Source organism: Zingiber officinale, chromosome 3B (genome assembly GCF_018446385.1).
Source record: "Zingiber officinale cultivar Zhangliang chromosome 3B, Zo_v1.1, whole genome shotgun sequence".
NCBI lineage: Eukaryota > Viridiplantae > Streptophyta > Magnoliopsida > Zingiberales > Zingiberaceae > Zingiber > Zingiber officinale.
The window spans coordinates 62315568-62459746 of NC_055991.1; the positions used below are offsets into that span (position 1 = coordinate 62315568).

The 144179-nt window shown below is 37.1% G+C and overlaps 1 protein-coding gene across 17 annotated transcripts; it reads left to right on the forward strand.

Annotated features, from left to right (window-relative positions):
• The first annotated feature begins 4824 nt into the window (after nt 1-4824).
• On the forward strand, nt 4825-55227 carry LOC122056526. Of its 17 annotated transcripts, none has more exons than XM_042618516.1 (17): nt 4825-5101; nt 5547-5611; nt 5687-5725; nt 6311-6358; nt 19776-19862; nt 37849-37952; nt 38112-38162; nt 39399-39570; nt 39669-39974; nt 42576-42779; nt 42865-43374; nt 43472-43681; nt 50377-50565; nt 52462-52628; nt 54018-54170; nt 54242-54326; nt 54418-55227. In XM_042618516.1, the coding sequence occupies exons 5-17, from the start codon at nt 19812-19814 to the stop codon at nt 54814-54816; spliced, it is 2601 nt and encodes an 866-aa protein (XP_042474450.1). In that variant the 5' UTR covers nt 4825-5101; nt 5547-5611; nt 5687-5725; nt 6311-6358; nt 19776-19811; the 3' UTR covers nt 54817-55227. The 17 variants fall into 17 exon arrangements, 13 of the variants coding, with proteins under 13 accessions (XP_042474450.1, XP_042474454.1, XP_042474448.1 ...); XM_042618520.1 differs by having other exon boundaries at nt 5690-5725; XM_042618514.1 differs by having other exon boundaries at nt 5693-5725.
• The last annotated feature ends 88952 nt before the right edge of the window (nt 55228-144179 follow it).

Genomic DNA, 144179 nt, shown 5'->3' on the forward strand with positions numbered 1-144179 from the left:
GAAAAATCAGGATTACAGGGGTCCGGTAAACAGGGGTTTTCACCCATTAAACTAGAATTTATCGTGATTCACCTTGAACTAAAGTTGTATCTCTTGAAATTATTGACAACCTAATATTTTTACCAAGACCTGGCTCTAACCAAGGTGAAAGTTATGGTGGTTCAAAGTTTGATTTGTAGTCTGGATGGAGGTCCAGATGAACCCACAGTTAGGAGGCACGGCCGTGTCATTTAGCACAGGTAGACAATGCTATCTCTCTGTTGGATCTGAAGCAAAGTTGTAGATCTTGAAGTTAGCTATATTTTAGTATAAAGAACATCCTAAAACGCCAACTAAGCTCATATTTATGCCCGCTTTATGATCGGTCTATAATCTACTCAGAATTCAGCACAGCTCTGTGTTGGTGTGGCATGACCCCGTGAGATCCACACGGCCTCATCGGACTTCCTCTCGAGTTGAGTCACACGGACGTGTGGGTCACACGGCCGTGGCCTTCTTCTTCTCTATCAAAGTCACACGACCGTGTGGATTCACACGGTCGTGGCCTTCTTTGCCTCTGGAAAGTTGGCACGGTCGTGTGATGCCTGGCCACAGGATATTGACACGGTTGTGTAGCTCACATGGTCGTGGCTTGATTTGCCTCTGGTGGGGGAGCACGGTCGTGTGGGTCACACAGCCTTGGCTTTATTTCTTCCAAAGTTGTTCTCGTGTGCGTTTTTGCTTCATTTTCGCTCCAATATGCATCTTGTCAATTAAAATATACAAAGAGAATATCTCCGAACATAATATAATAAAAGTATGATATTATAATGAAATAGGGTGCAATAAATATAGATTATGCTTATGAAATATAAATAAATGTGCATCAAAGTATGCATAAAAGTGTATATAATCTACGCATATCACACCCCTATACTTAAACCTTTGCTTGTCCTCAAGCAAAAACCTGCATCTAAACTCATGTGGTTAAATAGTGCATCATAATCTCTAGCAAGTCAATCTAATCCTATCAAATCATTTCATTGATGAGCAAGATACAAAATTTGTTTGAGTACGACCTAAGTATTAGTTCTCCGTGCTTAATGCAATAGTGGCATAAATTTATCAAGTATCAATCCCTAAACCTAGTCAAGTCGTCATAAAATTATGTTCCTTATGTTTCTGGTGATAGACACTTACCTACCACACACTTGGTTCATCCTCCACAATATACCCATGGTCTTAAAGGTGTACTCGATATCAAGAGAAACATAGCAGTTATTTCCCCAGTAACCTAACTTGGTCTCAAAGAGATAACTTGCTAGTTTCAACTCACGACAACTATTTTTTATATCCTTTATTCATTTTTTTTATCATCATTTTTTTCTAAGTGATTGCAAGATGCAATACTTGAACATAAATGCATTTAAGTACAAATGTTGAGATATTTTGATTTTTCCAAATGAGTTGACATGACTCGAGCCTCATTCAGTAACCAAAATGTAGTTTGAGAAGTTACCATAGAAACACTAGTACTAATCAAGTTCTATGAATCTTGACTATTTTCAGAGTTATCTACCATCAAAACTAGGTAAGGTGTAAGACATCCTAAAACAAGTCTAATACTTAAACTCTTATAGTAAAAACATTACTCACTTCATGCTATCATAGATAGAAAAAGATAGATTACTAAACATACTAGCACAATAAGTAACCCATAAACCACATAAAATCTAGAATAAACGTTCTAGTGTTTTGCATTAAGGAACAAGCAATCATGATATGATGAATGATGCAACTAGCAAAAATTTTATTATGCAACAAGAAATGTGGAAAAGCTAAGGAATATGACAAACACTACACTAAATCCAAACATCCCCCCAGACTTAAATTTTTCATTGTCCCAATAAAAACTAAAACTAATGTGGAGGAGATTTAAAGTAAGAGAACTTACCAAATGATGTGTGTCTAATACACATGTCATGAACTTCTCCATCATGTAGTTGTCCTCCTCCTAATCTTTAAGTTCTAGAAAAAAAGATAGACAACAAAACTTAAGTAGAGGATACGGGTTTATTATAAAGAAAGAAATGAAACTAGAAAGAACTAAAGACATAAATGAAAACAAAGAAAATGAACTTGGGTTACCTCCCAAGAAGCGCTTGTTTAAGGTCAGTAGCTCAGTCACCTCATTAGATTCATCTAAATCTCGTTTTTGGAGAGGTAAGATACTTTAGAACCCTCTTACCAAGGACTCTCAGTTTTTCAACAAATATGCCCTCCTTCAAAGGTTCAATACTATCTTGTCCCTATGACTCCTGTGCAACGTACGTCCTGCCACCACCATGCTCAAAAAAGAATTGATTAGTAATAGTAGATAAATCAATTGAAATTTGACTTTTACCAATCACTAATGTAAGTAAATCATCGAACATGGTTTGACATTTAGATAAGAAAGGTTGTGGCTCAAGTAGCGGTCTTACTAAAAAGAGGTGATTTTTGAGACTTTGTTTCTATTGCACAAGTTCCTACACTCTCAACATCGACTAGTTCATATCCTACATCATCCAAAGTGACTAATGGTTATACGACTAAGGAGAGTGATTCTTGGGTCATCCCTACACATCCCTCCACAATGTGACTATAAATAGGTTCAGATGTAGGAAGGGAAGGCTCTTCTGGATCTTTGGTATTAGGAGGTAATGGAATTAAAGTGGTGCACTCCTTTATCAAAGTCTCAAATTCATGATCCTCAAGCTCATCACAATATTTCCTCATTATAGACTCTTGCTAAGCTAAGAGATTAGCTGAAATTCTATTATTTGTTGAGTTCATCATATCAAGTGTATCATTCATTTTCTTTTTGTCCTTGCGTGATTTAGCTTGAAGCTCCTCTAAACCTTTCAAAATTCTATCCACTATAGATGATGATTGAGCTTCCATAGCATCTACATAGTTACCTTGTCTCTTATTGAAGCTAAAAGAAAATTGGGGGTCCTTCGAGCCAGATCCATATGTGTGTGAATTTGATTAGACCATTTCATCTATTTTTCTATTGAGTTCATCTATTGATGTTCCCAAATTGTGTAGCTTGTAGCAACTTTCAATTGAATGACCTATTTCTTTGCAAGCTTTATAAACATTTTGCTCTGACCTTTTATTAAAGTAAGAGAAACCACCCCTTCTTTCAACATGCATTCTATATAGACAGTTAAATAATGTTGGGCAATTATCATATATATGACCAGTTGCACAACAAATCTCACAGAAAAGAATATTAGAGTTCACAACAGAAATTTGGTCAAACTTTTGAAATAGAGCTTTCAATCTAGTGTTCAGTTTAAACATATACATCTAAATGATTATAGTCAAAATAAGATAGGCATGTAAAAGTAACAAATAAAAAATACAAAATTTAAAAAAAGGAAAAAAAAAATGTCTAGAGTAACACATATGCTAATCAACTAATGTTAATCGAAAACAGTCACCGGCAACGGCGCCAAAAACTTGTTATGTCACCGCAAGTGCACGATTTCATCGTCAGTAATAAAAAGATATTGAATCCATAGGAACTATTAATTAAGCACTAGTTAACTACGTACAGTGAATTATCTAGACAAACGTAAGATTGGTTGGAAAAGAGAGTAAGAGAAAGAGAAGAGAGAAGAGATGGTGGATCTTGAGAGGGGTTGAGCTAAGAGGATGTGAGAGATGGTTTGAGGTGTGATTCTAGGATTTTAATTTCCTTGTGATGCTAAGCGATATTACATAGATTGCTTAGTTCCTATCCTCTATGTTCATGTTCTTGTAGGAAGTTAGATGCATTATCGACTCTCCCTGCAGTGGATAAGCCGGCATGATCTCCTACTCCATGTCCTATACTACTAAATGGAAGTGATTCCTATGAAGTCCGTTAGCGAGGCAGCCTATCACTAACGCCCCTCTATCATACAACACAGAAACACACTAACACACAATAACATAGAAATAGAAATAGTGATTATGCCCAATCCCCTACTTCCTTGTGGAAATTTGCTTCTCCTTTTAAGGTGATAACCTAGACGTCTGTTAGTGGGGTAGCCTGTCACTGGCGCCCCTCGGTCATACGATCTAGGGTATCCCCTCCATGGGATGAATAATTTTACATAACCATTTGATAAAACATGCAAAAGATATATATAAACTTCACACACACATTTCATCAAATAAGAACAAGGAATTAACAAGTTATTGAATAGAAACATGGTAAATCCACATACTTTTACATCTCCATCACATCACAAATACTCCCTAATTCTAGAAAGGAGATATACTCCATTGCAAAGGAAGAGCAGCCCCAAAACATAAAGTAAAGCATACTTACAACCCTAGATATGAGAAGAAGGGGAAGAAGAGATGTTTGTCGATGTTTCTGATGTCTTGGGGATGCCTCCTTGCTCCGGAGATGGATGGATCGTTAAAGGATGGAGGTGGCCTCTAAGGGGAGAACCCTTCCCCAAGGAGAGGGATGAAGTCCCAAACCCAAGCTGAGTCAAAGAATAAGGTTATTGACCCTTTTATACCTCCTCCAAACTACCCAGAAAAATCAGGATTACAAGGGTCACTACAAGAAAAAATAACTTTACTAACACTTTCGTAGTGACATTTGTTTAAAAATGTCATTGATTTATACCTATCATGACATTAATTAAAAATAGATAATAATAATAACATAAAATCTAATAAAGTATATTATTATGGCATTTTTAATGAATGTCACTAAAAAATCAATAATTTTTCCAACCGCGTAAAATTGTTTCCTCACTCCCTCCAATAAAATCACTCACCCCGCCTCTAAATCCCTAATTTTTCTTTTCTCCTTCGACAATTCTTGTCGATCGCCCTTGCCTGACCCTCCCCCAACCCTCGGCATACTTTTGCACCGTCTCCCACCAGTGCCATCTGCGCCTCCATCTGCCCCGCCGTCTACCTCACCGTGTGCCCTGCCGCTTGCCCTGCTGTCTACCCTGCCATCTGCCACTCCGTCTACCCCGTCATCTGCCCCACCATCTGCCCCATAGTCTGCCCCACAGTCTGCCCCGTTGTTTGCCCCATCGTTTATCCCGTCGTTTACCACTCTGAGGTCCTTATTCTTTCCTCTTCCACCGTCTCGTGATTTGAAGCCCTAGGTTGCAAGTTTCTGCGTGTTCTATTTCTTTTGAAGATTTTCTTGTTGATTTCTATGATTTCAAGTGGTAAAAAGGTTGATTTCGATACGTTCTTGATTTTGTTCAGTTTGAAGAAAGTTTTTATTGGAATTGTGATGGATTTGTGATTTTATTTTAGTAAATCTTTTTACCAGAATTATGATGGATAAAGGTTGGATGTTTTTGCCAAGACAAACTGAGGAATGTAGAAAAGGACTTGAGAATTGTGACTGAATCTTTATCGATTTATTTTGAAAAGATATTCTTTTGATATTAAGTGATAAATCTTATACTTTATAGAGATGTTTGTAGTTCATAATCCCTAAGTTTTCATTTTCTTCAACTCTAATATTTACTAATCCCGCGTTGTTCTGCCTGGAGGTACATCAACCAAGACATTTCTAAAGGGAATAGAGACCTGGAAAAAGGAATTGGTGCTATTGAAGGTAATTCACTTGCGCTTTCTTTTCTTACTACTGAAATCTTATAGACATTGAGAGAGCTTCTACAAATTTTTCAAGAAGCAGATAAGCACATGGGTTCATCAAACAAGCTAAGAGGTGAGTCACACACTCTTTTGAAGCAATATATTTGTTTTCAGGAATAGATGTCTTGTTGTAAAAGTTTGTATGCTATCAATATCATTGAGATGCAATTGCAAGATGAGCTATGCATATACAATGAAGTTCTCAATAGAAATGAAATGATGAAATTAATTTTCACTATTAGATGAACCAGAATTAGAATATCAACCTCTGCCTGGGGTACCTCTTGAGAATGAAAAGCCATAAACTCCATCAAATGGAGGTGTTTCAAGTGATGTATGTTAACTAACAGTTCAAGTTCATCAGTAGCATCAAAATCAAATCTAACTTAGTTTGAGTGTCCAAGTTTCAAGGGGAAAAGATACGTACTTAAATGAGCTTTTATTGCTTTTGATAGTGTGGATTAGATTTCTCATCATCCACATAATTAAGGTAAGGAATTTGGATTAGTTCCACATCGACTTCAACTAGAAAAAGGCCAGAAAGTCCATTTGGCAAAAAATTTTATATGATTTTTAATTTTGCTTGCATATTACAAGCATGACTTCTCTTTGTTTTCCCTTCCCTCTCATGAATCATAAGGTTTGTGTCTCTATATAGGACAACACCAAAATATGCCTTGCTGAATATTGGATACTCATATTGCAGGTAAGATCTTTATCTACTACTTAATTTTTAATTTAGTCAGATAAACATGATTTTTATCTGGATTAGGTGAGATTTGATTCTTTGGTTGGCAAACAGACATTCGTGACATTGTTTGAGAAGATTCATGATAAAATTTGCAAAAGAATTTAAGGATTGCATATTCAGCCCTATCATAGTGCAAAAATAATTGATTTTTAGACATTCTTGTTGTTTCTTACCTCTGGAAAAAAAATCTCTACGTCAAGATGGAATAATAGAAGATAAATTCTCAAATATAAACAATTAGGGGAATGACAAACATTACTAGGATGTGGATTTTAAATGTGCATAATTGATCAAGGTTTGGAGAAATTTGTATTTTCAACCCATAAACGTAAACACATAGACTTCAGAGTTTTGAAAGATTTAGGCACTCAAAATTAAAGAGCTGATTTTAACATAAAATATCCTCTTTCTATTTTAATATGTCAAGGTTTTGAGGCTTAACTATTTTAATATGAAGGTGCCCATTGCTGCTTCATTGACACTTCATGAACCGTCCATGAGTTAGGATCTCCCATGGAACAACATTAAGCGGGTCAGCTAACCATCACCTTATAAAATATTATACCATGATTCCTCCTTTTCTTCCTCCTTTTCTAGTTCAAGAACTCCTAACAAGCTATATAGAGAGAGGTAGAGAAATATTATCTCTCTAGATGCTCTGCTCCCAAAAGTCATCTTCTGCATTTTCCTTCATATGGTGCCTGGTCACGTAAAGGATAAGCAGCTAACATCATCTTTTCCGCACTAGTACAAGTCATATATCTGAATGTACTCACATTTCATACACCTATATAACAGATGTATCACGTAAGTGTTAAACAGTTAGCTCTACACTTTTCCACATCAATGGGGATCATTTATCCGAATATACCTTTTAGGTTGTCCTACCGGGTACGTACAACCCATCGTCAAAGTCCCCATGGAATAGGATAAATCGATCCTCTACAGACTAGTCAAGCCAACAATGGTATACAGCTAATTCAGTCATTTTTACATCTGTACAAGTCATGTACTCAAACGTACTTTCCAGGTTATCTAACCAAACATAAATAACCCAAAGGATCAGAATCTCCATGAAATAGAGTAAGTCGGTCCCCTACTGACAAAGCTAATAAGAGTAAATCAGTCCTTTACTAATTAAACCAACAAGAATGAATTAATCATCTACTGACCAAACCAACAAGAATGAATCAGTCCTCCACTGACCAAACCAACAAAATAAATCAGTCCTTTACTGATCGAACCAACACGAGCAAATCGATATTCTACTAACCAAGCCAATATGATATTTAGCAGATACTATCCACTACCCAACTAGTAATAGCAGAAACTAATAGTACTGGTGGTATAATAGAAAAAAATCTCATGAGACTGTAATCTCTAATCTCGAGTAGGAACTGATATACACAAACAATGGTTGACCCAACACATGTCCTACATGCTACAAATAACTATACAAGTACTAACAGAAGTGTATGATAACTGTACAAGAACATACCTCCTATAGCTTGGAGATGTCCCGTCGCTGCCTAGTCCTAAAACTCGAAAAGTCACATCGAGGAGACAAATTACGAAAATCCAAAAATATGAAAAGTAGGCCTCGTAAACCCATGACTTTGATACCAATAAATTATCATGCCCTAAGGGTAAGGTTGTCTGACAAAAATCGGACAACACCTCCCCTATAGCAGTGACAAATGGCTACAAGGCTACTCACAAACAAGCTACAGCCAACACGGTTGGATATAAACATAACCACATAATTTATAAGCAGCCCACATGGCTAGAAGTAAACACAACCATATAGTTAATAAACAACCCACATGACTTAAACAAAAAGACAACGGAAGTCACAAAATAACGATCACAAAACTACAATACAACTAACTGCGAGCCAGCCCAACTTAACACAACAAGTACATAACCGAATAAAAGGACGCCATAAGTTCGAAAATCCATATAGAAGATACATAATACAAATACAAATACAAAACCAATAATGCGAGTGGAAGCAATAATGATAGAAGTTGCTCGATGTGACATGGGACTGGCGGACAAGATCTCTAGGCGACTCTATAAATCCTTTACCTGCTACCTGGTGAAATAAACTAGTTTATGGGGTGGTGAATGCTGGGACTCAGTGGGTAATAGATAGATAGTGCATGAACATAATAAAGAACTAGAGATACAAAGGTATACAGTCTCATAGGGAAAAATAGAAGATACTATCGTGTTATCATAATAAATGTTCATACCTGAAACCATATCCTAGGCTAGTAATAGAAGGTCAGGAGTAGCACAAATTTGCTACAATATTACTCATAACTATAAGGATAACATGTGAGGTATATATACATATTACCAATAAGTATACCAGTGTCTAAACATATACAGAGGTATATATCTCAATATTTGTAAGCATATCAGCATAAGTAAGCAACAACAACATAAACAAGTATAAGAACAAAAGCATATGCACGATGGTCATCCCGCCCACCTCTCTTCACCACGACCCCTGTATGATCGAAAGGCTGGATAAATGGCAATTGTACAACACCCCAGCCGCCACTACTCTTGAGTGACCGAGTGGACAGGCGCATAGTAGCTAACTAGCTACGTAGCAACGGGGGTCCCTGCTACTCGCATATCCAGCCGCCACTACCCATGAGTGACCTAGTGGGAGCACTACAAGACAAGTAGCACACTCCAGCTACCACTACCCACAAGTGACCAAGTGTGCGGCCCTGGTCAACAACCCTCTCAACCATAAGAGAGACATGATCGTCGATATGCATGCAATGACATGATGCGTAAGATGCAACTGTCATCATATATATATAAATAGAAATTAGGCATGCTACAGGAAGCCAGCATGCTCAATAAGGTATGTAAATAACCAACATTCAAAGCAAGTAAACATGATATCTAGTATCTACTAAATATCATAGATAGCAACGAGAGACTATATAAACATTAAATCGATTATCCAAAGATCGAGTGGATAAGTATCAAGCTCAGGAAAAATACGAGTGCAGCCAAGGTAAAACAGCAACTATCCAAAAATATAGCTCATGCACTAAGGTCAAACTACTAAAGAATTAAGGTAAGAAGTACCCGCCTTCGTATGTAGATCGTGCTAAACAATCCCACGTCAAGACGCTCGTCTCGAATCAACGTCTTGCAAAATTACATGATATACAGTTTAGCTAATCACCTATACAACAATTAGCTAAACCCAAAACCCGATCCTAATTCAATTAGGTAACCATGTTTAATTTCACCTAATGATCCAAATTTGATTATTTGATACATCCATCTTTAATTCATTGATAAATTCTTTAATTCTCACCAATCAATCATGGCAACCCCAATCAGTTAATGATTCCCTTTAACACCATCATTTAATCCATGCAGGAAGCTACATATTGGAGGCACCCTCATGGAGGCTTGAGGTGCCTCGGATAGCAGGCTAGAGGCGCCCTCATGGTGGCTTGAGGTGCCTCAGATAACATTAGAGGCGCCTTCAAGGTGTATGGAGGCGCCTTCAAGAGGATAGACGAAGACTTCTTCTCAGCTTATCCACGCGGGGCTGACTCGGCGAATGGAGGCGCCCTCAAGGGACTTTGAGGCGCCTCCAACAACCTTTATATGAAGGTTTCGACCAGCAGCTCAGAGAATTCAATACCAAGCGATTCTTCTTCCGTGTGCTGCTCAAGAAATGATCCAGAAGTGTTATAGCAACACCCTGATGACCAAGAGCTTCAAATCTAGTATTTCTGTTGTCGGTATAATTTAGTTATTGTTGTACTTATACTTCATACTTGTAACTTTGCGCTATTATAATTGTTGTCCAAAGTAAACGCTCAACGAGCATGGGCCTTGTAGTAGTAGTCGTCCTAGGCTCCGAACCAAGTAAATATTGGTGTGCTTCTGCGTGTGTGTGTTTTGTTTTAATTCCCACTGCTCAACTCGATACATTTTCGAATACGATAAGTGAAAGCTACAAGCATTATTCACCCCCTTCTAGCTCTTCTCGATCAAACACTCATCTCCAAGCAAGTTGCTGCTCCATCCAAGAAGTACCGACTGAGCTTCATCCTACATTTAGTGTCGGTATATTTTATTTAGCTTGCTTTATACTTTATTTCAAGTAAGATAGTAGGTTGTTACTATCTTACACATTTCATTGTTTGAATTACTTCTTTCCTAAGGTTTCGAAAAGAAAGATTTTAGTGAATTGTCCAACGGTGTGATCAAGGATCGCGGGTCTTGGAGTAGGAGTTAACCTAGGCTCCAAACCAAGTAACTGAATCATGTTCTTTATTTCCTATTGCACTACTTTGGTTTAAACACTTAAAAAGAAAAGAGTTTTATAAAAGGCGATATTCACCCCATCTATTGCACTTTCTCAATCCTTCAACCATCTCTGAAATAAAATTAAGAGATACTACTTTTCTCGAAACTAAGTTTCCAACATGAGGTGGAGTTGATAAGACAATTCCTCTATATGCGATAGAGGAGGAGGATAATATTCCTTTATCAACATATCAGGAGATGTCTAAATCTAATCAACCTAGTGGAAGTAATTTGCCACTGAATGAGTTAGTTTCTCAATGGTCTAACCTACGAATAAGTAGTTATTAGATTATTCCTTGGAGAAGGTTTGACATTGAGAATGAGCATTGATGATTTTATGTAATGCCCGAAAATTCTCAAAAGACTTTTAGAAATATTCTATTATTTTCTGGAATTTTAGGATATTTTTATGGAATTTTTAGAGTAGCGGAAGTAGCAAAAATAAATAGAAACGTAAAATAGCCTAAGCGGGAATTGAACCCGAGACCTATGAGACCCTATGTCTTATAGACAACTCTAGTAACCAGGAGGCCCGAGCAGGGGTGTGCTGAAAGAAGAGGGAAACAGTTATATTTAAGGTTTAGTTGGCCGAATAAACCACTTAATATAAATAGGAAAAAAAAAATTAAGTGAGGAGTTATTAGTTTCATCGGAAGCTTTTCCTCTCCTCACCCTAATTCCGTCGAACCTCTCTTCTTCCAAACCTCACGGCACCTCAACCTCCAAGGAAACCTAGGGTTTCATCCCAAGGGCTATAGGAGCACCTTCCGACGACAACTCCGGCACGAGAACGCTCCTCTCCGAGAGAAGAGCACGTAGACGCGAGGAGATCGACGAAGGGATCTTCTCCACTGGAAATCTAGCGATGAGATCGTAAGGAAATCTAGCGCAGGATGTAAGAAACTCCTCACCTGCAGTATGAGTAGCTATTCGTGTGTTTTATGCATTAGTTTAGTTGTGTGCATATTTTTAGTATGTAGGGTGTGTTCTTGTGCACACCAAGTGTTTGATAAATGTTTAGCCCAGTAAAATGCTACAGTAGGCATTTTAATAGTTCAGTAAATGCAGTAGAAGCATTTAAAATAGCATATTTAGTCTTGCTACAACTTATATGGGACTACGGTCCAATGGGTGGGCTCCCACAGTCGCCTCTAGGTTCAGATAACCTAACTCTAGGTTCAGATAACCTAGAAATAGCAAGATAAGATAATTCAGATATGAAACAGTATTTTACTTTTATCAGTGGCACTGTACTGGACTTCAGTTGTCCTTGGGTTGGGCTCCCACAGTTGTCCCTAGGTTTAGATAACCTAGTAAACCCTACTAGAATCGGGATTTGCAACCCCGAGTTTAGTTAGGGATGCGCGCATAACAAGTACAGTTGTCGGGCCCATCAGCAGCATGATTAGTATTTTCATCTATTTATGATAAATAGTTTTTCAAAGCTTCACAATTTAGTTATTTGATTACAGTTCAGAATTTGTATCAGCTTAGCATTAGTTTAGTTAGCTATTGTATCAGTTTAGTTCTATCTTGTTGATACTAGAAGATATTGCCATGATCAGCTTTTGATTTCTATGTTTTGTATGATAGTATGTCATGCCATGCTCTAACATGTTCAGCATATATTTCAAATAGCATGTTTTAAAAGCATAAATTACATCATATGCATGTTTTGTGAGGTAGATGGTTTCTTACTAAGCTCCCAAGCTTACAGATACTTCTTTTCCTTATACTACAGATAAAGGTAAAGGAAAGATGGATTAGCGGAGGCTGGAGGACAATGCAATGAAAATGTGTGTGGATAGGAACTTGGAATAAAGATCTTTGGAGAAACTAGCAACTTAAGAACTTAGTATTTCCTGTAGTGTTACTTTTCTGCACTTTTAGTTAATTAAGTGTCTTGAATTGCGATAGTTATGCTTAGATTACTGATTGTCATGATCTTAGTTAGCTAGCCATGAGTAATGATAGGTCTAGTAGCTTTGTTTTTGCTTATAGAGTTGATATATGTGATTTGAGCATGAAATAGTGCTGAAATCAGACTTCTGATACGAAATCAGAAACCCCAATCGATCAGCCGATCGATTGGAGGCTCCTCAATCGATCAGCTGATCGATTGGAGGCTCCTCAATCGATCAGCTGATCGATTGAGCAGTTTGTTCAGTGAACAGTAAGCTCCTGGATCGATCAGCTGATTGATCCAGTAGTGTTCTGTCGCGAATAGAGAGCTCTGGAATCGATCACTGGATCGATTGGCCAGACCGGATCGATCAGCCGATCGATCCAGACGGGACCTCCGTGCACAGTAGCAAGCTGAATCGATCAGTGGATCGATCCAATAGCTCCAATCGATTGAGTGATAAGCTCAATCGATCGGGAAGCTGGATTTTGACTAGAAACCTTTAGTTGTAGCTCCTTGACCATGGGGGATGAAAGATATGTCATGTATACCTTAGATTCCATCCCTTAGCACATGTAGAACAAAGAAATTGCATTAGCATAAAGAAATTTTAAATTAGATCAGTTTTCCGCACATTAAGAATAGTTTAGCAACAACATAATGTGACGGTCCGGCCTCACAGCCTAGCATCAGTAGGAGGCGGGTCGTTACATTTTCTCAGTTGATGATGAGGAACCTCGAATAGTTGAGGAAGCTTTGAGAAGCTCAGTAAGAGAAAAATGAAAAATTACAATAGATGAGAAGATGGAGTCAATGAGAAAGAATCAAGTTTGAGATTTAGTGGATCTTCCTCCGGGCCAAAAGGATATTGGGAATAAGTGGATTCTCAAAATAAAGAGGAAAGCAAATGGATCGATTAGTCGATACAAAACTCGATTAGTTATAAAAAGATATACCCAATCGAAGGGTATTAATTTTGAAGAGGCATTCTCCCTAGTTGTGAAATTTGTGTCAATATATGTCATCCTAGATATAGTAGCACAATTTGACATGAAATTACATTAGATAAATGTAAAAATAGCTTTCCTTAATAGTAATCTTGACAAGGAAATCCATATGGTACAACCAAAAGACTACATTGCTGAAGGTTAAGAAAATAGAGTATGTAGACTTGAAAAGTCTATATATGAGCTAAAGAAAGCGTTAAGATAATGGAATATAAGATTTAATGAAGTCATTTTGTCTTATGATTTCGAAATGATTAATGAGAATTATTGTGTTTATCTAAGAAAGGAAAAAAGGAAAGTTTATCATTTTATCATTATATATTAATGATATACTAATAGTTGGAAGTGATATAAAGTGTGTGATAGAAGTTAAATCATAACTTTCATCACAATTTGACATAATAGATATGGGAGAAGCTAAGTACATCTTAGGAGTGAAGATTATTAGAGAACGATTAAAAAGACTTTTGGGTTTGTCTCAAGAGGTTTATATCACCAAGATACTACAACACTTCAATATATTAGATTGCAATATTGAACAGACACCTATACCGAGAGATATTGTTCTAAGCAAAAGTATATATCCCAAAACTCCTAAAGAAATAGATGAAATAAAAAAAAATCATATGTAGAGTGCTATTGGTAGTTTAATGTATGTTGTTAGCTTAGTTAGTCATTTCTAGTCAAACTCAGGATCGAGACACTGAAAAGCGGTGAAGAGGATATTAAAATACCTCTAATGGACCACAAATTAATGTATCTATTTCCAAGAATCTAAGATGAGCCTGAAGGGTTATCTAGATGCAAATTGAGTAGGAGACCTTAATGATAGAAAATCCACATCTGACTATGTCTTCTTATTGAATGGTGACACTATCTCATGGAATAGCAAAAAATATGCTTATGTAGCCTTGTCGACAATAGAAGTTGTGTGGCTTGACTTGTGTAGCCCTGTCGACAATAGAAGATATATGACTTGACTTGTGTAACTTTGTTGACAATGAAAGCAGTGTGACTTATGCATCGACTGTGTAAGAGACTATTTGGTGAAGAAGGTTCCTGAAGCATCTAAAGATTGTTGAGGACAGTGGGAGTCTTGTTGCAGTGTATTGTGACAGTCAAGCTACTATAGCTTTTTTTAAAGATCTCAAATATCACAATAAAGGCAAACATATAAAAATTAAGTATAATTTTGTAAGAGATATTATTGACAAGAAAAAGATAGTTATTGAGTACATCCCTACACGTAATATGCTTGTCGATCCTTTTATTAAGTCATTGACTAAAGAGTCATTTTAAAGATATGAGAAGTCTTTGTGACTTCGTAAAATATAATACGTGGTAAAATGTCATGATCTATTCAGTGTATATGTCTTTGTTATATTTGAAAAAAATCTCGATATGCATGTTAGCATATTAAGATTGGTCATCTCGTATGGACAATCATCTCTATTTGTTAACTATAAATAGAGGTAAGACCATTGTTTATGGGACAACTTATGTAATTATGAAAAGAGACATACCCATAAGTTAAGGTCATCTTGATAATTGTGTCAAGATAAGATTATTTATGTAATGATTAGAGTAAATGAATCCACCATTTACTCAATCTTCTTAAGGATAAATTGGAATTCATATGTTGAATTTAGGATTAGACATTAGGTATGCCTAAATCAAAATTTGTACGATGTTAAATTTTAAGAAAAATATGTGTTTTTTTTAGTAAAGAGAATAACATCGTAACATGTGATTCATGTTACATGTGCTATGTCGATAATAAGGGTAGTAGGAGAATGAATCCCTGCTTCTCTACTATGTGAGACACTTAAGCTTATAAGTTAATCTCAATCTTACCCTAAGTAACTATTTAGCTGTCTACTTGAAGTTCTGATCAGTGTCTACTACTTTAGCATATTTTCTATTGGTTATAGATGATTCGATTTATGGAGCATAAATAGGGAAACGACTGATTATAATGAATAGATTCCAACTAAAGTGGAAGATTAAGATTGATTTATATCTGTGACATTTATTCACTAGTACCAGTTATATTTTTATTCAGTACATAAAATGTAATTATGAATAACTATGTTGATTGGAGATATTGAACATCTTCTTGACATAATGGTCATTATGAGGAATTAAAGATGTTCATATTAATGTAAATGATTTAATCTAGGGTAAATGCAAGTTATTGATGTCTTTGATTCATTCTATAGAGTAGGTATGTAAGGTGTAACAATCTTTTTAGCAATAATTGCTCAGTATGCTTGTTGTCGCACGAACCATTTTTCCTAATGTATGGAATGAATGTTCTCATTTGATCTTTGTGACTAATTAATTTTTGCTCTGGTCTTTGTGACTTGATCATCATAAAATTTATGTGACTTATTTGATATTTGTGACTAATTAATGTATTGCTTTGGTCTTTGTGACATGATTATTTATAGTCTATGTGACTGACATGGTGTATGTGACCATATAACCTGTATGAATTGACTTGGACGAGTGAGAGATGTTGAATATTGCATTTGTTGCAATGTTAGGAAGATGAAGGTGTGCCCATTCACCTTCATCTTCCTCTATTATGTGTCATTAATGCATCAGCTGCATATCAGTAGATTCTCCTCTTATATATAACGTCTAAGAGCTATTGCGAAAAATAGAGAGAGGATTTGGAGGTGATCACAGGCAAAGGAGAACATCTGTCGAGAGGGATTTGGCTTGTGATCTTGAGAAGAGCTTTTTGATCTGTGATTGCTTTTCTGATATCAAGCAGTGATCAAGTTCGTTTGGAAAGATCACTCTAAGTGTTTACATTTTTTTTTTTGATTTCATATTGTTAGATACAACACTTGACACCTGAGATCAAATGTTCAAGGGCGCTGAAAGTGTTTTTTCGATAAAGCTCCGCAAATTCTTAAAATCACTAATGATGTAGTGAACAATTAAAAGTATATATAAAAGCAAGAGATTGATTAGCTCCTAAATGACACATGAGAATTTAAAGGTACGAGGCTAAACGATACCTATGGATCTAGATTGTGACCACGATCATATGGAAGGACAACATAGAGATCATGGAGGGATTGCCCGAGGATCATGGTCCATGTTGATGTCTTGCCACGATGAGAGGTACAAAGCTTGGAAAATGAGCTTATAGTGGGGAGAAGTGATAATTGAGCTCAAAGTGGAGAGCTTGAGAGTTAAATTCGGGGATAGTACTAAATGGTTAGAATTTGACCAGTCATAATACATTTTGTAAGTCATCATCAAAGACATTTTAGTAATATCATATTTATATATTAATTACATGTATATATTACAATTCATTTTTAGTTGACCAGATTCTGACTATTAAGATTAGATTTATCATAAATTCGGAGTAGAGAGTCTAGAGAAATGAGCATAGAGTGGAGAGCTCATGGAGACCTACTTCGAAAGTTGGCCTAGAGATGCCGACATGCCGATCTAGTTTGGAAGATTGAAGGTCTAGATATGCTTCCAAGAGATTAAAAGTCAACTTATAGTCATAGATGTTGATGTGCCAACCTAGTTCAAGAGGTCAACTCCTTTAATTTGGGGTCGTCTTGGAATGTACAAGTGATACATTGACCTAGGATAGGATCACATAGGTATGGTGGGTAGATCGTTATGGTGGAGTATTAATAATTATACAATAATTATAGTTCTAATTTGCCTCATCTAATTTAATTCAGTGTTGAAGAGTTATTATTGTCTAAATTTCACATTATGATGATGTTAAATTATTATTAATGGAGCTATTAATTTTCTAATATATTATCCACTTAAATGGATTCTAATGTGCTATTAATTTTCTAATATATTATCCACATAAATGGATTCTAATGTATTATCCCATGATTGAATCGGTAATTTCTCCCTAGCTATAATAAATTTATAAAATATTTTTTTTTAAATGAGACGGCAGGCAATAAAAGATGATGTAATTTGACTTCTTGATTAATTTTAGTGGTCGATGAAAAAATTTTGTACGACCGAGCTAGTCATCCCGAGGACTAGCCAATGGAATTAATTAGATTTATCATTTTTTTTAATATATTATCCTAAGTAAAGTTAACTGAGTTTATGATTTTTAAAACTTGTAGGAATTTTTTTTTAAATGAGACTTATAATTAAGGGATATTGTATTTTTAGATGTCGTTACTGTTTTCTGATTTATTGGAGTGAACGATGAAAAATTTCAATAGGTCCGAACCCGTCACCCAGAATATTAATTATTTTTTTAAATACAAATAACCTACTACGTCGGTCGATCCGAATAAAGGAACACGTTAAATGGATCGCAGTCCATTGTCATTCTCGTGTCCTGGTCGGCGATTGGGATCGGAACTTGTCGTTGACACCTTCCACTCACTGCTGCGAGCTCGAAGGAAGAGGGCAGAGGAAACGGGGAGGAAGGAATGGCTCGTCTGGCGTTCTCCAGGAGGGGATTACATGTGGACATCTCGCGAGGGCACCAAATCGATAGTGTCGGTGGGCGTCCGTCGCCAGATCGGAGGCATCGACAAACTCCGCGCAAGGGAACGGGGTTCCGGTGGTCGCACCTCCTGATGCTTGGGCTATCTCTCGTTATTCTCGCGTTCTTTGTCCTCGGGGCTTGGCAACTTTCATTAACGACCGGTGACGAGGGGCCTAGCGAGTTCCCTTCCAGCATTACTGGCGGTAGGCGGCGACCGACTGGTAGTGTGATTAGATTTGTGCCGTCAGATCTGGCGAGGAGATTTGAGGAACATCGCCTAGCTCTCTATCGGCGGAGATCCGAAAGTAGGCTCGGCCTTCGGCCACCAAGATTGGCTCTTGTAAGCGTTTAATCTTCAGTTTAAATTTCAGGGGTAGTTGTGGTTCTTTTTGGTTATAATTTTGATGGAGGACAGCGGGGGCGGTGCTTCATGCCGGAACTGAATTTGCTTACTGGTTCTATCCTGTATTCTTTTTCATGCGGCTTCATCTTCTTTTTACCCCAAACATTTGCTTACTGGAATGATGGTTCAGTTAATCAAAAAACAATATAGTGTGCTACTAGGAAGAAAATTGTAAGGGCTGCTGATGGTAAAGGCTTGAAGTTACAAGGAGTGCATATGTTTCATGACCTTCTCTTTGTTCACTAACACTATTGATTAGATAAAATGTTACCAGGAATCCACAATTGCTATTTCATTGCTAATTTTTCATCACTCCAAGCTTTGAATTTCTTTTATTATTTGTTCTTGTTGGTAGTTCCCTTGCTCTTGTCATTCTGTATCCCCTTAGTTCTCTTGATGAATTACCTTTCATCTTTTCAATCCTTAAATAATCATTTTGTCAGCATGAATATTGGTCTTGTTTTCCTTGTAAAAGAGAAAATTTATCTACTCATAAGAACTGTGTTAACACCGCTTCATAATATTTCCAAATAAAACAGTATAATACTTGTTTCTGACACCTTATCTTTGCACACCAGTTGCATCTTATATTTGATAGATGTTAAAACATTTTCTTTTCTGTAGCAGAGGATCTATTCCTAGTGAATATACTAAATGGATGTTACTATGATTTTTTTGGGAAGCTTATTCAGTGTTCCTTAGGCATGATCTGGATACTTTTAAGTTGTACCCAACCTAGTAAATTGCCAAATTATTTTGGAGGCACCTAACTGGACTGTTCAGCTAAATTTATCCATTTCAATGACATTAGACTGATCTTCCATAGATGTACACAAAAACTCTGATTTACTTTACAATATCTTCCAATGTGAAATCCATATTTATAAAGATCTAAATGTGACTTCTTTATTCTTAACCAAGCAATTAATGGCTTTGTGTGCATGTGTGTGGTGAACATTTTTTTTTTTTTTGTGTTAACTGAACCATTGTTGTCTTCCGCTTGTTCCATAATGACCAACTTAATGGTTTCACCAGTTACAGATGCATGAGAAATGCATATATGGTGTGGTTTCACAAATCCATTCGTTGTTTTTTGCTTTTGCTTTGCTTCAGGAATGATTAGATTTTTTTTTCCTACATTACTTTAAAATTGGAACGAACCAGTTTATGACACTATACCACAATGTTAATTGCCTCAGGTTATAGAAGGTGCATACAAGGATTCAGATCTGGTGATGCTATTTACTTTGGTGAAAAGTCTTATGGATTTGAGATATACATTCATGGTTAGAATATTTGTCTTTCTATAAGATAGTATTCTTCATGTTTAATATTTGTTACCTGCTTCAGTTAATGTGTCTATCCACAGTTGTGCCTTTTATGCAGGTGCTAGCACACCTTTCCTCCAATTTGATAATTTTTGATATGTAGTATTCCACTTTCAATCAGAATGTAATGTAACATATATGGCAATATATAGTACTTTCACAGAAATAGGTAAATGTATTAAAGCGCCAGGAGGTTGTTGCCTCCGTCAGCGAGAGCAAAATACAATCATAGCATGGAGTTGTTTACCTCTACATGTGAGATAAAACTCCACCGAACATCACATGGGCACACACACATGCATGCACACCCAAGTCCATGCACATCACATGGACTCCACACACACCAATCACAAAAACATACATTATCCATGTCCATGCACATCACATAGATTCCATAACATACACATCCCCTACACCAATCACATATCCATGCATTTCCAAATCCATGCACAAAACGGAAACAAGCAAGCAAGCCACGCAATGCAATCCACGCTTTGGCCACCGGTAGTTAAAAACTGGAGTTGAGGTAAAAGCTTCGAACTTTGCACACTACAACCACCACTACGGTTTGCACATATCCACAAAACAGTACAAATTTGGATCTTGCGCAGCATCCTATCAACATCAGGCAACATCTTCTTATAGCGACACCTGTTACGGGCTTCCCACATAACATTGATCATACTGGAAAATCTAAGATGCCGAGCTTTCATTTTCCAACTTGCACTTTTGTAGTGTTGGCCAAGAATGTGAAATAGCTCCGCCACAAAGTTAACTTCATAATTTATCTCTAACCAACTCCTCACCTTGTTCCAAAGAGCACATATGATAGAGCACTTAAAGAACAAGTGATCATTTGACTCGTCTTGACATTGGCAAAGCACACAAGTCTTGTTCTCCTTGTATGACATTCTATTCGTTGTTTGTAGCTTCCCATGAGCAAGTAACCATATAATGAATTGATGCTTCGACATAATCTTGGGCCTCCAAACCAATGATACCCACGCCACCTCAGGACCTCTCGGAATGAAGAAACCATATGCATTTGCAGTCCCATTTTTCCCACCACAAACCACTCAAACAACAACATGTTCGCCTCCCCACTTCCACTTGTAGCCCCTTGAATTTTGTTCCGAATGGTCACAAGCCGTTTGATAAGAGGAGAGTCCGAGGCTTTGACCTCATATTGTCAAAAACCAGTCCCCTTGAGGTAATGTTGGTGCACCCATCTTACCCATAGCGAATCCGCATTGGTTTGAATTGCCCATAGTGTCTTACTAAGAAGAGCTTCATTCCATGCATGAAGGTCATGAAGTCCATAACCATCGTCGTGTCGAGAAAGACACATAGGGGCCCAAGAAATATGAGGATGCTTTAAAGACCACACAAACGTGCGACATATTGCTTTGATCTTTTCAATGACAACGCCGTGAATAGGGAGCATAGAAAGCCAATAATACTCCACTCCTTGAAGCACCGTCTTCACCAACTCCAAACGCCCCGCATATGATAAAGCATGCTTTGACCAAGAATTAATCTTCTTTGTAATAGTATCAAGTAATGACCCATAGTTTACAATCCATAACTTCTCCGCCGCTAGTGGAATCCCCAAGTAACGGAATGGAAATGTTCCTTTTTGGAACCCAATAAGTTGGAGCAATTGATCCTTCATTCTATCATCAATCCCCGCCATATACATATGAGATTTCAATAAATTAGCTCGAAGCTCCATTTCATTGCCAAAAACCTCCAAATAATTTGCCAATACTTTTATTGAGGACTCATCCGCCCATGCAAACAACATAAAATCATCGGCATATGCAAGATGGGTGATGCCAATCTCTTTACACATAGGATGGAAGTGAAAAGAGGGCATCAAGGAGGCGACCTGCAACCTACGTGATAATACTTCTATGCACAGACCAAAAAGTAGGGGAGATAGGGGGTCACTTTGCCTTAGACCGCGACGCCCACTAAAGAATCCATAGATGCCGCCATTTAGAGAAATAGAATAGGAGGCCGTAGTTACACACTCCCTAATCCATCCACAATATCGTTGGGGAAAACTAAAACCAACAAGGACCACTATGAGAAAATCCCAATCTATTGGATTGAATGCCTTTTACAAATCAACCTTGATCATAATCACGGGGATATTCTTTTACGTGCATACTTCCGTAGCAACTCTTGAGTGAGATTAATGTTGTCACCAATAGATCACCCTTTCACAAAAGCCACTTGCGCCGGATCCAACAAGTCCCCCAAAACCCCTGACTAGTATCTTTGCAATGACCTTGTGGAACTCATTGCAATAGGAGATAGGCCGATAATATGAAACTCTTAGGGCATGGTCCGCCTTTGGCACTAAAGATATCAATGAATGGTTCCATTGTGTGAGTAGCTCACCACTCTTAAAAAAAATCTTGAATGACTGCGATAAACTCCAGCCCAAGATGAGATGAAAAACTTCGTTCCATATCTATCTGACCCTATGCTTTGTCACTTCCAATGTCGTATAAGGCTGCTTTAATTTCCTTTACCTCCACCGGCCTGATTAAGTCCTTAGATTGACCATGAGCGAGCCTTCTTCCAGGAAGACCACCGCTCCATAGGGTCACACGCCACCTTTTGCCCAAGTAGATCATGAAAGAAGCCTACAAATTTATCTGCCACTTCACCCAAGCTTGATGCTTGCTCCCCATTTCATTTTGAGTGTGATGATGACATTTCTCTTGTTATTCCGCTTCACTACATTATGGAAGAATTTAGTACATTTATCGGAGCTTCTTAAATAAATATTCTTCACACGTTGTTGATAAAATTGTTTCTCTGCCTCTGCAAGTGGAGTGGTCGTCCTCCGTATATGATTATAGTTAATGGAAATAATTCCTCTTGCTAGGACCTCTTTCCGTATCTCCTCTAAATCTGCATTGTCTCTTTTTGTCTTCTTCGAAATGTGCCTAAAATGGTTTTTATTTAACTCCCTTAATCTTCTTTTCAAATGGGTCAACTTCACTTTAAGAATAAATAGAGCATTCCCAATAACCGGGGCCGACCATGAGTCCAACACAAACTCGGTGAAACTTTCATTGAGTGACCACATATTAAGGAACTTGATGTTGGTCCCCTAGCGGTCGGCTAGAGGGGGGGGGGGGTGAATAGCCTTGCAAATAAAAATGAACATTCCTCGAACTTTACAGCTTTATTAAAACTGACACTTGCATAAAAAGAAATAGTAAGTAAACTAAAGACAAAGGCACAAAAGGAATTACTTGGTTTGTAATTAAAGGATTGCTAATCCAAGGCAATTAGAGATCACTATCAAAGTCTCCTCCAGGCGAGAAGCCTCTTACAGCGTTGACAGCTCAAATAGTAGTAGAACAAACAAAGGAATTGTTTACAAGTATTGTTTTTCAACTACTGGATCAGGGCTGTATTTATAGCTCTGATCGGGGCCTGGAAGGGTTCCAGACATTTGGACGTGGATAGAATTTTATCCTCGTCGCAACGGAACGCGCTCCATCGCATTTTGATAAAGTTTCTGGTTCGGGTGCTCTGAAGGGTTCCGGGCGCCCGAACCTGGTCGACACAGCCCCCGCTGGGTGAGGCGCCCGGGGGGTGCCCGGTCTTGGACCAAGTTCGGGCGCTCGGACCGTCCGACTTGGACCTAAAAGTCAATCTCGCTTCAGTTCTGCTCGCTTGGGTTCGGGTCTTCTATTCAGGCTCCGCTCGCTTGGGTGATTTCGGTCATCCGGAATAGGGCTCACCCGAACTCATTTTCCGACCTTCTCGAGCAACCTTCTGCTCTGGCTTCTCGTCCCTCAGAAACGTCGCGTGCCTCCTCGTACGCCAACGTACTCTTCTGCAGCACCTCGTCCCTCGGACGTACAGAGCCTATGGACTCTCTCCCGTGCCGTCCTTTTCGCTAGGGCTGTAAATGAACCAAGCGTTCGTGAACAAGCTTGGTGTTCGGCTTGGTAAGAGCTTGTTTATGTTCGTTCAATATACATAAAATTAATTAAACAAACAAGCTTGAACAGTTCGTTAAACTAAACAAACAAACTTGAACACATATGTGTTCAGCTCGTTAACGTTCGTGAACAACGTTCGTGAACAATGTTCACGAACCATATTTATTAATAAAACTCTTTTCAATATGCTAAATAAATAATAAAATAAATAAATAAATAAATTTAAATTATCAATCTTAATAACCAATCAAACAATTAAAAGTTTCAAACAATCAAACAAGATTCAATTAAGAGCTTGACAACATCTAAACGAACCAAGCTTAAGCCAAGCTCGAACAAAGCTCAAGCCAAGCTTCAAACAAGCTCAAGCTCATAAAAAATAAACCAAGCCAAGCTTGAACACTCATTTCAAAAGCTTGGTTCATTTTAAGCTCGGCTCGGCTCGGCTCGGCTCGGTTATCTTATCAAACAAGTTTGAACACCCTAAAGCTCGGCTCGACTCGGCTTGTTTACAGCCCTACTTTTCGCTAGTTGCGTTTTTCGCTCGACTTCTTGTGCTTTTAAGTTCCTGCACACTTAGACAACATCAAAACATAACAGGACGTAACTTGACTTAGTTGATCACATCAAAACTACCTCAGGGTACTAACAATATCCCCTTTTTGATGTGAGCAATCCCAAATTAAGTTAGGGTAAATCAAGAAACAAACAATAGTAAGGTAATAAATTTTACAAGTACAAAAAGCAAAAATTAGATAAATTAGATAAATTACCAGATAAATTACTCTTCTTCTAGACTTAATATCCACTTCTCCCCCTTTGATCACATTAAAAATAGGTGTTTTTCATGAAAATAACTTGAAATAAAAATAAAGTCTAAGGGTTTTAAAAAAAACTGGCAATCATCCAGAAAAGATCAGGTAGGTAACTTTTAAAAATCTGGATTTTCAATTCATAAACTATTTTTGGGAAATTAAATTAAAAAAATTTTAGACTAGAAAAATTCTGAAAATTTTTATAATAGTTGAATGGTCATATATAAAATTTTCAAAAAAAATTTATATTATTTTAAGCAGAAATAAATTCTTTTCTATATAAAGATATATTTAAAAAAAAATGCTTAAAAATTGTTATTAACCTAAAAAAAATCTTAAAATATTTTTTGAGAATGCATTATAGCAAGTAACTTTGTAGAAAAAATAAAGTTTCAAAAATTAAAAGTTCTAAAATTTTTAATATAAAAAATATGATTTTAGAAAAAAATCATAGAAAATTAAAACAATGGTCAAAAAATATTTTTTTTTTGTTTTAACAGAGAGTATGATAATCTTTCTCATAAAAATAAAGTCTGAAGCAATAACTCTGCGAAATAATTTTAAATGGAAAAATATGATTTTTGTTAAATAATTCATAAAAAAATAATTTAATGGTTAGAAAAATTTGGAAATTTTCTTATAGATAAGTGATATAATTCTCTTTAAAAAAAATTAACTTCTAATTAATTTCTAACAAAAATTATGCAAAACAATTTATTTGAGAGAATTAGATAAAAAAAATAAGGCATAAACAAAATTTTAATCTAAACATGATTTTGGAATCCAAAATAGATCCCTTTCTACCGGAATAATCAAAAATTTTCTAGGAACATATTTCTGTGATATTATTCTAATTTGACCCTTATGGTATCTAAAATGACAATTTAGTCTATTATATTTTCTAACTTGTCGAACATGTGAGTATGCATAATTTTTAATTTCTTCTTTCAATTTTTAATTTTCATTTTTATTTTGTCGAAATCCTCTAGTCAACAAGATGTTGTTAAGGTTAATTTTAACTCTTTATTTTCTTTTAATAATTTTTTATTTTTTATTTGTAATTTGCAAGAACTCTTCGACAGCATTTTTATAAATTTAAATAATTGGTCAGGAGGTAGAGACTGTAGTTGACTTACCTTCTTGATTTCTGATGCTCCCCCTGTAGTGTTGCTTTCCTCTGATGATGCTCTCCCTTCATCGATGCTCTCGATGTTCATTAAGGATGAGCTTGCTTCATCTTCTTCTTCTTGGCGACTTGCTACTAGCGCAAGTCTGGCAAGGGCTTCGATCTTTGACTCGGACGACGTTTCGTTCCACGTCGTCTTTAGATTTCGATGCTTTGTCTGGACTGGTCTTTTGTACTTGTTCTTGTCCTTGCTCTTCAATTTAGGGCAGTTATCTTTCACGTGCCCTTCTTCATTGCTGTGGTAGCTCTTACTTTTCTTTTTCTTCTTTTATCTTGCATTTGATTGAATTTATTAGTTTTAAATAACTTTTTAAATTTCCTTACCATGAACGTCGTTTCGTCATCATTGAGAGAAGTTTCGGATTCCAGTTCATCCATTTTTGCCTTTAATGCAATGTTGTGCTCAAGCTCCTTCAGATCTGCACATCTTGTTTTATGGACTTCAAATGTCGAAAATAACTCTTCTAAAGTACTTACCTCTAGATCCTTAGAGATATAATAAGCATCTACTAAGGATACCCATTCATAAGTCCTAGGAAAGACGTTAAGCGCGTACTTTAGCAAATCTCGGTTGATTATCTTTTCTCCGAGATTCGTTAGTCTGGTGATGAGTTCGTTGATCCTTGAGTGAAGGCGTGCAACGATTTTGCCTTCTTCTAATCTGAGGTTACTGATATGGTTTTGGAGCAGATCCCGTCTCAATAGTTTTTGCCTCTAAGGTCCCTTTATGTAGTTCTTCCAGGAATTTCTCCCAGAGCTCATTGGCTTACTCGTAGGTTCCGATTCAGTTGACTTCTTCAGGTGGTAAAACGCTAAGCAGGTGAAACTCTGCTTTGCCATTTGTCACGAAGTCGGCTTGCTCCTTTTTTGTTCGTTGTTATTTTTCTTTGCCTTCTGGTGCTATAAAACTAAATTTCATAATTAGTAATAAATCAAAATCTATCTTAAAAATACCTCCATCTTTTTCTTCTAGTTCGTGAATTCCCTCTCGAACTTCGGTGGGTTGATGTTGGGTCCAACCATCTCTTGTGCTTCGATCAGCGGTTAGTCCTCCTGAAGCGACCTCGCTCAGATACCAATTGTTGGTCCCCTAGCGGCAGAGTAGAGAGGGTGAATACCCCTACAAATAAAAACGAACCTTCCTCGAACTTTACAGCTTTATTAAAACCAATACTTGTATAAAAAGAAATAGTAAGTAAACTAAAGACAGAGGCACAAAAGGAATTACTTGGTTTGCAATCGGATTGTTAATCCAAGGTAATTAGAGATCACTATCAAAGTCTCCGTTAGACGGAGAAGCCTTTTACAGCGTTGACAGCTCAAACAGTAGTAGAACAGACAAAAGAATTGTTTACAGGTGTTATTTTTCAACTACTGGATTAAGGCTATATTTATAGCCCTGATCGGGGCGCTTGGAAGGTTCCAGGTGCCTGGATGTAGATAGAATTTTATCCTTGTCACAACAGAACGTGCCACGTCGCGTTTTGATAAAGTTTCTAGTTCGAGTGCTCGGAAGGGTTTCGGGCGCCCAGACTGGGTCGACACAGCTCCCGCTGGGCGAGGCGCCTGGATTCGTCCAGGCGTCCGGACCCAAAAGTTAACCTCCTGTTGACTTTTCAGTCCGGGTCTTCCGCTCTGGTTCCGCTCGCTTGGGTCCAGGTCTTCCGCTTCGGCTCCCCTTACTTGGGTGATTTCGGCCATCCGGAATAGGGCTCACCCGAATTTATTTTCTGGCCTTCTCGAGCAATCTTCCGCTTCGGCTTCTCGTCCCTCAGAAACGCCATGCGCTTTTTTTTCGTCCGCTAGCGTACTCTTCCGCAGTACCTCGTCCCTTGGATGCACCGAGCCCGTCGACTCTCTTCCGTGCCGTCCTTCTCGCTAGCTGTTTTTTCACTTGACATCCTGTGCTCCTAAGTTCCTGCACACTTAAACATAGAGCATCAAAACATAACAGAACCTAACTTGACTTGGTTGATCATATCAAAACTACCTCAGGGTACTAACACTTAAAAGGCCGGTTTGAAGGTCGATCTTGTTGGTGCAGGTTGTACTAATAATCTGATTTTGATGTATGACAAATATGTTAATGTTAGATGTGTTATTTGTCTAACCTTTTCTACCAAGTGTGCAGGAGTTGACTGGTCTGTGGGACCTGACACCAGGCTGAAATCTAGCTAGGGTTGCTGTTTGCGGGCCTGATAGGTTCGTGAGGCCTGATATCTGGCGGGAAGTCCAGATAGGTTCGTGAGGCCTGATATTTGGCAAGAAGTCTGGTTGGGTCCACGGGACCTGACAACCGATCGAAGTCCAGTTGGGTCAACGAACCTGACAACTGGTGGAAAGACTTGGTGGGTCGGAGGCAAGTCAAGTAACTGTAAGTGGTAAGTGAAGGTAAGCAACTGAAGGAGAGTTCCTGTGAGGACGCGTTCCCCATTGAGGGAATTGTAGACGTTGATCCAACTTAGGTCCATTTGGAAAACCTAAGTTGAGATCTTGATTAGGCTCTGGTCTCGTGGAGACGCTCGGAAGGGTTCCAGGCCGGAGGGGTTCTAGGCGCCCGGAATGGACCTATTTAAAGGCTTTCGACTCGGAGCTTCAGAACGACAACTGCAATGACTTTCTCTTCTGCTCGGTGCTCTGAAAAAGCTCCTGTGATGCTGTAAAGCTCCTTCGACAACTGGCGATCAAGATTCTTTTCTTTTTGTTGTCGGTAACACTGTTTTATAGTTCTTGTACTTGCAATTTGTAACCATTTCGAACTATTCGTGGATTGCCCAACGAAAGCACTCGACGTGTGCGGACCTTGGAGTAGGAGTCGTTGAAGGCTCTGAACCAAGTAAAAACTTTGTCGTGTTAGCATTGCTTCTTATTCTTCCGCCTATATATGTTTTTAATTGAATTTTCGACGATCGCTATTCACCCCTCTAGCGTTCTTTCCGATCCTACAGATCTATCGTTAGAGTGTGCACTATGGTGCAAGAGTGGTTCGAGAGGCACCCGGACACCGTAAACTCCGTAAACTCCGTATAAGCATTGAAATCCTCCATTAACTAAAAAGAATTCACCAAAGCTCTATCTAATTTACAAGAAACTGTATAATTTTTCCAAATAAGTCGACATCTAATGGAGGGAAGATCTATCAAACCGCATACTTGAGTAAAAATTTAGAAATCCCGCATTTCATAATTGGTGTCCGAAGAACCCCTTGTTTATCTAGTGTCGATATAATAGAGTTAAAATCCCCAAGAATCAACCACAGTTCTGATATGGACCCCCCAAGATTTGTAAGAGCCTCCTATAACGGTCTCCGAGTAACAATGGAATGAAGTCCATAAGCAAGTGTCACTAAGAAGTCTCTCCCGGAAATCCGACGCCAAACCCGACAATGAATGAATTGTTTGGTCATCGAGAGCATATCCAAATCAACTTTGTATAAGTCCCAAAGAAGTAGAATACGTCCATGATTAGACATATCAAAATTTTGAATATGCTCCATACATGAAAACCGCCTATGCATAATAGGATCAAGAGAATTGCCGTCCAACTTCGTCTCCAATAATGCCATCACTTGAATATCTTTTTACTTGAGGAAGTGGTGCACTCCTCATGTTTTAGGGACTTGTGAAAGTCCCTAATATTGCATGCAGCTACCTTTATTTGACACCTTCCAATCGGGCTGTTCGGACTCGTAGTTGTCGTCCACTTTATAGGGGTGTTGTACTTCCAATCACTTCCTTGTTATTCACTCTATTACTCACGGAATTAGCATGAGAGGATGTTGAAGAGGTCGATCACAGGGTCACTGATGCAGCGGAAGATGAGGGATCGAGTTGCACCACTACTAGCTATTTGGGATTGATGATCCGCTGGAGAGGAAAAGACCTTCTTACTACTTGAAACTTTTGGAATAGTAGACAACTCTTCTGGATTCGACGTCTTTTTATGATGTACATCCTGCGCGACCACCTCTTCATGATCTAGGGGAGGTTCAACCACCACAATTTCCAATCCATTCTGTGCTACCGGACCTCCACATTATGCGGTTATTGATTGGCTTGACTTGCCTGACTTCTGTATCTCGGTCTCGATCTCCTTCTCCCCCAGTGATCCGTTGATTTGGACCTCGGTCTTCCTGCGTGAGGCGCATTCATATTTGATTGAGACGTACCACCACAGTCTTCCTTCCGATGATCAATTTTCTTACAAATCTCACAATATTTGGGCACCATTTCATAAACAATTCTGTGATCAATCTGCACTCTAGTAAGTAACGTGATTGGTACCTCATAAACTCTACCCCAATGATCGGAACCTCCACATTATGCGGTTATTGATTGGCTTGACTTGCCTGACTTCTGTATCTCGGTCTCGATCTCCTTCTCCCCCAGTGATCCGTTGATTTGGACCTTGGTCTTCCTGCGTGAGGCGCATTCATATTTGATTGAGACGTACCACCACAGTCTTCCTTCCGATGATCAATTTTCTTACAAATCTCACAATATTTGGGCACCATTTCATAAACAATTCTGTGATCAATCTGCACTCTAGTAAGTAACGTGATTGGTACCTCATAAACTCTACCCCAATGATCGGAACCTCCACATTATGCGGTTATTGATTGGCTTGACTTGCCTGACTTCTGTATCTCGGTCTCGATCTCCTTCTCCCCCAGTGATCCGTTGATTTGGACCTCGGTCTTCCTGCGTGAGGCGCATTCATATTTGATTGAGACGTACCACCACAGTCTTCCTTCCGATGATCAATTTTCTTACAAATCTCACAATATTTGGGCACCATTTCATAAACAATTCTGTGATCAATCTACACTCTAGTAAGTAACGTGATTGGTACCTCATAAACTCTACCCCAATGATCGGAACCTCCACCAAGAGACGAGCATACTCCAGCCGCTCCCTTAATTGTGTCAAGTTATCTGTATATAAAGGTTTCCCTACCTCTGAATCAATCATACTCAATACTTTCTGTAACTAATAATCTGGTGGTAAACCATGGATTTGGATCCAAGCTGGAACAAGTCGGCCATCCTCATGGAAGAGAAAACACCTTGGCATAATCGTAAAAAAAAATGGGAAATCCGAAAGCAAAATAAGGCCCTCCTTGTAAGACTCCACCTCAATCCTGTTTTGTATCAAAATGATAGACCATCCACTCACTTTTGTGCATGAAAAATTTGTAGGGAACTTTCCATTGATTGACTATCGTATAGACTTCGTTTCTTCCTGGATGTTGGTCCATGAAACAACCAACAAGACAAAATCCTAGGGTGTCTTCAATGTCATCAATATCATCAAAATCGAAAGATAGTCTCTCGCCTTTAGCTTCGTATTGTTCCAAAGACACGCTTGATGTTGGCTTCCGGTTGTTCCTGAATAAGCTTGCCCAAGTCTTCTTTTGTGTCAGTTGAGTAGGATGGTTATAAGCTCTTGCAGCATCATTGGCTTCCAATGGATTAGCTTTCTCCCCTTATTGCACAACCTCCGACATAGTATCTCCTCCTTCTAGCGGTAACGCTGCAGCTGCAGCTTGCTGCTCAAGAGGTTGTGTGGAAGGTCACTAGAAGCTGCATTTCTAGCCCAAACATTTGCTAAATCACTAGCCACCTCATCAGCAGAAACGCCAACGTGAGGAGCGCCTTCGTCAAAGTCAATTCTATTTACTAAATCTACACTCTTCAAATGAGTCCTTGGTTTGACTCAAAGGTGAATACTTGAACCCTGTTTTCTTTTTCCCCATTAGGTACAGTAGTTAACGTGAATGAATCAAGGAGAAAAGCCAACCACTCACCAAGTTTGAAAACAAAATGTGATTTGATGAAGCAATCACCGTGTTCAAGCAAAACACCGTGATCAAGCAAAACAAGACTTGTGGTCCCAGCTGAAACCAATCAGATGAGGCAATCGCCGTGCCTCACCGTGATCAAGCAAAATAGGACTTGTGGTCCCAGTCGAAACCAATTCAAAATTGCCCCACTAACTTTCCAAAATTGCAATACTCCAATTAAAGTTTGCAATTAATGAACATTAATGCTCAATAATTTCCAGGGAGTTTCTTTTCATGGAACGTGTTGGCCTAAGAAACTATTCGCCGGAAAACCTCCAAAGATGTGTGCTGCAATGAAAGTTGACTGAACAATACCCTTCCTTCGGGAGCCCGAAAAGAGGAGGGAGGGGAAGCCGAGGAAAACCAAAGGAAAATCGAAGTAAAAAGGGAGAGGAGTGGAAACAAGTTTACCGAATAGATGAATGGTAATACCGGTGAGAAGACAACCCCTATGCCGGAGAAGAAAACTTCGATATAGTCAGTAGGATATCCTCTCTACACCCTCCAAATCCACCCAAGACACCCCGGAGAGAGGCCACCCACCACGAGTGGATGATCGCCACCAAGAGGAAGAGTAAACTGGGGAAGAGCCTTCCAAAGTCGTCGGAGAAATAGCCTAGGAGTCACTTACCTCACCGTGTGGAAGATGACCGGAAATGCTAGAGAGAAGTTGGAGTTTCTCTCTCTAGGAAACGGACCATCCTGACTGATTGATTGAGAGCTCTTTCATAATTCTAACTAGAGCTCTTCACATGTATAATACTTTCATAGTAGCACACGAAATTGATGTGAGATAACCTTTTGGCATGTTGTGGAACAAAGTGATGGCACATGTATTGGTCACTTTAGGTTTGCTTCCTGTTTCAATTCACGTTGACCAAAACAAGACTTGTGGTCCCAGCTGAAACCAATCAGATGAGGCAATCATCGTGATCAAGCAAAATAGGACTTGTGGTCCCAGTCGAAACCAATTCAAAATTGCCACACTAACTTCCCAAAATTGCAATACTCCAATTAAAGTTTGCAATTAATGAACATTAATGCTCAATAATTTCTAGGGAGTTTCCTTTCATGGAACGTGTTGGTCTGAGAAGCTATTCGCCGGAAAACCTCCAAAGATGTGTGCTGCAATGAAAGTTGACCGAACAATACCCTTCCTTCGGGAGCCCGAAAAGAGGAGGGAGGGGAAGCCGAGGAAAACCAAAGGAAAATCGAAGTAAAAAGGGAGAGGAGAGGAAACAAGTTTACCGAATAGATGAATGGTAATACCGGTGAGAAGACAACCCCTATACCGGAGAAGAAAACTCCGATATAGTCAGTAGGATATCCTCTCTGTACCCTCCAAATCCACCCAAGACACCCCGGAGAGGGGCCACCCACCACGAGTGGATGACCGCCACCAAGAGGAAGAGTAAACTGGGAAGAGCCTTCCAAAGTCGTCGGAGAAATAGCCTAGGAGTCACTCACCTCACCGTGTGGAAGATGACCGGAAATGCTAGAGAGAAGTTGGAGTTTCTCTCTCTAGGAAACGGACCATCCTGACTGATTGACTGAGAACTCTTTCATAATTCTAACTAGAGCTCTTCACATGTATAATACTTTCATAGTAGCACACGAAATTGATGTGAGATAACCTTTTGGCATGTTGTGGAACAAAGTGATGGCACATGTATTGGTCACTTTAGGTTTGCTTCCTGTTTCAATTCACGTTGACCAAAACAAGACTTGTGGTCCCAGCTGAAACCAATCAGATGAGGCAATCACCGTGATCAAGCAAAATAGGACTTGTGGTCCTAGTCGAAACCAATTCAAAATTGCCACACTAACTTCCCAAAATTGAAATACTCCAATTAAAGTTTGCAATTAATGAATATTAATGCTCAATAATTTCCAGGGAGTTTCCTTTCATGGATCGTGTTGGCCTGAGAAGCTATTCGCCGGAAAACCTCCAAAGATATGTACTGCAATGAAAGTTGACCGAACAATACCCTTCCTTCGGGAGCCCGAAAAGAGGATGGAGGCGAAGCCGAGGAAAACCAAAGGAAAATCGAAGTAAAAAGGGAGAGGAGAGGAAACAAGTTTACCGAATAGATGAATGGTAATACCGGTGAGAAGACAACCCCTATGCCGGAGAAGAAAACTCCGATATAGTCAGTAGGATATCCTCTCTGCACCCTCCAAATCCATCCAAGACACCCCGGAGAGAGGCCACCCACCACGAGTGGATGATCGCCACCAAGAGGAAGAGTAAACTGGGGAAGAGCCTTCCAAAGTCGTCGGAGAAATAGCCTAGGAGTCACTCACCTCACCGTGTGGAAGATGACCGGAAATGCTAGAGAGAAGTTGGAGTTTCTCTCTCTAGGAAACGGACCATCCTGACTGATTGATTGAGAGCTCTTTCATAATTCTAACTAGAGCTCTTCACATGTATAATACTTTCATAGTAGCACACGAAATTGATGTGAGATAACCTTTTGGCATGTTGTGGAACAAAGTGATGGCACATGTATTGGTCACTTTAGGTTTGCTTCCTGTTTCAATTCACGTTGACCAAAACAAGACTTGTGGTCCCAGCTGAAACCAATCAGATGAGGCAATCACCGTGATCAAGCAAAATAGGACTTGTGGTCCCAGTCGAAACCAATTCAAAATTGCCACACTAACTTCCCAAAATTACAATACTCCAATTAAAGTTTGCAATTAATGAACATTAATGCTCAATAATTTCCAGGGAGTTTCCTTTCATGGAACGTGTTGGCCTGAGAAGCTATTCGTCGGAAAACCTCCAAAGATGTGTGCTGCAATGAAAGTTGACTGAACAATACCCTTCCTTCGGGAGCCCGAAAAGAGGAGGGAGGGGAAGCCGAGGAAAACCAAAGGAAAATCGAAGTAAAAAGGGAGAGGTGTGGAAACAAGTTTACCGAATAGATGAATGGTAATACCGGTGAGAAGACAACCCCTATGCCGGAGAAGAAAACTCCGATATAGTCAGTATGATATTCTCTCTGCACCCTCCAAATCCACCCAAGACACCCCGGAGAGAGGCCACCCACCACGAGTGGATGACTGCCACCAAGAGGAAGAGTAAACTGGGGAAGAGCCTTCCAAAGTTGTCGGAGAAATAGCCTAGGAGTCACTCACCTCACCGTGTGGAAGATGACCGGAAATGCTAGAGAGAAGTTGGAGTTTCTCTCTCTAGGAAACGGACCATCCTGACTGACTGACTGAGAGCTCTTTCACAATTCTAACTGAGAGCTCTTCACATGTATAATACTTTCACAGTAGCACACGAAATTGATGTGAGATAACCTTTTGGCATGTTGTGGAACAAAGTGATGGCACATGTATTGGTCACTTTAGGTTTGCTTCCTGTTTCAATTCACATTGACTAAAACATTTTGTGTTGTTAGTTTGTTATGAATTGAGGTATATTGCTATTTATGGAACACACAGGGAAATGTTGTGAAACTGAAAACCTTGTTCACATTCTTCTGAGTATAGTATTGGTTACTGATTGCACTGAATATTATAGATCAAAAAATATGATTATACACCTATAATGCCTATATGATCACTTTTTTTAGGGGTTACTTGTATGTATTCTCCCGTAGCACCAGTTTGAAGGCATATTTATTGTTCCACAATATCCACATATTTCAATGGTTGATCGTTCGTGTATAGAATCAAACTAACACTTAGCAAAATGTGCTCCCCTAATTCTTCTTTCAGACACTTTGGATTGTGGTCCTAAAATATGACAAACACTCAATGTTATTGGAGCAAAAAGAAATAAATTGCCTGCTTTGAATTGAAATTACAAACTAATCCATTTTACTTAGGGTGTAGAAAATCTACATTCATTCATACACCAATGTGGAATGTAATAGTGTATATCACTTTGGTTTGTGGCCCTAAAATGTGATGAACACTCAAGTCATTGCTGCTGTAATTGGGGCAAAAGACAACAGATTGTCCACTTTGAATTGAAATTACAAACTAATCCATTTTATTTGTATGTAGAAAATTTACAAGCTTTCATACACCAACGTGGAATGCATATCCTAGTATCATCTTTGGTTTTACCAAGGCATTGTATTCTTGTTTATAAATTTGAAGTGCATAAGCATTTCTTGGAGAATCTAATAGTTAATCGTATTCCTGTTGTTTAATTTGTCATGCCATTGTATCTTTTATATTCTTAAACTATTATCCTAAAAACTTAAGCCAGGAAAGTTCCTATTTTTTTTTTCTTTTATGTTTTATAACTCCTGGCAGAGAAACAAAACTAGTCCAAGACCAACACTTTCATTGGTTTGATCAGTCTTTAGTTGTGCTTAATTAATACTGAATAGGATTCAATAATAGAACCTCTTTGCTCTAGTACATGCTAAATATGATTTGGTGACTACATATCTTAAAACTTAAACTCTCTGTAAATGGACTAATCCATACATATTTTCTCAATTCATTAATTTGCAGAAACAATGAAAATTCACCTTGTTGATTTTCCTGTTAATTTTGCATCTGAATAGTTTCATGATTACTATGTATCTTGAAATCAAGGATCTGCCCAACCATTGGATTCTAATTATTTGTAGTCTATAAGCATTTGTTTGCTTCTTGAATTTTTTTTTTCTTTCTATTTTTCATTTCTATGAAACAGAGAATATGAAAAGAGGAAATAATTTTCAATTTTTAAGAATTAAAAAATGTGAAAACCTGTTTAGTTGTAGCGATATAAAAATTGCAAATTTATTTGGTTGATCATAAATAATATATTATATTATAATATTAAATTTATTATATTAAATTAAAAAATACATTTTATATTACATAACATATATAGTATTATATTATTATAGTATATAATATGATATGATTATATTATATAGTACTTGTCATTTAATATATTGTTATGTTATTATTATGCTATTCTATTAAAATAATAATAATAGAAAATTTAAATAATAATAATAGAAAATTAAAATAATAATGAATAATAGTTAATAATAATATAGAATTAAAAAGGAGAGCCTTGCTGCAACAATAAAATTACTGCCGTGTGAGCTAGAAGTCACGGATTCGAGTTTCACAAACAACCTCTTACAATAGACCCTTCACTGGACCCACATTGACAGGAGCTTCATGCACCTGACTACTTTTTTTAATAATATAAAACTTAAATAATATGATAATAATAATAAACAATTAAATAATATAAATAATTGTGAATAATAATAATATAATAGTAAATATTACTACTATTTTATTTGCATAAGTTTATTATTCTTGATTTGACATTTTAAAAATAAAATGAAGTTTTAGAAAATTACTTTATCTCTCTGACTATTAAATTTTACTTTTTCATCTTATATTTTAAAATCTCATTTCAAAGAAATCACCTTATCATAGGGGGTGTAAATGAATCAAGTCGCTCAGCTATTCGAAACTCGATTCGATAAAAACTCGTTTGAGCTTGTTTAATGAGGTTCGTTAAGATAAACAAACTAAGCTCAAACTTCACAATATTCGGCTCGTTAGCTCGTGAACATGTTCGTTAAGCTTATGAATAAACTTTTAAATAAAAAAATAATAGTTTTGATATTTAATTTATAGATTTTACACTCTACTTATGAAATATATAGACAAATATATTAAATTTATTTATTAGAATAAAATTATAAATTTTAATAAGAATATTATAATTTTCTCTAAATATATAATTTAATTTTTAATAAATATTTAAATTTATAATTTATGTTTATTAAGTTCGTTTAGACTCGATAAAAGTTCGAATAAGCTTGTGAACCATAAATATATTCGTTAAATAAAGCTCAAGCTCGGCTCGATTATAAACGAGCCAAACTCAAATATTCAAGAGTTCGGCTCGGCTCGACTCGACTACACCCCTACCTTATCAAACACTTTTTTGAGAAACCTTTTTTTATTTTAAAAAAAAATGAAAAATTAAAACTGGGTGAAAATAGTCCAACTAAACAAGGCGTAAATCTTTCACTACTTCTGCAATACATACTAGTGGTTACCTGTCATGTTTCTTGATTAAATCTAATCTTTAGTTGAAACTTCTCTTTCCCCCAATGGTTTATCTGTTTTTAATGATTCTGTATCAGGTATTCATTTTAGAGGACAACACTTCCCAATTCTTGTGGCAAAATATTGGCTGGCAACTAACATTTCTGAATATTGAAAATTTATCTTCTGTCGATTGGTCAAAGTGAGTTATGAATCATGATAATTCTGATTTGTTTCCTTTTTTCAACTTCTAGTGATTGATGCTTATGGTAAATATATCATCACTATGCGCTGGATAGTCTTATGTTACAATTTTGTGAGTCTATTTATGATTGTTGCTTTCTTGATTTCTCTTACCTAGTTATGAAGGTGTGATTGTGAGTTCACTTGGAGGCAGGAAGGTCATTTCAAGGTACTTGTTTTTTTTTTAATCTTTAATTAGACAGCTTCCTGTGTCTCTTTAGTCAAAAAGGTCTCTCGTATCAACATGGAATACCACATTACAGATATATGAGATTATTGAAATTATTCCTATTGTTTGGATAAAATGGATAAAGGCCACCTCTCATGATTATTGTAGCAACTTCCTTGCCTTCTAATTATTTTTTAAACTGGAAAACTGACTAGTTTTCTGTTGGACTGATGCTATGGTTCTATGTAATGATTTCAATTACTTAAAGATATTAATCTCGGTCTAATCATAAATTTTGTAATAGGTAGCATCTTAACTAATAAATTTGAGGGAATCAATCATACCTCAATAGGTTTGTCATTTGGAGGGCATTCTGACACAGCATATCTTATGAATTGCAGAAAGCTTGAGTTAATTGCAACTAAAATAATTGACAGAATGATGGCTTTTTTTTACTTATGTGTTTAAATAATAGTTTGAAATCTTGTACTGTGTTAGGTGACACATTTGAAACGTATTATTTTGATAAATTATCGAAACTTGATACTAGTGTGTGCACTGATAATGCTTGTGTTGCTGTGTCACTGTGTTAATCATATTGATGAGTATCATGTCATGCTAATATAGGTCAACATAAATTGAAATAATGTTTTTTTTTAATTATTATTTTGTAGATTTGTCTCCATACATGATAACGTCAAAACTGTACCGTTCCATATGTAACATCAAGTGTAAACTTAAGCATATAGTTGTCTTATTATTTTTTGTTATTTTTGTTATTTCCTTCTTTCATTTGGAGGGGAGCCTTGACGCAACGGTAAAGTTGTTGATTTGTGACTAAAGGTCACAAGTTCGAATCTTGGAAACAACTTCTTGTAAAAAGCAAGATAAGGCTGCGTACAATGGATCCTTCTCCGGGACCTCGCATAGCGAGAGCTTCGTGCACCGGGCTATCCTTTGCCCTTCTTTCATCTCCAATTCGCCAACAATACTATATATTGAAACGTTAGTACGATACCAAACTAGTATCGTCAATGACTGAAACTCCAACACGACTTGAGTGGTTGATATAATTGTAACTTATACTGTTTCTCTTGTGGATGGGCTGGGCTCTGTACAGACAAAAGAAAAATGCTGGTACAAAGGACTTCTTTTTTCAGCATATAGAATTCTTATTTGCTTAACTACTTGCTATTTTATACTTAGAAAAATTACTTCTCTGTTCTACGTTTGCAGGCTTATGCAAGAGCCTTTTGCATCTGTTCCACTCATATGGCTTATTCATGAAGACATCCTTGGGGAGCGTCTCCCACTTTATGTTCAGTTTGGCTGGGAAGGTCTTATTGGTGAATGGAGAAGTGCTTTTGCTAGGGCTGATGTTGTTGTTTTTCCTGATTTCTCCTTCCCAGTAATGAACCTCCCTATCATTCTTGCACTTAGTGAGAATCATTAACTTCTTTAGGATTTATCAACACTTTATTTGACAACTAATTATATCTTTGTCAGATTCTGTACAGCTTGCTGGATAATGGGAACTTCTTTGTGATTCCTGGGTATCCAGTGGATGTTCAGGAGACTGAGAACTATATTGCAAGTCACTCAAGAAAACAACTGCGGAAAGATTTTGAATTTTCTGAGAGTGACCTGTTGATTCTAATTATTAGTGACTACTTTGTCTATGATGATCTATCATGGGATTACACTGCAGTGCATGCCTTATCTCAGGTCAAAAAAGTTAGAGATTTGAGTGGAATAATAAAATTTGTCCTTTTGTGCAGTAATTCAACAAATGCCCCTATCTCCACTATTCAGGTATTGGGTAAATTCATAGGTTCATAGTATGCCATGTTTGAGCAATCAGTGTATCTTATTGATATACACATGCACACATATATGCAGAGATGTCCATAACAAACATCATAAATAACACAATTCTATATATATATGATTGTGCACTAATAAGTATATTTGAAGTTTGCACCATTCATTCTGTTTTTTAATGTGTTGCTGCAAAGTCAATGTCCATAATAAACATCATAAATTACATAATGATGGAACTTATTGAAAGTGTTCATCCTAATGTACTAAATGGCAATGTGTTGCCACAAGAAAATAATCTCCAAAAGAAATATCATGGTTTATTCCTCTGAGAACTAAGGTTTTACTTGAAACTCTATTTAGAGGCTATTTATTTATTTATTTTTCATTTGAGTTATTGAGGTTTTTTTTCCCCTTTCATTCTAATTCTTCTTTTGCACTTAGCTTTTTCTGCAGAATGCTTTGAGAGGATTCTATTCGAACAAACCATTGTCTTTATTTTTTTTTTTTGTATGAAACAAATTAGAAATTAGTCAAAACTAGGGCAACAATTAGCTATCTGCACAAATTAGTTTCAAGTAAATGCTTGTCAATTATAGTACTGTTTGTTGTTATTTATACTGTTTACTCAATATGATTGGGAGCTCATTGATCGACTGCTTAAATATCCATAGCTCTACTGGACTTCAAAAAATCTTCCTTGCATGTGGATGATTATTTGAAGTGTGAATGAACTGACTGGAATTATGGATAGCTACCTTCCTCATTTGACTTTTGGCTTAGTTGGAAATATCAATCTAAGATAGACTATTACATCAAATCTTTCTCATGCTTTCAAGACTTTATTATTACAAGTTTACAACAGCATTGACTTATTATTTTTTTGGTGAATTTATCTGTATTTAATGTCTTGGCACCAGTCATCTTTGTTTTTCTGTGTGCATAATTATGCTTAGCTACTGTATTGTGATGGAAAAATTTAAGAATTTAGTCTAAATTCACACAGAAGATACATGATTATCACTCTTCAATGTCCATCCTTTATCTGCTTGAATTTTACTTGAATGCAATTTTGCATTGTAAACACCCATTTAGCTTTGCATAATGAGACAAGAAATTAACAGATATGGGCTATAATGTTTATAAATATATTGATTTTCATAAAACATGTCATGAAATTACATCTTGGAGGAAAGCCATCTTGATAGCTGTTGGTTGGTAGAGAATGATCCAGCATGTCAAGGAGAGTCAAGTCATTGGTGAGAATTGGGTGTTGAGAGGTGAGGTATCATTGACTGATTTTCACTGTGAGAGCTGAGGGTGAATCCTGAATAATAGTATCCAGTCATTTGATTTTGACTGACTTATCTTACATTTAATTCTCTGGATGTAGAGGCCAAAGGAAGAATCTATCTTTTAGTGATGGTTGCATACCACTTTTATTTGCCTGGAATCATCTTCTAGATGTTCCCTTTAAGTTTTATAGAAAAAACCAACGTTTAAAATTTCGACTCATGTCGAGGTTTCGGTCCCAGACTAGAACGATACGGTTTCGGTATCGTATCGTGCTGATACAGTTTTGGTATTTTTTATTTATATATATAGTAATTATTAGATAAATATGTTTATTGTGTATAATTTAAAAATAAGTTGTATATTGATTTTTTATAAGTTATTTGAACAACTTAATATGGTAAAAAAAAATAATTAAATATAGTTTTCTTTAAAGATGTATTAATTACTCAAATTAAAATTGATACATCATAATTATATAAATTAATTGTTTATTCATTTAGTTAATTATTAGTTTAAATCTTATATATTTAAAATAGTAAAAAAAAAATCAAAATGTCAATTAAAAAGTAAAAAAATATAAAATAATAATAAAAAATTATCAGAATATAAATATGATTTATTAGAATTTTTAAATAAATTTAAAACGGTAAAAAAGAATTTTTTTATAATATCAATTAATTTTTTTTTAAAAAATTTTAAATATATTTTTTATTGGGATAATTTAATTAGGATTTATAAAAGTCCCTATTCAAAATATCACATCTCTAATTGAGAATTATTTAAATTAATTTTTTTTTTTTTCTTTTGTAACAATACGTGTACGCAACACAGCGATCCCACGAGCAGCGCTTGTGCGCCACCTCCGCCGCCTTCGGAAGAGTCCTGCGACACTTCTGGCGGTGCGGAGACGTCGATTGCGGGCGGATGACGAATGCAAAATTTGTTTGCGTGTTGTGCCGATTTTGCTTCCTCACTAGAATGGTAAATTCTAGCTGTTTCGGATGGCATGACTCGACACTTCAAACCTTGGAAAAAACTATAAAAGATCATTCACGATTTATTGTAACTCAATGCTGATTTGTTTCTTCTCTAATATTCTTCAACACCTGCTTAAAATTCTCCGAGCTTTTATTTATTTAATTTTTCTCACATCTATTGTGCTTGCTCATTTAGTCCATAATCCATTAATTCTTTTATTTTTGGATAAATTTTACTGTGCTATACTATAATTATCTCTTCACTACTGTTACTAATATTTGTATTGAGGTTATGTGAAATTGATTCACTTACTCTGAACAGGAAATTGCTTCCCGCATGGGTTTTCCAGATGGTTCTGTGAGACAATACAGGATGGATCAGGATGTGAAATGTTTTCTGTTGATGGCTGATATTGTCCTATATTGGCCATTTAACAGGGAACAAAGTTTTCCTCCACTGTTGTTGCTAGCCATGTCATTTGAAATTCCCATTGTTGCTCCTAATTTTACTGCAATAGAGAAATATGTGAGCACAATCATGAAACTTTACATATGTTCAATAGATTTGTTTTCAGTCTTGTTAAAGTTTTTTTTTTAAAATAAAATTTCAGGTTGTTGATAGTGTCCATGGTTTTCTTTTTCACCCCAGCAGACTAGATACATTGGAGAGAGCATTCTCTCTTCTTATAACAGATAATACGCTGTCAAATATAGCTCATTCTGTTGCTTCACATGGGAGGTCACTCTCCATGGACATGCTTGCTTCAGAATGCATTTCTGGTTATGCTGAGCTTCTTGAAAGCATTCTTCACTTTCCTTCGGATACACTGCTTCCATATTCCACCTCTCATATTCAGCAAAAGACTTGGTGGTGGAACATTGAGAGAGAAACTAAACAAAATAATACTATGGTAAATAACAGTTCTTTAAGATATGAACGTTCCAGACAAATATCAAGCATTGTATATGTGTTAGAGGAACATTTTTTAATGCGGCTGGTGGATAAAGGCTCTCAGCTTGAGAACAAGACTTACAAAGAAGACTTGCCTAATCAATCAGATTGGATTGATGTTTATGAAATGGAAGCTATTGAAGACTTGGAAAGTTTAGAAATTCAAGAGGTATATATCATGCTTGAAATTCTGAAAATTTCATAAGACTCAGAATGAGAAGATCAACTTGAAGTCAGCTTCTAAATGTTCTCTTTTATTTTTTTAGCTGGATGAAAGAATGGAGAAAACTTCAGGATCATGGGAAGATGTTTACCGCAATGCAAGAAAATCAGAAAAGCAGAAAGCTGATGCTTATGAACGTGATGAAGGGGAATTGGAGAGGACAGGGCAGCCACTGTGCATATATGAAATCTATACTGGACTAGGAGCCTGGTCTTTCTTACATCATGGATCTATATATCGTGGGATAACTCTTGTATGTTTACGCTTCTCACTTTTACCTTATTTTCCTCCGTATTTATTCTACTGCATGTATTACATTTTTTCTAACCTCTTAAGTTAACTTCTTAACATGGTCAATCGTGCAGCCTCATTTATCCTTGAAATTTAGGGTTCAACTCTGTTACTTACTCTGCCATCTAAGAAAATTTTGAGCGTTCAAGTTTGCCTAATAGGGACAACCAATAAAATCAAACAAAAAATTGACTTGTATAATTTAATTTTTCAAAAGATTTATTTTTTTTTTCAAAAGAGAATCTTTTCACAAAGTCTTAAATAGTATCACAGGTTAAGATTGTGGACACTATAAATCCACATACATGTTTGTCTAGCATCTTTTATTATTTATTTTATTCAATTGATACCATGTAGTTTGTCATTTTTGGTTAAGTAATAGAGAGTCTATATTCTTTGAGTTGAAACCAGACAATATTCATAAGAGCTAATGAATACCCTCCCCTATTGACGGTTTCCAATTGCATTAGTAACTCCTAAAATATCAAATTAGCTATTTTTCATACTATTATTAGGTCCTTATGTAGGATTAAGTAATCAATTAAAGTGTTTGTATGCAATTGAATAATAAAAGAAATGAAACACAATGCTAATAAGAAATAACATGGTTTGAAGACCTATTTCTACTACACAACCTGAGACGCGTCCATTGTGTCACCCCTTGTATGCCACACCTTCAAAAATTTCTAGTAATTAACATTCCTCGAGATAATCCCCTTCTCTAGCATACAACTTGTTCAAGCATAATTTAAAATCTCGATCCATACTGAAGTTTCGGTTTATGATCGGAATAATACAATTTCGGTATTGTATTATACTATGCCGATATGGTTTCAGTATTTTTTAAATATAAAATATATTAATTAAAAAATTAATCAAACTATTAAAAAAATTAAAATATAAAAAATAAAATAAATTAAAAATAATTTTTTAAAAAGTAAAAAAGAAAAAATGGGATTGCGGCATCCCATAAAATAAATAAATAAATAAAAATTTCACTATATTTTTTTAGAATTAAAATAAATAAATAAAATATATATGATAAGTGTGAAGTATATAAGGTTTTTATCATGTTTTCGTACTACATTCAACCCATTTTTGCATATATAATTCGAGGTAATTTGATTCTATGCTTCATTTCATGTTTTATTGTTCCTAGATACTGCTTTCGTTTATTTTGAATGATAGGAGTGAAGATTGGATCGATACGGGAACAAAATGACCAAGTCAAGGAGCCCTGGCTTGTCACGGGCAGTCGTGGCTAGTGCCACAGCTTGTTGCAGGCTCTGCTGACATGCCACGAGCGGCCGTGGCTAGCGCCACGAGCGGCTGTGGCTAGCGCCACGAGCGGCCGTGGCTAGCGCCACGAGCGGCCGTGGCCAGCGCCACGAGCGGCCGTGGCCAGCGCCACGAGCGGCCGTGGCCAGCGCCACGAGCGGCCGTGGCCAGCGCCACGAGCGGCCGTGGCCAGCGCCACGAGCGGCCGTGGCCAGCGCCACGAGCGGCCGTGGCCAGTGCCACGACCCGTGGTAGGCTCTGCTGCCATGCCATGGGCGGCCGTGGCAGTGCCACAGCTTGTGGCGAGTTCGGCCTTTGTGCCACGGGCGCCACAGCTTGTGGCAACGGGATCTTAGCGCGCACGCCTCGCCACATGCGGCCGTGGCTAGCGCCACGACCCGTGGCGAGCATCCAATACAGCGACTATAAAAGGCAATTCGTTGATCAAAGCCAGCGAGCTCGATTTATAGTCACCCAATGACTCCAAGGCGGTAGAGAAGAAGACTTTGAAGCTGTTCCGAGGTCATCCATGCACAAAGGAGATATCGGGAGCATTTAGGAGGAGTTCTTCAAGCGATTCGAGCATTTTCTTCCTCTTCTCTGTTTTCTATTGTTAATCATGTTTGCTGGTTGTAACCCTTTGGTTATGGGGTAATTTCCAAGAATAAATTTTAAGTCATGCATATACTCAAATTGTAATTTCTAGCTAAAAAGTTTTAAAGGCGCATCATAAGGTGCCAAGTACATGCTAAGACTTGTCTTTTGCAACAAATATATACCTTTATGATATTTAAGCATATTATCAAGACATTTTATGATGTAGTGAATACTTAAAAGCATGATAAGCAAGCTACTATTCGATGACACTATTTTTAGTCAATTTGAATTATGTTTTTCATAAAAATCTAAAAATCATAAAAGCTTGGCTAGGAAGTGTATTTGAATGCTCTAAACTTAGAAAAAAATTATTTTTCTATATAATTTTTTTATTGTTAATGATTTTGACACATAGTAAAAAAAGGTTAAAACTATCAATTGTTTATGCGCTAAGCTATGTATCATATTCTATTGTAAATTACTAATCCCCAATAATCCAATTATATATTTATGAGTGAATTACATATCTTTAACTCATGGTTTAGCAAACATAATTGTAAGTTATGTCCACGTTTATATTAGTACTTTGTGTCCATCTATGTACCAAAAATTATCATGCTTGTATCAAAGTTGTGCCAAACACTTATGTCATCATGATATTTACACCTTAGCAGTCAAATCATTCAAACATGATCCAAAATATATAGTGTGAAAATCAACCAAATTAATAAAATTTTGACCTTAAGCATGATAAAAGGTTGCATCATATATCAACTTGCAGGAGAAAAAGCTATTTGGGCACAGTAACTCATAAATGAAGAACAAACAATCCTTCCCTTGTATGTTGGTGAAACATCTCATTCCCGAGGGGTTGCGACCATCTCGGCAGCGCCGGAGAGGTTGTGCTACCCCAGCTGTCGCATCGAAGAGGTGGCGGGAGGTTGGTTGCGCGTTGGTAAATTTTTTAATTAAACCATAGTTTAATAATTTCAATTAACTCCCAAGTATAGTAGGGATAATTTAAACAGGCTTTATTAAACCCTAATAAAACTATCACATTAATTATATATATATATATTATTTTAATTCTAAAAATATATAATAGGAGTTATTTATTTATCATATGTATTTTTTTTTATTTTTAAATATTTTATATTTAAAAAATATCCAAACCATATCGGCATGCACGATATGGTACTAAAACGGTATCCTTTCGGTCATACATTGAAACTCCGTTATGGCTTGAAATTTTAAACCAATAGATATTGATACCCAAAACAGGTTAGAACTAATTAAGTTAACTAAACGCTCCTTAAAAATTTACATTTTAATTATGTTTGTAGTTGTAATCCCTCTAATGGCGTCCCTTGGTATTAATGGTCTTTATGATTTATGATTTATTATTTGTTCTACCCTGCATATTGAAGGTGCAAAGGATTTTCCCTATTTGCTTGTAATTTAAATCATGACTTGCCCTTTGACTTCCTAGGATCATATATATAGTATTAGGAGCCTTTGGTGAACTTTCTATGACTATTTTCATCTCATCGAGTTGATATTTTAAGATTTGTTTTTCTAGATCTAGTTGTTCAACCTTAGAATTATTATGTTTCTAAATAAGAAAGGAAGCTATCTTAGTCTTAAGTATTTCTAGATCCTTTTCATAGGTTTTGAACTTTTCTTTAGATTATGCTAATTGCTTTACAAAATTATTAAATTTAACAATTTATTTTTGAGATAAGTCCTTTACCTCATTGTTGCTTCTCTCTCGACGTGAAACTCACTCTGCTCTTGAGCTCCCATTCTTTTTATGAATTGTGGCTATGAGTGCTTGTGAGAAGATGGTTTAAGGTTTTTCTCTTCTTTATCTTTTGTTTTGAGGTGTGGACACTCACTTGTATAATGCCTACTCCTTTTGCATTCGAAAAATATGATATTTTTGTGTCCTTTTAAAGTTTCTTTTCTTCATGTGTAATGTCAATGAATGCATGATACTTGGGGTTGGGAGACGGTGGGGGTGGATTCACTACTAGACGATGTTAATGCTTCATTTTTCTAAGTCAAAGGATGGGGTCAAGGAGGATGGTGATCTATTATCACTTTCTTTGCTATCTACAATTGAGCATTGATCTTTATCATCTTTGTACATCTCAAGTTGTCTTTAAACTCAACCACTTTAATATTTTCGGCATCTTGTAATTTGTAAGGGTTTCTGATGAAATTCTATCAATTTGTTCCATAACTCTTTCACATTCGTGAAATAAGCTTGCTCAACTTTTCCTTTAAAAATTCACATTTTAATATTGTTTTGGCTGGTTTATTTTCCACTCTTGCTTCTTTGTTCACTTTTCTCTTCTAATAAGGTTGATATGATCATCAAATGGAGCTCTAATCGTTATTGTTATCCACAAATCAAAGTGATATAGAACTCCATTCTATTCTTACTATATTGAAAGTTCACTCCATCAAATAATGATGGCTTTGTGGTGGATTATCTCTTCAAGAGCTATTTCTCTTTTGAATGCTAATTCAAGGCTTGGAGTTGCTCAAATACCAATTGTGGTATCAAATAATCTGACTAGAAGAGTTGATTTTGTGATTTAATTTTTGTAATTAACACAAACTCAACACAAGGTTAAATTCAAGTGTGTTGTAATCAATCAAAGTTGATTTTATGCAACACAAATAACAAAAGAATTGAAACACAATGTTGATAAAAAGATGTAACATGGTTTAAAAACTCTGCTTCGCTTCTACACTATGGCTTAAGATATGTCCAATGCATTACCCCTCGAACAAATTTACTAAGCTACCCCTTTACAAGAGGTAATGGAGTCTAGGATAACACCTTGATCCACACCAATGGGATTTATGTAAGTTCATAAGCTTGACTCAAATAAGGAATTCCACTCAAGGATAATATCGTACAATCTCTCCCTAAGAGGTGAAATAAAAGCATAAGGGATAAAAGAGGTTACCAAAGAGCTTGATAGAGTTTTTGAATAACAAATCTTGTTCAAATTTTTGAATATGCTTTGGACATTTATCTCTATGAAGCATAATAAATGATGCAGAATGCTCAATCCCTCAATCCTTGTGCTCAAACCATCTCCAAAGGATATATATTTCATGGTTCAATGGTCACTTGAAAAAATTAAAAGAAACATCTTTAATTGATCTGATATATGGTCTAGTCAATTGGATGTCCAGAATATAACTGTTGGAATTGACGGCAATACTTTACTCTTCTAGTCGATTGCGTATCGTTTAAATAATTTTAAGTGATTAGAAAAGCCATCTGTCAAGTGGAGCTCACTTAGGAATATTTTATTGTCCACACCTCTACATGAAATTGACTAGCATGTTCTAATTGACTAAACCAACTTCTGGTTAACTGGTGCTGTCCGGACTGTCCCCTTATTCGTCTTATAGCATCTTGTAAATCGACTTAAGGTTCAAGACTTGAATGATTGACAAATATGACTTGAAAACACTCTAAAGTTGTAAGGTTTCTATAAAATTCAAACTCTAGGTACTCTAACCTCTACTTTGGTCATTACAACATTGATACAATCTATACTTGAAAACAAACCAAATATTATAATATCATAGACAGTATAAACATTTATGCCTTCAGTTTCTTTGTGAAGCTTGATGTCCATCTTTGTGTTCTCAGCCCCAATTGCTTTCACACTTAATCAATAAGTTTATCACCCAAGCTTGATCAACTTGATCTTCAAGTCACATAAACCCAAGCTTGATCAACTTGATCTTCAAGTCACATAAACCCAAGCTTGATCAACTTGATCTTCAAGTCACATGATATTTTGCACACTCAATGCATATCATTAAATACTCTTAATTTAAATTGTATTACTAAACCATTGAAACACCATGGTGAAATCTAACAATAAAGGAAGAACCATTGCCCTAACACTTTACTGTTGATTCCAATCCATAGTTACACAAAACTTGTTCGATCTAATAGAACAATTAAAATCCTAAAGGAATATCTTCTTGCAAACTCTACAACCTTTTCGGTTTAACTCACAATAGACTATGAAATGAAAGACAACCAAAATAAATAAATTTATTTCTTTCTGTATTGTTCATTTCATTTTCTTTGTTGCCATCGTCATTTTCCCTTCACAAAAATATATGATTGATTTTTATGATGGATAATAGGAGAAAACATTTTTAATAAACAACCAAACAATTTTTGATCCAGATTAAGAAGATAAATTGAAAGAAATAGTGAACTTGAAAATGTCTTAATTACCAAAAACACCTACGTCATAACACAATTTTAATCCACAGTTGCCAGTTTTGCAACCATGACACTGATTTTAGGTTGATCTGTTTTGAGCTAAGATACCATGGCCATGTTTTAGGAAAGTTTGACGTGACGTGATGAGTTAAGTAGATTGCAAGTGATGCTGGTGCTACTGCATGGGCTTCATAAGGCATATGACTTTGCGAGTCATTACTCAATGGAGGATAGAGTGGGAGAATAAAATTAGGAGGGAGGGGTTGCCCTGTTGTGAGACGGTGGTATTCAACAAACGACGGGATCTTTTAAGACTATAATCATAAATCACAACTTTCACGAGCATAACTGTCACCTGAATTTGTTGTCAGTTGGTTTTTTTGCCCTTGTAATCTTTTTTTTTTTGGTCTAGTATAAATTTTCTTCTTTTTGCATAAGTTATTAAAGTGTAAGGCTGGATCATTCTTTATATTCTTAATGTTATATATATATATATATATATTTTTTTCCTTCAGTCAAATAGAGCCAGAAGATCAAAGTCAGATGATATAGATGCTGTTAACCGTCTTCCGTTGTTGAACAATACATACTATAAGGATCTTCTTTGTGAGACCGGTGCAATGTTTGCTGTTGCAAACAGAGTGGATAGCATTCATAAGTTACCATGGATTGGTTTTCAGTCATGGCGTGCTTATGGGAGAAAGGTTTGTGTTCTCTTTTATACATGTTAGATTTCAATTGAAGTCACACATATCAATTTGTGTTTATATAATTTTAAACAATCACCAGGTTGAATTTTTTTAGGTATAAAGCATTTGTTGATGTTGGATTAGTTCCATGATTACTCGCAAAAATTCTGATTAATTTCTATCTGTATACTTCATTGATTGCCACTGTAAGTGGATACTTTCAATTTATTTTAATTGAGGATGTGTAATTTATTTCTTTAATTTTCTTTTCTTTTTTGTGTTATCTGTTTTTCTCCCTGCATTAGCGAGGCTAAACTAGAGTACTTTTCCTAACAATTTTTCTCCACTCAATGTGGAAAGAGAAGGAAGGAACCTATCTCCTGAGCTGTGATTCATTGACATAACAAATAAGCCTCTATAGATGGAATGAGAATACCTCGTTGTTGCCACAGACAATTCACTCATCCAGCAATGACGTACAATGAGGAAAGAATGTTTTTAAGGGGACAACACAACAAAACACAGAAATTACAGTGCAGGTACAACTCAGATTCTCAGTGTCTGAACATGGAAATTTAATCCGCTGTGGCTTGATTCTCCATAAGGAGACGAGAGGGTTGCCAGATAGGGGGTTTTGGTGGGTTTGCTCATGTGAGGAAAAGGATGAGACTTGCGAAAAAGGGGGTGGGAGCTGCTATTGCTCCACACACACACACACGCACACACGCACACACACACAAAGGGAGATGGGAGGAGTGAGTAAGGTTCTCCTATTTCCAGTCATGGAAACCAAGTTTTGTCTGGCAACAAGCAAATGCACGATCAAGGTAACAACAAGCGACATTCCCAAATGATATCTTTTAGTGGCAGAGAGCTTAGTTGGCACTAGAGATAGGCATGGCCTGCTGGTAGCGTGATAAAACTCAAGTAAGCAGTGGTAGAAGAAGGGAGAAGGCCGGGGTGGGTGTTGTTTGCTCGAGGGGTAGAGTTTGCTCACTCAATCAGAAGAAAAATGGAGAGGGGAAGGTTTTTAATAAAATCATCAAACCCTTACATAAACCAATCTTCAGCCATCAATTTAGCCTAAATAGTCTCAATTCAATTCAACTCAACTCAAATCTGATGTTACAGCTATTTGCCTTTATTAGAATATTGAATCAATTTGTTATAATAGTTTAATCATTATAAAATCATTATAAAATATCTGAAAGAAGAATTCTTTTATGTTTACTGGATTTGAGAAAAATGCATGTGGTCCTTATTTAAACTTTATTTTCAATTAAATATTCAATAAAGTAATTTAAATAGTTAAGTGATCTTAATTTGGATATATAATATTACATTTAATTAAATCAATAATGTGAGCTTCTAACTTGAGAAAATTGTTGAGTTGTGTTAAATGCTAGCAATCATCATAGAACTATGATAACGATCTCATGATCATGGATGTTTACAGAATCTGTACTAAATCCCACATCAAACATCCAAGACTGACTTCTTATTGTTCTATACCACTAGCTATTGCTTACCATTCCTTTGCACTATAGTGTCATCTTTGTACCCTTAGGAACTCTCTCTTTTCATTTTGTTCTTTATATTTGCTTTGATTTGACCATAATTTTAGTCTGTTTGCACTTTTCCATGCCAATCCTTGGATAAGTTGGGTCTTTAATTTTCTTTAGATACCTGGAATATGATGACACATATCATTGAACATATTTAAATGTTTCTAGATCCTGGTGACTAAGAAAGCTTAATTCAAACTTCCTTATCCAGAAATCAGGTTCTTTAAACATAACCTGGCATTTATAATGAGTGAAGAAACAATTATTTGATCTTGTTTCTTAGGGCAATAAGTGCTAGCAACATCTGGTAACAAATCTGGAGAAAGTTAACTTTATCTTGGCACAGGTTTCTTTGTCTCATTTTGCTGAGAAGGTGTTGGAGAAGGCAATTCAAGAACAAAGAGAAGGGGATATAATGTACTATTGGGCAGTAATGGACATGGATAAAGAGAAGACAAACTCGAAACTTAATTTCTGGTCAATGTGCGACCATTTAAATGCTGACCAATGCAGGTGATTTATCTTTCATTTATTTAGCCTTCTTTTTTGACTAAGACATAGTGCTATAGTTTCGTGCTGGAATTTGTCATCTAGCTGTTTGGTTGCTGGTAAAATCTTTGCTCTTTTAAATTGTGTTTAAAATTGCAATGGGTATTTTTAGTTTCTTTTTTTTTCGTGTTATTATCCTGATAATGCTTGGAAATTGCATAGTCCAAAAGTTAAAATTTCATATAGCTTATACAACAAGCAGTGTTCATCCTAACTACCTATGATTTTATCTTTCAGTTGTTGAAGTTCTTTGATTTCTTCAATCTGTTATATTTTGTACTCTAATAAATTTAACTTTGACTAACTGAAAACTAGTCATGTATAAACATGTTGGATGCCCTTTCTCATTAAATTATTTTCATAGAATATTATTCTTGGTGGCAAAAGGCGATTCACTCGCCCCTAGCACCTCTGTCAGCCCATCCCCACGGAAGAGGTAAATCACGGGTGGCTACTAGTCATGGGCAATTGAATAGTGGCATGGGGGAGGGTAGGCACCCGGCTACTAGCCGGGATTTGACCTATTCTTAATTTTATATTTTGTAGTCACCCAACACATTTGTCTTTGCCTTTTTTACTTTCACCCTACTATCTTTTTGTATGTGCTACCTTATAATTGTCCAACAAGCAACCCATAAAGTTCGGTGGGTCTTATGCATATGGTAAATAACACAAAATTTATAAAGGTTCTACAATAAATCATAAGCAGTGAAACAAATACTTGAAATAAACTATGATTAAATCAAATGTCAACTTATATGAGTTTTGTTATTGTGGAATAATTATTATATTACCCTAGATAGTCTCCTTATATTACACAAAATTTATAAAGGTTCTACAATAAATCATAACCTTTGTATATTATAATCCATATAAATATTACAAGAAGGCCCCTGATATAACTAGTATTTACATTTTAGGCCTGACACTTTCCATCTAGTTGATTCAAAAATATTCTGGAAACCTAGCTTGTTTATACTAAAATTTAGGTTTTTAAGGATTTGACTAGAAAATCTGTAGCTAATCATTAGATCTGAGAAATGAGATGATGATCTTATTAAATTGCACTTTCTCTTTGACGAAGTGGCAATTGATCACTGTGTTATTCTCTCATGAAAATTAGATTAGAATTTATATGCACGTCAACATTGGTTGTCACAATAGAACTGCAATTGGCTCTATGGAAGCATCTACTAGCTTATTAATTATTTGACGCAGATAAGCTCATGTGTTTAACTAAAATTTCATGGCTATTTTTTTTATGCCTCCATGCTGCATTATAGTAGAAAGTTGTACAAACTACGTGGTTTACAAAGCAATATAATTTTTTACACTTTCTAAAATTTGTTGCAGTGCTGCTTTTGAGAATGCTTTCAGACTAATGTATGGGATACCCTCTGGAAATGCAGCCCTGCCCCCAATGCCTCTTGATGGTGACCATTGGTCTATTCTCCACAGCTGGGTGATGCCAACACCATCCTACCTAGAATTTATTATGTTCACTAGGTATTTTTTTTTTTTTTTCAAAACTTTCTAAATGTGTCTCTTTTTTATTTGTTTTACTTGTTGAACCGCAGAATGTTTGTGGACTCACTTGATAGCTTAAATCAGAGCAACAAAAGCATGATTTCTTCTTGTGTTCTTGGATCATCAATGCTGGAGGTAAATTGATTACATTACATATAGCTTTTTGTTATGTAACTGTGTGATTATTTAATCATTTTCCGTTTCCTTGGATCATCCATGATCTTAGAAAAGGAACTGCTACTGCCGGGTATTGGAAGTGTTGGTGAATGTCTGGGCGTATCATAGTGGCAGAAGGATGGTTTACCTTGACCCCTTGTCTGGGGAGTTAAAGGAACAGCACCCTCTTGAGCTGAGAGAGCTGTGGGTGAAATACTTCAACTTGGATTTACTGAAGAGCATGGATGAAGATTTGGCTGAGAGAGCCGATGATGGCATGCATCCGCATAACAAGTGGTTGTGGCCTTTAACTGGCGAAGTGCATTGGCAAGGAATCCTTGATAGGGAAAGGGAGGACAGGTTAAAGCAAAAGATGGACAAAAAGAAAAAAACAAAGGAAAAGCTGTTAGAGAGACATAAACATGGCTACAAGCAGAAATCCCTTGGACAGACAAAGAAATCACAATAGGAAACCCTAGATTCCTTATCCTCACGGATCAAAATATATATTGTTCCTACAGTGATCAAGAGGCCGACCAAAAATGATTGATGCAGTCTGAGAAACTATTTGATTAGGACTTCGTACAGGAACCAAGTTGACATCCTGATACACGAGCTCTTCTTTCTCCTTGGAATTATGTTTGGATGGAGCAAAAGGCGTGACAGATTAGATGCATAGCAGCACAGGTTTCTCTATTCTTTTAGATTCTTTCTAGTCGTAGTCTCCGAGCCCCAGATACTAATTTTCTTCTGGCATTTTACCATTCTTTTTCACTGATAAAAATTTATTGACTATAGCATTTTTGTACTATTAATGCCTTATAACTTTGTTGTAAGTCCAAACTGACAAATATCAATGACAATAGAATTCCATTAACAAGTACAAGAGTTAGAATTACCTGCATTTAAGTGGTTTTCTGCAATTTTCATTTATTCTTTTAGTTTTCCGCACATTGTTCCTGGGGATGTCAGTGAACCGGATAATTATAAATAAACTTATTAGTGTTTAGTTCCATAGTTTGTTTATATATATATATATATATATAAATACTAGTAAATTTGATTTGTCATGAATAATATATGAATAAATTTTTTTATTAACACCTTCAATTGTTTATTTTAGAAGTTTACATTATGAGAATGTGCTCATGTAGGAACTGATAAATATGAATATGTTTTCTTGGCTATGAAGGTAATAAAATAATATTAATGATGATTCATTTCACTAAAGGGTGATTCGTTGATCTCGGGTGTCTTTATATTTTTACGTTGAGAGTTAAATCATAAAATTCGATCAGACCACTAAGATAGGAGAGTTTTTTCGTCGATTTCATGGGGAACCAATTCTTGTCGATTCTACAAATCTAACATGTGATGGCAAATCCCAACTTGGTTAAACCCTCGGACAATATTCCGGCTTAGGCGAGTACGGCCAAACAAGACAACTAATCAATTAAGAATACATATATATTTTTTAAATAAAAAAATGAAAACTAAAAAGATAAAAAAGTAAATATAACTTTTAAAAATATATATTTTATAATGAAATCTGTAAAAAAGAAATATTTTTTTCCTATAAAATATAAACATTTTAGAATATTAAAAAAATTATATATCAGACTATTCAGTCTAAAATTTTCTTTTCATGGTTGAAGTATGATGCAAAGCATTGGAGAATAAATTAGGTTAACAATAAAAGAATGAGAAAAAAATCATGATACCTAAACAATTGAATAAGATAAGATAATTTAAGTTTAAATTCAACTAAAACAATAATTTAAACAAAAAACACAAATATTTATTTCCATCTACACTACAAGAATATATTAATTACATTATACTTTCAGTGTTTAGACTACAATAATAATATTATTTGGCTAGAATACTCATTTAGTTCTTCCATTTAATTTATTTATTTTAAAGTAAAATTAAATTATGAATTACACTACCTATCAAAGATAGCAATGACCGACAAAATTAAATTGAATTATAGATATAAAAATGTTTTCATGAAGACCATTAAATTACATTAGATTGAAATTAAATTAAACTAATTAAGAAACAATAAATAAGTTTTGCTAATGGGCAAAAGGAGAATTCGTAAGATTTAGGAGGCGATCTACGAATGATAGAATAATATACAAGCCTAATACTTTGGCCTTTTTTTTCCTATGAATAAATAAAATTTAAGAGGAGTAACTCCTTTTTAAGGTCTAGGGATGTTATATTTCTTAATGTTGGTAAAGTGGTGTGTATTTTAAAGTAAAAAAAAAAAAAATTGTAATTTGATCTTCGCCACACGTCATAACATTAAAAAAATATTGAACTAAATAACGTCAAATTTGGGATGATCGATTTAATTCCATAAAAATTTTTTACCGACTACTAAGGTTAATTGGAAAGCACCTACGATGGGCGGTCTAGAAACCTAGTATCCTATGATTCACGCTCTATTTGGATGAAAAATTCCTACAAATACGTCATAACTGGAAATCAAATTACAGATTCCTGGTGACAAGTTGACACCTTTCCGCTATACCATAGTCCCGGGACACATATATTATCACATTAGCTTTGGTTAGGAATAGAGTAGCCATATCACAGTATATTAATCAGATACATTAGGAGTTTAGTGATAGATAGAGATGTGCACCTACGTACAATAATGGAATTATCCGTCACTAATCGGCTGCTAATTAAACATAGCGATTGATTATTGCCATTGTTGTGCAATTGGTTGTTGACGTCATTGAGTCACGAAATTAAATATTTCGTTGTTACTAGAGATGGAATTTAATATCCATCTCTAATTTTAGTGACGGAATTAAATAGTTTGTCACTAAAATAGAGACGGAAGTTTATTGATCCCGTCACTAATTTTAGAGATGAATATTAAATTCTATCTCTAGCAGTGACAAAATATTTAATTTCATCCCTAAATTTGTTAACGGTGTCGTCATAACTTAGCAAAACTTAGTGACAGAAAAATAAAATATTGTCTCTAATTAGAGACGAAATAATTAAATACTATTGCTAATTAGAGACCAAATGTTAAATGTTCGTCACAAATTATTGTAACTGTAACACCCACAAAATTATGAGATAAGTATATGAGTGTTAGTTGCTTTAGAGCATAAAGGTTAGAAGAATCAAAAAGAAAAAGAAATAAGAGAAATAAAAGAAGAGGTGAAGGTTTGAACTTGAACCTCTCACAAAGGATGGAAATAAAATTATGTATGATAACCACTAGGATAATGAATAACATGTGAATAAGAAATGATGGGAATTGTAGTTAAAAGTAAAGATATAATTAAGTGAGGGAACAAGAGAAAATCAAGTATCTTTCTTCCCCTTGTTTACCTCTTGGTTAAGAAAAGGAGTAGCAAAAGACAAGTTGTCTTTCTTCCTTTTTCTTCTCTATTTTCGTGGAGTTTAAGAGAACAATGAAGAGAAGAGTTAAGGGGAAGGAATGAGGATATATTCTCATTAGAAAAATACATGCATGAATTAAGGAGGAAAGGAAGCAAAGTTCATCTTTGTAACTTCCACCCACTTAGCATAAAAAGGAAAGGAACTAAAGGATTTCTTTTTTTTCCTTACCCCATTGCCGAAACTAGAAGCCTCCTCCCTCATCTCCACAAGTCAAGTTTAGGTTTCTCCCTAAGAGAAAACTAAACTACAAGAAGGAGCCTTCAAGGTGTACCCTTCTAAGCAAGAGAAATCAAAAGGAGTGCTAGAAGAAGAAGCTCCCTTCTTCCTCTTCACCAAGGGTACCAATTCTTTAAAGATTGACAAGTGAACACTAGGTAAGCTTCCCCTCACCTGTGGTACAATAGTTTATATGATTTTCCATGAAGAGAGATAGCTTAAAAACTTAGGACTTGCTTTATGAAAATTCGGCCAAAAATAAGAAGAAGAGTCTAAGAAATTTGTAACTATTTATGCTTATGATTTTTCTTATGACATGTATTTTATGTAAGAGGTTAATCTAAGGTTTCCATACTAGAGTCAATAATGAAAACTTAGATCCACGAACCTTAGACTCTCGGCCAAGCATGAACAAGAGACTAGGTAAGCTTAAGACTCGACTAAGCATGTTTCCTTATTCTTGTATTATGTACCCTATGATAATGATGTTGTTAACCTTTCCTCTTACTTGTATGTTATTTGAAACTCCATTTCCATGCTCATGAATGTTCGGCCATAGAAGAACTAAAGGCCTAAGAGAGTTTAAACCTAAAAACTAAGCATGCTAAGATTTCTCCTAAGACAAGACATGAAGCTAAAATGTTATGCCATGATTGTATGTTAGTTATGAATCTTATTTCATGCTTATGAAGATTCGGTTATGATGAGATTTGAAGTCTAGGAAAGTTTAAACCAAGGCTAGGAGGCTCATGACCTTCTTGATAAATGATATGAAACTAGTTGATATTTTTATGGTTGCTTGTTACATAGAATTTTGGTTACATGTAACTTTCGGCCACACTAAGTTTTAAAGCTAGGATGTGTAGATTTTTAACTAAGTTTACTCATGTTGTTCCTTGTTATGATGCCATGAAAATTGTGTAGGGTTTTCCATGCTTTTAGGCCATATGAAAAACAAAACCAAGCTCACATGTTTCGGCCACCTTTGGATTAAAGGCCTAGGAAAACTTAGAACCCAACTTATATATGTTCATGATGTTTCTTGTGATAAGTACTATGAAATGTAGTTGTGGTTTCCATGCTCTTATGCCACTAGAAACTTAGATTCATGCTTGATGTGTTTCGGCCACTACAAGTTTAAAGGCCTAGAGAAAATTTAGAACCCAACTTATATATGCTTATGATGTCTTGTGATGTATGCTATGAAATGTAGTTGTGTTTTCCATGCTCTTATGCCACTAAAAACCTAGTTCCATGATAGATATGGTTCGGCCACTACAAGTTAATGGGTCTAGGAAGTTTGAAATTTAAAACAAATGTGCTTATGTTGTTCCTCATGAAAATGTATAAGATATTGGCTCAAGGTTCAACACTTCCATGCTACTTGTAACCTAGAATGAGACATGCTAGGGTTCGGCCATGATAAGATTAGGAGCTTAAGGAACTTAGAACCCAAACTAAATATGCTTAAGTAGTTCCTTATGAAATATGATATGATATGGGTTTAGGGTTTACATGTTTGCATGTTGCTTAGAACTTGATTTCTCTTCATGAAAGGTTTCGGCCATGGAAGAATTGGAAACCTAGGAGGGCTTAAAAATTTAGGTTAATATGCTTATGACCTTTCTTATGCTAGTATGTGAAGATAGCAGGAGATTTTTATGTTTGTATGTTGTCTAGAGATCATGCCTCCACTCATGACTTTCGGCCATATGGGTTTAGTGACGTAGATGTACCTCACATGCTATGAATGAATCAAGAGATGTTATTTAAATGATTCCATGAATGGTTATATCTTTTTATGATAAGTGATATGCTCTTTTATGTATGCTTATGATCCATGTATGTGCTATGTGTTCAATCATGCATGCTTTAGGATATGATAAAATGATATGTTCATTATGCAAGCTTATGATTCATGCATGTGCTGTGTGCCCAAATATGAATGCTTTATGATATGATAAGTGATATGTTCATGTTGTATGCTATGATTCATGCATGTGCTGTGTGCCCAAAAAAAAATGCATGTTTTATGATATGTCAAGAAACATGATATGCATGAAAGAATAAGAACTATGATATGCATGACATGCTACTTTACTTTATGTATGGCTTGTACCAAGGGTGGACTCCATAAGCGCCCCGGGGTCGATGGACTAAGAAACGGGCCTCGTTAGGGATGGGCTCCTAAGTGCCCCTAGTGTTGGTTGCTACTCGGAAAACCTATAGGTTCCACTGTACAAAAATTTTGTACAAAGGTCTGAACCTTTTCCTAGCTACCATGTGTTCTTTTAAATTAAATTTTGGATCGCCTGCGGAACTTAACACGTTGGATCCAAAACTTAATCTATTTGTTCTTTTAGGTTTTGACTTGGATCTCCTGTGGAACTTAACACGTTTGATCCAAGTCTCCTTAAGTTATTAATTCCATTAAATATTAATTTCCATAATTGGTTCCCAGTACTGACGTGGCGAGGCACATGGCCTTCTTGGATATGGGAGCAACCACCACCGACTAGACAAAACCTTTTATAAAATCTAATATTTAATTTCCTAAAATAACTTTAGGTTAACCGAAGAGAACAATCAAATCACAAGGAAAAGAAAAAACAAAAGAACACAACATCGAAAAACATATTCGAAATTCTAGAACGTATGCCTCTTGTATTTGGTATTATTTCCATAAATAACTAGCATGATGCGGAAAGAAAAATTACTAGTTATACATTGTAGAAAAACCTCTTGATCTTCTACCGTATTCCTCTTCTAACCTCGGACGTTGTGTGGGCAACGATCTTCCGAGATGAGAAACCACCAACCACCTTCTTCTCCTCCTAGCTAGGTTCGGCCACAAAGAAAGAAGCTTCACCAAGGACGAAGAATAAAACACCAACCAAGCTCCAAGGGATACAAGCTTTCTCTCCTTCTTCTTCTTCTTCTCCAAGTAGTATCCGGCCACCACAAGAACTCCAAGCAAGAGATAGGTTTCGGCCACCACAAAAGAGGAAGAAAGGAAGAGGATGGTCGGCTACAATAATTTTCTTCGAGGATGAAGAATTTCGGCTACCACCAATGCTCCAAGGGATGCTAGAGATGAGACTTGCTTCCTCTCCTTCTTCTCCTTCCTTGATCCGGCCACAAACAAAAGCTCCACCAAGAAGATAGGTTTCGGCCACCAAGAGGAGAAGAGAGAAAGGGAAGGGCCAGCCACCACACCAAGGAAAAGAGGGAGAAAAATAATAGAGGTTGTCACCCATGAAGGCACCCTCACCCCTTCTTTTATATTCCTTGGCCTAGGCAAATTAGGAAATTTAATTACAATAAAATTTCCTTAATTTTCCTTGACATGAATTAATTCGAAGTATTAAATAAAACTTCCTTTTTATCCATGTATTGGCCGGCCACAATCAATAGAGAAAAATTAGGAGAATTTCAATCATCAAATTAAAACTTCCTAATTTATCTCCGAAAATTTTAAAATTAAAATTTCTCTTAAAAAATCTCTTCATGGTTGATAAAAGGAAATTTCTATAATTTTAATTTTACAACATGTGAATAATTTTTAGAGAGAAAATAAAATATCTCACCAATCTACAAATAAGGAAAGAGATCTAATCTCTTTCTTTAATCTTTTGTAGATCTTTTATAAGAGAGATATTTTAATTTAAATTCTCTTTAATAAATTATTTCTTCCACATAATAAAAATTAAAATTAAAATTCTTTTTTAATTTAATTTGGCCGGCCCCCACTAGCTTGGGTTCAAGCTAGGGCCGGCCACCCAATTTTATACCTAGGCCGACCCTAGCTTGGTTCCCAAGCTAGCTTGGCCGGCCCCCTATTGGTAGGTATAGAAGGTGGGTATAGGTGGGTATAGAACTCTATAAATAAGAGGCTACGATAGGGACCGAGAGGAGGAATTGGTTTTGGTCTCCCGATAAAATTAAGCATCCCGTGTTCGCCCCGAACACACAACTTAATTTTATCAATAATAATTCATTCCACTAGAGAACTATTATTGAACTACCGCACCAATCCCAAATTACATTTTTGGGCTCCTTCTTATTATGAGCGTGTTAGTCTCCCTGTGCTTAAGATATCGAATGTCCATTAATTAAGTGAGTTACTGACAACTCATTTAATTAATATCTAAGTCCAAGAGTAGTACCACTCAACCTTATTATCATGTCGGACTAAGTCCACCTGCAGGGTTTAACATGACAATCCTTATGAGCTCCTCTTGAGGACATTATCAACCTAGTATCTCTAGGACACAGTTTCCTTCTATAATCAACAACACACACTATAAGTGATACCATTTCCCAACTTATCGGGCTTATTAATTTATCGAACTAAATCTCACCCATTGATAAATTAAAGAAATAAATATCAAATATATGTGCTTGTTATTATATTAGGATTAAGAGCACACACTTCCATAATAACCGAGGTCTTTGTTTCTTTATAAAGTCAGTATAAAAGAAACGACCTCAAATGGTCCTACTCAATACACTCTAAGTGTACTAGTGTAATTATATAGTTAAGATAAACTAATATCTAATTACACTACGACCTTCTAATGGTTTGTTCCTTTCCATTATGGTCGTGAGCTACTGTTTATAATTTATAAGGTACTGATAACATGATCCTCTGTGTGTGACACCACACACCATGTTATCTACAATATAAATTCATTGAACAACTACATTTATCATAAATGTAGACATTTGACCAATGTGATTCTTATTTCTAGATAAATGTTTATACCAAAAGCTAGGCTTTTAGTATACACTCTAACAATCTCCCACTTATACTAAAAGACTAAGCTGCCATATCTGCTGCCATACATCTGATTCCCAACCCTTCAACATGTCCATCAAAAGCTCTCGCCTTAAGGACCTTAGTGAAAAGATCTATAGGTCATTATCTGATGCATTCTAGGCAGCAACAACTTCTCCTCGTTTATACGATTTCTCGTATTGGGTGGTACTTGCGCTCTATTGTGTTTACTTGCCTTTATAGACTTATGGTTTCTTCGAGTTTGCTACTGCACCAATATTATTACAATAAATCATAATAATCTTTGGACAAACCAGAAATCATATCTAAGTCTATCTTGAGGTTATTGAGTCATTCAGCTTTTATAGCTACCTCAGAGGCTTGCCATATACAAAGCTTCTATGGTGGAGTCCAGAAAAATACCTATGCTTATCACTCTTCCATAGTTATGACTTTACCTCCTAAAGTAAACACAAAACCCCGAGGTTGACTTATTATTGTCCCTATCCGATTGGAGGTCAAAATCCATACAACCCATAGGAACCAAATTAACTGCCTTGTAAGCTAGCATATAATCTTTAGTGCCTCTAAGGTACTTTAATATATGCTTTACTGCAGTCCAATGTCCTTGTCTAGGGTTACTTTGATATCTGCTAACTATGCCCTTGGTAAAATAGATTTCTGATCTCGTGCATAGCATACTTTAGGTTCTCTAACTGCCGAAGCATAAAGAACTGCCTACATGTCCTCAATCTCTTTTGATGTCATCGGAGACATCTCTTTAGATAAAGACACTTCATGCTTAAAAGATAAAAACCTTTCTAGGAATTTTGCATGCTTAAAACGAGCAAGGATTTTTCCGATGTATCAAGCTTGGGATAAATATATTTTTTCTTGCGATCCCTTATTACTTTGATCTCAAAAATATATACATTCTCCCAAGTCCTTTATATCGAATTATTTGGACAACCATACCCTTACTTCTGACAACATTTTGATATTGTTTCCAACTACCAAAAATGTTATCTCCGTATAGTACAAGAAATAGCACCACGTTTCCATCACATCTTTTGTATACACAAGACTTTATCCGTTTACTCAATAAATCCATACATCTGGATTACTTTGATAAACTGGATGTTCCAAGACCTTGAAGCTTTGTATCAGTCCATAGACTGATTGAGCTTGCACACAAGAGGCTCTTAGCACTTTGCAATGAACTCTTCTGGTTGCTTTATATGGATGCTTTCTTCAAGACTTCCATTAAGGAATGCTGTCTTGATATCCACTTGCCAAAAAGAATCCGGATAGACTTAAACATGGCTACCAGTGAAAAAGGTTTTTTTTTTTTCATCAAGCCTTGCTTTGAAGGTTTCTACCTTCCTGTCTATCCCTCTTTTTCTATTATAGACCTTTTACACCCAAAGGCTTTTACACCACTTGGTGGTTCTACAAGCTTCTAGATTTAATTAGAATACATATATTCTAATTTTATTATTCATTACTCTTTGCCAAGATGCTTCATATTTATCTTGGAGTGCTTCGTCATATGTCCGGAAATTAGGTTCATGTCCTTCAGGGATCGAGTTCAAAAACTCTCCCAAAACATGAATCTTTTAAGGTTGCTTAACAACCCTCCCACTACGACAAGGCATTTTCTGCAATTGTGTATCATTTGTGATACGTGTTGCAGTTTTCTTGTGGTATCTCATCTTGTACAGTTGGTACTAGATTAGACATGTCTTTTATTATTTCCTTAAGAACAAATTTACTTATGAGCATGTGGTTCATTATATAGTCCTTTTCTAAAAATCAGTCATTGATGCTATCAATGACCTTCTGATTTTTAAGACTATAAACTTACTTTTGTTTATCTAGGATAACTTACAAACAAGTGAACTCCTATCCAACTTATCATTATCTCTCTTTAACATATGTGCTGGATTACCTGAATCCGAATATGCTTCAAAATAGGCTTACGCCTATTCAGCAATTCTATATGAGTAGAGAGTTATGACTTGGAAGGCACTATGTTCTCTTTCATTTTCAGAGTTTATACTTAAAACAAATTTGGTAATTTTATGAATAACTCATCATCTATCTAATTATTCCATAAGAGTTCTTTACCTTCTTTCTACTACACCATTCTGTTGGGGTGTACCAGATGCAGTTAGTTAGGATTGAAATCCAACTTCTGATAAGTGACTCCTAAAAATCTCTCAAGAGGTACTTACCACTACGATCTTCCATAGTGACTTTTTACTTTATTCCTCCGCATCAACCTTGTACTCTTTGAACTAATCAAAGTACTTAGTCTTGCGGTACATTAAGTAAATTTATTTGTATCTTGAATAGTTGTCTATAAATTAGACAAAATATTCAATACTACCTCTTGTCTGGATAGTCATAGGATCACATAAATCAGAATGAACCGATTTCAACATATCTTTGACTCCATACCCCTTGGACTTAAAAGCTTCTTGGTTATTTTTCTTCCAAGTAAGACTCGCAGGTTGGAAAGATTTCCACTACCAATGAACCCAAAAGTTCATCAGCTACCAATGAATCCTACTCAAGTATAACCTAGCTTTAGATGCCAAAGATATAATTGGTTCATTTCTGAAGGTTGCTTTCTCTTAAAATTAGAAGATGTGTTACTAATTTCCATTTGTTGCATCGTGGGAGTTATTGGATTATAAATTGTCAACCATCATACCAGAATAGATAACTTTCCTATTTTTCTTGATAACAACTTTGTTATCAAAATAGACACAATATCTATAATAGTTTAGAAACTGAAATCAGGTTCTTTCTAAACTTGGTACGTAAAGACAATTACTTAAAATCCATATTATATTCTTATCATAAGATAAACATCTCCCACTGCAACAGCTACCACTTTTACAGTAGTGCCCATGTGGACAGTGTTTTAATTTTCATTTAGTTGCCGGGTTTCCTGGAACCCTGCAATGAATTGTATACATGATTAATGACATCTTGTATCTACACTCCAGGTTCTGGTAGATAACACCATTAGACATGTTTCAACTAATGAATTAAATACACCTAAATTGTTCTTAGTTCTAAGAAGACAGTCTACCTTAATGTCCAAGTCCTATTTTCAATCATTACAATTGGGACTACTAAGTCTTTTTCTATAGTATGACTACTAGGGATTGACAAACATCCTAAGAATCACAAAAATATTTGGTCAAGATCAACTCCTTAAAATCTCCATGAATTTTGTGTAAACAAAATCGAAGAGGAGATTTTATTCATTAATTTTATTATCTCGTCTACTTTACTTTATGACGAATAAAATTAATAGTTGACCTGTCTTTGATCAAATATTTGATTAAAACTCTTTGAATTTAAAATAACATTGATTCCTCAAACAATATTATTTAAATTCACCAACACCTCAAACACCGTGAATTTTGCATGCCACGTTAGTGTGGACGTATACAAATTCATTATTTGTAAGAGGAGGGTTTTACCCATTGACTATCTTGTCAATATAAATTTTTGACAAATAAAATTACCTCAAACACCATGAATCTTATATGCCACGTTAGTGTGGACGTATACAAATTCAAACATTTGTAAGAGGGGTTTATTAATTTTATTATATTGCCAATCTAGTTTTATGACAAATCAATAGTTGGTTTCCCTTTGGTCACACAAGTGATAGTAGTTACTCCGTTGGGGAGGATACTATTAAATGTGTCTAAGTGTATACCATTACTTGACACTAAGTCCATTAATAAGATTATGCCCCTTCCGTTGGGGAAGATCACACGCTCTTAATTAACTTCCTATAGTCATCCAAAAATGGAAGTCTGTTCTAGTGATCCGCAAACAAGCTCATCCGTTATGGAGGAAGGCACTCAGAGCCAACTCGCAAGCTTGTTTGCATCACTTACAAACCAGTAATGGAGACCATGGGATTTACTTAAAAATTCCTCTCCCACTTAGTTATTTATAAATGAGGAATTTTAACTATGCTAGCCTACTAAATATGTAAACCAACATGCACACACAGCACAATATAAAAGCAATAAATAGAAAATCTAATTTTCAACTATTATGGCTTTTATCTCTAGTTGTCCTCCGTGTGTTGTCATCCCAAGCTGCTGCCATATTTGGCCACCGCCACCGGGTCTAGCTATCGCATCCATCTTGCTCCTAGTTCCGCTGCGCCTCTAGTCCTTAGAAGGTTCCACGCTTTGCAAGATTTGATCCGCGACATAAATAGAATTTTACATTTTTGATCCTATATTCCATAAAAGGAATGTACATGTATCTAGATCAAAAATAAAATCCTAATAAAACTAAATACAGCTCCTGCTGTATTTTATAACAATCATGCACACATAGATAAATGCCCTTGACATGTCCAAGGGTCCAATCACACACATAAAAACTAAAAGCCATAATAGTTGGATCCTGCATCCACAAAGTTAGCACATCCTACTATTAACCTGCCTAAATTATGTATGACATGTGCATAATTAAACTAATACCAAATACACAGAGGCAAAACCCTAGCTCTGATACCAATTGTTGGTTGCTACTCGGAAAACCTATAGGTTCCACTGTACAAAAATTTTGTACAAAGATCTGAACCTTTTCCTAGCTACCATGTGTTCTTTTAAATTAAATTTTGGATCGCCTACGGAACTTAACATGTTTGATCCAAAACTTAATCTATTTGTTCTTTTAGGTTTTGACTTGGATCTCCTGCGGAACTTAACACGTTAAAATAGATTAAGTTTTGGATCAAACGTGTTAAGTTCCGCAGGCGATCCAAAATTTAATTTAAAAGAACACATGGTAGCTAGGAAAAGGTTCAGACCTTTGTACAAAATTTTTGTACAGTGGAACCTATAGGTTTTCCGAGTAGCAACCAAAAATCGACTAGACAAAACCTTTTATAGAAATCTAATATTTAATTTCCTAAAATAACTTTAGGTTAACCGAAGAGAACAATCAAATCACAAGGAAAAGAAAAAACAAAAGAACACAACATCGAAAAACATATTCGAAATTCTAGAACGTAAGCCTCTTGTATTTGGTATTATTTCCATAAATAACTAGCATGATGCGGAAAGAAAAATTACTAGTTATACCTTGTAGAAAAACCTCTTGATCTTCTACCGTATTCTTCTTCTAACCTCGGGCGTTGTGGGGGCAACGATCTTCCGAGATGAGAAACCACCAACCACCTTCTTCTCCTCCTAGCTAGGTTCGGCCACAAAGAAAGAAGCTTCACCAAGGACGAAGAATAAAACACCAACCAAGCTCCAAGGGATACAAGCTTTCTCTCCTTCTTCTTCTTCTTCTCCAAGTAGTATCCAGCCACCACAAGAACTCCAAGCAAGAGATAGGTTTCGGCCACCACAAAAGAGGAAGAAAGGAAGAGGATGGTCGGCTACAATAATTTTCTTCGAGGATGAAGAATTTCGGCCACCACCAATGCTCCAAGGGATGCTAGAGATGAGACTTGCTTTCTCTCCTTCTTCTCCTTCCTTGATCCGGCCACAAACAAAAGCTCCACCAAGAAGATAGGTTTCGGCCACCAAGAGGAGAAGAGAGAAAGGGAAGGGCCGGCCACCACACCAAGGAAAAGAGGGAGAAAAATAATAGAGGTTGTCACCCATGAAGGCACCCTCACCCCTTCTTTTATATTCCTTGGCCTAGGCAAATTAGGAAATTTAATTACAATAAAATTTCCTTAATTTTCCTTGACATGAATTAATTTGAAGTATTAAATAAAACTTCCTTTTTATCCATGTATTGGCCGGCCACAATCAATAGAGAAAAATTAGGAGAATTTCAATCAACAAATTAAAACTTCCTAATTTATCTCCGGAAATTTTAAAATTAAAATTTCTCTTAAAAAATCTCTTCATGGTTGATAAAAGGAAATTTCTATAATTTTAATTTTACAACATGTGAATAATTTTTAGAGAGAAAATAAAATATCTCACCAATCTACAAATAAGGAAAGAGATCTAATCTCTTTCTTTAATCTTTTGTAGATCTTTTATAAGAGAGATATTTTAATTTAAATTCTCTTTAATAAATTATTTCTTCCACATAATAAAAATTAAAATTAAAATTCCTTTTTAATTTAATTTGGCCGGCCCCCACTAGCTTGGGTTCAAGCTAGGGCCGGCCACCCAATTTTATACCTAGGCCGGCCCTAGCTTGGTTCCCAAGCTAGCTTGGCCGGCCCCCTATTGGTAGGTATAGAAGGTGTGTATAGGTGGGTATAGAACTCTATAAATAAGAGGCTACGATAGGGACCGAGAGGAGGAATTGGTTTTGGTCTCCCGATAAAATTAAGCATCCCGTGTTCGCCCCGAACACACAACTTAATTTTATCAATAATAATTCATTCCACTAGAGAACTATTATTGAACTACCGCACCAATCCCAAATTACATTTTTGGGCTCCTTCTTATTATGAGCGTGTTAGTCTCCCTGTGTTTAAGATATCGAATGTCCATTAATTAAGTGAGTTGCTGACAAATCATTTAATTAATATCTAAGTCCAAGAGTAGTACCACTCAACCTTATTATCATGTCGAACTAAGTCCACCTGCAGGGTTTAACATGACAATCCTTATGAGCTCCTCTTGAGGACATTATCAACCTAGTATCTCTAGGACACAGTTTCCTTCTATAATCAACAACACACACTATAAGTAATACCATTTCCCAACTTATCGGGCTTATTGATTTATCGAACTAAATCTCACCCATTGATAAATTAAAGAAATAAATATCAAATATATGTGCTTGTTATTATATTAGGATTAAGAGCACACACTTCCATAATAACCGAGGTTTTTGTTTCTTTATAAAGTCAGTATAAAAGAAACGACCTCAAATGGTCCTACTCAATACACTCTAAGTGTACTAGTGTAATTATATAGTTAAGATAAACTAATACCTAATTACACTACGACCTTCTAATGGGTTGTTCCTTTCCATTATGGTCGTGAGCTACTGTTTATAATTTATAAGGTACTGATAACATGATCCTCTGTGTGTGACACCACACACCATGTTATCTACAATATAAATTAATTGAACAACTACATTTATCATAAATGTAGACATTTGACCAATGTGATTCTTATTTCTAGATAAATGTTTATACCAAAAGCTAGGCTTTTAGTATACACTCTAACACCTAGGTCAATGGACTAAGAAACGGGCCTAGTATGTATGCCTTGTAGGGTTCAAGACTTGCTACCTTGGACCTACATAGGACGTGCGCATTTATGTATGTGGTACAAGCCGGGGCCCCAATCTTGTTGAAATTATGTTTAAGTATGTATTGTATAAGTTTTCAAAAGACATGATGCATATGTTGCATGATATATGTTAGGAGTTTACCATGTTTATACTTTATGATTATGCCATGATAGTTATGATGATGTTATGCTATGACAGGATACGTTTGATGATCATGTTATGTTATGCCATGATACTTTATGTTATGTTACGATATGTCATGATATGCTCTTGACATGATACATTTATCTTTATGCCTTATGACTTGTGATTTTAATATGCTTTACGGTTTTTGTGAGTAGGAAAGGAACTTACTGAGCCATGAGTGCTCACAGCTTACTTTCTTGTACCACAGATAAAGGCAAGGAATGGTTGTACTAGGGGAGCAGCAGGAGGGGCTAGAAGGATGTGTGCGGTAGTGGACTGGCTAAAGGAAAAGACCTGCTTTTTGTTTAGTAAGAAATATGCCATGTTGATGTTTTTATTTCATAACTCCATGACCTTAAGTATGTGTTTGGGTATTAAGACTAAAAAAAAATTATGATAGGTATGCTATGTGGTTCTTTGATGTCTATGGTGATTTTTAAGTAAGAAAAGGTTTTTAAATTCTCTAAGTAAGACTTCCGCTATGTTAAGTATGTATGTGTCGCAAGTAACCCCCATCGCCTTAGCAGGAGGGGCGGGGCGTTACAGTAACATTTTAAAATTTCATATAAAACCTTGCGATTGGATTTTAAAATTCCGTCTCTAATTAGCGACGAACTTTTAATATTCCATCTCTAATTAGCGATGGAATATTAAATATCCATTGATAATTATATAATTATTGTACCTTTTAAAATTTCATATTTAAAAATAGTGACGGAATAAAAAATTTCAATTAGTGACAAAATTTTTAAATTCCGTTGCTAATTTTTGAAAAATTCAACAGCAACTATCTATTTTCATATTTTTTTTACCCTATTTACATATATATATATCAATTGACATCATCACAACAGTCATATTAAACATTCACAAACGTACATTACACATTTTCACAAACAATGTAAAACATTCTCAAACATAATAATGACATTCACAAACACATAACACATTATAACATTCATAAAGATGAAATTCAATAAAATGATACATTCACAAAATAGAAAGTATCAAATCTAATCTAAGTATTCAATTAATCCAACAACAAAAATGAATATCCAGACACCTCAAATAAAATATAATTGATCCTGTCTGAGAAGCTGACCGTGAAGGAGATCCGTGAGAAGGAGACCCACTGCAATGACGAAGAATAATGACAGTAAAACCTCGATCCGAGAAACCCAGGGCGGATCGGAAGAAAACCTTCAAGCTCCCAAGGCTCCCTACGCACAAGAGACCAATCAACACTATCGTCAGTGACCTAAGACCGGGGTGGGAATCCCTGGCTAGGCCCTCCGACGCTCAAGTTAGGGATCTCTTTCTTGACGCCGAGGAAAGAAGAAGAAAGAAGATGAACGGTAGCCCCAGAATTAGAGATGTGAACTTACCTCGCCAATGGAGAGGATTCCCCCTTTTATACCACTTCATATAACCTCCGTAGTCATGAAGTGGACCCCGGTTTGTTAGAGTTCGTTATGACCTCAGCTGCGTACTTGGGGAAGATGATTTTTAAGGAATCTCTTTTGTACCCCAGATGTACCTTCTTTGTCGTTTAGTGCCTGCAAGACAAGCTAAAAGCATATTTCCCGCCAGAATATATATTCTCTATCATGAATTATTTTATTCGGTATATTCATGTATGATTCTTCTTCATGTGACTTCTATTTGTATCCCTGTTATGTTTAAAAAATAACATTTGGTTCAACATGTTTCTAAAGTATTCATTGAAGGAGCTATGCGGGTTCTTTGCTCGAAAGAACCCTCTTGACCGATATTGATCTATCTTTGCTTCGGAGTATGTAACGGTCATTATTGGCTTACCTTCATACGGCAAGCATGTATCGACCGATATTGGCCTATCTTCGTTCGGCAGGCATGTATCGACCGATATTGGTCTATCTTTGCCTCGGAGTGTGCATCGGTCGTTATTGGCTTATCTTCATACGGCAAGCATGTATCGATCGATATTGGCCTACCTTCGCTCGGCAAGCATGTATCGACCGATATTGGCTTACCTTCATTCGGCAGGTATGTATCGACCGATATTAGCTTACCTTCGTTCGGAAGGCATGTATCGTCCGATATTGGTCTATCTTTGCCTCGGAGTGTGCATCGGTCGTTATTAACTTACCTTCATACGGCAAGCATTTATCGATCGATATTGGCCTACCTTCGCTCGGCAAGCATGTATCGACCGATATTGGTCTATCTTTGCCTCAGAGTGTGCATCGGTCGTTATTAACTTACCTTCATACGCCAAGCATTTATCGATCGATATTGGCCTACCTTCGCTCGGCAAGCATGTATCGACCGATATTGGCCTACCTTCGGAGTAAGTAACGGTCGTTATTGGCTTACCTTCATACGGCAAGCATGTATCGACCGATATTGTCCTATCTTCGTTCAGCAGGCATGTATCGACCGATATTGGTCTATCTTTGCCTCGGAGTGTGCATCGGTCGTTATTAACTTACCTTCATACGGCAAGCATTTATCGATCGATATTGGCCTACCTTCGCTCGGCAAGCCTGTATCGATCGATATTGGCCTACCTTCGTTCGGTAGGCATGTATTGATCGATATTAGCTTACCTTCGTTCGGCAGGCATGTTTCGGCCGTCCTTGGCCTTCCTCCTTTGACTCTTTCTTCTTTTTCTTTCCTCCTCTGAAGACCCACAAAACCTAACCCATATCACTAGCCTTCCCTTCAAGTCTAGTCGAAGGAGGTGTAGACGACTGACAAGACAGAAGTATGATCTTATCTTTTCCTACCCGTGACTCTGCTCCAGATTTTGAAATGACCTCACAGATTTTGTGTACCACTATCTTAATAGATTAAGTGTGGCCATACTGTAAGCCTTTTTCTCCTTTAAATAGGGCTACAACCTTCTCTTCACCCACAACCTCTCTCAGTTCTTTTTCTTCCTTGCCACTTTTTGTTGCTAAGGCCATGGTCGTGGATCCTCCTTTTTGGAGGCAACTTTTGTTGGACAAGGTGAGATCTATATATGAGTTTAATGGGATTTTTGCTCTGGCTACTTCAGGGGTTCAAGGGATCGTCTTAAGAGATGAAGTTTCGCGGTTCATATCTTGTATCCAAAGATGCAGGTGCTCTGAAGGACCCAAGAAACTTCAGAGAAATTTTTTCTACTTATAGAGGGGCAGCCAAATGACCCAGGGGTGTTGTGTGAAGGGCACAACACATGTCACCCTTGGGCTAAATTTGGTTGCTTCACTTGTTGAGCTCATACGGATTGAGAGGGGAAGTGGTTTTTACATTTACTTTTCCGTCATGGAATGAATCAATGTTTCCCTGTCTCGTTGCCCTTGAGCTTTTTTTTTTTGTTGCTTTCTTCGTCTCGGGCAAAATATTGCCTCGTGTGTGCCTTGACAAGCTTGGACGAAGTGGGTTGTTTCCATCTCTGCTCCATGGTAAGTTTGAATCTAGTGGGACTAAAATTCTCTGAGTGCCCTAGGAGTTTATGCTTGTAATATTTGTTATCTATTTGAGGTTTGCTGTTCCTAAGGAAATGTGACGCTATGTATTTGCTGAGATTCTGAGTGTAAAAACAAATTTTTGTATCTAATCAAAGGATCTTACTGAATCCCACTATCATTTACAATGTGTTGTTGTGTTCATCATTGCTTCATGTATCCTATGTGTCATTTATCATAGCTAAGGTTATTTTAACTATCAGTACCGTTTGATATTATAACCACAAGATTTATCTAACATAACCATAATCGCCCTCGTTAATAGAAATATTTTCAATAAATACTAAGTCATATTCTGCAAGGACGGATCGATATTTATCACTCTTCTAAACTTTTTACTCTAAAATGTTCTCGTCTTTAGCCTGGGTATAGTCAAAAAGTTCTGTCCTTTCTATTTTATTAAGCCTAGCCGATCACGTCTTCTTTCAAAATTTTCTAATCGGTGATTGGCTTTCCCTTGGGTGAGAGAATGTTCGAAGCACTACCAACCCCATCGCGATTCGGTTCGTCGTGTCCGATATAAATGCCCCTCCTTTTTTTATGATGACCTGACACATGCCTTTTCTGATCACCATGTCACATAGGCCTTTTGCCTTTCTATTGCGATCCTCAGCGTCTGCATATCGATCAGTTACTCACAGCTAAAGATCATGAGAACACTAAATTGAAAGCTCAATTGGAAACATTGAGGGCCGCGTCTCTTTCTTCCGCTAGCGACCCGACTCAATTGCAGGAGAAGGTGGCCTTGCAGGATCAACAGTTGGGGATCCTAAAACAAGAGTTGGAAGAATGCCAACAACTATTAAAAGACAAAGAGCTGGCTAGAAAAACCTTAGAATTACAGGTGGATCGACTGCATTCCGGTCTTCGTTTGGAGATCGCTCTAAAAGAGAAAGCTCTCTTAGATGCTTCTCAGAAAAGTCTTATCTTAGAGAAAGTAGAGAAGCTTCATAATGCCTGTCTTTCTGACCAAGCTCAGGACCTGGCTTCTCATGATTTCACTATTCTACAGGAACAAGAGCTGAGGAAAGCTCAAGATAACGAATTATCACTGCTCCAGAAGGAATTGGAATAGCTAAGATCAGAGAAAGATGCTTTAAAAGAACAAAACACAAAGCTGCAAGCTGATTTCCAGAATTATAAGGAGCAGGAAAAGGGTCGGTGGGAAGAATGGCGGCAAGTTTACTTACAGTCCCCGGCATTTGCCCGGGAATTTGTTCGCAGGATAGTGGGTGCGCTAAATCATTCCGTATCGGGAGTTCTACGACAGTTAAAAGAGGGTGGATATCTACCCAAAGAACCTCCCCTATCTTTCATAAATCGCGCAGGCTTAATGAAGAACTACCTTCAGATTTGAAAGGCCCTTTTCCTAATGTCTAAGGAAATTATTCATAAAAACTTGTAAAGTAAGAACTGACAGTGGAAAAAGTGCATTTGATACTAAGTAATTAAGTACTTGCAAGGTGTAAGAAAAACTTTAACACTTACTTGCTTTTCCTTTATGCTAGTTCAAGAATACCCCTTCCTGACATGCTTTTGATTGCTAAGTATAAACTTTACTCGAAAAATCCCTTGTTCATCTTTCAGGATTAAACCTTATCTTGACGGATTCTTCCTTAAGTAATATTCGGTATGCTTTGTATCTCCCCGAGGATGAATGATCTTAGTTGAGACTTGATCCGGAATTGTATTATTGATCTTCAGATTAAGTATAATATCCCAACCGGATTTTGAATAAAGACTTTCATATATCTGAGCTCCCATATGGAATCCCTTTTTAATTCTTGCTTAATTAGGCTTCGAAGCCCGGAGATTCCCTGATTAATTATACCTTGCGTTAGTTTGAAATCTCTGATTTCATCCGTGAAATCTTGCCTGATGTATTTCATAGAATCTTCCCGATCGACTTTGGTTTATAGTCTCCGAGTCTTCCTATGAAAGCCCGACCGGATTACTTCATAGAATCTTCCCAATTGACTTTGGTTTATAGTCTCCGAGTCTTCCTATGAAAGCCCGACCGGATTACTTCATAGAATCTTCCCAATTGACTTTGGTTTATAGTCTCCGAGTCTTCCTATGAATGCCCGACCGGGTTACTTCATAGGATTTTCTCGATCGACTTAGATCTGTCTCAGTTTAGTCCCCGGTTTTTCCTATGAAGGCCTGCCGGGTTACTTCATAGAATCTTCCCGATCGACTTTAGTTTATAGTCTCCGAGTCTTCCTATGAAGACCCGACCGGGTTACTTCATAGGATTTTCTCGATCGACTTTGGTTTGTCTCAGTTTATAGTCTCCGGTTTTTCCTATGAAGGCCTGCCGGGTTACTTCATAGAATCTTCCCGATCGACTTTGGTTTATAGTATCCGCGTCTTCCTATGAATACCTGCCCTTCATAGGATTTTCTCGATCGACTTTGGTTTATAGTCTCCGAGTCTTCCTATGAAAACCTGACCGGGTTACTTCATAGGATTTTCTCGATCGACTTTGGTTTATAGTCTCCGAGTCTTCCTATGAAAACCTGACCGGGTTACTTCATAGGATTTTCTCGATCGACTTTGCTTTGTCTCAGTTTATAGTCTCCGGTTTTTCCTATGAAGGCCTGCCGGGTTACTTCATAGAATCTTCCCGATCGACTTTGGTTTATAGTCTCCGAGTCTTCCTATGAAAACCTGATCGGGTTACTTCATAGGATTTTCTCGATCGACTTTGGTTTATAGTCTCCGAGTCGTCCTATGAATGCCCGACCGGGTTACTTCATAGGATTTTCTCGATCGACTTTGCTTTGTACGAAAGTATAATACTTGGGCTAACCTCGTGTTGGCCTGTAATTCCTTGAGGGGAGCTGAATAGGCCTTTATGATTTCCCCTTATTTTACTACTTGGAAAATAGAAAGGAGGCTTCTCCTGATATTTATCAATTTGTATGAACCATATTTATTTCCTGGGAATTCCAATAACTGTGAACATATTTAAAGTAATATGATCAAATCAGGCTCGATAGGGTTGCAAATGATTAGCGCTCCAAGGGCGTTCCAACATTCTTCCTTCGGCATCTTAGAGATAGTATGAGCCTGACGCGAGCTTTTCTATCACTTTATAAGGCCCTCCCCATTGCGGTGCCAACTTGCTGACATCTCCCACAGGCTTAACTCGCTTTCATACCAAATCCCCTACTTGGAAGAATCTGGGGATGACCCTTTTGTTATAATTCTGTCTCATCCTTTGTCGATATGATATAAGACGAGTAGCAGCTTTATCCCTTATTTCCTCAATTAAGTCCAGCTCCATAAGTCGTCGGTCTCTATTATCTTCATCATACAATTGTCTTCTGTCAGACTCTACTCCTACCTCAATGGGGATTACTGCTTCTCCTCCATAGACTAGTTGGAAAGGAGTGATTCCTGTAGCTTCACGAGGCGTAGTACGATATGCCCAGAGAACACTGGGTAACTCGTCTACCCAGCTACCTCCAACATGATCTAGCTTAGTTTTTAGTCCTCTAATAATCTCCCTATTAGTTACTTCTGCTTGACCATTGCTCTGCGGGTAAGCTACAGAGGTGAAGGCCTGGGTAATCCCATAACTCTGACACTAGTCTAGGATTCTATCACCTTGAAACTGCCTTCCATTATCAGAGACCAACTTATGAGGAATGCCAAACCTACAGATTATATTTTTCCATAAGAATTTAATGACCGCGTCTTCTGTAATTCTAGCAAGTGGTTCTGCTTCCACCCATTTAGAGAAATAATCCACAGCCACCAGCAAGAACCTCCTCTGTGCAGCGGCCATAGGAAATGGACCCACTATGTCCATACCCCATTGATCGAAGGGACACGAGACTATAGAGGTTCTTAATAACTGGGTAGGGTGATGTAATATATTCTGATGCTTTTGACAAGAAATACAAGTTCTTACCAATTTAGCAGCATCTTCATGTAGAGTAGGCCAGAAATATCCCGCTAGGAGGAGTTTACGAGCCAAAGATCTTCCTCCTATATGACTACCACAAGAGCCTTGATGCACCTCCTGTAAAATAAATTGTGTGTCTTCTGTGCCTACACACTTGAGCAAAGGTCTGGAAAAATCCCTTTTATATAATTGCTCCCCCACCATAGTATATTGAGCAGCTCGTTTCTTAAATACCCTGGCTTGTTCTGTATCTCTCGGAAGAAGACCTTGCTGTAAATATAATATAATTTGAGCTCGCCAATCACCTTGAATTTCTATATCAGTCTGTCTTTTAATATAGGAAATTAATAGGGTCTGTTCCACTGGTCGATCAAGACTCCATGGTACTACAGCAGAGGCTAGCTTAGCTAATTCATCTGCCACTTGATTCTCTGATCGAGGAATTTTTTGTATGCTCACATCTTGAAATTGAGACTTCAACTTATCGAATGCCTCTGCATATAACTTAAGCCTGTCATTATTGATTTCAAAATTACCTGATAATTGTTGAGCTGCTAGCTGAGAATCAGAATATATAAGGACTCGAACTGCTCCTACATGCCGAGCAGCTTGTAAGCCAGCTATGAGAGCTTCATATTCAGCCTCATTATTGGTGGCTCTGTAATTTAATCTAATGGAGAGTTGAAGTTTGTCTTCTTTTGGGGATATAAGAAGAATACCAATCCCACTGCCTTGTCTAGTTGCAGAGCCATACACATAAATTTTCCAGGTATCTTCTTCTTCTGGGCCTTGAACCTCTATGATGAAATCTGCTAGAGCTTGTGCCTTGATGGCCGAGCGGGGTTGATATTGGATATCATATTCCCCAAGCTTGGTTGTCCATTTGACTAACCGTCCTGATGCCTCTGGGTTGAGCAACACCCGTCCGAGAGTGCTATTGGTTAAGACAATAATCTCATGTGCTAAGAAATATGGGCGCAACCTCCGAGCAGTCAATATTAGAGCATAAGCCAGTTTTTCTAGTGTAGTGTATCTACACTCCGCTCCTTTTAATAAATGACTAGAAAAATATATAGGTTGTTGCTCTTTTCCTTCCTGCCTGACTAATATAGAACCCACGGCGTTTTCATTAGCCGACAAATACACCCACAGAGTTTCTCCTGCTATAGGTTTAGCCAATACAGGGAGGGTAGCCAGATAATCTTTCAATTCTTGAAAAGCCTTATCACATTCTTCATTCCATTGAAACTTATTAGCCTTTCTGAGTATTTTAAAGAAATGGAAACTACGATCGGCTGATCTAGAAATAAATCTAGACAAGGCTGTGATTCGGCCTGTCAATCTTTGAGCTTCTCTCAGGTTGCGGGGTGGCTCCATGTTCTGTAGTGCTTTGACCTTGCTCGGGTTGGCCTCTATCCCTCGTTCGGACACCATATATCCCAGGAATTTTCCTCCCTTCGCACCGAACAAATATTTGCTTGGGTTCAACTTGAGCCTGTACTGTCTTAATGTTTTGCAAGTCTCCTCTATATCCCTGCACAGATCAGCAGCTTGAAGAGACTTAATTAAGATGTCATCAACATATACTTCCATATTCCTACCAATTTGCTTCTGAAAAACCTTATTCATAAGCCTTTGATAGGTTGCCCCTGCATTCTTTAGTCCAAAGGGCATAATATTATAACAATAAGTGCCTTCAGATGTTATAAAACTAACCTTTTCTTGATCCTCTTTGGCCAAGGGGACTTGATGATAACCCTGATATGCATCCAGCATGGAAATATATTCGCATCCGGCAGTAGAATCAACTAGTTGATCAATCCTGGGTAAGGGATAGTAATCCTTCGGGCAAGCTTTGTTGAGATCTCGAAAGTCAATGCACACTCGCCATTTATTCCCAGGTTTAGAGACTAACACCACATTAGCCAACCAACTTGGGAATTGCACTTCCCTAATGTATCCGGCCTCCATAAGCTTGGTTATTTCTTCCTTGATAATCTGATTTTGCTCCATACTGAAACTCCTCTTCCTTTGCATGACGGGGCGGGCATCCGGAAAGACATGCAAGGAATGTTCCATGACAGTAGGAGAAATGCCCGAAACTTCTTTGGGAGTCCAGGCAAATACATCATTTTTCTTCTTCAAACATTGCACCAACTCAGCTTTAAGATCAGGATCGTGATCGGCTGCAATGTAGGTGGTAGCTTCTGGATGCCCAGTCTGGATTTGAACTTCTTCCTTTTCATCATAAACCAGGACAGGCTGCTTTTCACGGATGACATTAACTTCCATTCTTTGAATCTTCCGAGTGGTGTTAGCCTCAGTCCGAATGATTTCTACGTAACATTTTCGGGCTGTCTTTTGATCACCTCGTACTTCTCCGACTTGATTCTCCACGGGAAACTTAATCTTCTGACAGAAAGTAGAAACGACCGCCCTGAACTCATTCAGGGCGGGCCGACCCAATATCACATTATAAGAAGATGGAGCATCTACTACCATAAAGTAGGATCTCCTGGTTCTCATCAGGGGTTCCTCTCCCAGAGAAATGACCAATTTTATTTGACCCAAAGGTTGCACTTCATTGCCTGTGAATCCATACAGAGGAGTTGCAATCGGTTGAAGTTCACTGGGGTCAACTTGTAGCTGATCAAAAGCCTTTTTGAATATAATGTTGACTGAGCTGCCAGTATCTATGAAGGTACGGGCGATGGCGTAGTTAGCTATCACAGCTTTGATGATTAATGCATCATCCCCTCAAGATCCTTGGGCCCGAAGCTTATTTCAGGACCGGCTGCTCGTTCCATGCTGCATCCTACTTCATGAATCTCCAATCTTCGGGCATGTGCTTTTCTGGCTCTGTTGGAATCCCCATCAGTGGGTCCGCCTGTAATCATGTTAATATTACCCCGAGCAGCATTGTTTCTGTTCTCTTCCTAACGTGTCATTGTGGCTTCGGAAGGTGCTTTATCTGATACTTGGCTGGTACCCGCTGGGACCGGCATTGCTTCTTGCCGGGTTCCATCCGGGTGATATTCCGGTTTGAGTGGACTTTGCTGCCTGGGGTATTGTTGCCGGTAATAGTTCTGTTTCTGATAGCGCTCTTTATTGACTCTTCTATTTCTCAAAACGAAACAGTCATCAGAGTGATGACTGCTAGTTTTATGATAAGTACACCAGCTCCTCGGTGCCTCCGGTTGCATCTCTACATGCTGTACAGCTTGTGGACGATAATCTGGTTGCCAATGAGGTGGATGAGTAGTTCTGGGTCCTCTTGGTGGGGGTACCGGGGTCGGAGCCTTCTCCTTCACATGAGTAGGAGAAGAGGGAACACCTTCTTTCCTACGAGCATCTTGGGCTTCTTCTACGTTAATGAACTCAATAGCACGTTCAATCAGGGAATCAAAATTAACAGGAGGATTTCTTACCAGATCTTTAAAGAAATCATTATCATTTAGGCCTTGAGAGAAAGCACTTACTAATATTTCAATAGTAGCATTAGGTACATCTATAGCTACCTGATTGAATCTTTTAATATATGCCCGGATGGATTCTTTAGACGTCTGTTTAATTGAGAATAGGCTCCACGGGGTCTTATGATACCTTTTGTTGCTAGAGAAATGCTGTAGAAAGACTTTCTTGAAATCTTTAAACTTTCGAATAGACTTTTCAGGCAATCTCTTGAACCAGCGTTGCACTGCTCCCCCAAGAGTAGTGAGAAACATCCGACACTTCACCCCGTCGGAGAATTGTTGCAACAAGGCTACATTCTCAAACTTTAACAAATGATCTTCCGGATCTGTGGTTCCAGTATATTCTCCAATTTGCAGATTCTGATATCGCTTGGGAAGTGGGTCATCTAATACACTTTGTGAAAATGGGGAGATGACCTTTTCAGGTGAACTATCACTGGTTATCATTTTAATCTTATGCTTCTCTCTATCCGGCGCCTCACTAGAGGACTCTTGGAACACAGGCCTCTTACCCCTGGATCCAAGGGAGTGCGAAGGAAAGCTCGTGGACGCCTGGTTGGAGAAACAGTAGCTGGAGGAAAATACAAAGGTTCTTCTTCTTCCATCTCCTTTCCTTTCCGATGCTCCATAGTTGATATCGCTGGATGATGAGCCGTCGGCAAAGTGGCCCCAGTATGAGCTTGCAATTGTTGTTTCTGTTGTTGTAGGGCTTTCTGAACATGAGAATTAATGAGGAGATCCAAATCTTCGTGACTGATAGTAAGTAGGTTCGACCTCCCAGCCTCTTCCATCACGTAGTCTCAGATTCAGGCGAAGTTTCCCACAGACGGCGCCAAATTTGATCCTGTCTGAGAAGCTGACCGTGAAGGAGATCCGTGAGAAGGAGACCCACTGCAATGACGAAGAATAATGACGGTGAAACCTCGATCCGAGAAACCTAGAGCGGATCGGAAGAAAACCTTCAAGCTCCCAAGGCTCCCTGCGCACAAGAGACCAATCAACACTATCGTCAGTGACCTAAGACCGGGGTGGGAATCCCTGGCTAGGCCCTCCGACGCTCAAGTTAGGGATCTCTTTCTTGACGCCGAGGAAAGAAGAAGAAAGAAGATGAACGGTAGCCCCAGAATTAGAGATGTGAACTTACCTCGCCAACGGAGAGGATTCCCCCTTTTATACCACTTCATATAACCTCCGTAGTCATGAAGTGGACCCCGGTTTGTTAGAGTTCGTTATGACCTCAGCTGCGTACTTGGGGAAGATGATTTTTAAGGAATCTCTTTTGTATCCCAGATATACCTTCTTTGTCGTTTAGTGCCTGCAAGACAAGCTAAAAGCATATTTCCCGCCAGAATATATATTATCTATCATGAATTATTTTATTCGGTATATTCATGTATGATTCTTCTTCATGTGACTTCTATTTGTATCCCTGTTATGTTTAAAAAATAACATTTGGTTCAACATGTTTCTAAAGTATTCATTGAAGGAGCTATGCGGGTTCTTTGCTCGAAAGAACCCTCTTGACCGATATTGATCTATCTTTGCTTCGGAGTATGTAACGGTCGTTATTGGCTTACCTTCATACGGCAAGCATGTATCGACCAATATTGGCCTATCTTCGTTCGGCAGGCATGTATCGACCGATATTGGTCTATCTTTGCCTCGGAGTGTGCATCGGTCGTTATTAACTTACCTTCATACGGCAAGCATTTATCGATCGATATTGGCCTACCTTCGCTCGGCAAGCCTGTATCGATCGATATTGGCCTACCTTCGTTCGGCAGGCATGTATCGATCGATATTAGCTTACCTTCGTATGGCAAGCATGTTTCGGTCGTCCTTGGCCTTCCTCCTTTGACTCTTTCTTCTTTTTCTTTCCTCCTCTGAAGACCCACAAAACCTAACCCATATCAATAATATATCTGAATCAAATAATATGAAATAAAATGTCTCCTAGCTAAGACAATCCACTCTAAAATTAGCTAGTAATATTCAATCCTGCAAAAAAATATAATACGATAGGTTATTAATAAAACAATGAACAAACTAATGATACATCATTAGAATCATGAATAATAAATTGAATTTAATAATATGAATAGTTTGGATAGAAAACTATTTTACACACTTGAATGCTAGCTTCGATGTTTGCTGATGGGTGATATATAGAATAGATCAACAATGTTCCTAAAAATATATAATCAATTAGAGTCGCATCTTATATGAAAATTAATAGATCTATTTTGCATGTTTCATAAGTGATAAACAAAACAAAAAAGAAAAGTAAAAGGTCAACACACCTCTGAGTCAACTATTGATCAGTATAGTCCTGAGGGTCTTGAGTGTCTTTGAGAGTTAAAATGATGCGGCGTTTGACTCATCATGCCATGAATTCCCGCATTTCCCGCATTTCCCATCCAATTTTCTCATATCTTATTCGGATTGCCACTCCTCTTGAAATTCTTTCTCCAATGTCGAGAGTCGATTTCTCAAATTTTGATTTTCTTACTCTAAGGCATTTACTCTAGTAGATGTTCCGGATCCGCTAGATGATTTGCTGGGTTGACCCTTGGCCCTATGAGCCATCACCCGATCATATACAACTCTCGTCTGATACCCAATGTTGGGATATGCCCGATGCAATGTGTGCTAAAAATATGTTTTGTAAACATGCACAGCAAAAGACTAAACGATAAATAAACTAATTTATTACATCACATATATCACACACATGCAAGATACAATAACGCAGACACGATCAAAAATAAAATGAAATTGAATAACAATTATTCTAGATATATTTTACAGATAACTTATAACGAGAAGGGCATTAACTATTTATAACATCATTGAATCTCACCTCTATTCGTATCAACGCCGAGCTTTTCAAGACAACTCCAAGAGAACAAACTTCGCCTTCGGCAGGTACTAGCCACGAGCGAAGGAGAAGAATCAAGAAGAGGAAGAAGAAGCAAAAGGAAGATCTTCTTCCTTTGGGTGGCTCACAACAATAAGAGAAGATCCTTTTGTTGTGGTTGGCGGCAAGAGAGAGGGAGAGGGAGAGGGAGAGAGAGGTATTGGTTTTAGGCTTCCAAAACCTAATCAAGCCAATAATAAATTGTGTATTAATTCTCTCTTAACCATATCAATATATAGGCTTTTTTTAATGAGTTGGATTATAAAACCCAAATCCAATCCATTATGCCTTAACAAAAAATTAGCTCATTAATCCCTTGATTTGGTTCACAATTAAATCAAGTTGGTGTTAGAATGTATAATAAAGCCTAGCTTTTTGTATAAATATTTATTTTGAAATGAGAATCACATTGGTCAAATGTCTGCATTTAGTTAAATACAGTTGTCCATATAATTTATATTGTAGATAACATAGTGTGTGGTGTCACACAGAAGATCATGTTATCAGTTCCTTATAAATTATAAATAGAAGCTCATAACCAAGATGGATTGGGACAAACAATTGGAATGGTTGTAGTGTAATTTGGTATTAATTTAACTTGACTATAAAATTACACTAGTACACTATGTGTGTATAGAGCAGGATCATTTGAGGTTGTTACTTTTATATTGACTGCATAAAAGAACAGAACCTCTGTTATTATGGATGTGCGTACTCTTAATCTCGATATAATAACCATCACATGTACTTAGTATTTATTTCTTTAATTTATCAAAGGGTAAGATTTATTCACTAAATCAATAGACCCGATAAGTTGGGAAATAATATTATTTATATGGTGTATTGTTGATTATAGAAGGAAACTGTGCCCTATTTATTAGGATGATGATGCTCCCTTGAGGAGCTCATAAAGATTGTCATGTAAACTCTACAGGTGGACATAGTTTCGACATGACAATGAAGTTGAGTGGTACTACTCTTGGAGCTAGATGTTAATTAAGTGAGTTGTCAGTAACTCATTTAATTAATGGACATTCGATATCTTAAACACAGGGAGATTTTTGCACTCATGATAAGAAGGAGCCTATAATGTAATATGAGATTGGTGTGGTAGTTCAATAATAGCTCTTTAGTGGTATGAGTTATTATTGATGAACTTGAGTTGGGTGTTCGGGTCGAACACAGGAAGCTCAAGCTCATCAGAAGGCCAAAACCAATTCCTCCTCTAGGTCCATGTTGTAGCCTCTATGTATAAAGCCTCGCATCCACCTAAGTCATCCTTATGGCCGACCACATCCTTGCTTGGTGCCCAAGCAAGGGGCCGACCACCCTTGCTTGGTGCCCAAGCAAGGGGCCGATCAAGATGGGTTTAAAAGTGAGTTTTTAATTTTTTAAATCTTTCTTTTTGTAGGCATCTACAATTTTTTAAAAGAGAGATTTTAAATTTTAAAAACTTTCCTTTTTTGAAGCCATCCACATGATTTTAAAAGAGAGTTTTAAATTTAAAAAATCTTTCCTTTTGTAGCCATCTATAATGGTTTAAAAGAGAGATTTTATTTTTGTTAAAACTTTCCTTTTTTGTAACCATGATTTAAAAGAGTGGTTTTAATTTTAAATTTTTTTCCTTTTTATAGCCATCTACAATGTTTAAAAGAGTGATTTTTAATTTTAAAACTTTCCTTTTGTAGCCATCCACAATAAGAAATTTAAAAGAGAGATTTTAATAGTTGTTAAAATCTTTCCTTTTTAGCCATTACCAAGGATTATAAAAGAGGATAGATGGTGCCTTAGAGGTAATAATCATCTACACAATTTCTATTCCTCTTCTATTCTCCTTATGGCCGACCCCCTCATATTCTTATTCTCCCCTTGCTTTCTCACCTAAGGTCGGCGACATCATGAGGCTTCAACCATCTTGTGGCCGGCGGGTTGCAAGGAAGAAAGAAGAACAAGAGGTGGTGTTCCTAGCTTTGATCCATTGGTGGCTGAAAGTCTTGGAAGAAAGAAGGACTTGGGTGGTTTTTGTATCTTGGTAGATCGTCACCCACACAACATCCAAGAGGAGGAGAGGAATACAACAGAAGATTAAGAGGTCTTTAAGTTACAAAGAAAGGTATAACTAGTTAATTGTTTCCGCTGTGTACTAGTTTATTTTTTTCCTTTGTATGGATCCTGAAGTACCAACACAAGAGGCTAGTGATCTTGTGCTTTGATTGAGGTCTCTATAGTTTAACCTTGAGTTTACTGTAAGGAGTTTAAATATTTAATTTCTTTGAAAGACTTTGACTAGGAAGTGGTGGATGATCCCATACCCAAGAAGGCCGAGTGCCTCGCCAATGACCTGGAAGCCAATCCTTGAAATATATATTTAATCAACTTCTGTAATATGGTTTAACTTCTGATAAACACATGGGTTGAACTTGGATTAATAATGTTAAGTTTCGTTTCCAATCCAAGTTTAACTTTTGAAAAGCACATGTGTTGTTAGGAAAAGTTCTGTGCTTGTATAAATTTTTATACAGGTGAAACAAAATGGAATTCTGAGTAGCGCCAACAATTGGTATTAGAGCTAGTTTTCTGCTTCTGTGTGTTTGATTTTCAGTTAAATTATGCACTTTTCATACATAAATTTAGGCAGGATAATAGTAGGATGTGCAAATAGATAACTCTTGTTAGTATTAGCCCTAGTATCAATTATGAGATGATTGTAAAGGGCTCGTTTTGTATCATATATTATTATTAATAAAAGGTAAAGTTGTTTATTATATTTATTTCAGTTTAGCACCAATTGAATAAGTATAATAATGTCCTTGGGTAGTAGGTTCTTATCTATAGTATATCAATTGGTTGAATTGATAGTGAGATATTATAGAGAACACTACTCTTTACTATTCCTAGTCGAGCATTAATATACAAGGACAATATTAATGCGTTGAGACTAGCATGTAGGTCAATGGATGACTTGATCTCACAAGTCATGGATATGAGATATCAGGTTGACACATGGGTATATATTAGAGAATATATACTGAATGACCAGCCATGAGAATGTTTCATGGATCATTATATGAGTGTCATAAACATTCTCATGTGACTATTGGTATGAATAGTCCTTAGACCTGAAGTCACTACGGTTCCCTACATAAGGAGTTGTGTACTTTGGTATCGGCAAACGTCACCTGTAACAAGGTGGATAATAAAGTCGATCACTGGGTATGCAATGAATTATGCGGAGGGATGTGAGTGATGTAGATAGAATCTATCCCTTCCATATGATGGAAGCGATATCTATGGACCCCTTGATTAGTAGGACACAAAGAAAGCATGGCCATGCTCAAATGAGTCAATATGAGATATTGAGCTTATTTGATTGAGTGTGTCTACTTAGAGATCAAGAAACACAAAGGTTGATAAGAGGATGACATGGTCTATGTCTCATTGATCAATCTAGATATCAAGGATAGAGGGACCAAGTCATACAAGATAATAGCCACGGACAGGTTAGGTCGAATCTTGACCTTCTCGTCACTTGGGTAGCAATGATGCCTTACTAGATGTCACTCATTGCTTATGTATCTAAATGTTGATTTGGGTACATTGCCAACGTTACGAGAACCTATTGGGTCACACACAAAGAACAAGTAGATTTGAAAATGGGTTCATATGATGAATCATTGGATTAAGTCTTATCCAAATTGGACTTATTGAGTTAGACTCAATTGGATCTAATTGTTGGATTTAGTCCAATTCAAACTAGACTCAAGGAGTTAATTCAAATTAATGAAATGTGATTCATTGAATTTGAATGTATGAGATTAATTGAGTAAGACTCGATTGAATTAGACTTGAGTTAGACTTAAGTGAATTAGACTTGAGTTAGACTCAAGTGAGGATTAATGAGATATTCATTGAATTTTGGAATTCAATGATTCATTTGATTCAATTTTTGAAATTGAATTTGAAATGAGGAGTTATAAGTGTGTGGTCCTTAATGGAGTGTAAATGCTCATTAAGGCTATTAATGCTAATTAAGTGTTTTCATTGGATAAAAATACTTAAGTGTTTTTCTCTTCATTTTGGCTTAGTTCTTCATTCTCCTTGCTCTTCTCCTCTCTTGGCCGAAAATCCATTCTATAGGTTTCTAGCACAACCTTTCTCCATCTTGTGAGTTTGTGAGACAAACGAACGCTTGTTCGTGTGGATACCGTAGAGGCACAAACGTGAGATCGTGCTATGATCCGAGCTGTCGGGAGTCCGTGAGCACGCTACAAAGGTATAATCTCTCGTGTTATCCTATGTAAACTTAGTGTATTTTTCTTCTCCCTTCGCATGGATCTTCTGGAGGAAATAGGTTTTTCCGCTACGTGTTTGAGTGTTTAGCAACATATTTCCTTACAACTCTGTGGTTGCAGGCATCCTAGTTCCAACTATTACGGGCCTATTGTGTTTGTGTGTGATTTGGACCCTTTGGCATGTTGAGGACATTTTATGTGTGTGCATGATTTTAATTATTAAATACAACAGGAGCTGTATTAGTTTTAGGATTTTACATTCTGTTCGATCTAGATTACATGTACATTCCCTTGTGGAATATAGGATCTATAAAATATCAAAAAATGGTGAATAATGATAAGGAAATTTTCTGGGAATTTTTCGAAGACCGTATGACTTCGATTACGGGGATAAAAATGAGGCCCGGGAAAGCCTGTTTAGGCTACTCCATTTAAACGAGGAAAAGTTGCATTTTCCCTTTTCTTTTATTTTTCTTCTCCTCCCCCGTGCCCTCACCCGAGCCCTCATTGGCGCCGATCCCTTACTTCTCCCGATTTCCTCATCTCCTTCCCCTCCTCTTCATCTTCTCCATGCCCTAACTGCTCCACCAACCGGCGCCGCATGATTTATTCTTCTCCTTCTTCTCCCGAATTTCTTCCCCCTCTTTTGATCTAAGCGCCGGCGCCTCACGCTAGCACCGTGAACTTCATCGCGCCGCGGCCAACGAACCCTTTGAACTTCCCCCTCTACCGTCGCCCTCGGTCGCCACAGCCGCCGACGCCCTCTCCGGTCTCTTCTGTGCTACCACCGACCACCCAGTCCGACGCCGACTTCACTGCCCGACGCCACTCCGATCGTCCTCTGCCCTAGCGCTGATAGACGATCGCCTACCCTGTGCTCTAGCACCAGGTTCTGCCGAGCCGCCTACATGCCCTAGTTTTTCTTCATCCATTCCCTAGCTTTGATCAGCATTACCTGATGATTCACTGCCAGATCGAGCCGATCTAGGTCTAATGTTGGTCCTTGCTTACTCAATCTTTGTAATCGCATTGATCTTGAATTGGTTTCTACGATTGACTCTTTTTACTCCTTATTGTTGCAAGATCGCGTCGGATCCCTATTCGGTGTCTTACTTGGTGTTTAGATTGGTGGCACCATTGTCATCAGTGCTTTGGAGCACTAGATCAGTTGGAGATGAGAGGACAGACTTGATTTCTTTGCTGGTTGATGGGTTCTGGATAGTGTCGGCTACAAGTTTGGCAGCAACTTGACCTTGTGCCACCACTAGTATATGATCGGATCTGCTGCCATCACTGAAGAAAAGGAAAGTTAGGTAAAGATCCTTACTAACTTCAATAGCGATGTGGATTTAGGTAAATTATTGTTAGAATTCCTAACTAGTTGGATTTGGGATCGTTTTGCAAATGGTTGTGGAGGGTTGAGTGCGGTTGCTTGGTTCCAGCTTTGGACCCGACCGCTATAGCTCCGGTTGTGAGCAACAACACAAACGCATTTTTGGGTAAGTTGTGCTATGAAATTCTTACATTTAGTATTGGTTGAGATAAGTTGTTGTGATTGATTATGCTTATTGTAAGTCCTAATTCGAATGGATTTGTTAGAATTGATTGAGGAGTTAGATAATCCAATTAGGGTTTATAATTGGATCTGGATTTATGTTAGCTTCTCGAGGATTTGATTTAGCTAATTTATTTGTATGTAATTAGCTAAATCTGTATATCATGTTGTTACAGGACTGTGATTCGAGACGGGCGTCTCGACATCAGATTTGTTCGATTCGATCTATTGAGGCGGGTACCTTGTCTTATCTTTGATAATGTCATGTTGATATGTTTAGTAGGTTATATAGCCTTTAGTAATAATTATGTTTGTCCTTGTTTTGATATGTCGCTACCGGATACCTGTTATATGCTTATTAGCTCACCTATTATGCATTTTATATTAGTACTCATATGATTATATATTTGTTCATAGAGGTAGTGACATACTCTGTCTTATGATGTTCAGGACCTAGGTTTTTATTTATACCATAGCGGACCTGTATACCCTAGATTTATGGATTTGACTTATTGATAGTAGGGTACACATTTTTATATATATGGATTGGTTCAGGATATTGCCATGCTTAGTGCCATGCACCATTCGCATGATTGTATGCTGCGCGATAGTCTGCTCTATTATTGCTGAGCACATCGCCAGTTTCATCACTGTCGGTGCTCCGTTTGTATGCTCATGGGTAGCGTGACGCAGCGTGGTAGCACGTCAGTTTGCTCGGTGGTGCTCCGCTGAGACGCTCATGGGTAGTGTACTACAGCGTGGTAGCACACCGGGATCCCTCCCCGTCATTGTGCACCGGGAGATGAGAGCATTGCGCTCCCCCATTTATGATTTGGGGTAGGAGGATAGGTGTACTCCAACAACATCCCGTCCACTCGGTCACTCATCAGGAGCAGGGACGTCAGAGTGCACGGTTGTCACAACCCTACCCACTCGGTCTCACCATTGTGTGTGAGATGGCTGACTGACGTTAGGGGTGACCATGTCATTGGCATAATATGCATTGATGCATATATTGATTGTGTTTGTTGCACTTATATGCTACATTTGGATGGATGCATATGTTTGACATGCATACCGGATTTATGATACTCTCGGTCTGACGACCTGACCATTCTGATAGGAGGCCCTGGTGAGTACAGTTCTCTTCAGCCCTTTCCTATTATGTATTTCTAGTTTTTGTCTAGGAGACTGTACTCCATAGTTATTTCTATTTGTTAAATCTTACTATACATATCAACTGGTATCTGTTGAGTTGTTGAACTCACCCCCGTTGACACTATCTTTTTCAGGCACCTGGTTGTTTATGGAGTTGCTTGGAGTATCCTACCTGCCGGTCCCCACGTCACATTAGAAGACTAGTCTCCGTATTTTTGTTTATTTTTATCTTGGTATATGATATGTGTGTATTTGGTTTTGGGTTCCAGTTTTGTTTCCGGAGTGTTGTGTTGTTGTGTGGTGTAAGCCTAGCCGGCTAGCAGTCTTCGTTTATAATTGTATGTGTTGTCAATTGGATTTCCGCTGTGATTTGTTTTGGTACAACCGAGTGGGCTGTTAGATTTACATATAACTGCGTGGTTGTATTTTTTGGTGGTATCAGCCGTGTAGGCTACATATAAACTGCGTGGTTGTGTGTATGTTCCAGCCGCCTGTGGCTGATGTATATTGTGTCTGTAGAAATGTTTCAGATTGTCATCCGTACAGGGGAGGTGCTGCAAAAATTTCTTCGGACAGGTACTTCCCTGGGGCGTGACGCGCCTTTTTATTGTAACGTAACGACCCCTTGGCCCCTTGGGTGGCCACACTAGCGGCCCAACTGGCGGCCCCTGATGGTCCCTTGGGCGGCCACAATGGCGGCCCAACTGGCGACCCCTTATGTCGTCATCTGATGACCCTCGACCGTGCTGTTACTCACAAGATCTTCCCACCCCTGGCCAGTGGATTTTTGCCTTCCCCAAGATTCGTACTCTACATCTCCAAGTTAAATACTAGAGTTTATGAATCCTGGTAGCCAAGTGAGTGGCGCTCACTTGGCTACCAGGATTCATAAACTCTAGTATTTAACCTGGAGATCTAGAGTTCGAATGTTGGGGAAGGCAAAAATCCACTGGTCAGGGGTGGGAAGATTTTGTGAGTAACGGCACGGTCGAGGGTCGTCGGATGACGACATAAGGGGTCACCAGTTGGGCCGCCATTGTGGCCGCCCAAGGGACCATCAGGGGCCTCCAGTTGGGCCGCTAGTGTGGCCGTCCAAGGGGCCAAGGGGTCGTGACGTTACAGGATCAATAAATGTAAAATTTTATTTTTATCGCGGATCGTATCCTTGCGAGGCGTGGTGTATTTGAGGACTAGAGGTGCAGCGGAAAAGGAAGCAAGATAGACGCGATGACATGACCCGTTGGCTGCGGCTAGGGTTGGTGGCACACAGAGGGCTGCTATGGATGAGGCCATAATAGTTGAAAAATTATTTTTCATATTTATTACCTTTTATGCTGTTTATATGTGCTGTGTGTGTGTGCATGTTAAAATTCCTCATTTTAAATAACTAAGTGGGAGAAGAATTATTTAAATTTCACGGTCTCTATTACTGGTTTGTAAGTGATGCATTCAAACTTGCGCGTTGGCTTTGAGTGCCTTCCTCCAAATCAGATGAGTTTGTTTATAGATCAGTAGATCAAACTCCCTTTATGGATGATTATAGGAAATTATTTAGGTTTGTGTGATCTCCATCTGAAGGGGCACAATCCTATTTAATGGACTAAGTATCAATTAATGGTATACACTTAGGCGCATTTAATAGTATCCTCTCCATCGGAGTCACTGCTATTATGTGTGACCGAAGAAAAATCAACTATTAATTTAGTTGTCATAAAGTTAGGTTGACAAGATAATAAAATTAATGGGTAAAACCCCCTTTTACAAATGTTTGAATTTGTATACGTCCACACTATTATGACATACAAAATTCACGGTGTTATGAGGTGTTGGTGAATTTAAATGATATTGTTTGAGGAATCAATATTATTTTAAATTCTAAAGTTTTGACCAAATATTTTGTAATTCTTAGGATTTCAAATGACTTTCAATCCTCTTGCTGTTATATTGAAAGAAAATAAACTTACTGGTCCCAATTACATTGATTGGAAACAAAGCTTGGACATTGTCTTAATTGCTGAAGGTTACAAGTTCATACTTTTTGAGATCTTTCCAAGCCTGCCTAATAGCGATTCTAGTGAAGAGGAGATTGAGTATCATAAGAAATAGGTCAGGGCAGATGAGATGGCACGGTATTACATTTTGGCTTCTATGTCAAATGTGCTGCAACATCAACATCAGGCCATGCCTACCACTTATGACATGATGCGTAATCTCAAGGAACTCTTCGGACACCAGAATCGGGCTGCTAGGTAGGAGCTTATGAGAAACTTGATGACGACCACCATGACTGAGAGGACACCCGTAATGGATCATATCCTCAAAATGATGGATCTTTTGAATGAGATGGAAGTCCTTGGAGCAGAAATCGATGGGGAAACCCAGGTCGATATCATTCTCCAAATGTTGCCTAAAAGTTTTAAGCAGTTCCGCCTGAACTACAACATTAATAAAAGGGTTTATTCATTGGCGGAACTTCTGACAGAATTTCATGCAGCAGAAGGGCTATTTCGTCAAAGTTCTCAAATTCACATTGCCTAAAATATTTCTGCTTCTAAGCCGAAAGGAAAAAAAAACAAGTTGGTTCAACAAAGAAAATCGACCTCTAGGGCCTGGGCCGCATGCAGGTGTGAAGAAACCGAAGAGCAAGTGTTTCACATGCAAGCGGGCTAGACATTGGAAAGTGGGCTGTCCTCATAGAAAGGAGAACAATAAAGGTATATCATATTCTCTAGTGGTTGAAACATGTTTAGTGGTGTTATCTACCGGTACCTGGTGTGTAGATACGGGAGCTACTGATCATGTCTGCAATTCATTACAGGGGTTCCAGGAAACTCGACGACTACATGAAGGGGAGATTACCGTCTACATGGGCAATGCTACAAAAGTAGTGGCTATTATAGTGGGTGATGTTTATTTATCTTTTGATAGAAATAAAACATTGATTTTGAGAAATTATCTTTTTGTACCATGTTTTAGAAAGAACTTGATTTCAGTTTCTAAACTATTTATGGATGGATATTCTATTTTTTTTGATGACAAAGTAGTTGTCAATAAAAATAGGGTAGTTATCTATTCTGGTACGTTGGTTGACAATTTGTATACGCTAAATCTAATAGCTCCCACGATACAATAAATGGAAATTAATAACACATCTTCTAATTCTAATAAGAGAAAGTAACCTTCAGAAATAAACCAAATATATCTTTGGCATCTAAGGCTTGGTCATATTAACTTGAGTAGGATTCAAAGGCTAATAGCCGATGGACCTTTGGGTTCATTAGTGGTGGAAAATTTTCCAACCTGCGAATCTTGCTTGGAAGGAAAAATGACCAAGAGACCTATTAAGCCCAAGGGGTATAGAGCCAAAGATGTGTTGGAATTGGTTCATTCTGATTTGTGTGGACTTATGACTATCCAGGCAAGAGGTGATTTCAAATATTTTATCTCTTTTATAGATGACTATTCGAGATACGAGTACATTTACTTGATGCGCCGTAAGTCTGAGTGCTTTGATAAGTTCAAAGAATATAAGGCTAATGTGGAGAAATGTCATGGTAAAGGTATCAAGACACCACAGTTTGATCGTGGTGGCAAGTTGTTGGTTAGTCCTAGGAAAACGTACTAGTTCCACAGTACAAAATTTTTTTGTACAAGCGTCTAACCTTTCCTTAAATAACCTATTGTGTTCTTTAGAAGTTAAATTAGGAATCACAGATAGAACTTAACATCATTGATTCCAAATTTAACTTATTTGTTCTTAATAGTTTAGTTTTGAATCGCAAGCGGAACTTAACACTATTGATTCAAATCTACCTAAGTTATTAATTTCATTAAATATTAATTTCTAATATTGGCTTCCAGGACTGCATGGTGAGGCACATGGCCTTCTTGGATATGGGAGCAACCACCACCGCCTTGGCAAAGCCTTTTAAGGAAAGCTAATATTTAATTTCCTTAAATAACTCTAGGTTAACCAAAAAGAACAATTGAATCACAAATTCGAAAAAGAAGAAACACAAACTCGAAAAACTTATTCGAAAAACTAGATCTAATTGCCTCTTGTATTTAGAATTCTTACAAAGAAAATTACTAGTTATATCTTCTCTTTGTAAGCTAATGACCTCGAGATCTTCTGCCGTATTCCTCGCCTCGCCTTGGATGTCATGTGGGCGACGATCCTCCAAGATGAACACCACCCAAAAGCTTCTTCCTCTTCTTCTAAAATCCGGCCACCAACACCACCAAGGAGAAGAGAGCAAAAGGGAAAAGAGAAGGGAGAGAGGGGCCGACCACCAAGAGATCTCCAAGCAAGAGAATAAGAGTTGTGTCTCATGAAGCCCCCTCACCCCTTCTTTTATATTACTTACCCAAGGCAAATAAGGAAAAACTTTTTACAAAAAATAAAATCATCTAAGAGTTTTTCTTTTTCCCTTTTTATTTTTCCTTTTCTTTCCTCTTGATTGAATCAATCACCAATTTTGATTTTGTGATGATTTTATTTATTTTATTATGGTCGGCCACTTGCTTGGGCACCAAGCAAGGTAGCTGACCACCTCATCAAGAGGAATAAGGAAATATATTTTTTAAAAAATTTTACAAGAAGAAATCCTCTTATAAAATTTACAAGCTCTCTTTTCTAAAGTAGAAGTTAAAAGGGAATGTTCTAAAATTAAAACCATGTTTTAAAATGTAAAACTTCCTTATAAAATGTCCTTTTTTAACATTAAGAAAGAAAATTTTAATTTTAAAACTTATCTTCATTTTTTTCTTAAACCATGAGGATGGTTAAAAAAGGAAAGTTTTAAAACTTATAAAACTCTCTATTAAAACATGTGGCCAAATTCAAATAAGGAAAGTTTTTAAAATTATAATATCTCTTTTAAAACTTATAGTTTTCTACAAAGAGAAGATTTTAAAACTTCAAAAACAACCCTCCTTGTTTGAATATTGTGGCCGGCCCCTTCATGCTTGGTCACCAAGCAAAGGGCCGACCCCTATAGAAGAGGATGTGGCCGGCCCTTGCTTGGTCACCAAGCATTGGACCGGCCCACTTCTTGGACACCAAGAAGAGCCTTACATTTGGATGGACTTGAGGCTATAATGAGGCTACGACAGGGACCTAGAGGAGAAATTGGTTTTGGCCTTCCAATGAGCTTGAGTATCTCGTGTTCGCCCCGAACACACAACTCAAGTTCATCGATAATAACTCATTCCACTAGAGAGTTATTATCGCACTACTGCACCAATCCGAAATTATATTATGGGCTCCTTCTTATCATGAGTGTGTTAGTCTCCCTGTGTTTAAGATTACGAATGTCCACTAACTAATAAGTTACTGACAACTCAATTAATATCTAGCTCCAAGAGTAGTACCACTAACTAAGTCCACCTGCAGGGTTTAACATGGCAATCCTTATGAGCTCTTCTTGGGGACATTCTCGACCTAGATAACTAGGACACAGATTTCTTTTATAATTAACAACACACACTATAAGTAATATCATTTCCCAACTTATCGGGCATATTGATTTATCGAGCTAAACATCACCCTTTGATAAGTCAAAGAAATAAATATTAAATATATATGCTTGTTATTATATTAGGATTAAGAGCACACACTTCCATAATAACTAAGGTCTAGTTCTTTTATTAGGTCAGTACAAAAAGAACTTACCTAAATGGTCCTACTCAGTACACTTAAAGTGTATCAGTGTAATTTATTAGTCAAGATAAACTAATACTTAATTACACTACGACTATTCTGATGGTTTGTTGCTTTCCATCTTAGTCGTGAGCAACTGTTTATAATTTATAAAGAACCGACAACATGATCTCCTAAGTGTGACACCACACTCCATGTTATTTACTTTATAAATTAATTGAACAATTACATTTAAAAAATAAATGCAGATATTGACCAATGTGATTCTTTTATTTTAAAAATAAATGTTTACAAAAGCTAGGCTTTTAGTATACACTCCAACACAAGTACCTCTTAGGAGAGTTTAGGAGTTACTTATCAGAGGCCGGGATTAAATCCCAACTGTCTGCACCTGGAACACCCCAACAGAATGGTGTGGCAGAATGAAGGAATATGACTCTTATGGAAATGTTTAGATCAATGATGAGTTATTCAGAATTACCAAATTCGTTTTGGGGATATGCTCTGAAAATGGCAATGTACATTCTAAACTTGGTACCTTCTAAGTCAGTAACCTCTACTCCCACAGAATTGTGGAATGAGCGTAATCCTAATCTAAAACATATTCGGATTTAGGGTAGTCCAACACATGTGCTGAAGGGAGACGCTGATAAGTTGGAATCACGTACAGAAGTGTTAGAGTGTATACTAAAAGTCTAGCTTTTTGTATAAACATATAAGAATCACATAGGTCAAATGTTTACAATTATATGCTAAGTGTAGTTGTTCAAATAATTTATATTGTAGATAACATGGTGTGTGATGTCACACACAGAAGATCATGTTATCGGTTCTTTATAAATTATAAACAGTAGCTCACGACTAAGATGGATAGGAACAAACCATTGGAATAGTCGTAGTGTAATTTGGTATTAGTTTATCTTAACTATAAAATTACACTAGTACACTCTGAGTGTATTGAGCAGGACCATTTAAGGTAAGTTCTTTTTATACTGACTTAATAAAAGAACAAGACCTTAGTTATTATGGAAGCGTGTGCTCTTAATCCTAATATAATAACAAGCACATATATTTAGTATTTATTTCTTTGATTTATCAAAGGGTGAGATTTAGCTCGATAAATCAATAGGCACGATAAGTTGGGAAATGATATTACTTATAGTGTGTGTTGTTGATTATAGAAAGAAACTGTGTCCTAGTAATCTAGGTTGATAATGCCCCCAAGAGGAGCTCATAAGGATTGTCATGTTAAACCCTGCAGGTGGACTTAGTCCGACTTGACAATAAGGTTGGGTGATACTACTCTTGGACTAAGATATTAATTAAAATGAGTTATCAGTAACTCAATTAATTAGTGGGCATCCGACATCTTAAACACATGGAGATTAACACACTCATAAAAAGAAGGAGCCCAAAATGTAATTTGGGATTGGTGCGGTAGTTCAATAATAATTCTTTAGTGGTCTGAATTATTATTGATGAAATTAAGTTGGGTGTTCGGGGCGAACACGGGAAGCTTAATTTCATCGGGAGACCAAAACCAATTCCTCCTCTCGGTCCCTATCGTAGCCTATTATTTATAAAGTGTTATACCCACCTATACCCACCTTCTTACCCAACCTTAGGTGGTCGGCCAAGCCAAGCTTGGAGTCCAAGCTTGGGCCAACCAAAGCCAAAAGGTTGAGCCATTGTGGTGGCCGGCCAATGCTTGGAGCTCAAGCTAGGTGGACCGACCACAAGAAATTAAAAAGGATTTTATTTTTAAAATCTTTTCTTATATGGATATCATGGTTTTAAAAGAGAGTTTAAAATTTAAATCTTTCTTTTTATAGCTTTCTACAAAAGATTAAGTGAAAGATTTGATATCTTTCCTTATTTGTAGTTAAAAGGAAGATTTTAATTTTTTGATAAAACTTTCTTTTTTTGTAACCATCTTGATGATATAAAAAAGAGTTTTAAAATTAAATCTTTCCTATTATAGTTTCTACAAAAGATTAAGAAAAGATTTGATATCTTTTCTTATTTGTAGATTGAGAGGAAGATTTTAATTTTAAAGATAACTTTCCTTTTTGGAAATCATCCACATGCTTTAATGGAGAGATTTTAATTTATAAAATTTCCTTTTATAACCAACCATGAAGGGAAAAATTATTAGAAAAATTTTTATTTTAAAATTTCCGGAAACAAATAAGGAAGTTTTAATTTTGTGTTTAAAACTTGCCTTATTTGGAGCACATGAGGTGGTCGGCCATGTAATGGGTTTTATAGGAATTTTTAATTAAATTTTCCTTATTAACTAATGACAAGGAGAGTAAGGGAATTTTAATTATAATTAAATTTCCTTATATGCCAAGACCAAGGAATATAAAAGAGGGGGTAGAGGTGCCTTCACCTGACAACATATCTTCTATGGTTTCTCCTCTCTTCCTTGGTGTGTTGCCGACCCTATTCTTCTCTTCTTCTCTTCTTCTTTAGTGGCCGATTCATCCCCTTCTAGGAGTTCTTGTGGTGATCAGTTCTTTCTAGGAGAAGAAGGAGAGAAAGGAGGTTTTGCTCTTGTATCCATTGGAGCTTGGTTGGTGGTCAAGACTTGCTATCTCTTGGAGAAAGGTGCTTGACCGAAACTTGGAAGAAGGAAGAAGGAGGCTTGGTAGATTCGCATCTCGGTATATGATTGCCCACACAACATCCGAGATAAGAAGAGGAATACGATAGAAGATCAAGAGGTTGTTGTTTACAAAGAAAGGTATAACTAGTAATTATTTTCCACATCATACTAGTTTTCTTTGTATGAATTCCAAACACAAGAGGGTTGAGATTCTGGCTTTCGAATTTGTGATTCGAGTTTATTTTTTTATTTTCAAATTTGTGATTCGATTGTTCGTTTTGGTTAAAACCTAGGGTTACTATAAGGAAATTAAATATTGAATTTCGTTAAGAGACTTTGTTAAGGCAGTGGTGGATGTTCCCAAACCCAAGAAGGCCTAGTGCCTCACCATGTTTGACCTGTGTAACGACCCAATTTTCCCTATTTCGAGTTTTAAATGTCCTTAAAAATATTTGGAAATGCTTTAGAAATATTCTAGAGATTTTTAGAAATTTTTAGAGTATTTTTATGCAATTTTTGGAGGTCGTTTGGTATTTTTACTAAACGAAAGAAGTTTGCGAAAAAAAAATGTCCAAGCCGAGATTCGAACCATGGACCTCGGGTTAAGCCAAGCCTTAAGTAAACCGAGCTAACCAAGTGATCAAGTAAGTGTTTCGTGAATGAATATGGAATGAGTTATATATAAGCTCTAGTTGAAACAGAAATACCTTAGGTAAAAAGGTTGCAGAAAATGGTTGATGCCGAGCTCGACCCGACAACCTCTAGCCTGACCCATGCCTTAAGCAGACTGGGCTGACCAAGTGAGCTGCAAATGTTTTGTTAATAATATATGTAACGAAATACATATAAGCAGTAGTTAGGAATGTTTTAAATAGACTGAAATAAAAAGTGCGCGGCTGAGGGATCGAAGCCGAGGCCTTTGACCCGAGCAAAACCCGGCTGACCAGCTGTGCCAGCGAGTTATGTTAACTCAAGAGGGAGAAATATAGTTAAGTTGTAATTGGAACCAAAAATAACCCTAGTTATAAAGCGAGGACTAAAGTGATTTTCGGAAAACCTAAAATTTCTTTTCCTCTCCTCACCTCTCACGTGCGACGGCGGCAGATCAGGCGGAAGGTGAAGCCGACCTAGGGTTCCTCTCCGGCGGCCGACAAGGGCTTCTTTTCAGAAGCCGTTCACGGATTCGTGGTCTCCTCGTCAAGGAGAACACGCGGATAGGAAGGGATCGCAGAGATCTTCACATCCTCCGAACCCTAGAAGCTTTAGAGTCCTCTTCTCCGGTTGTAAGTCCGAGAACGCGAGGTGAGTTGCTTCTCACCTGCAGTAGGAGTAGTTCCCTTCGATTGGTTTTTGAAAGATTTTGGTTTTGTGCTGCCGTGAGTTTCCCGAATTGGGATTTGGTGTTTCCTTGTTTCTCTTGATTTTTTTTGAAGCTTGCTGTGAAGTTGTTGCTTGTTTGTGAATAAGATTGTACTCGGTTTTCCTTTGGGATTTACTGATGCGAGATGAAGATTTATTGAGGATGTTTGGTATAGGTAAAGTATGCGGTTTATTTCCTGCAGGCTTGTATTGGAAATTCGGAGTTGATCAAGGATGATTTTATGTATAGTTTCAGAATGTTGGACTATATTGATAGTGAGGATGTCAATGGATGTTGTTCTGTCGTTGAATTGCCATGAATCTGGTGTGGTATTCGGTTTAAATGTGTTTTACAAGTTGTAACATAGTCTTGGTATTCTGAATAAACAAGTTTAGTTACTGGTTTTATTAAACCCAAGTTATAGTCCTTATACATGGGGTTCTGGATTCTCTATATGTGGTTTAGTATTCACTATATGGTTTTCCAGTATGTGGTCAAATGATTCTTATAGTTTCCTTGCCGTAGAACAGAACAGGAGGATTAGTGGTGGTTTAGGCTTGCCTTTGACTTCCTTACTGCCATGAATATCATATCAGATTAAAATGTTATTTAAAGATTTCATAATTAAGATTTTAGTTAGCTATGGTGACCATGTATCTATGATTTCACTGATTTCTGGACATGCATAACTTGAGGACTTGAATCTCATTGTATATGTTTCACCTGCCAAACCTTTGAGAGGAACCTGCTGGCTGAATTTTATGGTATGAATGTCACGAACAACTCCTTTAGAGTTTAAGTGCAGAATTTTCCACCTTGTTCTTTAGTGGTGCAGTTTGGTTCTTCATTAAGTGTAGATTTAGTTTAGTTCTTTAGCAAATGCAGATTTTCAATAAGAGTATATCTTCTAGTTAGGTTTGCTATGAGTTGAGCATGACCAATTTTCTTTGCTATTAGATATGCACGAGTATATGGTTTAGTTTCTTTAGAGTGCAGATTTGAAGTTACTACTTCCTTAACGAGCAAGAATGACTCTTTAATTACATAAGCATGAGTTTCTGTCTTTAAGAACTATAAGCAAGAAAGACTAAGGTTTAGACTTGATTTCAATTCCAGAATATTGAATATCAAAAGCGCACACAAGGTGTTTGCTTAAATGCCAAGTAAGGGCAAGTATAAAGAAGTTATAGTTATAAAGAAAGTATTTTATTTTTAAAGGGCATGTACCGGACACAAGGTCCAAGGGATGGGCTCCAAGTTGCCCCTAGGCACATGGCCTAGAAGTATCTTAGTAGTTTCGTGATTAGCTACCTCGATTCTTATTAAGAATGCGCGCAAAGTGGTACAATGCCGGGCCCAAGAGAAGTTGATTATTATTTTGAAGTATTAAAGTATAAATTTTGAAACAAATGAAACAAGCTTCAAATATGTTTAGAATTAGAAAGTTTAGTTTCTTGTTATTTGAAGCATGCAGTAGTAGTTTCAATTGTTTCCTTGCTACTAGATTATTCAGCATGTTTAGCTTTACATGTTTAGTAGTTTTACATGTTTAGTATGTTTCCTTTATTGGATTTTGAGCATGATTAGCTATACATGTTTAGTATTTCAGTTAGTATGATTCCTTTATTGGATTATGAGCATGATTAGCTATACATGTTTAGTATTTCAGTTAGTATGATTCCTTTGCTATTTATGAGCATGAGTAGCTTTACATATTAGCATTCAGTTTTAGCATGTTTTTATTTATATACATGCATATCGAGTTTTTGTGAGTAGATAGCGCTCACTAAGCTTTATGCTTATAGACTGCACTTCCTCCTACTGCAGATAAAGGAAAGGAAAAGATTTAGCAAGGAAGGCGACAAGGTGGTGGTGATGAAGATGTGTGATGGCTGGACTATGGGGAGATCAAGAGTTTGCTAAGGAATTGTTAAGACTTTTCTGTTTAGAGTTCTTTAGTTTTCTTTAAATGCTATTATGAGTCAAGATTGTAATTAAGTTTATTCCGCACTTGTAGTTGGGTTCTATTGATGGAGTGATATTATTGTTTGCTATTATTAGGGTAGTTTCCTTCTTTTATTTGTGATATTATACTGCGTGGTTGTGAAGATATATGTTCCAGCCGCCTGTGGCTGAGTATAGTTTGTTTGTATTGATGATTTAGTCATCGGTACAGGGGAGACTCTGTCGAAATTTTTCGGTAGAGATTCCTCGTGATTTTTAATTATACCGGTTAAGTAGAGTTAGTAGTTAAGTAACGGTCACTCTTAGAGAATAGTAGTAGTAGTAAGAAGAGTGGTCGTTACAACCTGGGAGCCAATTTTCGAAATAAATATTTAATCAACTTTGTAACATGGGTGGACTTGGATCAATAATGTTAAGTTCCATTTGCGATCCAAGTCTAAACCTAAAAGAACAGATAAGTTAAACTTGGAATCAATAATGTTAAGTTCCGTTTGCGATCCAAGTTTAATTTCTAAAGAACACAATAGGTTGTTAGAAAAGGTTCGACACTTGTACAAAATTTTTGTACAGTGGAACTGGTACTATCTTCTGAGTAGCAACCAACAATTGGTATCAGAGCTAGGGTTTGCTTCTGTGTATTTGGTTTTTAGTTTAATTATGCACATGTTATACATAATTTAGGCAGGATAATAGTTGGATGTGGTAACTTTGTGGTTGCAGGTTCCAACTATTATGGCTTATTGATATTGTATGTGATTGGACCCTTGGACATGTCAAGGGCATTTTATTGTGTGTGTATGATTGTAATATTAAATACAGCAGGAGCTGTATTAGTTATTAGGATTTTACAATTTTGTTTCGATCTAGATTACATGTACATTCCTTTGTAGAATATAGGATCGATATATGTAAAATTCTATTTTTGTCACGGATCGTATCTTTGCGAGGTGTGGTACTATTTGTGGTCCAGAGGCGCAGCAGAAAAGGAAGCAAGATAGATGCGACGACTAGACCCGATTGCGGTGGCTAAAGAAGGCAGCAGCTAGGGTTGACAGCACACGGAGGATAGTGATGGAAAAGACCATAATAGTTGGAAAATTAATTTCCATATTTATTGCTTTTATTTACTGTGATGTGTGTGATGCATGCTTGCATAGTTAAAATTCCTCACCTTAAATAACTAAGTGGGAGAGATATTAGTAAATAAATTCCACGGTCTCCATTACTGGTTTGTAAGTGATGCGACAAACTTGCGTGTTGGCTCTGAGTGCCTCCCTCCCCATCGGATGAGTTTTTTTGCAGATCACTAGATCAAACTTCCTTTATGGATGGTCATAGGAAATTATTTAGGAGTGTGTGATCTTCTCCATCTGAAGGGGTACAATCCTATTTAATGGACTAAGTATCAAGTAATGGTATACACTTAGGCACATTTAATAGTATCCTCCCCATCAGAGTCACTGCTATTATTTGTGTGACCAAAGGAAAACCAACTATTAATTTGTCATAAAGATAGGTTGACAAGATAATAAAATTAAAACCCCTCTTACAAATGTTGAGATTTTGTATACGTCCACACTATCGTGGCATACAAAATTCACGATGTTTGAGGTAATTTTATTTGTCAGGTTGACAAGATAATAAAATTAATGGGTAAAACCCCTCTTACAAATGTTTGGATTTGTATACGTCCACACTATCATGGCATACAAAACTCATGGTGTTTGAGGTAATTTTATTTGTCAGGTTGACAAGATAATAAAATTAATGGGTAAAACCCCTCTTACAAATATTTGGATTTGTATACGTCCACACTATCGTGGCATACAAAATTCACGGTGTTTAAGGTAATTTTATTTGTCATAAAGATAGGTTGACAAGGTTATTAATGGGTAAAACCCTCCTCTTACAAATGTTTGAACTTGTATACGTCCACACTATCGTGGCATATAAAATTCACGGTGTTTAAGATGTTGGTGAATTTAAATGATATTGTTTTGAGGAATCAATATTATTTTAAATTCAAAGTTTTGATCAAGTATTTGATCAAAGACAGACCAACTATTAATTTTATTTGTCACAAAGTTAGGTTGACGAGATAAAAAAATTAATGGATAAAATCTCCTCTTAAAGTTTGAATTTGTATACGTCCACACTAACATAGTATACAAAATTCATGGGGATTTTGAGGTGTTGGTCTTAATTAAATATTTTTGTGATTCTTAGGATTTCAAATGTGTGTCAATCCCCTAGCTATTATACTATAGAATAGACTTAGTAGTCCCAATTATGATTGGAAACAAAACTTGGACTCTAAGGAGGGCTGTTCTCTCAGAAATGAGAACAATAAAAGTGTATTTTATTCATTAGTTGTTGAAACATATTTAGTGGTGTTATCTACCGATACCTGATGTGTAGATACGAGTCACTGATCATGTCTACAATTTATTGCAGGGGTTCCAGAAAACCTGACAACTATATGAAAGGGAAAATATCGTCTACATGGGCACCGCTGCAAAAGTAGCAGCTGTTGGAGTGGGAGATGTTTATCCTTTGAAAGGAATAAAATATTGATTGTCTTTACGAACCAAGTTTTAGAAAGAACTTGATTTTAGTTTCTAAAACTATTTAAGGATAGATATTCTGTCTATTTTGATAATAAAGTTGTTATCAAGAAAAATAGGGAAGTTATCAGTTCTGGTATGTTATAATCCAATAACTCCCACGATGCAACAAATGGAAATTAATAACACATCTTCTAACTCTAATAAGAGAAAGCAACCTTCGGAAATGAACCAATCATATCTTTGGCATCTAAGGCTCGGCCATATTAACTTAAGTAGGATTCAAAGGATAATAGCCGATGAACTTTTAGGTTCATTGGTGGTGGAAAACTTTCCAACTTGCGAGTCTTACTTGGAAGGAAAAATGACCGAGAGGCCTTTTAAGTCTAAGGGATATAGAGCCAAAGACGTGTTGGAATTGGTTCATTCTGATTTGTGTAGACCTATGACTATCCAGGCAAGAGGTGGTTTCGAATATTTCATCTCTTTTATAGACGGCTATTCGAGATACGAGTACATTTACTTGATGCACTGCAAGTCTAAGTACTTTGATAAGTTCAAAGAGTACAAGGCTGATGTGGAGAAACGTCAAGGTAAAAGTATCAAGACACTACGGTAAGATCGTAGTGGCGAGTACCTTTAAAGAGAGTTTATGAGTCACTTATTAGAAGTCAGGATTCAATCCCAACTGACTACACCTAGTACACCCCAACATAATGGTGCAGTAGAATGAAGGAATATGACTCTTATGGAAATAGTTAGATCAATGATGAGTTATTCAGAATTACCAAATTCGTTTTGAGGATATACTCTGGAAATAGAAGTGAACATAGTACCTTCTAAGTCAGAACCCTCTACTCCCATAGAATTGTAGAATGGATGTATGCCTAGTCTAAAGCATATTCGAATTTGGGGTAGTCCAACACATATGCTGAAGGGAGACACTGATAAGTTGGAATTAAGAACATTAGTTCACTTGTTTGTAGGTTATCCTAGAGAAACGAAAGGAGGTTCATAGTCCTAAAAATCAGAAGGTCATGGTTAGTACCAATGCTCGATTTTTAGAAGAGGACTATGTAATGAACCACAAGCCCATAAGTAAATTTATTCTTGAGGAAATAATTAGAGTGGGCACATCTAGTCTAGTACCAACAATACAAGATGAAATATCACAAGAAACTGCAACACGTATCACAAATGATACACAACCACAGACAGTGCCTTGTCGTAGTGGGAGGGTTGTGAGGCAACTTGAAAGATTCATGTTTTGGGAGAGTCTTTGGACTTGATCCCTAGTGAACATGAACCTGATCCCCGGACATATGATGAAGCACTCCAAGATAAAGACGCAACATCTTGGCAAAGGGCAATAAATACAGAATTAGAATATATGTATTCTAATAAAGTCTGGGAGCTTGTAAAATCACCAAATGGTGTAAAAGCCATTTGGTCTACAATATAAAAAGAAGGACAGACGGGAAGGTGGAAACTTTCAAAGCAAGACTTGTTGGAAAAGGGTATCGATTATGAGGAAACCTTTTCACCGGTAGCCATGCTTAAGTCTATTCGGATACTCTTATCTATTGTTGCTCATATGGATTATGAGGTTTGGCAAATGGATGTCAAGATAGCTTTCCTTAACGAAAATCTTGAAGAAAACATCCATATGAAGTAACCAGAGGGGTTCATTGAAAAGAAGACAAAGAGCATCTAGTGTGTAAGCTAAATCAGTCTATAGACTGAAGCAAGCTTCTAGATCTTAGAACATCCAGTTTAATGAAGTAATCCATACCTATGGATTTATTCAGAGTCCGGATAAGTCTTGTGTATAGAAGAAGAGTGATGAAAATGCGGTGGTATTTCTTATACTATATGTAGATGACATTTTTGGTAGTTGGAAACAATATCAAAGTGTTGTCGGAAGTAAGGGTATGGTTGTCTAAGAAATTCGATATGAAGGACTTGGGAGAATGTGCACATATTCTCGGGATCAAAGGGATCACAAGAAAAGAATGTTGTGCTTATCTCGAGCTTCATACATCGATACTATCCTAGCTCATTTTAGCATGCAAGACTCCAAGAAAGGCTTTCTACCTTTCAGGCATGGAGTAGCTTTATCAAAAGAGATGTCTCCGAAGACATCAAAGGAGATAAAGGACATGAAGGCAGTTCCTTATGCTTCAGCTGTCGGAAACCTAATGTATGCAATGTTGTGTATGAGACAGGATATTTGTTTTGCCGTAGGCATGGATAGCATATATATCAAGGTAACTCTGGACAGGGATATTGGACTGTTGTAAAGCATATATTAAAGTATCATAGAGGGACTAGAGATTATATACTAGTTTACCAAGCAGATGATTTGCTCCCTCAAGGTTACACGAATTTTTAATTTCCAATCAGATATAGACAATAGTAACTCGACCTCGGGGTCTTGTGTTTACTTTAGGAAGTAAAGTCATAACTATAGAGGAGTGTTAAGAATTGGTGCTTTTTCAGACTCCACTATGGAAGCTAAGAATATGGCAGCCTCTTAGGCAGCCATAGAAGTTATATGGCTCAGAAACTTCATGATGGACTTAGACATGATTTCTGGTTTGCTTGAAAATTATTACAATTTATTGTAATAATAGTGGTGCAGTAGCAAACTCGAAGAAACCATAGGTCCATAAGGCAAGTAAACACAATAGAGTGCAAGTACCACCCAATACGGAACATCGTATAACGAGGAGAAGTTGTTGCCGCCTAGATTGCATCAGGTGATAACCTGGGAGATCCTTTCACTAAGGCCCTTAAGGCAAGAGCTTTTGATGGACATGTTGAAGGGTTGAGAATCAGATGTATGGCAGGGTATATGATAGCATAGTCTTTTAGTATAAGTGGGAGATTGTTAGATTGTATACTAAAAGTTTAGCTTTTTGTATAAACATATAAAAATCACATAGGTCAAATGTCTACATTTATATGCTAAGTGTAGTTGTTCAAATAATTTATATTGTAGATAACATGGTGTGTGGTGTTACACACAGAAGATCATGTTATCGGTTCTTTATAAATTATAAATAGTAGCTCACGATTAAGATGAATAGGAACAAACCATTGGAATAGTCATAGTGTAATTTGGTATTAGTTTATCTTAACTATAAAATTACACTAGTACACTTTGAGTGTATTGAGCAGGACCATTTAAGGTAAGTTCTTTTTATACTGACTTAATAAAAGAACAAGACCTTAGTTATTATGGAAGTGTGTGCTCTTAATCCTAATATAATAACAAGCACATATATTTAGTATTTATTTCTTTGACTTATCAAAGGGTGAGATTTAGCTCGATAAATCAATATGTCCGATAAGTTGAGAAATGATATTACTTATAGTGTATGTTGTTGATTATAGAAGGAAATTGTGTCCTAGTAATCTAGGTTGATAATGTCCCCAAGAGGAGCTCATAAGGATTGTCATCTTAAACCCTGTAAGTGGACTTAGTCCGACATGACAATAAGGTTGAGTGATACTACTCTTGGACTAAGATATTAATTAAAATGAGTTATCAGTAACTCAATTAATTAGTGGACATCCGACATCTTAAACACAGGGATATTAACACACTCATAATAAGAAAGAGCCCAAAATATAATTTGGGATTAGTATGGTAGTTCAATAATAATTCTTTAGTGGTATGAATTATTATTGATGAAATTAAGTTAAATGTTTGGGGCGAACACGGGAAGCTTAATTTCATCAGGAGATCAAAACCAATTCCTCCTCTCGGTCCCTATCGTAACCTCTTATTTATAAAGTGTTATACCCACCTATACCACCTTCTTACCCAACCTTAGGTGGCCGGCCAAGCCAAGCTTGGGCCGACCAAAGCCAAAAGGTTGAGCCATTGTGGTGGCCGACCAATGCTTGGAGCTCAAGCTAGGTGGGCCGGCCACAAGAAATTAAAAAGGATTTTATTTTTAAAATATTTTCTTTTGTGGATATCATGATTTTAAAAGAGAGTTTAAAATTTAAATCTTTCTTTTTATAGCTTTCTACAAAAGATTAAGTGAAAGGTTTGATATCTTTCCTTATTTGTAGTTAAAAGGAAGATTTTAATTTTTTGATAAAACTTTCCTTTTTTGTAACCATCTTGATGATATAAAAGAGAGTTTTAAAATTAAATCTTTCCTATTATAGTTTCTACAAAATATTAAGAAAAGATTTGATATCTTTCCTTATTTGTAGATTGAGAGGAAGATTTTAATTTTAAAGATAACTTTCCTTTTTGGAAATCATCCACATGTTTTAATGGAGAGATTTTAATTTATAAAATTTCCTTTTATAAACAACCATGAAGAGAAAAATTATTAGAGAAATTTTTGTTTAAAATTTCTGGAAACAAATAAGGAAGTTTTAATTTTGTGTTTAAAACTTGCCTTATTTGGAGCACATGAGGTGGCCGGCCATGTAATGGGTTAAAAGGAATTTTTAATTAAATTGTCCTTATTAACCAATGGCAAGGAGAATAAAGGAATTTTAATTATAATTAAATTTCCTTATATACCAAGTCCAAAGAATATAAAAGAGGGGGTAGAGGTGCCTTCACCTGACAACATATCTTCTATGGTTTCTCCTCTCTTCCTTGGTGTGTGGCCGACCCTATTCTTCTCCTCTTCTCTTCTTATTTAGTGGCCGGTTCATCCCCTTCTAGGAGTTCTTATGGTGGCCAGTTCTTGCTAGGAGAAGGAGAGAAAGGAGGCTTTGCTCTTGCATCCCTTGGAGCTTGGTTGGTGGTCGAGATTTGCTATCTCTTGGAGAAAGGTGCTTGGCCGAAACTTGGAAGAAGGAAGAAGGAGGCTTGGTGGATTCTCATCTCGATAGATCGTTGCCCACACAACATCCGAGATAAGAAGAGGAATACGATAGAAGATCTAGAGGTTGTTGCTTACAAAGAAAGGTATAACTAGTAATTGTTTTCCGCATCATACTAGTTTTTTTTGTATAAATTCCAAATACAAGAGGCTAGAGATTATAGGTTTCGAATTTGTGATTCAAGTTTGTTTTTTTGTTTTCAAATTTGTGATTTGATTGTTCCTTTTGGTTAAAACCTAGGGTTACTATAAGAAAATTAAATATTGAATCTCGTTAAGAGGCTATGTCAAGGCAGTGGTGGATGTTCCCATACCCAAAAAGGCCTAGTGCCTCACCATGTTTGACCTGGGAGCCAATTTCCGAAATAAATATTTAATCGACTTTGTAACATGTGTGGACTTGGATCAATAATGTTAAGTTCCGTTTGTGATCCAAGTCTAAACCAAAAAGAACAGATAAGTTAAACTTGGAATTAGTAATGTTAAGTTCCGTTTGCGATCCAAGTTTAATTTCTAAAGAACACAATAGGTTGTTAGGAAAGATTTGACACTTGTACAAATTTTTTGTATAGTGGAACCGATACGATCTTCTGAGTAGCAACCAATAAGAAGTTCGCTTGTTTGTGGGTTATCCTAAAGGAATGAAAGCTGGTTTATTTAATAGTCCTAAAGATCAGAAGGTTATTGTTAGCACCAATGCCCGATTTTTAGAAGAGGACTATGTAATGAACCACAAGCCCATGAGTAAAATTGTTCTTGAGGAAATAAGAGAAGACACGCCTACTTTAGTACCAACGGTACAAGATGAGATACCACAAGAAACTGCAACACGTATCACAAATGATGCACAATTACAAGTAGTGCCTCGTCGTAGTGGGAGGGTTGTTAGACAACCTGATAGATTCATATTTTTGGAAAAATCTTTAGGCTTGATCCCTGGTGAACATGAACCTGATCCCTGGACATATGATGAAGCACTCCAAGATAAAGATACAACATCTTGGCAAAGTGCAATGAACTCTGAAATAGAATCTATGTACTCTATTCAGGTCTGGGAGCTTGTTGAACCACCAAATGGTGTAAAAGTCATTGGATATAAATGAGTCTACAAAAGAAAAAGAGGGATAGACGGGAAGGTGGAAACCTTTAAAGCAAAGCTTGTTGCAAAAGGGTATACTCAGAAAGAGGGAATCGATTATGAGAAAACCTTTTCGCCGGTAGCCATGCTTAAGTCTATCCGGATTCTTTTATCTATTGCCGCTCATATGGATTATGAGATTTGGCAAATGGATGTCAAGACAACTTTCCTTAATGGATGTCTTGAAGAAAATATCCATATGAAGCAACCAGAGGGATTCATTGCGAAGGGCAAAGAGCATCTTGTATGTAAGCTCAATCGGTCTATCTATGGGCTGAAGCAAGCTTTGAGATCTTGGAACATCCGGTTTAATAAAGTGATCCAGTCGTATGGATTTATTCAGTGTCCGATTGAGTCTTGTGTATACAAGAAGAGTGATGGAAACATGGTGGTATTTCTTGTAATATACGTAGATGACATTTTACTCATTGGCAACAATGTCAAAGTGTTGTAAGACATAAGGGTATAGTTGTCCAAGTAATTTGATATGAAGGATTTGGGAGAATGTGGACATATTCTTAGGATCAAAGTAATAAGGGATCGCAAGAAAAGAATGTTGTGCTTATCCCAAGTTTCATACATCGATACTATTCTAGCTCGTTTTAGCATGTAAAACTCCAAGAAAGGTTTTCTACCTTTTCGGCATGGAGTACCTTTATCTAAAGAGATGGCTCGTAAAACATCAAAGGAAATAGAGGACATGAAGGCAGTTCCTTATACTTCGGTTGTAGGAAGCCTAATGTATGCGATGCTATGTATGAGACCGGATATCTGTTTTGCCATGGGCATGGTTAGCAGATATCAAAGTAACCCAGGACAAGAACATTGGACTGCCGTAAAGCATATATTGAAGTACCTGAAAAGGACTAGAGATTATATGTTAGTTTACCAGGCAGATGATTTGCTCCCTATGGGTTACACGGATTCAGACTTCCATTCAGATAGGGATAATAGTAAGTTGACCTCAGGGTATGTGTTTACTTTGGGAGGTGGAGCCATAGCATGGAGGAGTGTTAAGTAGAAATGCGTTTCGGACTCCACCATAGAAGCTGAGTATGTAGCAGCCTCTGAGACAACCAAAGAAGTTGTATGGCTCAGAAACTTCTTGATGGACTTAGATATGATTCCTGGTTTGCCCAAATTTATCACAATTTATTGTAATAATAGTGGTGCAGTAGCAACCTCGAAGGAACCATGAGCCCATAAGGCAAGTAAACACATTGAGTGCAAGTACCACATGATACGAGACATCGTAAAGCGAGGAGAAATTGTTGTTGCCAAGATTGCATCAAAAGATAACCTGGAAGATCTTTTCACTAAGGCCCTTCCAGTGAGAGCTTTTGATGGGCATGTTGAGGGGATAGGGATAAGATGTATGACAACATATATGGCAGCATAGTCTTTTAGTATAAGTGGGAGATTGTTAGAATGTATACTAAAAGCCTAACTTTTTGTATAAACATTTTTTTTGAAATGAGAATCACATTGGTTAAATGTCTGCATCTAGATAAATGCAGTTGCCCATTTAATTTATATTGTAGATAACATGGTGTGTGGTGTCACACAGAAGATCATGTTATCAGTTCCTTATAAATTATAAATAGTAACTCACAACCAAGATGGATTGGGATAAACCATTGGAATGGTTGTAGTGTAATTTGGTATTAGTTTATCTTGACTATTAAATTACACTAGTACACTATGTGTATATTGAGCAGGACCATTTGAGGTTGTTCCTTTTATACTGACTGCATAAAAGAACAGAACTTCTGTTATTATGGATGTACGTACTCTTAATCCCAATATAATAACAAGCACATATACTTAGTATTTACTTCTTTAATTTATCAAAGGGTGAGATTTATTCGTTAAATTAATATGCCCGATAAGTTAGGAAATAATATTATTTATATGGTGTGTTGTTGATTTGTAATGCCCAAAAATTTCCAAATAAATTAGTAGAAATATTCTATTATTTTTCTGGAAATTTAGGATATTTTTATAGAATTTTTAGAGTAGCGGTAGTAGCAAAAACAAATAGAAACGTAAAATAGTCTAGGCGGGAATTGAACCCGGGACCTATCGGGTCCGATAACCTTTAGATAGCTTTAGTAACCAAGTGAACCCAGCAGGGCCGTGCTGAAAGGAAAGGGGAACAATTATATTTATATTTGAGTTGGGCTGAATGACCCACTTAATATAAATAGGGAATTTAAGTGAGGAATTGTTATTTTCTTAAACAAGAAAACTTTTCCCTCAAACCCTCACACGCCGCCGACTCCTCTCTCCCTCACCCTCTCGGTGCCAAGTCCAAGGAACTTAGGGTTCTTTTCCAAGGGCCATAGGAGCACCTTCCGGCGACGACTTCAGCACGAGAACTCTTTTCTCCACGAGAAGGACACGTAGACGCGAGAAGATCAACGAAGGGATCTTCTCCACCGGAAACCTAGCGTTTAGATTTGTAAAAAACCCCTCACCTGCAGTATAAGTAACTCCTTTCGAGGTTTTACGCATTAGTTTAGTCGTATGCATAATTTTGTCATGTAGGGTGTGAACTAGTGCACACCATATGTTTGATAAAATGTGTAGCTCAGTTAAATGCTACCACAGGCATTTTAATAGCTTAGCTAAATGCAATAGAAGCCTTAATTCAGTATATGTAGTTTTATTACAGCTTATATGGGACTACGGTCCAATGGGTGGGCTCCCACAGTCGCCTCTAGGTTCAGACAACCTAGCTCTAGGTTCAGATAACCTAGAAATAGCAAGATAAGAAAAATTCAGCTATAACCATTATTTTATTTTTAGCAGTGGCACTGTACTGGACTAGATGTCCATTGGGTTGGGCTCCCACAGTCGTCCCTAGGTTTAGATAACCTAGTAGACCCTACTAGATTCAGAATTTGCAATCCCGGGTTTAGTTTGGGATGCGCGCACAGCAAGTACAGTTGCCGGGCCCATCAGCAGCATGATTATGTATTTTCATCTATTTATGATATATAGTTTTCAAACTTCACAAATTAGTTATGTGAATACAGTGTAGTTTTAGCATTAGTTTGATATTAGTTCAGCTCAGCTTTTATTTCAGTTTAGTTTTCTTACGGATTCACATGATAGTTCTCTACTTAGTTTGAATGTCATGTATTGTAAGTGATTATGCCATGTTTTAGAATCCATGTTTAGCAATGTTCAGCATATATTTCAAATAGCATGTTTTAAAAGCATAAATTGCATTGTATGCATGTTTTGTGAGGTAGATGGTTTCTTACTAAGCGTAAGCTTACAGATACTTCTTTTCCTTATACTGCAGATAAAGGTAAAGGAAAGATGGACTAGCGGAGGCTTCAGGACAATGCTACAAAGATGTGTGTGGGCAGGAACTTGGAATGAAGACCCTTGGGAACTAGCAAACTTAAAGAATTGGAACCTTTTGTCCTCTTCAATGTTTATGCGCTTTTAGAGTGTTTAAGAATTTTGAACTGTGAAACCATGCTATGCCACGCCTAGGACACTAGCTAGCTTGTTGATGAGTAGTAAATCATGCACAATGTTAGTGAAGACTAATTACAATGTTCTCTAGGCATTTTAGGTTTATTATACTGAGTTGTCGATGATCGAGCTCTGAAATCAGAGTTCTGCAGCGAAATCAGAAACTCCAATCGATCGACCGATCGATTGGAGGGACTTCAATCGATCGACCGATCGATTGGAGGGACCTCAATCGATCGGTCGATCGATTGAGAGCTGATTTCTGCGAACAGTCAGCTTTAGAATCGATCGCTGGATCGACCGGGGAATTAGCCTCGTGAACAGAGAGCTTCTGAATCGATCACTAGATCGATTGACAAGTTTGGATCGATCAGTCGATCGATCCAGAATATTACCCCGCGCACAGTAGCGCGCTGAATCGATCAATGGATCGATTAGTCAGGACGGATCGATCAGCCGATCGATCCAGAATCTTGTCTGTGCACAGTAACACGCTGAATCGATCAGCGGATCGATCAGATGACTCCAATCGATCAGCTGATCGATTGGAGTGTCTGATTTCAGTTGGAAGGGTCTCAATTAAGTCTTTTGAGCAAGTAGAAAGTATGAGTTCCTTCCCTAGTGTATGTATGTCAATGGAAAGGTCTTTGAACCTAATCTTACAGGCTGTAATAGTCACTAGCAGAGGAAAATTTTATTCAGCTCAGATTTCCGCACCTTATAGTTTAGTACAGCATAATGTGACGGTCCGGCCTCGCAGCTTAGTTAGTAGGAGGCGGGTCGTTACAGAGTGGTATCAGAGCCAAGTTCCATACTTCCTACACACACATCAGCATTGAACCTACAGCTTCCAAGTAAGAACACCTCTCACTTTATTTATGTTTTCATGTTTAGAGATAACTAAAGTACGTTTATTTATGATAGTTTCTAACATGATAACAATAGTTATGCAAATATGATTGTCTTAGTTATGTATGTCCTCTATGTCTCTAGAAATGGCACGAGGACACCCAGCTAGAAGGGCACCAGCTACTGAGCCCCAGCATGGGGCAGGCAGTTCAGTGCCTCCTCCAGACCTTACAGCTGTAGTGGCTATGTTACAGAAGCAACTAGCTGAACAGCAACAGGAGATAGCCACTCTAAGGGCTAATCAGCAGAACACTCCCACTGTCACCCCAGAACCCAATTTAGCGACCCCAGCAGTAATAGCGGTTCCACCAGTCCAACCTACAGCACCAGTAGCCCCAGCAGTCGGGGCAAGGGGAGAAGCCTATCTGATCCAGTGGCAGAGAGTTAAGCCAGAGAACTTCTCAGGCACCAGTGAACCATGGGATGCTCAAGCCTGGTTCAAAACACTGGAGAGTACGATGGAGCTTCTGGACTGGCCAGAACATGAGAAGGTGAAGTGTGCCTCCTTCTGCTTGACAGGGGATGCACGTATGTGGTGGGAGAGAATTAAAGCGAAGCGCCTAGTGAATCAGATGACATGGGCTGACTTCGAGAAGGAATTCTTCGAGGAGTTCTTTCACATGCGGGTTACAAACCGCCACTACGATGAGTTCACTGAATTTCATCAGGGCAACCTTTCAGTGGAGGAAGCCGTGAAGAAATTCAACAGATTGGCTCGTCTGTGCCATGAATTAGTCAGCACTGAAAAAGAATGAGTCCGGTTGATGCTTAAGATGCTAAGGCCAGAAATAGCAATGAACGTGACCAGCGGCGTCCATAGGCCGCAAACCACTAAAGAACTAGTAAGCAGCGCTTTGACCACCGAGCACTACGAGAACAATATCAGACAGCAGAAGCAAGTCCTCTCAGAGTCCAAGGGTCAGGGAGGCTCAGGTACTCAGAAACACCAGGGCCACAGCTCCCACGGCTCTAATTGGAAAGGGAACTCCAGCAACAAACGCAAACCAGGGAGTTACCCAAAAGGAGGACCAGGCAACAAATAGCCTAGTTATCCCAAGTGTTCTACTTGTGGGAGATTCCATTCAGGAGTTTGTCGCAAGGGCACACAGGGATGCTTCGAATGTGGACAAGAGGGGCATATGGCTAAGCAGTGCCCGAACAAGACTGGTTTTCCTCAACCACAGCCGATTCAGCATGGAGGCCAGCCAGCCCAGTTACACCAGATGCAGGCTGTTTTAGACGGTCCATCCCTCAGCCAGGGCAGACTAGAAGCCCCCTTAGCCATGACGAACGCAAGGATCTATTCACTCACCATGGAGGATGTAGCGAATGCCTCGACAGTTGTTACAGGTCAGATTAGTATTTTACAGCAAAGTGCAACTGTCTTATTCGATACTGGGGCAACCCATTCTTATATATCCAGGGCATTCGCCGAAAAGTTAGCAGTACCCCCAAAGGTATTCAGTGGTCAGTTTTTGACTACACTACCTTCGGGAGAAATTATGGCATCTACGCACTGGCTTAGAGCAGTGCCAGTCATTATAGCAGACAGAGAGCTGTTTGGCTATCTGATAGTGCTAGATATGGCTGACTACGATGTCATCATGGGAATGGACTTCCTGATCAAGTACGGTGCTTCCATAGAGTGCCGTAAACAGAAAGTCATATTCTAACCTGAAGCAGGAGTACAATTTGAGTACTGCGGAGAACCAAAGAGAAAAACCAAGAAATTTCTTTCAACTCTGAAAGTACAGAAATTGCTAGATTCAGGATGTACGGGATTTTTAGCGCATGTAGTCAATACTAGGCAGGACAAGGACCAAAAGCTAGAGGAGGTTCGAGTCGTATGTGACTACCCAGCAGTCTTCCCTGAAGAGTTACCAGGCCTAGCACCAGACAGGGAGATTGAACTCGAGATAGAGCTCATTCCCGGTATAAATCCCATCTCCAAAGCACCCTATCGCATGGCTCCAGCAGAACTGAAGGAACTTCAGGAGCAACTACAGGAGCTGCTTGACAAGGGCTTCATACGTCCTAGTCACTCACCATGGGGAGCGCCTGTACTGTTCGTGAAGAAGAAGGACGGGAGCATGCGCCTGTGTATAGATTATAGAGCACTAAACCAGGTCACAATCAAGAACAGGTATCCTCTTCCCAGAATAGATGACCTGTTTGATCAGCTAAAGGGAGCAGCAGTGTTCTCGAAGATAGATCTCAGATCGGGATACCACCAAGTTAGAGTCAAAGAAGGTGATATACCCAAGACAGCTTTCAGGACCAGATACGGACATTATGAGTTCGTAGTCATGCCCTTTGGCGTGACGAATGCTCCAGCTACTTTCATGGACCTCATGAATAGAGTATTCAGGGACTACCTAGATAGATTTGTTATTGTGTTTATCGATGACATTCTTATCTATTCAGGAACTCAGGAGAACACGCAGAGCACCTGAAAATAGTATTGCAGACCCTTTAGCAGAACCAGCTGTACGCCAAGTTCACGAAATGTGAATTTTGGTTAGATCAGGTGTCCTTCCTGGGTCACATCATCTCGAAGGATGGTATCATGGTAGACCCCAGTAAGATAGAAGCTGTGAGTAACTGGAAAAGACCCAAGAACGCCAGTGAAATCAGAAGCTTTTTGGGACTAGCAGGTTATTACCGAAAGTTTGTAGAGGATTTCTCTAGGATAGCCTCCCCACTGACAGCTCTTACCAGAAAGAACATAAAATTCCAGTGGACAGAGGACTGTGAGAACAGCTTCAGTGAGCTAAAGAGGAGATTGACCAGTGCACCTATTCTGACTCTACCAGAAAACACAGACAGCTTTGATATTTATAGTGACGCCTCTAAATTGGGACTAGGAGCAGTACTGATGCAAAATGGTAAGGTGATCACCTACGCCTCCAGACAACTCAAGGATTATGAGAGGAACTACCCTACTCATGACCTCAAGCTTGCAGCAGTCGTGTTCGCCCTCAAAATTTGGAGACATTACCTGTATGGAGCTCAGTGTAGAGTGTATAGAGATCACCAGAGCCTGAAGTACTTCTTTACTCAGAAGGATCTGAATATGCGACTGCGTAGATGGCTCGAACTGGTCAAAGATTATGATGTAGACATCCTCTATCATCCAGGAAAAGCCAATAAGGTGGCAGACGCACTTAGCAGGAAGTCCAGCGCCACCTTACTATCACTAGCAGCCATGTCACCGCCCCTACAGAAGGAGATCATAGATTTCAGCCTCGAACTTATAGTGGGACAGCTCTCTACTATGATATTAGAATCCACCTTGCTTGGTGACATCCAGACAGCTCAGGGGCAGGATCCTAAAATTCAGAAAATCAAGCAAGGACTAGTAGAATCAGAAAGTGGAGAGTTTAGAGTGTCCGCTAGCGGGGTGTTGTATTTTGGTGATAGACTCTGTGTTCCAGATCAGGAGGAACTACGGAGGAAGATCTTAGACGAGGCTCACTGGACTCCTTATGCGATGCATCCGGGTTCCACCAAGATGTACCAGGACCTAAAGAAACATTTTTGGTGGCCTGGGATGAAAAGAGACATCGCTAGATATGTTAGTACCTGTCTAACTTGCCAGAGAGTCAAGGCAGAACACCAGAGACCAGGAGGAGTTCTGCAGCCTATCCAGACCCCAGAATGGAAGTGGGAAGACATTTATATGGATTTTCATAGTGGGACTACCCAGAACCATAAATGGTTTTGATACCATATGGGTAATAGTTGACAGGTTAACTAAATCAACCCACTTCTTAGCTATCAGGATATCCTATTCCATGGAACAGCTAGCTCAGTTATATCTCAAGGAGATCGTTAGACTGCATGGAGTCCCACAGACCATTATTTCAAACAGAGATAGTAGATTCACATCACACTTTTGGGAGTGTGTACAATCATCATTGGGCACTAAGTTAAAATTTAGCACAACTTTCCATCCTCAGACAGATGGTCAGACGGAGCGAGTAAATCAGGTACTCGAAGATATGCTCCGAGCATGTGCCCTAGACTTTAAGGGAAGTTGGTGTAAATATCTGAGTTTAGCAAAATTTGTGTACAACAACAGTTATCAAGCCACTATCGGTATGGCACGCTACGAGGCTCTCTTTGGGCGGAGGTGTAGATCTCCAATCTGCTGGTATGAGAGTGGTGAGCAGAAGGAACTAGAACTTCAGACAGATCTAGTAGCAGACACCATAGCAACTATACAGCAGATCCGCTAGAGGATAGAGACAGCCCATAGCCGCCAGAAAAGCTATGCTGATACACGGTGCAGACCTTTAGAGTTTTCAGTTGGGGATTCAGTGTTCCTCAGAGTGGCTCCCATGAAGGGAGTAATGCATTTTGGGAAGAAGGGCAAATTAAGTCCCAGATATGTGGGACCATACCTTAACGGCAGAAGAGTTGGCAAAGTAGCATATGAGCTAGAGCTACCTCAGGAGATGTCAGCTATCCATAATGTATTTCACGTCTCTATGCTGAAGAAACATATCCCAGATGCCACCCAGGTGATTGAGCCCCAGTCGGTACAAGTCCGCGATGACCTCGGCTATGATAGTCGGCCTATTCAGATAATAGACCGAGCAGTTAAGAAATTGCGGAATAAAGAGCTACCATTAGTAAAAGTTATTTGGCAAAGTCACACAACAGAGGAGGCAACTTGGGTGACAGAAGCCAGTATGAGACAGAAGTACCCAGAGTTATTCTAAGTTCGAGGATGAACTTTTTATAAGGTATGTGGGATTGTAATGCCCAAAAATTTCCAAATAAATTAGTAGAAATATTCTATTATTTTCTGGAATTTTAGGATATTTTTATAGAATTTTTAGAGTAGCGGTAGTAGCAAAAACAAATAGAAACGTAAAATAGTCTAGGCGGGAATTGAACCCGGGACCTATCGGGTCCGATAACCTTTAGATAGCTTTAGTAACCAAGTGAACCCAGCAGGGCCGTGCTGAAAGGAAAGGGGAACAATTATATTTATATTTGAGTTGGGCCGAATGACCCACTTAATATAAATAGGGAATTTAAGTGAGGAATTGTTATTTTCTTAAACGAGAAAACTTTTCCCTCAAACCCTCACACGCCGCCGACTCCTCTCTCCCTCACCCTCTCAGCGCCAAGTCCAAGGAACTTAGGGTTCTGTTCCAAGGGCCATAGGAGCACCTTCCGGTGACGACTTCAGCACGAGAACGCTCTTCTCCACGAGAAGGACACGTAGATGCGAGGAGATCAACGAAGGGACCTTCTCCATCGGAAACCTAGCGTTTAGATTTGTAAGAAACCCCTCACCTATAGTATAAGTAGCTCCTTTCGAGGTTTTACGCATTAGTTTAGTCGTATGCAGAATTTTGGCATGTAGGGTGTGAACTAGTACACACCATATGTTTGATAAAATGTGTAGCTCAGTTAAATGCTACCACAAACATTTTAATAGCTTAGCTAAATGCAATAGAAGCCTTAATTCAGTATATGCAGTTTTATTACAGCTTATATGGGACTACGGTCTAATGGGTGGGCTCCCACAGTCGCCTCTAGGTTCAGATAACCTAGCTCTAGGTTCAGATAACCTAGAAATAGCAGGATAAGAAAAATTCAGCTATAACCATTATTTTATTTTTAGCAGTGGCACTGTACTGGACTAGATGTCCATTGGGTTGGGCTCCCACAGTCGTCCCTAGGTTTAGATAACCTAGTAGACCCTACTAGATTCGGAATTTGCAACCCCGGGTTTAGTTAGGGATGCGCGCATAGCAAGTACAGTTGCCGGGCCCATCAGCAGCATGATTATGTATTTTCATCTATTTATGATATATAGTTTTCAAACTTCACAAATTAGTTATGTGAATACAGTGCAACTTTAGCATTAGTTTGATATTAGTTCAGCTCAGCTTTTATTTCAGTTTAGTTTTCTTACGGATTCACATGATAGTTCTCTGCTTAGTTTAAATGTCATGTATTGTAAGTGATTATGCCATGTTTTAGAATCCATGTTTAGCAATGTTCAGCATATATTTCAAATAGCATGTTTTAAAAGCATAAATTGCATCGTATGCATGTTTTGTGAGGTAGATGGTTTCTTACTAAGCGTAATCTTACAGATAGTTCTTTTCCTTATACTGCAGATAAAGGTAAAGGAAAGATGGACTAACGGAGGCTTCAGGACAATGCTACAAAGATGTGTGGGCAGGAACTTGGAATGAAGACCCTTGGGAACTAGCAAACTTAAAGAATTGGAACCTTTTGTCCTCTTCAATGTTTATGCGCTTTTAGAGTGTTTAAGAATTTTGAACTGTGAAACCATGCTATGCCACGCCTAGGACACTAGCTAGCTTGTTGATGAGTAGTAAATCATGCACAATGTTAGTGAAGACTAATTACAATGTTCTCTAGGCATTTTAGGTTTATTATACTGAGTTGTGGATGATCGAGCTCTGAAATCAGAGTTTTGCAGCGAAATCAGAAACTCCAATCGATCAACCGATCGATTGGAGGGACCTCAATCGATCGGTTGATCGATTGAGAGCTGATTTCTGCGAACAGTCAGATCTGGAATCGATCGCTGGATCGACCGGGAAATTAGCCTCGCGAATAGAGAGCTTCTGAATCGATCACTGGATCGATTGGCAAGTCTGGATCGATCAGTCGATCGATCCAGAATATTACCCCACGCACAGTAGCGCGCTGAATCGATCAATGGATCAATTAGTCAGGACGGATCGATCAGCTGATCAATCCAGAATCTTGTCCGTGCACAGTAGCACGCTGAATCGATCAGCGGATCGATCAGATGACTCCAATCGATCAGCTGATCGATTGGAGTGTCTGATTTCAGTTGGAAGGGTCTCAATTCAGCTTTTCAGCAAGTAGAAAGTATGGGTTCCTTCCCTAGTGTATGTATGTCAATGGAAAGGTCTTTGAACCTAATCTTACAGGCTGTAATAGTCACTAGCAGAGAAAAATTTTATTCAGCTCAGATTTCCGCACCTTATAGTTTAGTACAACATAATGTGACGGTCCGGCCTCACAGCTTAGTTAGTAGGAGGCGGGTCGTTACATGATTATAGAAGGAAACTGTGTCCTAGTTATCTAGGTTGATGATACTCTCATGAGGAGCTCATAAGGATTGTCATGTAAACCCTGCAGGTGGACTTAGTCCAACATGACAATGAAGTTGAGTGGTACTACTCTTGGAGCTAGATATTAATTAAGTGAGTTGTCAGTAACTCATTTAATTAATGGACATTCGATATCTTAAACATAGGGAGATTTTCGCACTCATGATAAGAAGGAGCCCATAATGTAATATGTGATTGGTGCGGTAGTTTAATAATAACTCTTTAGTGGTATGAGTTATTATTGATGAACTTGAGTTGAGTGTTTGGGTCGAACATAGGAAGCTTAAGCTAATCAAGAGGCCAAAACCAATTCCTCCTCTAGGTTCCTGTTGTAGCCTCTATGTATAAAGCCTCGCATCCACCCAAGTCATCCTTATGGCCGACCACATCCTTGCTTGGTGCCCAAGCAAGGGGCCGACCAAGATGGGTTTAAAAGTGGGTTTTTAATTTTTTAAATCTTTCTTTTTGTAGCCATCTATAATGTTTTAAAAGAGAGATTTAAAATTTTAAAAACTTTTCTTTTTTGAAGCCATCCACATGGTTTTAAAAGAGAGTTTTAAATTTAAAAAATCTTTCCTCTTGTAGCCATCTACAATGGTTTAAAAGAGATATTTTATTTTTGTTAAAACTTTCCTTTTTTGTAACCATGATTTAAAAGAGAGGTTTTAATTTAAAAAATCTTTCCTTTTTGTAGCCATCTATAATTTTTAAAAGAGGGATTTTTAATTTTAAAACTTTCCTTTTGTAGCCATCCACAATAGGAAATTTAAAAGAGATATTTTAATTATTGTTAAAATCTTTTCTTTTTAGCCATTACCAAGGATTATAAAAGAGGATAGATGGTGCCTTAGAGGTAATAATCATTTACACAATTTCTATTCCTCTTCTATTCTCCTTGTGGCCGACCCCCTCTTATTCTTATTCTCCCCTTGCTTTCTCACCTAAGGCCGGCGGCATCAAGAGACTTCAACCATCTTGTGGCTGGCGGGTTGCAAGGAAGAAAGAAGAACAAGAGGTGGTGTTCCTAGATTTGATCCCTTGGTGGCTGAAAGTCTTAGAAGAAAAAGGACTTGGGTGGTTTTTGCGTCTTGGTAGATCGTCACCCACATGACTTCCAAGAGGAGGAGAGGAATACAACAAAAGATCAAGAGATCTTTAAGCTACAAAGAAAGGTATAATTAGTTAATTGTTTCCGCTGTGTACTAGTTTATTTTTCCTTTGTCTGGATCCTGAAGTACCAACATAAAAGGCTAGCGATCTTGTGCTTTGATTGAGGTCTCTATAGTTTAACCTAGGGTTTACTGTAAGGAATTTAAATATTCAATTTCTTTGAAAGGCTTTGACTAGGAAGTGGTGGATGATCCCATACCCAAGAAGGCCGAGTGCCTTGCCAACGACCTGGAAGCCAATCCTTGAAATAGATATTTAATCAACTTCTATAATATGGTTTAACTTCTGATGAACACATGGGTTGAACTTGGATTAATAATGTTAAGTTTTGTTTGCAATCCAAGTTTAACTTCTGAAAAGCACATGGGTTGCTAGGAAAAGTTCTGTGCTTGTACAAATTTTTATACAGGGGAAGCAGAATGGAATTCCGAGTAGCGCCAACAGTTGGTTCATGGCTAAACCAAATAGGGACCAACTCTTTTACAAGAGATGTGGCCCATCCGTGCTTCCGTTCTGACAAATATTTCTATATTTATCTTATGTATGGTCCAACTAAACATTTATCTCTTAATATGAGAATCCTATTCTCTAACTTGTTTTACATCTTTTAGAGACTCGTAGTGCGTGTGACCCAATAAGTTTCTAGTTTATATTAGCCATATATAATTAACTACTTAATTATGAAATGATCATGAGTGGAATCTAGTAGTACATCATGATCTCCAATTAACCAGAAATCACAGTTGATCTCAGAACTAATTCTGAACCCTTCAGCGTGTCTTGTTCCTTTCACTCGTCTTATACTCACTTGGTTCAAATTACCCATACATGTATATAAGAGTCTCATACTCTTAACATGTGATGCTTTGGCTAAAGACTTTGATTAATAATCCTAATGAGTGGCCATCAGGTATATGTCTCCTCACAAAGAGCGATGAATCCTCTATGGGCTATCTAAACACCTTTGGAAACTTTGACTTATACTCAATTATCTCGGGTCCACACCTTCAAGAGATGTTTGCTTAAGATGTCAAAGTATAAGTCTCCATGACCAAGATAACTTGTATACCTCAAATAGAAGGAAATTTACACTTAAGTTATAGTAAGAACTTCACAGACATTTCCATATATGTAGAGAACCATATGAAGTCTTGCAGCAAGTCACTCCAATAAAATAGTTACCATAAATAGCATCCATGTTTAACTCTCAACATCCCAATATCTCCAGCTAGTGAGAAACAACTGCTTGGCCAAACCAAGAAGTATAACATGTGCTAATCTTACACAATTGATGATGTTCGAATGTACTAATTTGACGACTAGGAAAATTCTAATATGTTCATAATTGCATATATAGAGATAATCACAAATTGTGATTCAATCATAAATTCCCTCATGCTATGAATTATATTGTGGATATTTAGTAAATGAGTTTAAGACTATTCAAACATATAATATGCAGCCAAATAGTGAATCTATATTTATCAAATAAATAGTAAAACCATAAGGCGATTGTCTTAGGACATCCCTCAAAATCTAACACTCCCACTTAATCTAATGCCAATCGCCACGATGTCCTAAACTATAAGCATGAACATGACTCTCAAACTTACTTTGTGATAGAGCGTTTGTCAAAGGATCTGCTAGGTTCCTTTTAGTGAAAATTTTCTCAAGTTGTATTTTTTTTCCTACTAATGATCTCCCTGATAAGATGATAGCAATGAAACACATGTTTGAATCACTGATGAGACCTAAATTCCTTTGTTTATGCAATAGCTCCAATGTTGTCACAGTAAACAGGTAATACTTCAAAAATGAATGGAACCACACCAAGTTCAGTAACAAACTTCTTGATCCAAACTGCTTCCTTTGTTGCTTCCGAAACTGTAATGTATTCCGCCTCATAGGTAGAATCTGCAATAGTATCTTGCATAGAACTCTTCAAACTAACTGTGGATCCATTTAATATGAATATAAATCCAGACCAAGACTTGGAGTCATCCTTGTCTATTTAGAAACTAACATTCATATACCCGCGTATGATTATATCACCATCTCTATATACCAAGAACATATCCTTAGTTCTTCTCAAGTACTTAAGGATTGTCTTGATAGCTACTCAATGATCCATTTCTGAATCTGACTGGTAAATTCTCATAATAGTTAGAGTATATGATATACATTAGGCCATGTACATAACATAACATACATGATAGATCCTATTACAGACGTATAAGGTATCTTATCCATGTAAATTTATTCTTTTTTTGTAGGCACAAAGACTTCGAAAGGTGAATTCCATGCCTCATAGGTATGAAACCTTTCTTGGATTCAGACATGCTAAATCATTTTAGGACTCTATCTATATATGTCGACTTTGAAAGACCAAGCAATCTTTTTGGTCTATCTCTATAGATCTTTATCCCTAAGATATAAGTTGCTTCTGCCATGTCTTTCATGGAGAATGTCATGGACAACTAAACTTTCACTAACTGTAGAACTGGCAAAGTTTTTCCTATAAGTAATATGTCATCAACATATAATATTAGGAATACGACTACACTCCCACTAACTTTTTGATACACACAAGCTTAGTCTAGATTTTGTGAGAAATCAAACTCTTTGATCGCCTCATTAAAATAGATATTCTAACTCCTGGATGCTTTCTTTAGTCCATAAATGGACTATTGAAGCTTGCATACTTTATTCTTATTAATAGATGTGAAATCTTTGAGCTGTATCACATATACATCCTCGAGCAGATTTTCATTAAGGAAAGTTGTTTTCACATCTATTTGCCATATCTCAAAATCATGATGAGCTTGTTGGTTAGTCCTAGGAAAATGTACCGGTTCCACTTTACAAGATTTATTTGTATAAGTGTCAAGCCTTTCCTTAAATAACCTATTGTGTTCTTTAGAAGTTAAATTAGGAATCGCAGATGGAACTTAACATCATTGATTCCAAATTTAACTTATCTGTTCTTAATGGTTTAGTTTTGAATCGCAAGCGAAACTTAACACTATTGATTCAAATCTACCTAAGTTATTAATTCCATTAAATGTTAATTTTCAAAATTGGCTTCCAGGACTGCATGGTGAGGACATGACCTTCTTGGATATGGGAGCAACCACCACCGCCTAGGCAAAGCCTTTTAAGGAAAGCTAATATTTAATTTCCTTAAATAACTCTAGGTTAACCAAAAAGAACAATCGAATCACAAATTCGAAAAAGAAGAAACACAAACTTGAAAAACTTATTCAAAAAACTAGATCTAATTGCCTCTTGTATTTAGAATTCTTACAAAGAAAATAACTAGTATGATGCGGAAGAAAATTACTAGTTATACCTTCTCTTTGTAAGCCAATGACCTTGAGATCTTCTTTCATATTTCGTGTCTCGCCTTGGACGTCGTGTGGGTGACGATCCTCCAAGATGAACACCACCCAAAAGCTTTCTTCCTCTTCCTCTAAAATCCGACCACCACCACCACCAAGGAGAAGAGAGCAAAGGGAAAGGGCCAAGAGATCTCCAAGCAAAAGAATAAGAGTTGTGTCTCATGAAGCCCCCTCACCCATTCTTTTATATTACTTGCCTAAGGTAAATAAGGAAAAACTTTTTACAAAAAATAAAATCATCTAAGAGTTTTTCCTTTTTCCTTATTATTTTTCCTTTTCTTTCCTCTTGATTGAATCAATCGCCAATTTTGATTTTTTGATGATTTTATTTATTTTATTATAGCCGGCCACTTGCTTGGGCACCAAGCAAGGTGGCCGGCCACCTCATCAAGAGGAATAAGGAAATATATTTTTTAAAAAATTTTACAAGAAGAAATCCTCTTATAAAATTTACAAGCTCTCTTTCCTAAAGTAGGAGTTAAAAAAGGAAAGTTCTAAAATTTAAAACTTCTCTTATAAAATTTCCTTTTTTAACATGATGATAGAAAATTTTAATTTGAAAACTTATCTTCCTTTTTTTCTTAAACCATGAGGATGGTTAAAAAAGGAAAGTTTTAAAACTTATAAAACTCTATATTAAAACATGTGGCCAAATTCAAATAAGGAAAGTTTTTAAAATTATAATATCTCTTTTAAAACTTATAGTTTTCTACAAAGAGAAGATTTTAAAAATTCAAAAACAACCCTCCTTGTTTGAATATTGTGGCCGGCCCCTTCATGCTTGGTCACCAAGCAAAGGGCCGACCCCTATAGAAGAGGATGTGGTCGGCCCTTGCTTGGTCACCAAGCATTGGACCGGCCCACTTCTTGGACACCAAGAATAGCCTTATATTTGGATGGACTTGAGGCTATAATGAGGTTACGACAGGGACCTAGAGAAGAAATTGGTTTTGGCCTTCCGATGAGCTTGAGTATCCCGTGTTCGCCCTGAACACACAACTCAAGTTCATCGATAATAACTCATTCCACTAGAGAGTTATTATCGCACTACCGCACCAATCCCAAATTACATTATGGGCTCCTTCTTATAGTGAGTGTGTTAGTCTCCCTGTGTTTAAGATTACGAATGTCCACTAATTAAGTAAGTTACTGATAACTCACTTAATTAATATCTAGCTCCAATAGTAGTACCACTCAACTTCATTGTCATATCGGACTAAGTCCACCTGCAGGGTTTAACATGGCAATCCTTATGAGCTCCTCTTGGGGGCATTCTCAACCTAGATAACTAGGACACAGATTCCTTTTATAATCAACAACACACACTATAAATAATATCATTTCCCAACTTATCGGGCATATTGATTTATCGAGCTAAACCTCACCCTTTGATAAGTCAAAGAAATAAATATTAAATATATGTGCTTGTTATTATATTAGAATTAAGAGCACACACTTCCATAATAACTAAGGTCTAGTTCTTTTACTAAGTCAGTACAAAAAGAACTTACCTAAATGGTCCTACTCAATACACTTAAAGTGTATCAGTGTAATTTATTAGTTAAGATAAACTAATACTTAATTACACTATGAATATATGATGGTTTGTTCCTTTCCATCTTAGTCGTGAACAACTGTTTATAATTTATAGAGAACTGACAACATGATCTTCTGAGTGTGACACCACACTCCATGTTATCTACTATATAAATTAATTGAACAATTATATTTAATAAATAAATATAGATATTGGCCAATGTGATTCTTTTATTTCAAAAATAAATGTTTACAAAAGCTAGGCTTTTAGTATACACTCCAACAATCTCCCACTTATACTAAAAGACTAAGCTGCCATATCTGTTGCCATACATCTGATTCCCATCCCCTCCACATGCCGATCAAATGCTTTCGCCGGATAGGCCTTAGTGAAAGGATCTGCCAGGTTATCTGTTGATGCAATCTTGGCGACAACAACTTCTCCTCGCTTAACGATGTCTCGTATTAGGTGGTACTTGCGCTCTATATGTTTACTTTCTTTATGGGCTCGTAGTTCCTTCGAGTTTGCAACTGCACCGCTATTATCTCAATAAATTATGATGATCTTGGGCAAACCAAGAATCACATCTAAGTCCATTAGAAAGTTCCTGAGCCATACAACTTCTTTGGCTGCCTCAGAGGCTGCCACATACTCAGCTTCCATGGTTGAGTCTGAGACGCATTTCTGCTTAACACTCCTCCATGCAATGGCTCCACCTCCTAGAGTAAACACATAGCCTGACTTAGACTTACTATTGTCCCTATCTGATTGGAAGTCCGAATCCGTGTAACCCACAAGGAGCAAATCATCTGCTTGGTAAACTAGCATATAGTCTCTAGTCCTTCTCAGGTACTTTAATATATGCTTTACCGCAGTCCAATGTCCTTGTCTAGGGTTACTCTGATATCTGCTAACCATGCCCATGACAAAACAGATATCAGGTCTCGTACACAGCATTGCATACATAAGGCTTCCTACAACTGAAGCATAAGGAACTGCCTTCATGTCCTCTATCTCCTTTGATGTCTTCGGAGACATCTCTTTAGATAAGGCTACTCCATGCTAAAAGGTAAGAAACCTTTCTTGGAGTTTTGCATGCTAAAACGAGCAAGGATTGTATCTATATATAAAGCTTGGGATAGACACAACATTCTTTTCTTGCGATCCCTTATAACTTTGATCCCATGAATGTGTGCACATTCTCCTAAGTCCTTCATATCAAATTATTCGAACAACCATACCCTTACGTCTGATAATACCTTGACATTGTTGTCAATTAACAAAATATCATCTACGTATAGTACAAGAAATACCACCACGTTTTCGTTACACTTCTTGTATACACAAGACTCATCCGGACACTGAATAAATCCATATGATTGGATTACTTCATTAAACCGGATGTTCCAAGATCTTGAAGCTTGCTTCAGTCCATAAATGGACTGATTGAGCTTGCACACTAGATGCTCTTTGCCCTTTTCAATGAACCCTTCTGGTTGCTTCATATGGATGTTTTCTTCAAGACTTCCAATAAGGAAAGCTGTCTTGACATCCATTTTCCAAATCTCATAATCCATATGAGGAACAATGGACAAGAGTATCCGGATAGACTTAAGCATGGCTACCGGCGAAAAAGTCTCCTCATAGTCAATTCCCTCTTTCTGAGTATACCCTTTCGCAACAAGCCTTGCTTTGAAGGTTTCTACCTTCCCATCTGTCCCTATTTTCCTTTTATAGATCCACTTGCATCCAATGGCTTTTACACCATCAGGTGGTTCTACAATCTCTCAGACTTTATTAGAATACATAGATTCTATTTCAGAATTCATTGCCTTTTGCCAAGATATCGCATCTATATCTTGGAGTGCTTCATCATATGTTCGGGGATCAGGTTCATGTTTACCTGAGATCAAGTCCGAATATTCTCCTAAAAACATGAATTTCTCAGGCTACCTTACAACCCTCCCACTGCGACGAGGCACTGTCTGTGGTTGTGTATCATGTGTGACACGTGTTGCAGTCTCTTGTGGTACTTCATCTTGTACTGTTGGTACTGATGTAGACGTGTCCTCTCTAAGTTCTTCTAGAACAATTTTGCTACTGGGCTTGTGATCCATTATATAGTATTCTTCTAAAAACTGGGCATTGGTGCTAACAATGACCTTCTGGTCTTTAGAACTATAAAATAAACCACCTTTCGTTCCTTTGGGATAACCTACAAACACACGAACTTCTATAGGAGATTCTAACTTATCAGCGTCTGGTTTCAGCACATGTGCTGGACTACCCCAAATCTGAATATGTCTTAGACTAGGCTTTCACCCATTCCACAATTCTGTAGGAGCAGAAGATACTGATTTAGAAGGTACTAAGTTCAGAATATGCGCTGTCGTTTCCAGAGCGTATCCCCAAAATGAATTTGGTAATTCTGAATAACTCATCATCGATCTAACTATCTCCATAAGAGTCCTATTCCTTCGTTCTACCACACTATTCTCCACACCATTCTGTTGGGGTGTACCAGGTGCGGACAATTGGGATTGAATCCTTACCTATGATAAGTAATTCCTAAATTCTCCTAAGAGGTATTCGCCACCACGATCAGACCGTAGTGTCTTGATACTTTTACCTAGATGTTTCTCCACATCAGCCTTGTACTCTTTGAACTTATCAAAGCACTCAGACTTGCGACACATCAGGTAAATGTATCCATATCTTGAATAATTATCTATAAAAGAGACAAAATATTCAAAACCATCTCTAGCCTGGATAGACATAGGACCACACAAATCAGAATGTACCAATTCTAACGTTTCTTTGGCTCTATACCCCTTGGCCTTAAAAGGTCTCTTGGTCATTTTACCTTCCAAGCAGGATTCACATGTTGGAAAGTTTTCTAACTCTAATGGACCCAAGAGTCCATCGGCTACAAACCTTTGAATCCTACTTAAGTTAATATGACCAAGCCTTAGATGCCAAAGATGCGTTTGGTTCATTTCCGAAGGTTCTTTTCTCTTATTAGAGTTAGAAGATGTGTTATTAATTTCCATATTTTACTTTGTGGGAGAAATTGGATTTAAAGTATATAAATTGCCAACCAATGCACCAGAACATATAATCACTTTATTTCTCTTTATAACCACATTGTTACTAAAGGAAACTGAATATCCATCCAAATACAGTTTAGAAACTGAAATTAAAAATTCTTTCTAAACTGGGTACATAAAGACAATTTCTTAAAACCAATTTCCTATTTCTATCAAATGATAAGTAGACGTCTCCCACTGCAACAGCCGCCACCTTAGTAGTATTGCCCATGTAGATAGTTATCTCTCCATCAAATAGTCGCCGGGTTTCCTGGAACCCCTGCAAAGAATTCAGACATGATCAGTGGCTCCCGTATCTACACACCAAGTGTTGGTAGATAACACCGCTAAACATGTTTCAACTACTAGAGCATGAGATATACCTTTATTGTTCTGATTCCTACGAGGACAGTCTGCCTTCCAATGCCCTATTTGCTTGCAGATGAAGCACTTGCCCTTTGGCTTCTTCATTCTAGCTTTTTTTCCCTGAGGTTTATTCACTCTCTTTGCTGAAAAGACCTGTTTCTTCTTCTTCTTGCCTTTCGGCTTAGAAGTAGAACCATTTTCAACATAGTGAATCTGAGAACTTTGATGAAATATACCTTCTGCTGCCTGTAGTTCTGTCAGAAGTTCTGTCAACGTATACTCTCTTTTGTTCATGTTATAGTTCAGGCGAAACTGCTCAAATCTTCTGGGTAGCGTTTGGAGAATTATATCGACCTGGGTTTCCCCATCGATTTCTCCTCCAAGAACTTGTATTTCATTCAGATAGGCCATCATTTTGAGGATATGATCCCTTACGGGTGTTCCCTCAGACATGGTGGTTGTCATTAATTTTCTCATTGCATCTTGCCTAGCAATCCGACTCGGGTGCCCAAAGAGTTCTTTGAGATTGTTCATTATATCATAAGATGTTGGTAAATCTTGATGCTGATGTTGCAATACATTTGACATTGATGCCCAAATGTAACACCGCGCCATCTCATCAGCTTTTACCCATTTCTTATGATACTCAATCTCCTCTGGGGTAGAGTCACCGTCAGGTGTATCAGGGCAAGCCTCAGTCAGTACAAACTTATAGCTTTCAGCAGTAAGGACAATATCCAGGTTTCTTTTCCAATCTATGTAGTTGGGTCCAGTAAGTTTGTTCTCTTTCAGTATAATGGCCAGTGGGTTGAAAGTCATCCTAAGAATCACAAAAATAACTTTGGTCGGGACTCTAAATTTAGAATAATATTGATTACTCAAACAATACTATTTTAAATTAACCAACACCTTAAAACATCGTGAATTTTGTATGCCACGATACTGTGGACGTATACAAATTCAATATTTGTAAAAGGCGGGTATGACCCATTAATTTTATTATCTTGTCAACCTAACTTTTTGACAAATAAAATTAATAGTTGGTTTCCTTCGGTCACACAAATAATAGCAGTGACTTCGATGGGGAGGATACTATTCGACGTGTTTAAGTGTATACCATTACTTGACACTAAGTCCATTAATAAGATTGTGCCCCTTCCGATGGGGGAAGATCACACGCTCTTAATTAATTTCCTATAGTCATCCAAAATGGAAGTTTAATCTAGTGATCCACAAACAAACTCATCCGATTTGGAGGAAGACACTTAGAGCCAACGCGCAAGTTTGTTTGCATCACTTACAAACCAGTAATGGAGACCGTGGAATTTATTAAAATAAATCCCTCTCCCACTTAGTTATTTAAAGTGAGGAATTTTAAACTATCCTAGCATACATCACATGCATACACACACATCACAGTAAATAAAAGCAATAAATATGAAAATTATTTTCCAACTATTATGGCCTTTTTCTGTTATTGCCCTCCATGTGCACCAACCCTATCTACTGCCATCTTTAGCCACCGCCATTGGGTCGAGTAGTCGCATCCATCTTGCTTCTTATTCCGCTATGCCTCTTGTGCTCCAAAAGTACCACGCCTCGCAAGAATCCAATCCATGACAAAAATAGAATTTTACATATATCGATTCTATATTCCACGAGGGAATGTACATGTATTCTAGATCAAAAAATAAAATTCTAAAAATAATATAGCTCCTGCTGTATTTGATACATACAATCATGCACACAAAATAATGCCCTTGACATGTCCAAGGGTCCAATCACACACAACATCTATAAGCCATAATAGTTGGAGCCTGCAACCAAAGAGTTAGCACATCCTACTACTATCCTGCCTAAATTATGTATGACATGTACAGAACCTATTTGAATTCTAAACACACAGAGGCAAACCCTAGCTCTGATACCAATTGTTGGTTAGTCCTAGGAAAACGTACCGGTTCCACTGTACAAAATTTTTTTGTACAAGTGTCGAACCTTTCCTTAAATAACCTATTATGTTCTTTAGAAGTTAAATTAGGAATCGCAGACGGAACTTAACATCATTGATTCCAAATTTAACTAATATGTTCTTAATGGTTTAGTTTTGAATCGCAAGCGGAACTTAACACTATTGATTCAAATCTACCTAAGTTATTAATTTCATTAAATATTAATTTCCAAAATTAGCTTCCAGGACTGCATGGCGAGGCACATGGCCTTCTTGGATATGAGAGCAACCACCACCGCCTAGGCAAAGCCTTTTAAGGAAAGCTAGTATTTAATTTCCTTAAATAACTCTAGGTTAACCAAAAAGAACAATCGAATCACAAATTCAAAAAAGAAGAAACACAAACTCGAAAAACTTATTCGAAAAACTAGATCTAATGCCTCTTGTGTTTGGTATTTCCAAAAATAACTATACAAAGAAAACTAGTATGATACGGAAAACAATTACTAGTTATACCTTCTCTTTGTAAGCTAATGACCTCGAGATCTTCTACCGTATTCCTCGCCTCGCCTTGGACGTCGTGTGGGCGACGATCCTTCAAGATGAACACCACCCAAAAGCTTCCTTCCTCTTCCTCTAAAATCCGGCCACCACCACCACCAAGGAGAAGAGAGCAAAGGGAAAGGGAGAAGGGAGAGGGCCGACCACCAAGAGATCTCCAAGCAAGAGAATAAGAGTTGTGTCTCATGAAGCCCCCTCACCCCTTCTTTTATATTACTTGCCTAAGGTAAATAAGGAAAAACTTTTTACAAAAAATAAAATCATCCAAGAGTTTTTCCTTTTTCCTTTTTATTTTTCCTTTTCTTTCCTCTTGATTGAATCAATCACCAATTTTGATTTTGTGATGATTTTATTTATTTTATTATGGCCGGTCACTTGCTTGGGCACCAAGCAAGGTGGCTGGCCACCTCATCAAGAGGAATAAGGAAATATATTTTTTAAAAAAATTTTACAAGAAGAAATCCTCTTATAAAATTTACAAGCTCTCTTTCCTAAAGTAGGAGTTAAAAAGGAAAGTTCTAAAATTAAAATCATGTTTTAAAATTTAAAACTTCTATTATAAAATTTCCTTTTTTAACATGATGATAGAAAATTTTAATTTTTAAACTTATCTTCCTTTTTTTCTTAAATCATGAGGATGGTTAAAAAAAGAAAGTTTTAAAACTTATAAAACTCTCTATTAAAACATGTGGCCAAATTCAAATAAGGAAAGTTTTTAAAATTATAATCTCTCTTTTAAAACTTATAGTTTTCTACAAAGAGAAGATTTTAAAAATTCAAAAACAACCCTCCTTGTTTGAATATTGTGGTCGGCCCCTTCATGCTTGGTCACCAAGCAAAGGGTCGACCCCTATAGAAGAGGATATGGCCGGCCCTTGTGTAACGCCTGCCCTTTCCACCACTCAGAAAGGGGGAAAGGACGGGGTTACTTGAAACCTACATACATGCATATAAGGCAGCGGAAGTAAATAAATCTTTTTTTTTCTTTCCTTTGAAACAAATTAAACTAACTAAAGCATATGATCATGTTATCATAGAAGCATGTTCATTATCGTAGAGCATATATCCAAACATATCATGTGAACCATGTATTAACATTCATAACTTGATCTAACATCTACTACTTGCTACGTGATGCATGACATTTTACTTGAATAAAGCATACTATCAAGGAACATGAAAACATAAATTCATAGTGAGTAAACACCAATAAATATCATCCATCAAACATTATGTAGCAAAATAAGATAACACGTAAAGGTTTAGAACATAGAAGCAATAAGCAGATCTATTCCACCATGCCACTGCCACACACATTCTTGCCCTTCCTGCTGCTCCCTTTTAGTTCAACCATTCTTTTCCTTTGTCTGCAGTACAAGGGAAACTAAACTATAAGCACATAGGCTTGGTAAGATTCTTTTCTACTCACAAAACATAAATCATGCATCTAAACATAAAGTGGTGACATGTTATTAACCAACATCTAGAAATAAATTTGCATATAGCATAAAGTAGAGTCATACTCATGTAAGCAAATCATAACATAGCATGTGAGAGCTCATATATAAAGTAGTAGCATGATCATCTAGGAATCATAGACATATTTTTAAAAAATAAACATCTTACTAAAACATAAAGAAAACATTTAGCATGAATAAGCGTATGCAAGATGTCCTTTGAAAACATGTATCATGAAATGAGTATATGCAAGATGTCCTTTGAAAACATATATATCATATAAATACTTGAACATAATCTCATCATGAGGGCCCGGCTTTGTACCACATACATGAATTTGTGCGCATCCTAAATAGATCCGAGGTAGCTAATCCCGAACCTATTAGGAACTAGGCTCGTTTCCTTGACCATCGACCTAGGGGCACTTAGGAGCCCATCCCTTACTAGGCCCGTTTCTTTGACCATTGACCTAGGGGCAACCTAGGAGCCCATCCCCGGTACAAGCCATACAAAGTAAAATAACATATCATGTTTCATATCATATCATAGCGTATCATGTTCTTGTCATATCATGGCATATCATATTCTTGTCATATCATGAAGAGTGCTCTTAGTCCCAACTTAAGGGAAGCATCTCTTAGGCTTTTCATCATACATAAGCCTTACATAACATAATGACATAAAGTGCACATAACATATAGCATTTCCTAGAGAAAACATACATGATGGCATAAGTGCACATAACATTTAGCATATCATAGAGAAAACATAACATGATGGCACAAGTGTACATAACATATAACATGGTGACATAAAATCCATATCACATCATAAGAAGTCATTATCATGCATGGTTAGGGTTTTGATCTTCTTACAAAACCTAAATCATAACTTAGCCGAAACCTAGAGGTAGGATTCTAGGTTTTTAACCCAACATGAAGCATGGAAACTTAAACTAACCATATATCAAGAATCATACATCATGAGGAAACATAAACAAGCAAAGTTAGGTTTTAAAACTTTTCCCTAAACCTTTCATTCAATCTTGGCCGAACCCTAAGGGTAAGGTTCTCAAACTTTTAATACAACAAGAAGCATGAACACTTAAACTAACTATATTAAAGGATCATACATCATGAGGAAGCATAAATAAGCATGGTTAGATTTCAAGACCTTGCTCTAAGCCTTATATTCAATCTTGGCTGAAACCTAAAGGTAAGGTTCTAAGTTTTTTTTTTATACAACATGTAGCATGAAAACTTAAACTAACAACATATAAGAGATCATATATCATGAAGAAGCATAAACAAGTATGATTAAATTTCAAACCTTTGCTCTAAGCCTTATATTCTATCTTGGCCGAAACCTAAAGGTAGGGTTCTAAACTTTTTAATACAACATGTAGCATGAAAACTTAAACTAACAACATATAAGAGATCATACATCATGAAGAAGCATAAACAAGCATGATTAGATTTCAAAACTTTGCTCTAAGCCTTATATTCCATCTTGGCCGAAACCTAAAGGTAGGGTTCTAAACTTTTTGGTACAACATGTAGCATGAAAACTTAAACTAACAACATATAAGAGATCATACAACATGAAGGAGCATAAACAAACATGATTAGATTTCAAAACTTCACTCTAAGCCTTATATTCCATCTTGGCCGAAACCTAAAGGTAGGGTTCTAAACTTTTTGGTACAACATGTAGCATGAAAAACATAAACTAACCACATATAAGAGATCATACATCATGAAGAAGCATAACAAGCATGATTAGGTTTTAAAACTTATCCCTAAACCTTGTATCCATCCTTGGACGAAACTTAAAGGTAAGGTTCTAAGCTTTTTATACCACATGTAGTATGAAAATTTAAACTAATCACATAAAAGAGATCATACATCATGAAGAAGCATAAACAAGCATGGTTAGATTTCAAAACTTTGCTCCAAGCCTTATATTCAATCTTGGCCGAAAACTCAAGGGTGAGATTCTAGACTTTTTAATACTACATGAAGCATAAATTGAAAACTTGACAACCATAAGTGACCACAAATCCTTATCTTGGCCGAAACTTGCAAGGAAATCCCTAAGTTTTTTCAAACAACCTTTAAACATAAAACATACGAGAACTACTTGTACTGTAGGTGAGGGAATACTTACATCCTCTCGCTTGATTCACTAAGAGAAGGGACCTTGCTTGTGAAGTTTTCCTAAAGAGAAAGCCCTTAGCTTGGATTCGGCAAAATGAAAAGGAGAGCTTTAGGGTTTGGTGGAGGAAGGAAGGAGGAGGAAGAGAGAAGACAAAATGAAAATTTTCCTTCCTTTCTCTTATTTATGCCAAAATGAAGGAAGAAGGCAAAACCATCTTCTCATTGGGAAGGAAGAAGAAAACTCAAACTTCTCCTTCTAAGTCTCCTTCTAAGTGAAAGGGCCTTCACCTTAACTACAATCTCCCTTCTTTTCCTAACAGCACACCCCTGCTGGGGCTACTGGTTATCACATACATGCATCTAACAAGAGGTTCAAGGTTCAAACCTTGATTATGCCTCTTTTTGGTTCTATTTCCTTTTTATTTTTGAAAAATCTACATAAAACCTATTTTAATCATGGGAAAATAATTCATAAAATTGCTAGGGATCTTATGGTGTTACACCTTGCTTGGTCACCAAGCATTGGACCGGCCCACTTCTTGGACACCAAGAAGAGCCTTGCATTTGGCTGGACTTGAGGATATAATGAGGCTACGACAGGGACCTAGAGGAGAAATTGGTTTTGGCCTTCCGATGAGCTTGAGTATCCTGTGTTCACCCTGAACACACAACTCAAGTTCATCGATAATAACTCATTCCACTAGAGAGTTATTATCGCACTACCGCATCAATCCCAAATTACATTATGGGCTCCTTCTTATCATGAGTGTGTTAGTCTCCATGTGTTTAAGATTACGAATGTCCACTAATTAAGTAAGTTACTGACAACTCACTTAATTAATATCTAGCTCCAAGAGTAGTACCACCAACTTCATTCTCATGTCGGACTAAGTCCACCTGCAGGATTTAACATGGCAATCCTTATGAGCTCCTCTTGGGGACATCTCAACCTAGATAACTAGGACACATATTTCTTTTATAATCAACAACACACACTATAAGTAATATCATTTCCCAACTTATCGGGCATATTGATTTATCGAGCTAAACCTCACCCTTTGATAAGTCAAAGAAATAAATATTAAATATATGTGCTTGTTATTATATTAGGATTAAGAGCACACACTTCTATAATAACTAAGGTCTAGTTCTTTTACTAAGTCAGTACAAAAAGAACTTACCTAAATGGTCCTACTCAATACACTTAAAGTGTATCAGTGTAATTTATTAGTTAATATAAACTAATACTTAATTACACTACGACTATTCTGATGGTTTGTTCCTTTCTATCTTAGTCGTGAGCAACTGTTTATAATTTATAGAGAACCGACAACATGATCTTCTGAGTGTGACACCACACTCCATGTTATCTACTATATAAATTAATTGAACAATTACATTTAACAAATAAATGCAGATATTGACCAATGTGATTATTTTATTTCAAAAATAAATGTTTACAAAAGCTAGACTTTTAGTATACACTCCAACAGAGCTGATATGGCCAAGAGTATCTGAATAAATTTAAGCATAGCTAAAGGTGAGAAGATTTCATCATAGTCAATGACTTGCCTTTGACGATAACCTTTCACCACCAACCTTGTCTTGTAGGAAATTACTATCCATATCAGTTTTCTTCTTGAAACCCCACTTGCACCCTATAAGCGTAATGCCTTCAAGTGGGTCAACCAAATTCCAAACTTGATTTTCGTAAATGGAATCCATTTCCGATTTCATGGTTATAAGCCACTTATCCTTCTCTGAATTATTCAGAGCTTCTTCATAATTAGTAGGTTCCTCATCCTCAATGAGTAACACGTCATTTGATTCTCTTATAAGAAATTCATATATCTAGGAATATTACGTGTTCTACTTGATTTATGAAGAGGTTGTGTCATAATTGGTTGCGATTCTTGACTAGACATCTCATTAGTGTTTATTGGAGCCTCTTGAACTTCATCAAGTTCAACTATACTCCCACTTACTTCCTACAAGAGAAACTCATTCTCTAGGAATGCAGCATGCCTTGAAGCAAACACCTTTTGTTCTAAGGGGTGATAGAATTGGTAACCCTTAGTTTCCTTAGGGTATCTAATAAATAAACACTTATCTGACTTAGAGTCCAACTTATTTGATATATCTTCACATAAGCAGGACAACCCTATATCTTCAAATAAGATATAAGGGGTTTCATACTAGTTCATACCTCATATGGAGTAGTTAAGATTGCCTTCGTCGGGACTCTGTTTAGCAAGTAAATAACTATCATGAGTGTATAAACGCAAAATGTTTTGTGAAGATTTACATGATCCATCATTGACCTAAGTATGTCCAATAGGGTTTGGTTATGCCTTTTTGATACACCATTATATTTGTGGCATATAAGGAGGAGTCTATTGAGATAATATACTATTATCCCTTAGATAATTGTGAAACTCTTGGCTTAAATACTCACCACCTCGATCGGATCAAAGTATCTTAATACTTATACCAAGTTGCTTCTCTACTTTATTTCTGAATTCTCTAAACTTTTTAAAGGTTTCAGACTTGTGTTTCATTAGATACACATACCCATAACGAGAGTGATCATCAATTAAAGTAATGAAGTAGCTATAACCTCCTAGTGCGTGAGTTGACATTGGTCCACATACATCAAAATGTATGAGCCCAAGTAACTCATCAATCATTCACCCTTTCCTTAAAAATGTAACTTTGTCATCTTGCTTTTTAAACATGAATCACATGTATCAAATGTATCTAATTCAAATGATTTGAGAACTGCAATCTTTTATAATTTAGACATACGTTTCTTACTTATATGGCCAATGCGATAATACCACAAGTAAGAGGTTAATTGATTATCTATTCAAATGCATTTATTGTTCATTTTGATATTGAATACATCACTCGATATAACCAATGCTTAGATGTCATTGCATAAAGTTCTAGTGCCATAAAGAACGCCATTCAAAGTTATATAACAACAATTATTAATAAAAGTCAAATGGAAACCTTTTCTATTTAAGCAAGAGATGGAAACCTAATAATTATCCAGTTTTAAGACAAGTTCACTAGGAATCCTTAACAAGTATGTTCTGATGGTGACTATAGCAACCTTTACTCCATTTCCAACACACAGACTTGATTCTCCCTTGATGAGTCTTCTGCTATTCCTTAGTCTCCTATATGTCATTACATATATATGAGCCATATCTAGTATCCAATATCTAAGTGTCTGAGGAAATAGCATGACAATCAATAACGAAAATACCTAAAGAGGATAAGGCATCGAATGCCTTATTCTTCTTCATGGACTCAAGATAAATCTTGTAGTTTCTATGCCAGTGTCCTATCTTTCGACAATGATGGCATGAGCCCTTTTATACTGGTTCTACTGTCTTGGCCTTTTTGCTCTTCCCCTTAGCATGATGTTTTTTTGGCTTCCTCTTAGAACCTTATTTGAAGGTGTCTACTAACATCACAGTTTTTTGTTCACCTTTAACAGAAGGCTCCACAGTCTTGAGCATATTAATCGTCTGGGAGATGTTTGATTCTAAATTGTTCATCTGATAATTCATTACAAATTGTGAATAACTTTTTGACAATCTATGTAGAATTAAGTCAATACTTAACTCATGATCCATTACAAAACTAAGTGATTCCAAATGCTCTATGTAGTCGTTCATCTTTAGTGAAATTGTACTGCAGATGAACCCTCTTACATCTTTGAGCAAAGAGAAGCCTGGCGACCTCGAACCTTTCAGATCTAGCTTGCTCATCAAATAGCTCACGAAGATGATAGACAATATCATAAGATCCAAATGCTCATGCAGTTTCTGTTGTTCAGTAGTCATAGTAACTAGCATGATGCAACTTATAAGTACTGAATCATCTTTATATTTCTAATGGACCAACAATTGGTCCACAGTTACATCAACATCAAGACTTGTGGGAATAGGCTCATCAAGGACATAAGTTAGTTTCTCAGCTTTGAGAATAATTCTCAAACTTTGAAACCAATCTAAGAAGTTCAACCCAATTAGTTTGTTTGAATCCAAAATCAAATGCAAATTAATAGAAGTCATAATTAAATGGTTAACCTAAAAATACAAAAATAAGAATATATTAGAGACATGATTTTATTTATGTAAATAATTTACATGTAATAAAAGCCCACTTATTTATCAAATTCAAATACCCTTATTTTAAATTTGGAAGATGGTAGGTTTTCTCCAAGTGGATTGATATCCACCATAGATAAGAATAATCTTGACTTTAACCAACAAGCCATTCTTAGCTATAGCGGTAGGTAATAAGTTTACCGATTGCATATCGCTTATATGCAACTATCACGTTATGCTAGCAACTAATTGATTTTCATATAAATATCAGGTTGTTAATATATTAACAAGTATATATCAAATGTATATCACCCAACTTCACCTCTATTTATATTGATCATGGCTTTGAGACAACAAATCAATGCTTTAAGTTTAAAATCAATCTGTTAATCATGAGATTGCATTTCCATAGTTTGAATATATTTAATTTCAAATTGAGCTTAACTTTGGCCAACAATTCAAACAAGAACTTAAACTCTAGCTCTTACCATATTAAAGGAAGATATAGGTTTTAATATTGTGTAAGGGATTTGGTCTTATCTACATTATGCAAAATAATCTATCTACATGACATAAATGATGGCATGACACATTGCATGCATGACATAGATGATAACATGACACATTGCTCGCATGGCATAGATGATGACACAACACATCTCATGCATGGCATAGCATGACACATTACATATACGACAAGATCTAATCACATCGCACAGATGGTAAAATCTAATCATGTCATAATTAATGCATCTACATGACATACAATATAGCATGAACATGGTATAAATTTAAATATGCTATAATTCTATTTTAGAAATAAAATATGTTATAAATCTGATTTTAATAAATTTAGATTTATCTAATCAAATTAGGAAATCAATTTCTAAATTTAATTAATATATCTCATCTAAAAGTTTTCTATCAATCAAGAATCTTTAATTATTTTAGAAATAAATTTATAAATTAATTTCCTAATAATTTAGGAAATAAATAATTAATATTTCATAATTTATTATAGAATAATTCAAATTTATATTTTTATGATTTTCTAAATCTTTCCAAATTTGGTATTTCCTAACAATTTAGGAAACTTTCAAAAAATAAAATATTTTAATAAATATAAAAATTCTAAAAAATATAATTTCTATAATTTAATACAGAATATCTCAAATATGGACTTTTAAATAATTTCAAAATCTTTCTAAATTTGGTATTACCTAACAAATTAGTAAATTTTCTAAGAAATTTCCTAACAATTTAGGAAACTTCCAAAAATAGAAAATTCTTAATAATTCTAGAAAAATCCCCAAAATTGATTACACGCTAATTATAAACCATAAAATAATTTTACGATTATGTTGAAAAATGATTGGGCTCTGATACCATTGTTGGGATATGTCTAATGCAGTATGTGCTAAAAACACATTTCTTAAATATGCACAATGGAAGACTTAATGATAAATAAACTAATTTATTATATCACACATACCAATGCATACATGATACAATCTCGCAGACAAGATCATAAAATAAAATGAAATCAAATAACAATTATTCTAGGTATACCTTACGGATGACCTGTAATAAGAAGAGCATTAGTATTTTATGATGTTATCAAACCTCTCCTCTATTTGTATCCATGTCAAATTCTTTAAGACAACTCCA

Bases quoted from the DNA above. Each gene is read 5' to 3' on its own strand.
- LOC122056526 (XM_042618511.1), top strand. From the start codon at position 18,115: ATGGCTCGTCTGGCGTTCTCCAGGAGGGGATTACATGTGGACATCTCG. The intron at 19,863-37,848 runs GTTAGAATATTT...ATTCTGTATCAG, and splicing joins ATTTGAGATATACATTCATG to GTATTCATTTTAGAGGACAA. The intron at 43,375-43,471 runs GTATATATCATG...TTATTTTTTTAG, and splicing joins AAAGTTTAGAAATTCAAGAG to CTGGATGAAAGAATGGAGAA.